The 142,694-nt window shown below is 42.9% G+C and overlaps 1 protein-coding gene across 3 annotated transcripts; it reads left to right on the top strand.

The window, feature by feature from the left end:
• The first annotated feature begins 30,875 nt into the window (after positions 1–30,875).
• Oma1 (OMA1 zinc metallopeptidase) lies at positions 30,876–85,568 on the top strand. Of its 3 annotated transcripts, none has more exons than XM_032901328.1 (9): positions 30,876–30,934; positions 35,483–35,938; positions 38,193–38,421; positions 41,314–41,487; positions 41,594–41,701; positions 45,180–45,308; positions 48,212–48,286; positions 69,347–69,496; positions 85,111–85,568. In XM_032901328.1, the coding sequence occupies exons 2-9, from the start codon at positions 35,502–35,504 to the stop codon at positions 85,321–85,323; spliced, it is 1,515 nt and encodes a 504-aa protein (XP_032757219.1). In that variant the 5' UTR covers positions 30,876–30,934; positions 35,483–35,501; the 3' UTR covers positions 85,324–85,568. The 3 variants fall into 3 exon arrangements, with proteins under 3 accessions (XP_032757219.1, XP_032757237.1, XP_032757229.1); XM_032901338.1 differs by lacking the exon at positions 30,876–30,934 and adding an exon at positions 30,995–31,065; XM_032901346.1 differs by lacking the exon at positions 69,347–69,496 and having other exon boundaries at positions 30,899–30,934.
• The last annotated feature ends 57,126 nt before the right edge of the window (positions 85,569–142,694 follow it).

Here is a 142,694-nt window from a genome sequence, read left to right as displayed (position 1 = left end):
AGATGTGGCTCCTGCTGGAAGTAAGGCCGTGTGAATAAACATCTGTTCTCTCCTGTCATGGTATAATTTTAATGAAAGGAATTCAAAGGCCTCACCTTCATACAGTCAACTGAATTTAAACTTGTCCATTGTCCATCACTCCACAGGTACCTAGAAACAGCTAATCTGAAAGTCTTCATTGGAGGTCAAATGATGCATGTGAACCGGATGAACATCAAGATCTGGTCTAATTTATCTCCATTTTCAGATGAGTAAACTGACGATCACATAGGACTTTATCAGTTCGGTGCAAATGCTCACCAGCAGGACAGAGGAAAGAATGCAGGAGTACTGGAGGCTGGAGAGATGGCTCAGTAGTTAGAGCATGTGGCCACGCAAGTGTGAGGACCTGAGTTCAGACTCCAAGATCCCAGGTGAATGCTGGATGGCTATGGCTAACCATCTGAAATTCTAAACCAGGAAGGGGAAAAATAGGTAATGCTCAGAGCAAGGTGGCCAGTGAGAGTAGCCATGTGGGTGGACTCAGAATTACCAGGTTACGTAGTGAACACTAGAGCTGAGGCTTTTTGAGTGCAGCCATGAGGCTGGAAAGAACGTTTTTCATCTTGTTGGGATAAGATCTAAAAATGTTGAACATGTGGCTGGTGGCCTAAGGGTTTACACACACACACACGTGTGTGTGTGTGTGTGTGTGTGTGTGTGTGTGTGTGTGTGTGTGTGTATTATATATGTGCGATGTATGCATGATATGTGCATGAATACCAAAGGAGAATGTTAAGTGTCCTGCTCTGCCGTGCCTCTCACTATTTCCTTGAGGCAGAGGCTCTCACTGCAGCAAAACTGGGGAATAAGCCCCAGTTATGCCCCTGTCTCTCCCCATACCCCAGTGCTGGTGTTACAGCGTGAGAACAACCATGCCTGACTTTTTATGTGTGGAGATTTGAACTCGGGTTCTTATGCAAGAATGCAAGTGTTCTTGTCATTGACTTGAGGCATCTTTCCAACTCCCAATATTGATTTTTAAATGTTGAGCATCTGGGCCTCATGTGGATCTGTTTTAGCCAAGAGTGGGTGTTTTAAGTAGGCAGTTAAATCTTCTCCACATCCTGTCCTACATTCACACACCCCATCTCTTCTCTTCACATCCTCTCAGTGTGTGGAAATTGATACTTAAGATACTTTCCATATATGAATTATTGATGCTTCCGCACTGGATCTGTGCCACCCAATGGATCTTAGATGCCTTTCTGTTGCTGTAACAAACTATTCCAGACTGAATACTTTAAGAAGAAGAGACAGTTACTTATTTAGGTCATAGTTTTGGAGCTGAAGTCTAAGATTTGAATGTTCCATTTGTTCATCTCCAGGTAAGACTTTGTGGCCAATGATATTCGAATGGCGACAGTAGGTATAAGAACCGTGATGTCAGATCGGAAAGCCAGAGGGTGGTGGGATCCAGAGGACACATTCTGGATTATGAGGACACAGGCGGACTGCAGGCCTTCCTCATCTAAGCTCATAGCTGACGGTGGGATAGGGAGCTCCCAGGGACCATGAGCCAATTCCATAAAAGCTTGGTGCTATAGGTGAGAGGCAGAGGTCTGGATCTATAGGTGTCATTCTGTTCTTTTAGATCCACCCCATTGTGAGATCTGACTACTTCCAAGAGAACTAGAAAAACTCCCCAGGCTGGAAAGAGAGATTGCCTCAGAGATTATGAGCACTGGTTGATCTTCCAGAGGTCCTGAGTTCAATTTCCAGCAATCACATGGTGGATCACAAACATCTGTAATGAGATCTGGTGACTTCTTCTGGCCTGCAGGCATGCATGCATGCAGGCAGGATGCTGTATACATAATAAATACATCTTAAAAGAGAACAAAACCAAACCTCCCTCTGAGGCAGCACTCCCCCCACCACCACCCCCGCCACACAATTACTTCAGTTCCTCTCATAGCATCACACTAGGGACCAAATTCTAGGTACATGAACCTTTAGGGAGGATGCTCTTAGAGAGGAGACTATGTCCCAACCAAAGTACCAATGTGACGAAGAACTTATGTTGAGAAAATTCTGGACCATGAGGACACAGACAGCCATCTAAGCTCATAGCTGACAGTGGGATAGGGAGGTCTTTCACGGACCATGAACCAATCCCTAAAAGCTTTGGGTGCTTTGGTGAGAGGGAGGTCTGGATCCAGGTGTCATGGTGTTGCGGGTGCTGCAGGCTTTGAGAGTCTCCTGCAGGAAGATAGGGAAAGATTTTGGAGGAGACAGTTTATCTGGACAAGAATTTCCTCTTGGAGCCAGGAACATTTTGTGTCTGAAAAACACAGAGGGGACTTCATTTTCTGTTTCCATCATAGAAGTGGAGATGAGAAAATGCCTTCTACTGGAGACAGAATACTCCCAGTGAGAAATACGATTAGCACATTGAAGAGAATAGGTTCCTCAGCTGAGGAAAGGTTCAAATGGGGCAAGAGCATCAAGACCTGCTGCTTACTTATGCTAAGGAGAAAAGCGGGTTGCTCTAGAAAAGTGGGTTGCAACCCCTTTGGGGGTCACAAACCAGATATCTGGCACATCAGATATTCACATTACAATTCACAACAGGAAAAAACTACAGTTATGAAGTAGCGACAGAATTTCTTGTGGGGGGGTCAGCACAACACGAGGAACTGTGTTAAAGGGCAGCAGCACTGAGATGGTTGAGAGCCACTGATTTAGAGTGAGGTGTCCCATGTTGCCAACCTTTAGCATCCTCCCATCTTCAGCATCTCAATCAACATGATAGGATACAAAATGTCACCTCATTTTATTAAAGTGCTATTGTAGAAGGGGAAGACGCTCATGATGACCATGCCTATTATTTTCTGTCTCATCTTTTCTTAATTGCAGAGTTTCTTTAAACTACCATCTGTAATTCAGAGCTCTAGTTTACTACATCCCCTTTGTTCCCAATCTACCATCATCTGGCTTCTATTTAAATCAGCCATATTTAAATCAGGTCATTAGGGTCACTGTTTTATGAACTAGTGAATTCCTTTTTTCCCCTCTTACATTATTTGAATTTTTATAAATTTATGAATATTGATTATGTCTTTTCTTGTCCCTCTCAGTTTCCATAGCATCAATCTTCCTACCTCCCTGGAAGATTCCTTGCCAATATCTTCAGGCTTCTCTTCACACTGGCGTCCTCAGGGGCTACGCCATGTTTCCTGTTGCTGCATGTGCTCCCAAGACAGCCCCTGAATCAACAGCTTTGTCTACTGTCATCTATTTCCAAACAACTTCTCCCTTCTGCGTTCCACACCTATGTCTACAGCTCAGTTCACTATCTCCCCCCCTCCCCCGCCTCCAGTAGCGCAAGTGTGAGTTAAGAGGAAACTTTTAACTTTTTCGTTATTCTTGTCCTACAAGCAAGGCTGTCATGTAACCCATGCAATTTGATTAGCATCTCTCAGCCTCACACACTGAGGTGTCACAGTGGTTCTCCTTCTCAGCCATGCTACAGAATGAGTCAAAAACTTAGATACCGTCTGACCTCCGAAGTCAAAACTCAGGGTGTTCTCACTCTCCTCATGAACTGAAATATGCCAGGTAAGGTGTTGGCTGCCGAGTTTCCAGTCCATCCATTGGGGTGTGGGGGATGTGCTGGTGTCAAGCATTCTCATCACATAGATTCATCTGTGTAGATAATTGACTCGTGGACTCTGGTTATCTCTTTTTAAATGTTCTTCGAAGGCAGGTCCTTCCCAAACCTGGATTTGGTTCCACTTCACTGGAGAAGCCCCTCACCTCGCAAGTAAATATGCACAGCCTCGTTGTCAGGCATAGTCTTTATCCTAAGTATCTTCTTAGCTCTCCCTGTTATCCACGTAGCCTCGATTTAGGAGTCTATAACTTACTGCTTGGATTACTCCAATAGTTTAAAATTTCCTCTATATAATTCATGAATTCAATATACTCTTCATAGACTTGAATTTTTTTTTCAAGAAAAATATGATTTGTCTTCCTGCTTCAAGCTTCAGTTCCTTCAAAGACATTAAACAGCAAATTCCTTGGTACATTATGCAATAGTGTGGTCTGTGAATTCAGCACATGTGATCACACGCACTCGACTCCCGAGCCAGGAGGGACAACTGTGGCTTCTCAAGTGCGGTCATGTTCCTTTACTTGTTAGGTCTTAATATTCACTGTTGATACACCAGTCTTCCACTCCCTGTATTCCCGAGGTTTCTTCATCAAGTATCACTTCTACCAGAGGTCCCTGTACACCATTATTGGACAGCAAATGTCTGTGTGCAGAAGAAAGCCTGGTGGCTTCCCCATCTGCATTATGTGTACCTTGAAGGCAAGAGCCACAGCCGATTCGTCTCTGAGTTTCTAATAGCCTCATGACTTGGCTAGTGGTTAACTCTAGAGAGGAAATGGATCGCTGCGGATGCTATGACTACCTTTGGCCTCCAGCAAAGCCATTGACTTTGACAGTGCCCTCATGAGGTTCTTCAGAATCAGGGTGCTTCTCACCCTTCCCAACATTGCAGCCCTTTAAAACAGTTCCTCGTTGTTGTGGTGACCCCCAACCATAAAATTATTTTATTGCTACCTCATAACTATAGTTTTGCTACTGTTATGATTGTAATGTAAGTATCTAATATGCAGGATATCTGATATGAGACCCCTAAGGGAGTCACGACCCACAGATAGAGAACGACTGAAAAAGACGACAAGGAATACTGAAGGGACAGTGAGAGGACCAGAGCTGAGACTCAGCGTCCTTTGGCAAATGCTGAACGCGTATAATAGCAGTGCCAAATGGACTCAACAGGTTGTAGTTCATACACACACACACACACACACACACACACACACACACACCATGTGTACATGCACACACTTAACCGCTATAAGAAGTTAGGGATTTGAGGGGGAGTTAAGGGGCATGGGAGGAATTGTAATGAAGAGGTGGTAGAAATTATAGAAATGCAATACTCATGCATTCAACTTCTCAAAAAGAAAAAAGAAATGGAAACAAAACCCAACTAACAAACCAACCCAACAACCAAACAAGCCCTTTTCCCTCCCCGTCTTCAAACATAAAATGACATCAATGTCCTGTTTAGTAACATGAACTCTGGGGGCAGATTGACTGTGCTTAATCTCTTAGCTCCATCGCATGACAGCTGTGCGACGGTGGGCTTGTTGCTTACTCTTTCTGGGTGGCCCGTTTTAAAAGCTAGAAAAAATATGGGATTCACGGGGTTGCTCTAAAGTTTAACTGTGCAGATAGTTGATAAATAAAATTCAGTAAGGACAGACTTACCAGTTAGAGGCCAGGTGTGTGTATCTCCTTTATTTTATTTTTTTATAATTGCAGCACAAAGTGTCTTCTCTGGCCACAGATCATTTCATCTTCTGCTGTTCTTGCCAAGATGTGATCAAAAGCCTGCATTTGTCTGTCGGTCTGTCTGTCTCCCTCAGCTCTACTTACAGTAACTTTCTCTTTCGTTAGCAATGGATCAGATTTCACAGCCACTTAGTATTTACCCTTACCGAGCCACTCTGAGTCTAATGCACGGTGACTCCTCCTGGTCATGCTTCTTTTCCATCCCCACTTTCTTCTCTGACTTATGCTGACTTTTAGATCAAATTCTTGTTTATCATTTTAGTTTTGGGAACTGAAAGGAAAGCGCTGGATTATAAGGCCCACAGGAAGGCCTCGGGTACCCTGTCAGTGCTGAGGGAGAACACCATGTTCAGCATCCTCCTGTCTCCGTACTGGAGTTTCAGCAGCCAATGGTAGTATTGTGGTCAGGAGTTTTTACTATGTTCCCTTCAACTGGGAGAGGGAGAGATGTACTCACTTCTGAAATCTGCAGAGGTCTGTCCAAAGTTCCTTCTTGCTCTTACATTTTGGGGGTGGTGGCTATTGGAATGTAGGATCCTTACGTGTCACAAAGCCAACCTTCCAGACCCTTGGGAGTAGAACGCATCTCAGAGCTGTCCCCCTGCTTGGGGCTGGGCTTTGACACAAGGGAAACTCCCTTTTCACCTTTTCTTAGTCTCCATTGTGTTCCAGCCCTTCAGGTCTCTGCTTTCTCTCCTCAGGCCACATTCCTAACCCTCCAATTTGCCTACCTCTAACTGTGGTCCTCATCCTTTGGACGTTGATCACTCAGAAAGCCATCTGAGCAGCCTTGCTTATAGAACAATGGTCAGGTTCAACTCAACCCACAAACCATGGCTTCCTCCACCTTATCTGCAGAATGGGCCCCCAGGTTTTCAGACGACACCCAAGAAAAGGCAATGCAAGATCTGACTCCATCTACCTTTCTAATTTATTCCTCTCCACTTAGTGGAAAAGCCATTGTACAGAAGACTTGGAGTTGCCCGCTAAGAACAAACACTAAGAGAAGGTTGGTATTGTGACACAATGCCCCCTCATCTTCTGTCAAACATGTCCCACCCATTCCTGGCCACGACCTTTGCTTAGTTGTTCCCTCTAGTCTGAATGCTCTCTCTTCAAGTGTCTCCAGTCAGGAGCCTGCCTGTCCCCAGGGCAAAGCCTCCCTTATTTATGAACCTTCCCTTGGCCGCCTCACTGTCTCTTTCTTTTGTGTGCTTCATATTAACTCCTGCCAAAGAGATCTGTGCTCTGACTCATCTCTTCCTCAGTGCTGCAGCTCGTTTGTAGGAAGACTTGAGCTACTCTCCTCCAAATCTCAGCTTCGGCATTTTACATTCAAGAGCAACCTGAACAGTGCACTTGAATCTGGAGACGTCTCCAAGTGCACTGTCTCGTGGGTGACATCTGAATGCATCTTCCATGACCAGTGTTATTTCATGATAATGTTCATGATGTTACTTTGTCTCTTTCTGGAGCGTGAAATATCAAGTGGGGTGAGCTGTTGTAAAATGTAGTTTTGCCAAATTAAACTCAGTAAAATAGTAATTAAAGAAAACTTGGATTTATGGTTTTAAGTTTGTTGGGTTTTTTTTGCCTTTGTTTGTGGAGTGTGTGTGTGTGTGTGTGTGTGAGAGAGAGAGAGGGGGGGGGGGAGAAGCTAGGGTCTCACATTATAGCCTAGGCTGGTCTGGAATTTTCTAGCCCAGGCTGGATTTGAACTCATGGCAACCCTTCTGCCTCAGCCTCCCATGTGCTGGGACTTAAGCCATCACATGGTCTTAATTGCTAGCTGTGTAATGACAATATTTGGTGTGTATGGGTAAACAAACAAAATAGAAAAATTAAATTAGAATGCAAGAAATTTCTAATCACTGTTTCCTCTTTAACCCATAGCCCTCACTTCCAAGGCTCTCATAGAGAAAGACTGAGCAGCGACCTCATCAGCTCACTGCAGACAGAGTAATTATAAAAACAAACCTACCAACAAAACCCCTGGGAGGTGGTGGCGAATGCCTTAAATCACATCACTCGGGAGGCAGAGGCAGGCACATCTCTGTGACTATGAGTTCGGAGCCAGCCTGATTTACAGAACCAGTTCTAGGACAGCCAGGGCTACACAAAGAAGCCATTTTGAAAACAACAAAACAAAACAAAACAAAACAAAACAAAACAAAACAAAACGTTCACTATTTTTAAGGACACACTTTCATTTTTAACAGTGTGCTTTTGCCCCCGGGATTGAATGTTAAACCCAGTATTATCACCATGATAGGGTCCCTGAAAAGGCTTCTTCTGGAAGTTCTAATGTCTAATGTCAGGAAAACCAGAAGTCTTTCAACTTTAAACAGCAGAACTGAACAGTTACCTAGGAAACAAAAGCTTAAATCAAGAGAGACTCCCAATATGTGCCTTTATTGGCTCAACTATTTATCCCTTGAAGAGAAGACCGGTGAGGCAGTGCTAGAGTGCTAGTCTCTCTCTCTCTCTCTCTCTCTCTCTCTCTCTCTCTCTCTCTCTCTCTCTCTCTCTCTCTCGTTCTACTCAGCACTGAGCCTAGATTACAGTAATCTGCCCCTTCTTTTGACAAACTCTACTTGCTAATGAGATACTGACTGACTGGCCTCCTCAGTCTACGTTTCCAGTGAGGCTGCAGATAATCTTTTTCCCTTTTAAATCAGAGATGATAAAAGGTCCATGTTGTAGAGTGGATACCCCATCCCACACAACAGACTCACAGGTTGAAGTGCTAACCTCTTGTCTCTTAGGATGTGATTGTAACTGGATGTATGCAGCCTCCCCCCCTCAAGAGGTCAAGTAAAAATGAAGGTGCCTAAGAAGCGAACCCACCCATCCCTTCCTCCCTCCAAGCCTTAGCATCGGAAACCATGAAAACACACGAGCATCTGCTGTTCACCCTCCTGACTTTATTCATCTATTTTTACTCTCTTGTGCTTTATTATGACAGCCCACAAAAGAAGTAGCTTTTAAACTCATCCTCGAGCAGGACCTAGTGGATCAGGCTTTAATCCCAGGTATTTGGAGTATGAAGTAGGAACTTTCAAGGACTGCCTAGGAAACCGGAGGAGATCTGTGTCTTAGGGTTTTATTTGCTGTGAAGAGACTCCATGGCAATGGCAATTCTTATAAAGGAAAATATTTAATTGGGGCTGGCTTACAGTTCAAAAGCTTAGTTCATTATCATCATGGCAGGAAACATGGCAGCATACAGACAGACATGGTGCTGGAGAAGGAGCTAGGACTTGTACATTGGCATCTGTAGGCAGCAGAAAAAGACAGTGAGCCACTAGGCCTCTGCTTGAGCCTCTGAGACCACAAAGCTCACCCCCCAGTGATACACTTTTTCCAATAACACCACACCTACTCCAACAAGGCCATAGCTCCTACTAGTGCAACTCCCTGTGGACCTATGGCAGGAAATGTTTATTCAAATTGACACACTTTGCCTCAGAATAATGATAAAGGGGGTCTGGGATGCAGCTCCCTGGTAGAGCGGATGCCTAGCATGGGCAAAGTCTGCACTGTGCCCAGCATCTCAGAGAGATCTAAATATAAACTTGGTCCAAGTGCTTCCATTCACACGTTATCCTTTTTTTTATTTTATGAGAGAAAATATACTCTTTGTTGAAAAGAGATTAGTATATATTTATTAAACATCCCAATAGATTCTATTGTGGCCATTTTCTGAAATGCACATATTGTATTTTGATGACATTCACTCATCTTCCTTATCCTTTCTTGCCCTACTCCACGTTTTGCTGATCCCTTTCCTCTTTCCACCTTTCGAAGCGATGGGTTATTTACCAGAATGTGGCCAACCTACCAGTTGTCTCTCCCTCTACACAGCAGCTCTAGATTCCTGTAGCTTCTCAGAGAGTTTCATTGGTGACCCTTCTACACTTCTCTGGAATCACATGGCTCCATATTTTTCTTGGGGGTGGCAATTAGCAGAGCTGTGAGGAATGCAGCAAGCCAGTGGCTATGCTGCCTTTTGACTTCACAGTTCTGACCCATTCTTTATTTTAATCTTTACCAAAATTTGCCTGTCACCAATTTGAGATTAGACATCATGTTTCAAAGGAAAATAATCGAAAGATTTTAAAAATATGATCACTATGCCTAGGTGGGCATGCTAGCATAGGGAATAATTTAGCAGCCTGGGACTCTACTTGGTGTGAGTTATACACACATCCCAATGTTGTTTGACAGCCTAGGACCTTTACCTGCATGTGTTGTGCAAACATACCTCTTCTAAAAATGCGCATAGAAGCCTAGGACCCTTGCTTGCACATACTGTGCATGCACTAACTGGACAGTGCATCTAGCCACCTAGTAAGGCAGGCTCTGCACCTGAAGAAAGCTGCACACCTACCCAGCTCTGAACAGTGGGATACATTTCTCTTTCACCACCATCAAACTGAACTCTATTCTCTCATGCTCTACTTATGCTCAGGTATAAGGCCAATCTGGCCTGAACCGGTTTGGGTTACATGTACAATAAGGCAAGCAGTGTGTTCAAAGTGAGTTTTAGGGAGAAGCACTTATTTGCCATTTTATGTCTGTGTACAGTTGGGCACACACACAATCAAAACAAGACGCATTGTGAGAAGTAAGATGTGGTCAGCAGAGAAATGGTATCTAACTTAATGTTGATCAAAATAGAGAACTGCCTTCTCTATGCCCCTTAACAACAAAGGCCTTCTCTTGGACCCCATAATAGGAAGCCTCAAACAGTAAAACCTTGGGGCCCCCAAACACCTGCGCTCGTGTGGCCTGCTGCCACACTTGACAGTGGCTCTGATCTGATCTGTTCTATCGGTTTGCTTTGAATAAAGGTCCCTTTAAATAAAGGCCTTTTCACAAGTCTGTGTGAACTTTTATTTCAATTCTCTGAGTAAAAGGATAAGACCCAGAGACATCCTCTGACCACTGAGTAACACAGGAAAGTAATATCTTTACACAGCTAATAAAATAATGGTTCAAAGAATTAATGGGCCAACCTGAAATTGTACTATAATCTCCACAAGAGTCGATAGAATTCCTTCTAGCCATTCCAGGTTGCTTCTGCCTCAGCAAGTTGGAAATCCAACTATTAACGTTGCCTTCATCATGTCTCCTAACTCTTGTACTACACCAAGGCTTGTTCCCTGGAAAGGCAAGCAGGGGAGTTACCCTAAACAGTGTGTTAATGAGAAGGAAAAAAAAAAAAAACAGATATAAAGTCGAGAGAGCTTGCTAAACTTCAGTACAGAAAGAACGAACAGGTTTTCAAAGAACCTGGACAAGCCTGTTGCCTGTACCTGTGCTTCAGTCCTTGTTCACCCAGAAACATGTTTTTCCATTACTTCACATGTAAACATGGTCCTCACGCCGATCCACCTGTAGGGGCACAGAAGAGCAGGGCGAGTTACAACTCTGGGCTCTAACACTGGCTCCTCCTCACATCACCTGGGTCTGTGTGCCCTTGTCTTTCACCTGCCTGCTTTCTTTCCCCACCTCACTAAGATAACAATGCACTTTGTAGCCATAGAAACCGTTTCCAGAGCTCCTCCATCTTGAGACCAGCGTTCTTACTTTCCAAGGCATTTAACCCACATGCTCTTGCCACCCAAAGCCAAAGCAACTTACCAAATACTCATACAACTCCTGCTGAAGGAGTACAGGGAGGGAGCCTAAGGAGCGATGGTGACCTAGAGCAAAGAACTAAGGGCAGTTATTTTGTGCCTGCTACTGCAATTTCTTCTTCCATTTGTGTTTTTTATAGAGATGGAGAAAAGTTTTAATAAGACGCTTACGATTCATATGCAGCTTGCATGTCTGAATGGAAATTGGCAGCCTATACTTGATTATTTAATGGAAAGTTTTATTCATTACTCATGTAGTTTTAAAAAGTCCATTGTTATCTACAAGGCCAAGAAGCATCAGATGCATATTGTAAGGTCAGCATTATTTAAGCTGAGTAGCTGCCTAGGACACATGAAAAAACATGCTCACACAGACAGACAGACAGACACACACACACACACAATCATTCACGGGTACCACATAATTATAGTCTAAAGATAACTACCTTGCAAACAGCTTGTATTTGATCAAGAAGGATGCTATTCTTACATAAAAATGGGTTGAATTTTCAGTCAAGAGTTCTCTTGGTAAACATTTTGAGAATGCACCTTATATTGATGTCTCAAAATAGGAGACCTATTAAACTAGTCTCTTAAACTAGTAGGGGCAGATAACAAAACCATGTCAAGGGCAAGAACTCTGAAACAAATCACTTCCTTAGTATTGTACAATAGTTATCAAGTTGTCGTCCTGTCCAATGCCAGAGGCCCCTCTGCTCCCCAGTGGTGAATCCCTGGGTTCAATCACCCTTGGGCCAGATATTAACTTTTTAAAACTGTCCTAAAAATGAAGGGAAAAAAAGGGAAAATGGCTAGAGATTGCTAGTCACTCATAGCCAATGAAAGAACACCACAGACTCAATTTATTCTACATGATTATCATATGAGAAACACAATAATAAAATATACAGGGTGGGTTGACTCTACCATTTGTTAAACGATGTACGCTGAAGAGCTATGGCTTGATTGGAATCATTAACCAGAGTGTAAGTCGGTAGCGATGATTTGCAAGATGCTGTTGCATGTAAAGGAATTTTCGGCAAAGCTGAAGGTGTCCTCAGGAGTAGATTGAGGCAGATTTGGCAACAGGGTCCCCCAAATAAACAGATGTATTTCTCTTTGCCTCTTTCTTCTCTGTCTCTCTGTCCTACCCCCTCATGTCCCTCTTTCCTTCTTTGTGTGTCTAGAGTACAAGCAAATAAAGTTTTTGAAAGTATAAAATCAGAGGGACACGTTCTCTTAGAGACGACCCCCCCAACTTGGCATACTCAAGTTTACATGGCTGAAAATTAAAAAGCAATAGAACTTGAAACAGCACCGAACTTCTGAACACGGATGCAAAGTCACCCCCAACCTGCAGGTAAGCTGCAGCATCAGAAAGACCCTTCCGTGGGCCGGGGAGCCTGGCTCTGTGCAGTGCTCGCCTAGCAAGCGTAAGAACTTCCTGAGCAACAAGGAAGGGCGTCCTCCAGTACAAACATTTTGTTTTACCTTTAATTCTCACCTATCTTTACTTCCATTATAGATCTGTGGAATTAATTATACACTGTAGTTCTGCATTTTTTCTGTGCCCTTGGGGTGTTGGCTACTCGGGGAAGTGACTTGCAGAGGCGCTGTGCTGCGTTTTGTTGGCTTGTGGGACACCAAAACACCGCTCAGGAGAGGCAAAAACGCAGTCTAAGATACAGTCTCCATCTGTGAGAAACGGCTGGAGCTGGGACAGAAGCTGTGGTTCTCAAACAAATTCCTGGGCACCCAGAAGCCTCTGGGATCATCAAAGAGTTAGGAACAGGACTGTGGGCCTATGATGATCCCGGGGGTGGGGTGGGGTGGGGTGGGGTGAGGCAACCTGGTTGGGAGGTGGGGGTTTGGGGGTTGGAGGGGTGGGGAATGGGGGTAGGGGTTGAGGGGTTGGGGTGTGTGGCCAGCTTACTTCCGAATGAGTCCTAGGAGTGTGGAGGGGCCCTCTATAGGAGACAAAGGCACGGTTCTGTACGAAGGGCCTCCCCCCACCCCTCAGGCCCTTGATGCAGGAGTCAGTCAGTCCTTGCTTGTCCAAACTGCTGTATTCGTGGTGGATGACTTACTCAGGGTGAACCAGAGATTAAACACCTTTTTCAGAAAGGAATGCCTAGGAAGGGATGCTCATTGGCTAAATACTTGGGACCTAGATACCTCATTAGCATGGAGAACTCTAGGCTCTGTGCTATGTGACCAGTTGTCACCGTCCTCTTAGTGGGGTGTCATGGTCAGGACAGGAATCTGGTTGGGAGCTAGTCCAAACTTCTGCCATTCTCAATTATGAGTTTTATTGGGGTTCTGCATTTTGCTACTACCTTACCAGTTCTTCTGTCTGGTGGTACAGGCCACTGCCCTGCCCTACACAGCAGTGGAAATGACTAAATCAATGCTTAAGTTGTTTTCTTACCTCAAATACCTGTCTTTTTGTTGCTGCCGAGACCTGACTTATACCTCTTACGTCGATGTTCCCTGTAGAAATCGGAATGTCTCCTTCTCTCCCTCAGTCTCTTCCTTCCTCTTAGCAGGACTCTAGCCCTCATCAAGTCTCACATTTTCAATCTTCTTGCCACAGACTCCCAGGTGCTGGAATTATAAGCATGCTCCAAGCTTAGCAAGACCTTTCCTTTTTTTAATTTTAACTTTTTTTTTCTTATTAATTTTATATCCTGCTCACTGCCTTCTCGTGGTCACTCCGTACCACAATCCTTCACCCATCCCCTCCTCCCCCTCTCCTCTGAACAGGTGTGGGGGCGCTGGGTATCCCCCCAGCCTGGCGCTTCAAATCTTTACAAGGTTAGGTGCTTCTTCTCCCACTGAGACCAGACAAAGGAGCCCAGCTAGAAGAACATATCCCACACACAGGACACGACTTTTGAGATAACCTCTGTTCCAGTTGTTCAGGACCCACATGAAGGTCAAGCTGCACATCTGCTACATAAGTTCTGGGAGATCTAGGTCCAGCCCATGTATGCTCTGGTTGATGGTTCAGTCTCTGAGAGCCCCAAGGGGCCAGGTTAATTGACTCTGTTGGTCTTCCTGGGGAGTTCCTATCCACTTTGGGTCCGCAATCCTTCCCCCTATTCTTTTATGAGTCCCCAAGCTCCATCCACTGTTTGGCTATGGGTGTCTATATCTGTCTGAGTCAGCTTCTGGGTGGAGCCTTTCAGAGGACAACATGCTCCTGTCTGCAAGCATAACAGAGCATCATTAATAGTGTTAGGGATTGGTGCTTGTCCATGGTTGGACCTCAAGTTGGGCTGGTTATTGGTTGGCCATTCCCTCAGAGAGAGCTTTTCTCAATTGGGGATAGGGAGATAGCCAGTAACGTGCTTACTTTGCAAAACCAAGGACCTGCACTGTACCTTCCCCAAGCCTATGTGGAAAAGGCCAAGAGCAGGGATTGTCCACTTGTGGTCACAGCACTGGGGAGGTCCGTGGTACATGCACACCGTTCAGTCTAGCTTACTTAGCCTAAGTCTAGGCTAATCAGAGATGCTATTTCAAATGAAATGAAACACAGCACAACAAAACAAAACAAAACAAACAAACAAATACAAACACAAAAACACAATAAAACAGAAACCAAGTGGGCATGCCTGGGTACCAACACCCAAGGCTGTTCTCTGGACTCCACATGAACTTATATACATGTGTGTGAAAGTGTACACATATGAACATGTCCACAAAAGTTCTTCTCCCTTGAATGACAACAGCAAATATGATTAGAAATGAGGAGAAACATTCTTCTTTTTGGCTTTGTGTTACCGTCGCAGTCATTCTTTTTTTTTTTTTTTTTTTTTTTTCTTTTTTTTTTTTTTCAGATGTGTTTCTTTTTTTTTTTTTTTTATTATTAACTTGAGTATTTCTTATATACATTTCGAGTGTTATTCCTTTCCGGTTTCCGGCAAACATCCCCTCCCCTCCCCTTCCTTATGGGTGTTCCCTCCCAACCCTCCCCCCATTGCTGCCTTCTCCCCAACAGTCTAGTTCACTAGGGGTTCAGTCTTAGCAGGACCCAGGGCTTCCCCTTCCACTGGTGCTCTTACTAGGATATTCATTGCAACCTACGAGGTCAGAGTCCAGGGTCAGTCCATGTATAGTCTTTGGGTAGTGGCTTAGTCCCTGGAAGCTCTGGTTGGTTGGCATTGCTGTACATATGGGGTCTTGAGCTCCTTCAAGCTCTTCCAGTTCTTTCTCTGATTCCTTCAACAGGGGTCCTGTTCTCAGTTCAGTGGTTTCCTGCTGGCATACGCCTCTGTATTTGCTGTATTCTGGCTGTGTCTCTCAGGAGCGATCTGCATTCACATTTTGATCATCCGTCTTGAGTTTCATTTGTTCTAGGCATCTAGGGTAATTCAAGCATTTGGGCTAATAGCCACTTATCAATGAGTACATACCATGTATGTCTTTCTGTGATTGGGTTAGCTCACTCAGGATGATAGTTTCAGTTCCAACCATTTGCCCTATTTAATTTCACAAAGTCATTGTTTTTGATGGCTGAGTAATATTCCATTGTGTAGATGTACCACATTTTCTGTATCCATTCCTCTGTTGAAGGGCATCTGGGTTCTTTCCAGCTTCTGGCTATTATGAATAAGGCTACGATGAACATAGTGGAGCACGTGTCTTTTTTATATGTTGGGGCATCTTTTGGGTATATGCCCAAGAGAGGTATAGCTGGATCCTCAGGCAGTTCAATGTCCAATTTTCTGAGGAACCTCCAGACTGATTTCCAGAATGGTTGTAGCAGTCTGCAACCCCACCAACAATGGAGGAGTGTTCCCCTTTCTCCACATCCTCGCCAGCATTTGCTGTCACCTGAGTTTTTGATCTTAGCCATTCTCACTGGTGTGAGGTGAAATCTCAGGGTTGTTTTGATTTGCATTTCCCTTATGACTAACGATGTTGAACATTTCTTTAGGTGTTTCTCAGCCATTCGGCATTCCTCAGCTGTGAATTCTCTGTTTAGCTCTGAACCCCATTTTTTAATAGGGTTATTTGTCTCCCTGCTGTCTAACTTCTTCAGTTCTTTGTATATTTTGGATATAAGCCCTCTATCTGTTGTAGGATTGGTAAAGATCTTTTCCCAATCTGTTGGTTGCCGTTTTGTCCTAACCACAGTGTCCTTTGCCTTACAGAAGCTTTGCAGTTTTATGAGATCCCATTTGTCGATTCTTGATCTTAGAGCATAAGCCATGGGTGTTTTGTTCAGGAAATTTTTCCAGTGCCCATGTGTTCCAAATGCTTCCCCTAGTTTTTCTTCTATTAGTTTGAGTGTATCTGGTTTGATGTGGAGGTCCTTGATCCACTTGGACTTAAGCTTTGTACAGGGTGATAAGCATGGATCGATCTGCATTCTTCTACATGTTGACCTCCAGTTGAACCAGCACCATTTGCTGAAAATGCTATCTTTTTTTTTCCATTGGATGGTTTTGGCTCCTTTGTCAAAAATCAAGTGCCCATAGGTGTGTGGGTTCATTTCTGGGTCTTCAATTCGGTTCCATTGGTCTATCTGTCTGTCTCTGTACCAATACCATGCAGTTTTTATCACTATTGCTCTGTAATACTGCTTGAGATCTGGGATAGTGATTCCCCCTGAAGTCCTTTTATTGTTGAGGATAGTTTTAGCTATCCTGGGTTTTTTGTTATTCCAGATGAATTTGCAGATTGTTCTGTCTAACTCTTTGAAGAATTGGATTGGTATTTTGATGGGGATTGCATTGAATCTGTAGATCGCTTTTTGGTAGAATGGCCATTTTACTATATTAATCCTGCCAATCCATGAGCATGGGAGATCTTTCCATCTTCTGAGATCTTCTTCAATTTCTTTCTTCAGAGTCTTGAAGTTCCTATTGTACAGATCTTTCCCTTGCTTGGTTAAAGTCACACCGAGGTACTTTAAATTATTTGGATCTATTATGAAGGGTGTCATTTCCTAATTTCTTTTCTCGGCCTGTTTCTCTTTGTGTAGAGGAAGGCTACTGATTTATTTGAGTTAATTTTATACCCAGCCACTTTGCTGAAGTTGTCTATCAGCTTTAGTAGTTCTCTGGTGGAACTTTTGGGATCACTTAAATATACTATCATATCATCTGCAAATAGTGATATTTTGACTTCTTCTTTTCCGATCTGTATCCCTTGACCTCCTTTTGTTGTCTGATTGCTCTGGCTAGAACTTCAAGAACTATATTGAATAAGTAGGAGAGAGTGGGCAGCCTTGTTCAGTCCCTGATTTTAGTGGGATTGCTTCAAGTTTCTCTCCATTTAGTTTAATGTTAGCAACTGGTTTGCTGTATATATTTTTTACTATGTTTAGGTATGGGCCTTGAATTCTATTCTTTCCAGGACTTTTTATCATGAAGGGGTGTTGAATTTTTGTCAAATGCTTTCAGCATCTAATGAAATGATCATGTGGTTTTGTTCTTTCAGTTTGTTTATATAATGGATCACGTTGATGGTTTTCCGATATTAAACCATCCCTGCATGCCTGGGATGAAGCCTACTTGATCATGGTGAATGATTGTTTTGATGTGCTCTTGGATTCGGTTTGCCAGAATTTTATTGAGTATTTTTTGCATCGATATTCATAAGGAAATTGGTCTGAAGTTCTCTTTCTTTGTTGGGTCTTTGTGTGGTTTAGGTATAAGAGTAATTGTGGCTTCATAGAAGGAATTCGTAGTGCTCCATCTGTTTCAATTTTGTGGAATAGTTTGGATAATATTGGTGCGAGGTCTTCTATGAAGGTCTGATAGAATTCTGCACTAAACCCGTCTGGACCTGGGCTCTTTTTGGTTGGGAGACCTTTAATGACTTCTTCTAATTCCTTAGGAGTTATGGGGTTGTTTAACTGGTTTATCTGTTCCTGATTTAACTTCGGTACCTGGTATCTGTCTAGGAAATTGTCCATTTCCTGCAGATTTTCAAGTTTTGTTGAATATAGGCTTTTATAGTAAGATCTGATGATTTTTTGAATTTCCTCTGAATCTGTAGTTATGTCTCCTTTTCATTTCTGATTTTGTTAATTTGGACACACTCTCTGTGTCCTCTCGTTAGTCTGGCTAAGGGTTTATCTATCTTGTTGATTTTCTCAAAGAACCAACTTTTGGTTCTGTTGATTCTTTCTATGGTCCTTTTTGTTTCTACTTGGTTGATTTCGGCTCTGAGTTTGATTATTTCCTGCCTTCTACTCCTCCTGGGTGTATTTGCTTCTTTTTGTTCTAGAGCTTTTAGGTGCGTCGCAGTCATTCTTACATTACTTACATAATTTATTTACATATCCTTCTGTGGATTACCATATTTCAGGCATGCCATGGTCCCTAGCTTCTTGAAATCAGAGCAGTGGTGATATCCCTAGCAGATCATCAATGAGGTTGGCGCTATTAACATTTGATGGTAGAGGAGTGTGGGGGAGGCCATCAGACACTTCCCTGAGATCGAAGTCACTGCCTTCTGCCTGCACACTCCTCATCCCAGGGCATGTAATCATATCCCGGGAATGCATGGCCTCGGAGGTGCTGGAGTATGTAGGGGTCAGGTAGAGGGGACCTCACTGAAGGGGTGTAACAGGAAGGTAGGGTGGAGAAAGAGGCATCAAGATTAGCTTGTGAAAGAAACAGATGACAGAGAAAAAGGTGGGAACCCTGCCCCTTTCTTACCCAAGTGCACCTTTCTTACCAAGGTGTACACATAAGGGACTGAGGGGGACCAGTGTCATTGAGCTCCTGACTTTTCCAGCTCTCTGGCCTGCTTTGTTGCTCAGAAGTACTTTTTCTTAACACATCATCTGTTTCTACCACTATCCGTGTGTTCCTGGAAGTCTCAGCAGTGCCCTCTAGACCCCAGTATCAGCCTATGGAAGTTGGTAAGTCACCAGACAGATAACATTTATGTCTGTAATCTCTTAATGTCCTCAAAGGAGGCGAGAATGCTTGTGTTTGCCTGCCTGCCTCCCTCTCTGCATCCTTCCATCTCTCCCTCCCTCCTTACCTCCCTCCTTCCCTTCTTCCTTCATCTTCATCTTTCTTTTTCCCTTCAAAGCACAGGGACACCAGGGACCCAGCTGGGGAGATTGTGGGCATGGTGTCAGAACAGGTGTGAACGGAGGCTTGACAACAGCTGGGGACACTGAATCCGGCTTTCTTCACAGTTTATGATGCCACAAGTCAGGAAAGAAGAGGAGTCTCCAGAAATGCCCACATCCACAGCATGCCTGGCTCCTGGGTTCCCGAACACTACTGCTCCACGAAACACTCTCACACTGCTAGTGCTTACCCATCTCTACTCTCTCTTTTCACTTTCTTCCAGGACAGCCTTGATGACCCAGCTCGGGTATGTGATAGCTATGGAAGTTGTTGTAGTTCATGCCTGTATCGTGAAGGTTCTTTAGAGGACTGACTGAATCTCTCTCTACAGAATTAGTGTGACTTATGGGCTGTGGTCCAGCTAGTCCAATAACGTTTATCTAGCAATGGAAGATCCAATGAGATAGTAGGTATTCAGTCCCCAAGGCTGGATGTCTCAGCTGGTCTTCAGTATACACCAGAATCCTGGAGGCATGGGCTCTACTGACAGTGAAGCAGTGAACTTGCCAGTGAGATCAACAGCAAGCAAGCAGAGAGCAAAGCTGCTCCTTCCATGTTGAGTTTTCAGCAGAGGGTGTGGCCCAGACTCAAGGTGGATCTTACCACCTCAATGATCCAGATTAGAAGTGGGACTTCCTACTTCAAAGGATTTAATTAAAAAATAAAATCCTAACAGATGTACCCAGACCATTGGGCTTTATTAATTCCAGATATAGTCAAGCTGACAACCAAGAATAGCCACCACATGCCCATAGCCTCTTGACATCCAGATGATCCTACAGAAAGCCCCTGAGTGTGGAGGATGCAGTGTGTTTCGAAGGCTGACTGACTCCATTGCCTGCAGCGTCTTGACCTGGACACTTGGTGTTTTCATTTGTTGCTTCCACCAAGGTTCATGAGTCTTGATCTGTCCTTCAGGGCTATCCCCTGGCAGGACTGAGGGTTCGAAGGCTAGCTCTAATGGCATCAGAGACAAAAGTAAAAGGCGAAATAGCAGCATTGCCTGGTAGGGTAGGCCTAACACTGTTCAGGGTCTGGATGCCCTGGGTTGTCCAGCTCTGGGGAGTGAGGGGCACAGGTTAGGAGGGCAATGACTTCTCACCCCTCTCACCATTCTGATTAACTTTGCTCTGCACTCCTCACCCCTCTTTTGTGTGAGCTCAGGAAAAGCAGAGGATCTACGAGGAAGTTGAAGGCATGTGGATGAACTATTTGGTTCAAGTCCCTATGACCATCTGTTTGCACTACAGGCTCTCCCAGGCCAGAAACTCCCTGAGTGGGATTCTCACATCCCAGCGGGATGTACAGATGTGGGATGATGAAGGAGAGTCTCATCACAGGGGTGAAAAGTTATACTGAGAAACATGCTAACAATGATAAGGCCAGGAAGTTACAAAAGGGACAAAAAATCCTGCCTTATTTCTCAAATTTTCAGAAACTTCACCAGCCTGAAGCTCATTTAAGGATCAGGCTCTTTTGAGCTAACATTTCATCCATTGGTCAGCTCCTGCCTGATATCCATAGAAGACTTCAGTAGCTACTACAGGTGGGACCTCAGAAGCCACAGACTGTGTTCAACAACTGACATCTGAAGAAAGATAAAAAGGAGCACAGAGAGGGCTCCAAATCATTGTACTTGTTCCTGGGTCAGAGTCATCTCTGATAAACCTGAGCGGTAGAAGGACAGAGGCCAGACCTGCTGATATGCAAAGGCCAGGGCCCTGCACAGGTGCCCTGAACTAAGAGCCCGGTTTATGTCCTATAAGTGATATTGTAGAGCCCTTGCACTAGAGAGCTCCTTGTCCTTATTCCCAAAGCAGGAAGGGGCCAATGACCAACTGAGGGCATGCAAGGAAATAGGGTGACAGGAAGACAGAAAGGCAGCCTTACAGATCTCCCAAGATTTAACCTTGTTCCCCACAGACAGCAGAGATAAAATATTTCTTCTTTGTTCAAAATATACTCTGATTTAATGAAATTGTGTCCTGTCTACTCATGGTACTGTCCTTAAGTAATTGTGCGTCATTCTGTACCTAAGACAACATGGATAAGACTTTATCTGTTTCTAATGTTTCTTTTTTTTTTTTTTTCAAAATAACTGATTAGCAAAGCCTATGGCCACTTCAGTTTTAAATTGTGTAATAAAATTAATATTTTTGTCATGCTGGATTTGTGTGTGTGTGTGTGTGTGTGTGTGTGTGTGTGTGAATGCAAGTGCTTGGGGGATAAAGTAAAAGGCCTGAAACTGTTTTACACACTTAGGTACTCTTAACTTTCTAAGACCTATCAAAATGGGGTCTATTAAATAAGCTTCCTAAAGTCTTTTTTTTTTTTTTTTTTTTTTTTTTTTTTTTTTTTTTTTCGGAGCTGGGGACCAACCTAGGTTTTGCTGCTAGGCAAGCGCTCTACCACTGAGCTAAATCCCCAACCCCCTAAAGTCTTAATATCCTTAAATGCTACTTGTTTATTTATAATAATATCTATTGATGTATAATATAAGCATATAAAAACATTATTAAAGTTGGGGATTTAGTTCAGTGGTAGAGCACTTGCCTAGCTAAAGCACAGGGTCCTGGGTTCTCGGTCCCCAGCTCCAAAAAAAAAAAAAAAAAAAAAAGAAAAAAAAAAATCATTAAAATTTGTGCTCAATTATGCGTGTACACATGAATGCCCATAAAGACCAGAGGCATCAGACAGACCACCATGGGGACGACAGTTGTGCGGTGCCTGACATGAATGTTGGGAATTGAACTTGGGTCCTATGTAAAAGCAGTTTGTGCCCATAAACACTGAGCCATCCCTCCAGCTCCATAATATGGAGGTTTTGCTAAGTAATAACATTTAGCATTGGCAGCATAATTTTGATAGGAATTTTCTCCAAAAATAGGTTCTAGAAAGAAACTAGATTTTTATTTCATTTTTTTCTTTAATAGTCAAAGGTGACAGAAAAACAAGAATACCTAAAACTACTTTATGCTAATCAAAATACCTCTAAGAAATGCACATTAAAATACTTTTATTAGATTAAGAGTGATGGATTTTTCCTACAATATTCTTAATTCATAAATGATAATTGTGAGATTTTTACTGATGCTGTAGTATATGTGAAATGATGGATATATTCTTGTCAAATAACTTTATGTAATTTTTCTTTGTGTAATGAAAATTACAGGCAATCGCATCCCAGCAATTAGGGCAAGGTAGAAGCTAGATAAGCTTTTGTGTACGTGAAGGGCAAGAGCAGTGTTAGTAAGGAGAGAGAGAGGTCTAATTATTAACCTACAATTGTGATTTTAAGGCATAGAGTTTATTTCCAATCTGCCTAAGCTCTCCTCTTTTAACAAAGGCCCAAGGTTTTCAAGGATCTTCTCTTGTCTAATTTAAGACTAAAGAAAAAAAGATAAGTCATTTTAAAGCCAACTGTTGATGCCTTTCTACCACGTGAAGCCCTAGAAATAATCAGGTTAGGTGTAGTGTCTCACACTTCATTTATGTGAAGGGTCCTGACTTTCGAAGTCCAGATATTGGATTAAGGATTGTGTAACGCTATTGAGAAAGCAATCAGATAACGGTCGAATTTAACATTGACAAATGAGGGGCTGGAGAGATGGCTCAGAGGTTAAGAGTGCTGGCTGCTCTTCCAGAGGACCCCGGTTCAATTCCTAATGCCCACATGGCAGCTTACAACTGTTTGCATACCTAGTTCCAGGGATCTAATGCTGTCTGCAGGAACCAGGCATATACACGGCACACATACACACATGCAGGCAAAAAGCTCATACACATAAAAAGTAAGAGATTTTTAAAAACCTGACAAATGAGAGATCTGAAGAAAATCTTCAGAGTCTTCGGTTCTGAAGACTGTCCTTATGCATGCTGCAGTGGTCTGAATTAAAGTGGCCCCCATAGACTCACAGAGAGTGGCACTAATGGAGGTATGGCCTTGTTGGAGTAGGTGTAACCTGTGGAAGAAAGTGTATTGCTGGGGTGGGCTTTGTGGTTTCAGAAACTCAAGCCAGGCCTAGTGGCTCACTCTGTCATCCTGCGCCTGCAAATCTGGATGTAGAACTGTTAGCTACCTCTCCAGTACCATGTCTAGACCAAGTTACTTGCTACCACATTTCCCACCATGATGATCATGGACTGAACCTTTGAAACTGTAAGCCAGTCCCAGTTAAATGCTTTCCTTTTTAAGAGTTGCCTTGGTTATGGTGTCTCCTCACCATGGACGCCCTAACTAGGACACACAGCTATGTGTTTGTGTGTGTGTTCATCTGTGTGTTCACAAGTGAGTGGTCACAGAAAACTGCTCAGACCCAATTCCAAATAATGGATCTGGAATTTTAGGACAAAACTCCCCAGTCCTGGCAGCTCCATAGGTTAAGCTTGACTATCAGTTCAATTATGCTAATTAAAGAGACAGTGATAATGAGGGACAGAGAAATGATTGTAATCAATGTGGGCATGATGGGGGGAGAAAATAGAGAGGTTTTAAGATCCTCAGGTCTGTCTGTGACATGACATTTACTTAACTACTCATTTGTTTATTTTATAACAAGGTACCCTAAAACCTAGTGATATCCGATAAGGTACCTGTTAACTCTCAGGGTTCCTTAATATTGTCCCTGGAGTTTTGTTGTTGTGCAAACTATAACTCAGTCCCATCAGGTCCCTGGAAACCAGTTCAAGTTCTTATCTAAAGAGTTCTTTGTGCATCCTGTAAGTAACCAACGGGCTTGTCTAGCATTCATCTACAGCATCACAAGATAGCGATGTCAAATGATGAAGGTGAAGCCGGTTGGTGGTGGCACATACCTTTAATCTCAGCACTGGGGAGGCAGGAGCAGGTGGATCTCCATGAATTCAAGGCCAGCCTGGCCTATAGAGGGAGTTCCAGGACAGTCAAGGGTATATAAAGAAACCCTGTCTCCAAAAACAAGAACAAACCAAAACAACAAAAAAGAATGAAGATGGGAACTGTCAAAGTTCTCTAGCCAGGCTCCAGAATTCAACAAGTAATACCTCTGCCATCCTCTGTCAGCTAAAGCAAATAGCAAGACCAGCATGAAGTCACCATCCTGACAGAGCGGACTGGACCTCTGCAAGTAAGGAGTGGTGAAAGTCAGTGCAAAGAGATTTTCCTGGTAGGACATGATTGTGAAGGGAAGAGTGTTGTGCTAAGATATCACTTCTCATATGTTTGACTCTGTATCTTTGGGTTAATCTGACATAGATTTTAAATTTAAGGAGGAGGACTTGGACAGCTACTGATACAAAATATATTTCTGTTAAGAAGACATTTTTAACAGAAATTAACTTATAAACTGGCTTTGGTGTTCTCAACAACAGAGATAGAATGGAGGCAGCATAATAGGTCCAAGGAACGGCAGGTAATGGCTGGGTGTCTTCAGAGAGAGGATATTAAAGGGGCAGTGCTCACAGAGTTGTGGGAAACCAGGGTGCAGGAAAGAACTGCCCTCTTATAAACAGGGCTTTGTCCCCTTTGTAAAGAGGGAAATCATTGTCAGGGATGATGCCCTTCCTTCCAAAGGGAGAGTGGACCTTCAGCTTCAGTTATGACTGCCATTACAGACTGATTCTCCCTGCAGTTCCCTGACAAAACACCCACTCAAGCCGTGATAGACTGCCACAGAAGCACCTTGGGTGACTCGACATGGAAGACTAAAATGTTAATTTTCCTTTCGATATCAGGGCTTTGTTCTCTGCCTGAATCAATAACCTGGAAGTCCTTATTAAATGAACTTGTATGCTCATTCATATTTCTATGTGTCCAACAAATGTTGGATAAAATATTCCCAGGCAAAGAGAATTATTGTTGTCAATCTCACCTTTGGAAATTGTCTTGCGTTGTCCCATGACAAGGCACAACATTGGGAATTCTCACCTAAAAGTTAGGGATCATACAAGACCCATAGTTTACTTCTTCAGATCAGATCTGAACCATGCAGCTGTTAGACTCTGTATTATCTAGGATGTTTATAGGCAATAGCAGTCAAAGCAATGCTCATAGGTGAGTTGTCAAAGTTATGAATACCTTCTGATGTTTGGTGACACTTTCTCAGGGAAAATAAAGATCTGTCCTACCCAGATTAAAAGACCCCAAAATGTCCTCAGATAAAACTTTAGCTTACACTTTTGAATGTCACAGTCTCATAGTCTTAAAGACATGACTGATTATAAAAACAAAAGGCTAAAAACCCTTAAAAAAAGCTCTGAGGAAACAAGAGGATGTCTTAACTTCTTAAATACAAAGATCGTCCCTGTTTTGTAAATTCATCAGCATTGTTCACCTTTCGTTTTGGTTTTCTTATTCCTTTTTGAGCACTTTTGGTATTTCATGATTACTACTTTCCTTATTCTATCCCACATTTTTCATATTCTCAATTACGTAATCATTAGCGTGCCTCTTCCCACCAGGAATCCAAAGAATTGCATCTCAAGAGCAAGCTGGACAAGATGGCTTCTGGGGCAATTGTAATTGTTGCTTTCTTGGCTCTTGCCTCGCCCGGAGCCATTTTATAATGATGCGACTGCTTCTTAGACCCTTTAAAATTTCTGTGATATGTGTGTCTTTTAATATGTGAGAGTTTCAAACCAAACTCCTATGATGCAGGTCTCCCAGTGATGTGTCATCCCCTTGTCTTCCCCTGGGGAATAGAATAAGATGCTCTGTGGTCCTCTTACCAGGACGGAAGGAGTGATAGACGACTACTCACCGTCCTTCAGCTTCAGCAGAAGCTCTCAGTGGGGAATCGAGGCAGGAGAGTAGGATGAAGAGAAAGGCAACAAGACTGAGTCTTTGTCTTAAACACCACTCACCTCACAGGCACTTCTCAGATGAGAAGTGGCAGATGCCCTAATTTATAGGTTTAGAGAAATGTGTTTGGAAGGCAGTTTGATAACATGCCAATTTAGCAATGGAGTAGCTTCGCCCTTAGGGCCTATGAGCTCTTCAGCCAGTTTTTTAGCTGGACTTTATTGTATGAGACAAGATCTTTCTTCTGTACAATAGGCCTTCAATTCAATCAGAAAGCAATTGGCTGCCCCCATGACATTCATGCCACTGTACCCATGGCTGGTCATTATTTTGCCTTACAGACTCACACCTCGGGATGTATCTAGATACCTCACTAGCATGGAGAGCTCCACATTTTTATGTTACGTGAACGTTTGTCATGGTCTTCTCAGTGGGGCATCATGGTCATGTGTTCCAGGACAAGTACAGCCTGGCCAGGAGCTGATTCTAGGACCACCTTTCTCAATTATGAGATTTCCAGGGGTTTTTGAAGCTCCTTCAACCTTACCAGTCTTCTGTCTGGTGGCATGGTCCACTTGCCCCACAAGATTGTTGATGGCTCCCCCCACCCCAAGCAGTTCAGAACTATGAAAACTAGCCAACAGGGAAGGATTTCTAGATCAGCACAGTTTCATTTCTCCAAGATTTGTGATCAAAATATGAGGTATCTTCTGCAGTAGGGCATTATCATCAAGTTCTGGTGAGAAACCAAGAGAAATGTCAATAGTCTGTGTTTGAGGGATCTCTGGGATCCCAAGTCCAACCACTCAAGGGGAATATCTCATGCGTGTCACTGGGTGGTTTATTTGGAAACTTGTGACTTCTGGAAAGAACATTTTCCATGGTATTGAACAACTCCCTTTAAGCACATATTTAAGAAGTTTATCCAGGTTTCCATAATTTTTTTAGCATCCTGTCTTATTTAGGGTCTTATTGCTGTGAACAGACACCATGACCAACATGAGTTTTATAAAGGACAACATTTAATTGGGGCTGGCTTACAGGTTCAGAGGTTCAGTCCATTATCATCAAGGCAGGAGCATGGCAGCATCATGGCATCCAGTCAGGCATGGTGCAGGAGGAGCTGAGTTTTACATCTTCACCTGAAGGAAGCCAGGAACAGATTGTACTTTCCCAGACAGCTAGGAGGAGGGTCTCCAAGCCCACCCCCACAGTGACATACTTCCTTCAACAAGGCCACACCTTCTAATAGTGCCACTCCCTGGGCCAAGCATATGCAAACCATCACACATTCCAACGTTAATTATCCATTTCTCCACATCTTCTGCAGCCTTCTCTTCCCACCTCTTTCCCCATGTCTATTTGCCCCTCCATATCACCTGTGCTCTGTTCAGAGTGCAGAGAGCAAGTGGCTATGGTTTGCTCAGACATGAATGGGGACTTCTACACTGTACCCTTTCCTCCCAAGGTTCAGAGACCAAAGAGGAGGTGGGGAGATTGTACAAGTCAGAGGTCACGGAAGACTGGTGAGAAACAGTATCATCTAAATATAACAGGACCATTGTATTCATGTGTCCCAGCCCACAGGAACATCAACGGAGACCCTGGAGAGGGGAGTGGAATGGATGGATGGAACAAGAGCTCGAGAAATGGAGACAAGACAGTATTCTGATCAAGTCTTGTTTAATCGAACAAAAAGCACTTGCTTATAAGCAGAAAAGTCACACAACACAAGCTGGTAGTCAGGGTAACGATAAACATATGTCACATCAGAAACCAATGGCATAAGTTTCAATTTCCTGAAGTTTCTAACTAACAGTAGAGTGAAACTTATTCTTGTGCAGAAGCAAGCTACCAGGAAGTCTCCAGTATTCTTGACTGGTGGTAACCCCATGTATGCTACTTGGAAACAAGGGCCCATGAAGCGGAAAACATCTAGTTCAGGCAAAGATAGGCATAAGCAGGCCGGGTGGTCTCAGACATTCATGGTAGCTGTGGGAGCTTGTGTAAGACTTGCAGAAGGTCAAGCCAGTCAATGGTTCAGCATGGAGTGGGAGGGGCTCAGATGAAGACCACTGACTCTACATGGGAGCTATTGATGGCTGCTAGAGAGGAAGGAAGGAGAGACTTTTTTTTCTTTTTTTGCATGGGGTTGGAGGGTGTTCTGTGGTAGGTCAATCACTCATTGGGTTATCCCCCCAAGTGTATATGGGCCACATTAATTAAACTCAGTGGGTTATTGAAAATGGAAAAGAGGACATGAAATTATGAAGGGAATATGGGGGGGATCTAGGATGTGTTGGGGGAAACAGAGGTGAATATAATAAAAACACATTATAGGCATGTATGGAATTCTCAAATACCAAAAATCTTACATTATAAAAAAGAAAACCAACAACAAATAAATAGAGCTGAAGTCCTTGAAGAAAGACAAGCATATGAAACTGACCAATGTCAGGGCTGGAGAGATGGCTCAGTGGTTGAACAGAGCATGGCTGTTCTTCTAGAGGTCCTGAGTTCAATTCCAAGCAGCCACATAGCAATTCACAGTTGATGCCTTCTGCCAGTGACAAAAACACTTATATTAGTAAACAAGAATAGAAAAAAAGAGAAAGGGACCAATGTCAGATAGAGACTGGAACCCGATGCCCATCTGACCAAGATCTACAGGTAAGAGACAAAGCATGTGTAACATATAAATGAGGGGATCGGCAGGCACCATGTAAACAGCTCACAAAGTGTCGAAACCAGGCATCATCGAGCTGCTGACCTTTCCGAGTCTCTGCCCCTCTTTCTCGTTCTCAAGTTCTCTTTCTCTTAACAAATCACCCCCGTTTCTATTACTCTCCACGTGTCCCTGGTTCAGTTCCTTGTTCTGGGACACATGAACATAGAAATCCTAGCACATGCTCTCTGGTGTCCTATATTCACCCCTAACACTCAAGAGGACCTGGTCATGGCACAGAGGCCACCGTCATTTATGTCCCACAGTGTGTAACCCCTGCAGACACACTGGCCCACAAAAGCAGACTGGAATGGAATAATTTTGTCAGCCTGTGATGGCTTTCACCATCCAGGAGGAGGCATAGAACTGGACACCTCAGGAAAAGTCAGGCAGTAACCTATTAACTAAACATGGTTCAAAGTTATTTTAAAATGCTAGATGATGTCGCCTTTGTTTGTTTCTTTGTTTTGAGACATGGTTTGTCCAGTCCTAGCTTGCTGGGAACTTGCTATGTAGTTATGCCTGGCCTCAAATTTGCTATGCAGCCTTATCTGGCCTTGAATTTGTGGGCATACTCCTGCCCCAGTCTCCTATGTGCTGAGATTAGAAGTGTATGTCACAACACCCAGAAAATATCTTTATTTTTAAATGAGTTTAAGTATGGATAAATTACTATTAATTGTAATAGGCTGAATACTTGCCCCAACCCCCTTCCTTTCCTTTTGGCTTTCTCTATCTAAGTTCTTTTTTAAAATTTTTATTTAATTTTTTTTTTTTACTTTTGATGTGTTTTTTAGTTTTTGAGATACAGTCTTACTCTGTGGGCCATGCTGACTGGGACTGACCAGGTAATCTAGCAACCTGGTCTTGAATTCAAAGTCGCCTTCCTGTCCCAGTCTCTTAAATGGTGGGATTGAAGACATAAGCCACCATGCCCTCTTTTGAGTTTTAAAATGTTGAAGTTCTCCAGGGTTCTGCTTCCTAACTTCTATTTCCTCTTAACCCTTTCCTCAACAGTACCCAAAGTCTGAGTCATCTCTTCCTTGATGGTGATCCCTAGAGTTATATTCCCAGCTCCCACTGGATTGTAGAAACATTTTCACTTTTATGACTGCTTATAAATATTTCCACAACCCATCTAGCAGATGTGATGAATTGAGTAATCCCAAACCTTCAACATAGTCCTGCTCTCTGTTCACCTTTTCAACCACTACTTCATGATGTCCTCACTGCAGTAACTGTATGATATTGATCTTAATATCACTACCATGCATAGTGTATGTTGGGGTTTAAATCTCGGCTCGAGTCCAGACAGAAGGGGGGTGAGGGGAATGGGAAGAGAAGGGACAAAGGGGAAGAGGGCAAGAGCAAGAGAGAAAGAGAGGGAGGAGTGGGCAAGCAGCCCCTTACAAAGTGTCAGGCACAGCTGGCTGTTGCCAGGTAACTGTTGGGGTGGAGCTTCGACAGAATACCAACAGTGTCTGTCACATATTGAATGTTGAATGAATACACGATAGCATTTTTGTTTTTAATGTGTTTCTCGGGTAGCCTATTAGAAAAACAGAGTAATTCGTATATCCACAAAGCATCATTTTTTGGCTGTGGTGGGTAGCTGCAGATCCTACAGAATCACGTCTGCCAGCGGTATTCACAGTCCTTTGCAAAACATTCCCACAATGAAATCTGGTCAGGAGCTGTTGTCATGAATACTGCTGACCTCTTAAAGTTTGGTGTCCCAAAGCGATCATGGTGAAACAGTCTTTCATATTTAGTCTTATTTTTTATGCACCCGTATCACTCTAGAACTGAGGGATGATTGCCAGTAAGTAATCGGAACTCTAGAATTAATGTTATACCTACAAAGTCATCAGCTCAGTGCAGCTTCAAACCAAGGCATCTTAGTTCTCCACCGGCCCCTGGAATTGCTTTCATTTTGGGCAGAACTGTTGTAGAAACTATAGTAGGCATGGTTTTTTCTGGATCCAACACAGCCATGCCAAGTACTAAGGAAGTGTGTAGCTCCTGGCAAGCAGTTAAAACTGGGCTATCTTCCTCCAACCACACGGGGGCGCGACGGCCCCACAGTCCGCCCAACCGCAGCCAGCCCTGGACCGCTCTGGGATGGGGAAACTGACTTACTCTTCCAAGGGCGGGGCAAAAGGCTCCTCGGAGGTCCCAAGGGCAGGAAGTGAGGGGGCGGGGCTTGGAAGAGACGTGCGCCTGCGCGGAGCCGGCAGCCGGATCCAGCTCCCGCTGCGGCTCGAGTGCGCGCTCACGGTGACGGCTCGGCGTTCCTCCAGAGCGGGGCGGGGAGGGCGGAGATGGGGAGCGGGGCCCGGGGGTTCGGGGACCGCGGTGGGCATGGACCGTGCCGAGTCAGAGTGAACGGCCCGGTGGGTGGGCTTTCTGTAAGTTTGCCTCCCGCTGTCGGTGGTGGGTTCCTCCTGAGCAGCGCTTCCTCCAGGCGTCGCCGGCCTGGCCTGTGCGGGTCTCCCCTTCGCCTCCCCGCTCGTCCTTGTGTAGAGGCACGTGCTCTCTTGCCTCAGCTCGCAGCATCTGCACAGTCGGAGCAGTTCCAGGGAGCTTACTGGTTTCTTCAAAAAACTTGAATTCAAAGATCACTTTTTATGTTATTTACATATCACTTGCGGTGTGACGGGGAGCAACTGTGCTGGGGCAAACTTCAGCCAGAAACGTTAGTCCCAAGAGATGAAAATCCCACATTAGGAATTTAGGAGTTCATCGCCTCCTAGCGACTCTCAATGTCTTGGAGCCCTCCTAAAAGGTTTAGCTTTACAGCATCCTGAGCCAAGGTGCAGGGGTGCTGTGTGACATTTGGAAGCTAAAGAGCCAAGCCTAATAACTTTTTTTTTTTTTAAAGAAGCCATCCATCATGTGTACTTAGCTTGAATGATTATTTTAAAGTGCATGTCCTATTTTTGCCAATCTGACAGCTGTTTCCATAGAAACTAGAGGAGAAATAGTAGTTTTTAGTAAGAGTTCTTAAAACTGTCTTCTAGCCATCAGCTCTGAGTGCCAGTGAGCGCACACTACTTGCTCATTCTGAGAGGGCACTTGAAGAATTAAGGGTTTGGAATGTTCTTAGAGGCTAGCAATCCAAATTGTTTAATTTTCTCACATCATTAATTTCCAACTCCTACAAGTCTGCCAGCTATGTTTGTTGGCCTGCCGCAGTTCTTTCTTAGGTGCTGTGTAGAATAGTGACTGGCTCTTTGAAAATGTATAAACAAATTTCTCTCCCCATTAAAAAAATAAACATTTTAAAGATTAATCAGTGATTACAGATTAATAACTACTCCTATTCTGGATGACACTTGATTGTCAGTGGCAGAAAATGATAATGATTTTAATTATCTAGTGTTTGGGGCTTTTGTTTTTACCTTCCTTTGGTAGGCTACCTTAAAAATGTTTGCACCTGCTCTGGAGTGAGCAGTTTTCTCATATGAGCAGATCTGAGCAGTGTGAATAGGGTGCATGGTACTTGGATGAGAGTTTATTTTCTGAGGAATATCTATAAACTAGATTTAGCAGTGGATGAAGGAAGCTTGGAGAAGGTGCCTTAAGAATTAGGAGCTGGGAGTAACATTAGGAATTTTATTGAAAGGCTCACAGAGAACCAGTGGAAATTACAAAAGAGCTTGCTTGCCTTAGGACTCACAAAGGAACACATCCTGTAAACATTTGTTGCCCAGAAAGGAAATACTGGATCTCTTTCTTATGAGCACCATTCTGTCCCCTAAATTACATGTAGGCCTTTTCTAAGATTTATCTTTGTATCTATTAGCATGTTTTGTCTTTACTAGTTGTACAGATTGGGCAGGCGTTTTTGTCTTTTCTCTGCGTTGTATCTGCTACACAGAGTGGCGGCTGACTTGTAGCATTCACTCATATAATGAATGAATGAATCAATGAATAAAACAACTCTGAACCAAAGAGATATGTGGATGTTAGGTTACGATCATCAGGTTTTATTAATGTTGGTTGGCAACATTTTAAAATAGGTAAATTTCACATTAAGTCTGAGTTTGTGGCTTTTGTAGAAAGGTTTGCAACATTTGGCAACGTTAAGGACAGATCTTGTTATGTTGTTGGCCCTCCTTTGGGTGATCGTTCACATTTTTCTGGCTTTGCTGAAGCTCGCCTGCGTCTGTCAGGCCAACCTGCACTGTCTGGTATAAGTCCTCCTGTTAACTTTAGTAAAAATTCGGCTCCTCAGATGCACCAAGCCACATGCCAGGGCTGCCATGGTGGTCAGCAAAGGGAACATTTCTGTAGGAAGCTTTATGTAGTGTTGCTTTCCACATTGGACTTTGCCTGCTAGCCTGTTATACCGAGGTTTTGTTTTTAAATTGCCTTGAACAGCTCTGTGACTCAAGTGCTAGAATATAGGCTTGCTCTTCTCAGCTTCAAGGCTCTCGTAGGTAGTAGCACTTCCTGCTGTTTTTAGGTTATCATCTTTGTTGTGGCTCAGAGCTCTGCATCATTCATTCATTCATTCATTCACTTATTTATTCATTCATTCACTTATTATTTATTTATTTATTTGAGAAAGGGTTTCTTTCTATAGCCTTGGCAGTCCTAGAACTCGCTCTGTAGACCAGGCTGGCCTCGAACTCACAGAGGTCCCCGCCAACCTCTGCCTCCCGAGTGCTGGGATTAGTGGTATGTGCCACCACCGCCCACCTGGTCTGATTTTAGGTTGCTTAGAAGAGGCATTGGTAGTGAACTAAAGTGAAGCAGTTAGAATATAGTAAAATCTACAACTCAGGGCCCCAGAACCAGGGTGTGCTGGGCTGAGGTAGTAAGGAGGTAGATTGGCAGGACTGATTTAAAGTGGTCTTTGGTCTTTTGGATGTTAAAATCCTAGGGCTAATTCTGTATAGTTTGGAGCGTGGTCTGTAGAAGATTGGGAAGTTCGTGTAGGGAGGATCTCTCAGATTGTTTTATGACACATTTAACATTGAAATATTAACTTGCACATGAACTTTTACAGCTGCCTCCTACCATGAAAATGTCATTGAGCTCAATTATTTGTAAGACACAGAAACTGGGTAAAGAGAAGGAATTACTTTAGAGAAGCCCAGTCCGAAGGAAAGCACAGTAGGGTCTCAGAAAGATGGAGGCCTTCAGGTTTCTTATCCATGAATCAGTGTCAGCATCCTCCCATCCCCCACCCTTGTTTCCTCCCTCGCTCCCTCCCTGTGATCTCTCACATATCATAGGTCCATTCCATTGTCCTTTCTGTGCAAGCATGTGCAGAACTTTTCCTTACAAGTCTAGCTTGCATGCCCTTTTTTTTGCTGCAACACCAACTCTAGGTTTTACGTTCATCTTTATGTCCATATGCTGAGTACGACTTAATGTGAAGTTTTCTCTGTGGTAGGTGTCTACTGCCTTTGAGACCAATGGCCATTAGGGACTAACATGACATCTTGGCCCATTCCCTAAGTTGAGGGACAAGTGTCAAAGCTTTACAACAATAAATCATTAGATTTAAAGGAAAGAAAGTATATTCATGCTGTTTTTATAGTTTGATTTCTAGTAAAAGAGCTTGAGTACACTTTTCTGTGTTAAACAATTCAATAACAACTCTAATATCCTTGTCTACTAATACTTCCATTTGTATTAGTTAGGAGTCAGCTTCCTTTGATTAATATTTCTTCTATGAATTTCATTTAAAATTGTGAATTATATGTTGCTAAATGTTTATTTGTTGATTCTTGATTTTTTTTTTTAAAAGAAAATCCATGATGTGGTTATTAGAAGCAGCTTGATCTTTTAGCGTTGTTTTGCCAAGCTGGCTCTTATCTGAGAGCTAAGAAGCTACTTGCTGGGTTTTTGTTTTAGGTTTTGTCACTGGGGCTAGAGCAGCTCTCACAGCAGTGCTAGACTCTTCGGAGTTCCACCCAGTTTCTGTGAATTACAAATGAGAAGTTTTCCCACTTTGAGCAACGGGAGCAGACAGTGCACCCTGTCAGGTGGACTGTGCCTGAAATTATGGCTCTCTAAGCTTTCGCACGTGTGACCAGCTAGTGCTCAGCTGAGTAGGGAGGGGCCCGCACTGACCTGGAGTTCCCTCTTTCAGTTTTGTGTTCCCTTCTTCGGCCCACAAGCTGTAGCTTCCTGGTCCACAGGCTTGCCCAGCTTCACGCCTTCAGTCTAGGGCAGTTGTAGGCGTAGTCGTTCTCGTGTGTGGTTTGGAAACTCACCAGCCGGTTCTCTGGGGCAGTTGTAATGGAGTCTTGTTACCCACATTTCAGTCCTTCTTTGCCTATTGTCAAGTGTGTGGAAATCCTCCTTTTACGTGTTCCCTTTAAGAAGTCAATTTTAGGTGGTATTAAAGTCCCTCTTTCTACGTCCTGATTCTAACCAAAAGCCTCAGGGTTTTATTGGAATGAATAAATTAAAACTCTTAAAGGTAACATTTTTAAAGCTAGGCTTTTCTATCCCCTGATATTTCATCTTACTGTCAACTGATACACATTTGCTGTTGTATCAAAGCTATTTCTCATTCTGCCAAGTGATTTGCTGATCAGATAGAGTCCCTGCAAACTTAAAAGAAATGTTTTTTCTTTAAGTGAAGCGAAAAGATTCAAGTGTTGCAATGAGCACTGGGTAGTGATCTGAGGCTGTGAATGTCCCTCTGGCTCGTCCTGTGGAAGGCGCTGCAGGGGGTGGTGGGCAGACACACAGGCATTTACCCCGAGATGTCCAGGACGTGTTTCTTAGGTGTTACAGTCCCAGTCTGTAAGTACATATTCCACAGGCGTCTACGTCTTATGTGTGTGTGTGCATGTATTCTAGATAACCAAGCAGAGGTAAGATGAACCTCCTTTATGGACTGCAGTCTGCCACAAGAAATCGGTTTCTCTCTGGAGTGAATATGCTGGCCCGCAGGAGACCGTGGACCCCACCAGCAGGCTGTCCACTGGCACCAAGGCTCCCAGCAGTACATGCAAACTGGGGACTTCGCACAGTCAGTCACTGTTATTCAGTGATCTCACTGCCCAGAAACGTTCATTTCTGTAGGACTCTCAAGAACAAAAGATCAGGATGCCTCTCAAGTGCCCAAAGCAAGGAAATGGGGGTGCTCACCTACAATTGGACGGTTTGGGGTGATGCCTCATGTTCTCCGAACTGTGCCGCCGTGAGAGAGGCCCGGAGTTTCCACACATCTGCGCCACGTCAGGCCGCTCCAGTCCCTCTCTTGATGCTCCTTCTGAAACCAGTGCAAAAGCTCCTTGCTATCATTGTGGGCAGGTAAATACACAGCGTTTGTGTTAGAGCTCCCGAACTTCTATATTCACATTTGTGTCAACTTATAATAATTTTTAATAATTAAGCTTCAATTATTTACTGTACTTTAAAGGGAACCTTTCCCTATGCTGTATTCACCTTAAAATTTGAATTTCTAAAGGTAAATTCTGCCAGTCTTATGTGCATGATTTTAATAATCTTGAAATAATTTGTTGCAAATTTATTGTGCAGAAATGTGATCCTCAAGTTTTTGTTGGTAGAGATATTTCCAAAGGATTTCACATTTCTAATTACAGGGATAATGGGAAGCATTGGCAACGGTTTGTGTAACACAGCACTTGAGAATATTGCCTTTTGGTTTCTGTGGAATTTTAGGCAGTCAGCTCATGGGCAGTCAAGGGCTTCATTCATATAATTAGAGGCGCAGCCTTAGCTCACTCCACTATTCTGTTTTCACAGGATTTTGTTACATTTCTCTTGGTAGTCCTTTATAACTGTGCATTTTATAGCGAAATGGCTGTTTCTCAACCTTTTTCCTTATTTCATGAAGGTTGAAGGAGGCAAATCTGTCTCTTCATAAAGTTTTGTTATGATTGTTAAATATGCTGACCCTCCTTGCCATCTGCTTCCTTCCATTCTAACAACCCAGTCTACTTCTATTCAAAATCCAAGAATTTCTCTGTAGTGTATTTAATTCTGTATGTTTGAGGCTGACAGAAAATAGGTATCTATGTTGGCTCCTAAGTAACAAACCCCTCCTCATTTGTAGGGATAATCACTTTGTGATTTCTGTTCCTATAAAATGGTTTGATTTTGGTTTTGATTTTTCTATTATACATTATAATATGCCATACATATGTTATAAGTAAGTAGTAATCTGTAAACGTTGCAGTGGGAAATAAGTATACTTCATTGTTTTGTGGCCTTTCTGGTTCAGTGGCTTTCTCTAAAGCGATTCACACACATCCCCATGTTCGTCAGCTTTCTACACTGTGATGAAATAATCAAGATAATCAGGGAACAAAAACTTACTTCAGTTCATGCTTTCTGAGGTTTTGGTCCCTGGTTGCACGGGCTGGGCCCACTCATTGCCTGCTGGTGGGAATGTCTCTCAGAGGGGACTTGTCCATTTCATGATGGTCAGGAAGGCAAAGACAGAAACAGGCAGGAACTGGGGTTCTAATAGCCCCTTCAAGGCCATCTCTCCAGTAACCCCACATTATTTAACCAGTCCTTATCTCCCATGGGTTATATCACTCCTAGTTATGCCAGAGGACAGGGGCCAAGCCTTTGAAATTGAATACATAGACTTTTGGTTGAAACTTCCAAATGATAGCATGGACTTAATAAAATTATAGTAACGTTACAAAATTGTTTTGTAGAATGATTTTTTGTTAAGGGAGATTTCACTGTGTGTGTGTGTTTGATACCTTTTATTAAGACTTAAAATAATGTATGCACAAGGAAATGTTTTGTCCTGCTGTTCAGAACATTAGTTGTTAAAATGTTTGCGTACCTAGCCTGGCAGGTTAGAGAACTACTGTCCACTCCTTCCAGCTAGCGCAGCCCTTCCCTGATGGCATCTGTAAAGTATCCGTTTGTTACTCTGATGCTTCAGTCCTTCACCTCCCCTACCCCAGTATGATAGGTGTGATAGTGGAGCTGCTGCTCCTGAGAAGTGCTGCTTATTGCCGGCGTCTATGGTGAGGCAGTGCCTCTTGTTCCTTGCTGGAGCACTGGCAGGTTGTGCTAGAGTCTGAGGGGCAGTGGAAAGGTACAGTTTATCCTTTATGACTCCAAGATGCTTGTCTGAGGACTTCTTCCTTGTTAAGTGGTCAGTCTCAGGAATGGTGTCCCAGACTACTGGGTTTTCCTCTAGCTATGCCCCAGGCCTTGGCTAGGTTGTTCTGTGTAAGAAGGTGTTAGAGCGAGCAAATGAGGTGGCACGTGCATCATGATTAGAACAGCACTTAGCATGCGGTAATTAGTAAGTGTTAGTAGTGGGAGCTGTAACAACACAAGTCCTCATTTAAGGGTTTGCCTTCACACTAGCTGATGTGGGAAATTCAAGTGAGCCTTAAGTATAATTTTATAGCGTTGATGACTTTCCATCCTCTAGCTAAGAATTTTATAAGTTCAAAAGCTATGTGCACAGATAAACATAATGGTGGAAGGGACTCATAATGGACAATCCTAGCTCGTGTGTCTGAGGTGTGAGCATGCACTTACCAGACGGGCCATTTCTGATTTGTCACAGGGGCATAAGGAAATGGTGGCAAGCACTTCCTCCTGACAAGAAGGCGCTATTTAAAGACAGCGTGAAGAGGAACAAGTGGAGGCTGCTCCTTGGTCTGAGTGCCTTTGGACTGCTGTTTGTGGTGTTTTATTTCACTCACCTGGAAGTGAGCCCTGTCACTGGAAGGAGCAAACTACTGTTAGTGGGGAAAGAACACTTCAGACTCCTGTCAGACCTGGAATATGAAGTGGTAAGTTGTAAGAGTGGTCCGTAACTACACTGCACAAGCTAACACAAGCAGGAAGCTTTTTTAAATATGGAAGATGCACTGCTCTTAATTTTAGTGTTTGATACTTTAGTCATTTTCTCGAAGGCCTCATACTTGGGGAAGGCGTTTGCAGCGTGCGCTGGTTGTCCTCCCAGCCAGACAGCTCTTGCTCTGCTCCAGTCAGGGTCCCGCTCAGGAAAACCTTCCCTGATGCTCAGGCTGGCTCAGACTGTGACTCAGCCGGGTGGAGCTGGGAACTGACTTGCAATGTCCCATGCTTGGCAGGACTGGCGTTAGGTCCTAGCTTTCCCCCTTTTCTTTTCTTTACATTATGGAACTTTCCTTGGTCTCTGTCCATCTCCCTTTATAGGCCAAGCTCTGTGGGACCAACAACCTTGCTGGTTTGTTTATTTTATCCTAGGATCTAGCACACCATGCAAACTAGTGCTTTGTTTTTATGTATCAAATAAGCAAACATGCTGTGAGAATTTGTATACCTTGGAAGTCAGGTATAAGATAGCTGTTTTTCAAATATTTCAAATAAATTTTGAAATATTATTGTATTTTCTGCCATTATTTTTTTCTTCTTAAAACAGAGTTTTGCTGTGTAGCCTGGGGTTAGCCCTCAACCTGTGACCCTTATGTCTCAGGCTCCTAGGTGATGAGCTTGCTGGTGTGTGGACCCATAATCACTTGTTTTATGAATACAAAATAGTTGGCAGGATTCAGAAATCTCAGCTCGTGCAGAAGTGTAGTAACTCAGGGAGAGACAGTACACAATGTGTTCTTGTGTGTCCTCAAGGATGGGACCATCATTGTATTCTAGTAATTACCACAAAAAGGGATGGGTGGCTGACATTGCTGAATAGGTAATGCTTCAGGTCTTCATGTGCTTGGATACAAAGGAGCACATGAACTTATGAAAGGAAAGCTATCATGAATAGCAATCATTTCTTGCTATAAAAGTTGGTCTTAACTAAGATAGTAATAGTCTTAGAATACAAACAGAACTTTAAACTGTATCCTAGAATTTAGTCTTAATAAGAAGAGAGCTTTGAGAAAAACATTTTGGAAAGATTGGAACAAATCTTGTAAGAAATTTTAAGAATCTACTATTCAGATAGTTTAAAATTTAAAATACATGCATATATGAATGAATTTGCATATATGAATATGCTATATATACATATTGATTGGTATGTATATATAAGTGTGTTCATGTGACAGACATTTTATTGCTTAATTTATTGGTCTGTGAATTTAAATATTCTTAAAGAGCCGTTATAAAGTACTTTAATTGTGCAAGCTAGTGTGTTGTCAATTTGACACAAGCTAGAATCACCTGAGAGGAGGCAGCCTCAACTGAGAAAATGCCTGCATTGGCTGGTAAGTCGGCAAGGTGGGACATTGTATTGATTCATGACTGATGTTCGAGGTCTCTGCTCGTTTTAAGTGGTGCCACTCTTGGGTAGGTGGTCCTCGGGTGTAGGGTGTATAAGAAAACAAACTAAGCAAGCCATGGACAACACCAGAGCATTCTTCCAGGGTTTCTGTTTCAGTCCCTCCCTTGAAGTACTTGCCTTGAGTTCTTTTGATGATGGACTGTGGCCTGAGAGTTGTAAACTGGAATATTCCCTTTTCTTCCCAACAGGCTTTTGGTTGTGATGTCCATCACAGTAATAGATAGCAAACTAAGATATAGATAGAGGACCTTGATTGTTTAAGAAGAGTTAATAGAGGACTTCTATTTGTTTACAACTGTTTTTCTTTAAAAATGATAATTGATGTAGTCTTTAAGTTCATATTCTATGAAGTATGTTTTAATGCATCTTAAAAAGATTATCAACTTGATTTATGTTAAAATATACATTTCATTAAAATTAAGTATTTGTAGATTATCCTTAATTTTCACAGTATATATGAGAGAATATCTTATAAAAAGCTTCAGAAAAACTGTTTCCATGTAAGAGATGTTCAGGCATTTCAATCAGCATCACGTGATTTGCCCATTAGCTCTGAGATCTTAGTGATTTTCTTTCAGTCTGTGTGGATCAAATACTTTACAATTAGTGAGATATTGTCCCTTTTTGTAAAAGCTTAAGTCTGTATTGTGAATAGGGATTCCACTTAGTGGATTATGAAAGTAATTAATTTTCTTTGACCCTTCTTTTCTTCCCTCCCTCCCTCTCCCCTCCCACTCTTCCTCTCCCCTTCCTCCCTCCACTTCCCTCTTTTCCTCCCCCCTCCCTTTGTCTTTCTTCTTTCCTTCCTTCTTTTTTTTATTTTTTTGTTTCTTTGTTTCTCTTTCTTTCTTGACTGGCACTGGGCTCCTTTTATCCCAGGCTGGTCTTGAATTCCCTGTGCAGCAGGGATAATCTTGAACTTGTAATCATCCTGGTTACCCAGATCCAGTGTTTGGATCACAAGGATGTGTAAGCACACTGCGTGTGCTGTGCTGAGGATCGAACTGTGGCCTTGTACACGTTAGGGGAGTGAGCACTCTACCACCTGGGCTACAGTTTCCTTTTTTTATATGAAATTTTTAATGTAAGACATAGGCAGCTTTGTTTCATAAAGTTCTTAGGAAATTAGAAATATTTCAGCATTTTGCTTGCATATAGATTAATGGAAAAGAATAAAACTTGGATTGAATCATGTTTATATAAAAATTTTATAATTTATTCCTCTGTGAGAAACCATACTGCTTTTCTATGAATAATTCAAATTTCAGAAATTTGAGCATTTAATATGTAAAGTTTTGCACGATTCAAAATTAAAATGCCCAGTACTCATCAGATACCCCACCATGAAGCAGCATAAGCATCTTGTAGTGCAAAATCTCTTAAATAATACTTTTTAAAAAAAAACATATAGTGGATGGAAGAGTTTAAAAATGATCTGCTGCCTGAGGAAGACCCCCGGTACCTGACTGTCAAGAAGGTGGTTTATCATCTAACACAGTGCAATCAAGACGTCCCAGGGGTCTCTGAGATCAACTGGGTGGTTCACGTGGTCCATTCGCCCAAGGTCAATGCCTTCGTGCTCCCAGTAAGTAAATTCGTTATATACTTTTTTGTTGTTGTTGTTGTTGCTAGCTTGAGGTCTTTAAGTTTGCCCGTGGGCTAATTGCTTGTATTACTCTCTTTGTGTGCAGAACGGACAAGTGTTTGTTTTCACTGGGCTTTTGAATAGCGTGACCAACATGCACCAGCTTTCCTTCCTGCTGGGCCATGAGATCGCGCATGCGGTCCTGGGGCATGCCGTGAGTACCCACGACGTGCAGCTGTCGGAGGTTGCTTTGATGTTAGCAAGTAGAGTCCTTTAAGGAACTGTCTTCTTCTTTCAATATTCTTCTTCTTCTTTTAATGATGGAATGTAATTACCTTATTCTGTACCTGAAAGAATGTGATTAGCTTATTTTGAGACTGTTTGCAGTCTTTAGTATATGATCCTGAATAATTAGGGTTTCTCTTAAATACTGTTTTTATCGCCTGTCTCTTTTGCTAAAAAGTAATTAGTCCCAGCCTTTAATTATTTCACTTTAAGTTTTAAATTTCCATAATTATTAATACTTGTAAACTAGTCAGAAAATTAATTGTTGAAAAGTGATACTACTATTTAAGTGGTAAATCAGTTCTATTCTTACTATTTTCAAATGATGGCTTGGAATATTGTTGAAAAATGTCTAAATGATATGCAATATGGGATTAATGTGGAGCAGTAATGACATGGCCAGGTTAGTTTACAGAACTTCATCTGATATGCTCCTTCTCATTCGGAGCTTTACTTTATAAGGATGTATCATCCCTGGCTTTTCATATTAGGAAAGTAACATTTGAGAAGACTAACAGTGGCCAGGTAGATCTGTAATAGTTCATGGATGTATTTTTATACCGATTTTTGATTGCTATTCATTAAAAATATGAATCTTTAATCAGAACATACAGGTAAATATTGTGAAGGATTGCCACATGCCAAACAGTAAGTGCACATGTTATTAACTTCAAATGGAAGCACGAGTGTTTTTTTACTAATCTTCCTCAAAGTCTTTTAAAATTCTACCTCTTCTTTAGAGGAATAATAAAATGACGTGGGCCAGTGTTGTTCTTTTTAGAAGCATCCCTGATTTCTTTTGATCTACAGGAAAAAGAAATGTTTCCTAAGTAGAATCAAGAATAAATTTAAGCCATAGAAATAGTATTGTTATTGTGTATTCTAATTTCTCTGAAATAATGGTGTCATAACACGTCAGTGATGAGTTAATGAGTGACACAGAGACTTTCTCTTATGCCCCATCTTCTGTCTACATGTTACTGTCTACAGTAATAGGGCATTTCTTGTTTACATGTCACTGTCTGCAGTAATAGGGCATTTCTTGTTTACGGCTGCTGTCGACCTGGTGGCTGTTTTCAGCAAATGATCACCACAGCGCACACACAGACACACACACATTATTCTGGATCTGGCATGGAAAAGTAACACAATTTAAGAGTAAAGCTATACATTAGTTTAGATTGTAAACGCTGAATGCATTGGAAAGTCAAGGCATAGTAAGGTTGGCTATACTGTTTATTTTTTAAAGGCAAGTTAAACTTACACAGTGGGGCAGCAGGTTAAGTACATAGTGTTAAATGACCTTTGTTGTTGTAAAATTATAAAAAAGGTTTTCTTTTACTCCCACTAGATCCATCTTGCACTCTCTCTGAGAGTAATAATATAACCATAAAACTGAAAGTCTTCTGTTATTGTAAAATTATAAAAAGGGGTTGCCTTTTACCCCCTCTAGATCCAGCACCACAGTGCCCCAAGATATCTGGTAGATATCTTGCCAGAAACACACATCCCAACTCCGTGGCAGCCCAGTCTGCCGCCACACACTCTCCCAAAAATCAAATCGCTACAAGAAAGAGCACGCAACACAATAACCTCTGATCCAATTGATAAGATATAATTGCCCACCTAAACATACAAGGCCCTGTACACATCCATCCCTTAAGAACATTCATAACAACCTGTAAAGGTACAGTGTGAAATCTTAACATCAGCCTCCATGTTCTCCTGGTGGTGGCTTCTCCTCCATTCTCCTCCTGTTCTCTCAAACTTTTCTCCCACCCATCCTTTCTTCTTGTCCAATGACAGGCCTTATTCTATCTTGTACCTGCCTCACCTGTATGACATCATCCCACAGACCTTAAGGCATAGTCTTTTGTCAAATTGACTGTGAGGTCTAGAAAAGTTTATTCTTCTTGGGGTCAAGGGATTAGCTTTGGCTGTTGTAGCTTTAAAAGGTATTACCATTCAGCTGGTTTGCTCTCTGGTCCTCCAGCCTGTGCCTGCTGTCCGTGGAAGGTTACCACTGCCACCAGTTCAGGGCAGTGGTCTGACGAAATGAAGGAGGCAAGGAGCAGCTTTAGTGGAAAGCAGGTTAACATTGCCTTGACAAAGGTCTCTTTGATAAACACAGTGTTTTTCTCTTTTGGAAAACCTAGGCCAGATGTGGTAGTCCCAGCATCCAAGGAGGCAGAGGCAGGCATATTTATGTAAGTTAGAGGCCAGCATGGTCTATAAATCAAGTTCCAGGTCAGCCAGGCTACACAGAGAAATCCTGTTTCAAACAAACAAACAAAAACTAAGAAAAAACAGTTTCTATTTTTTAAGACTAATAACAGTTATACTCTTTTCATAGCAAAGCACTTCTCTTCATAAATACATTGTCATTTTGATTTTAGTCTTTTGTGGTAAAATAGTTCGATAATTGTTTTACAGCCAACAGCTGTTCCAGTATGATAGTTGGCTCTGTGAGAGCTTATCTTGATAGGTGCGTGGTGAAAAGCCCATGCTTTTACTTTGTACTAGACATTATTGTACAGAATGCACATTTTATATAGACATTTACTGGTTAATGCTGTGATTATGCCTGAAACGCACAGAACACCCAGCTCTCAGTGAGAGATATCAAACTTACAAAATCAAAAACTTGTTTGAAATCCTTTCTGAATTTTCATGTGTCAAGTGAATTTGCACACACACACACACACACACACACACACACACACTTAGGCTTTATGTAACAATATCAGCGCAGTGAACACTTTGATTTGATTTGTAGAATATAGTGCCCACTATATTCTATAATATTAGGTACCAAAATAGCCTTGGCTTGGATTTTTGGTCCTCTTACTAATTAATAGCTGTGTGAATTGGGACAGCCATAAAATTTCCATTTCCATTTCATTATCTATGAAATGAGGCTCATTGAACCAGAAGATTGTTGTATTTGCTCAGATAAGAAAGTGTAGTTTATTGTCACTGTCTTTGATGATGAATAATTAGCTCGGCAAAAGTAGTAAAATGTCAGTTAAAGGCATAAGTGGCCCACAGTGTGTAAGCAGGGAAAAGGGGCATTCCAGGAGGTGGCATGGGCAGGAGGGGAGAAATTTGGGTTTTCAGTTGATGATACTCAAAAGGTACCAATAATGGCCCCAAGCCTGACAGATCTCTGGTCTCACCCGTGGAAGCAGAGAACTGACTCCCACAGTTGTTCTCTGACCGCTTTGTACTGTGGCAATACTTATACCAAATGTGTGCACCACAAAAAATAAATTTAATAAATTAAAAAAATTAACATTGACTTGTGCTAGCCAGTTATTAATTATTTAGTATGATTAAATACTATCTAGAAAGTATAAATATATAGTCTCTATCTGCTAATGTGGTTTCATTATTTTCATTATTCTTAGGCAGAAAAGGCTAGCTTGGTTCATTTACTGGATTTCCTTGGCATGATTTTTCTCACAATGATTTGGGCCATTTGTCCAAGAGACAGCTTGGCAGTTCTGGGCCAGTGGATACAGTCAAAGTTGCAGGAGGTAAGTCTGAGATGGTCTGTGGTGAATTCGCAACTATTCCCAACTATGTACAGCAGTGTGGATTAGAATTATTCTAAGTCTGACTCCACAGTCTGTTTCACTCTTATAGGTGCTGTTCCCTTTTAGTATTGAATTAAGAAATACTATGTCTATGCAGTGATTTTAAAGTATTGATTAAAAGAGCTACTGTTCCAACTTTGGGCTAATTAATTTTCATTTTTAAATCCATAGCTGTTGGTATCACAGAAAGAAAACCTAGTCACTGCTCCTTCTCTTATCTCTGTGACAGTGGTGTCCTCGCTGATGTTACCACAGAGGGCTCTTCCTAGAAGCCTGACGTTTTAAAGATCATGGGGCTGGCTGAAGCCTCACACCTTTCTCCATTGCTGCTAGTGCTCAGTTAGCCCAGCACTGCCTAGAGCACACCAGGAAAGCTTTCCCAGGTGCTTTAGTGCTGATAGTGATAACACGAGATTAAGTCCTGCTATTTTGTTCAAAATACTGTTACTGAGGGGCAGTCTTGTTCTTGGTTAACCAGATTATTTTATTTTACATCTTTCTTCAAATATGTCCTCCTGTTCCAGAAAACGTGGTTATTTAGGAACAGACTTTTATTGTTTTATTTAGTGATTTTCTGGAGCACCTGTCATGTGCCATCTGGGACAAATAGCCTTTGCTACTGGGAAGTCACCTATTGAGTGCAGACGCATCATTTGGCTGCATTCAGATAGAAGCAATGGTCCTCAAACTGAAGAAGGAAGAGTTAGGCTCAGATTGTCGGACTTCAGTTTGGAACTTTGTTCTGTCTCTGACCTACTGGGCTGTCAGTGGAGTTGATGGAGGTCCTCTTATGTGCAAGTAGATGCTTTTTAAAATAATAGAACATAAGAGTTGAGCATATCAAGGGCAATGCAGCTGTTTTTCTCTTAAAATACCAAATGAGCCCCAGCTCTTGAGCATCATTTTTCTATTAATAATTAAACTGAACATAAAATAGGGCTTCCTTTAGTATGGATTCTTTTCTCCTGAACTGAGGTCCCTCAGTGACTGTTGTGAGGGATGCTTTTTTCTTTGCAAGCCCTGCTCACCATGCTTTGGGAGCAGGGGAGTGCTGCCAGTGTAGCACTGTAGAGTGGGGATTGCTCACATTGCTTGCCATTCACATACTCGCCGTGGTGACTGAACCCTACACTAGGGCTCTGTTAAGTCTACTGATGTTTTGTTCTGGATCCTCATTGCTCTGTGGCCTCGTCCTGGTGTTATAGGTTGTTTTCCTGCATACACAGCCTTTACTCAGTAGATGCACATGGTTCTTGGTCTCCACCGTATCTCCATGGCTCAGTGGTTTAGAGCCTGTGTTCCTCTTGCAGAGGACCTGGGTTCAGTTTGGTTCCCAGAACTCATATGGTCATCTGTAAGCAAGGGATTATATGCCCTGTGGGTCTTCTTGTGTACCAGGCATATACATGTGTAACTTACATGCAGGCAAAATCACTTAGACACATAAATTAAATCTAAAAGTAATAATTAAAATAAATGCCTCTGCGAGCTGGCACAGTGGCACATACCTGTAGTCCCAGCTACTTGAGAAGCTAAGGGAGGAAGGAGGTTTGCTTGAGTTCATGAATTTGAGAGTACTTAGGTACCAACAGCATCACCTTATGACTCCAAACACTTACATCTGTCTCCAAGAATCAAAATCACCTAGTCAGCCACCCACCCACTTTCCAACTCACCCACCCACCCACTCACTCATCCACCCACCCACTCACCTACTCACCCACTCACCTCTCCCACTCTCTCACTCACCCAGCCACCCACCCAGCCACCCAGCCACCCACTCACTCACCCACTCTCTCTCTCTCTCTCTCTCACTCACTCACTCACTCCTCACTCACACCAGCTTGAGAACCACTTCTTCAAAGCATTTGCATAGTAGCTGGCACAGAGTAAGAACTCAGCTAATAGGGGTGATTGTTCTGATGATTGGCCCGTGTAATACTCTGTACAAATGGAGGAGTTGGTTACTATTATTAGCTTCGTCTTGCATATCGCCCCATGAGTTCTCCTGCTGAGGCTGATGCTTTATTGGGTTAGCACATTCAGTGCCACACACTCAGCCTGCTCACTGAGACCTGACACTCTGCCATGCAGTGCTTCAGCATCCTCAGATGTGACTGAGGGGGACGGAAGCCATGCTCTGTGCTCACACACTGGGAACAGTGGGTTAGGCTGCTCGTGTCCATAGCAAGGATGTTGCTGGGTTGGAAAAGTTGCTTTGTGGATAAATAGCTCCTTTCTCAAAAGCCCTGCTTATTGATCCAGCCCCACACAGTTTTACTATACTGGAAAGTAGAATTCAATTGGAAAACATACTCATAAATACAGGTAATTAGGAAAATTAAAGTTAGGATAGCTGTGTGTGTTTTTTAAAAAGTTGAGGTCAGAAGAAAGTTTTATTTTTCTAACTAATCAATATTTAGAAAAGTAAATGAAGATAATTCATCGCAGAAGAGCCTCTGCTCTGTGGTTAATTTTCTGCTAGTGTTACTGGCTCTCATACCTCCGTTTTCTCAATTTCCCTTTAGAATTGTGAGGTTGATGTTTGTTGGCCATAGTGCAGCTTGCACCAGTGTGTGCACTTCAGCAGCATGCTGTTCAGTCATGGAGATTATGAGTAGAAAGGGAAGGAAGCTAATAGCAACCCAGGCTGTCCATCCGGGTTGTCATGTTTAAAGTATGAGTCTAATGGCAGAAACAAAGGCCACATTTACATTTTATACCTTAGCGGATAGAGATTTTATACTAGATTTTCTGTGAAATCAATTTAACATTAATTTTTAAATTCCTTTGATTACAAAATGAATTTGCTTAATGGAGTTTTCTGTCCTGTTTCTTCTTAGTATATGTTTGATAGACCATACAGTAGAACATTGGAGGCTGAAGCTGACAAAATTGGACTACAGCTGGCTGCAAAGGTAAAGTGATCAGTAGCTGACAATACATTGTCCCTCATAAGTTGACAATAATGTGTGCTGTCTTAACGTTCGGCACAAGCGCAGGCCAAACTTTAAGACGTGTCTGTGTTAGCCATTGTAGGACTCATCTTTCTATCACTTTAACAAAATGCTGGGCACAGCTCAGTTATGGTAAGAGGTTTGTTTAGCCCACAGTTGTGGAGATTTAGACGCATGTTGAATGCCTGCAGTGGAGCAAGAATAGAGGAGGATGGTGTGTGGTAAGATCATGTGTAGAAGCAAATCAATTACATCCAGACCAGGGAAGAGAAAAAGAGATTCCAGTCAGGGAGGTACAGTTCCCTTCAAGGGCATATCCCCATAAGCAGTCTCTTCTAAGATCTACTTTTAATGGGTCTGCCACCTCCCATAGCACCATGCTGGGACTGCACCTTTAGTCACAGTCGACCTTTTGGGGTTTTGAGATCTCACCAAGCCACAGTACTTTTTATGTAATTTTCATAAATCTAAAATACTTGAAGATTGTATCTCTTAAAGAAATTGATGAATAACTGAAAATATTCATTAACTCTCTTTTCCATATGAGGCTGTAATTGGTTCTATATATTAAAAGTCCTTTTTTTCAATAATTTATTTTTTTATTTACTTATATCCCCATTGCAATCCCATTCCTTCTATTCTCGCAGTTCCTCCCTTATAAATCCCTCCTCCATTACTCTTTTCCCTTCTCCTCAGAGAAGGGGAAGCTTCCCTTTAGTACTACACCACTCTGGGATTTCTAGTCCCAGGAGGACTAGGCATATTCTTTCTCTCTGAGATCCAACCAGGCAGATAGGGGAAGGGGATCCAGTGGCAGGCAACAGAGTCAGAGACAGCCCCTGCTCCAGTTGTTAGGGGACTCACATGAAGACCAAGCTGCACATCTGTTACAAATGTCCAACCCACACATGCCCTTTGGTTGGTAGGTCAGTCTCTGTGAGGCCCCCTGCCCAGGTGTGGTGTCCTTGATCCCTCCAGCTTGTTCAGTTCTGTCCCCAACTCTTCCATAAGCCTCCCCAAGTTCCACTCCACCCAGTGTTTGGCTATGGGTCTCTGCATCTGTTTCCATCCACTGCTGCATGGAGCCTCTCAGGAGACAGTTATGCTAGGCTCCTGTGTGCAAGCATAGCAGAGTATCATGAATAGTGTCAGGGTTGGCTCTCACATGGGATGGGTTCAAGTTCAGCAGGCATTGGTTGGCTGTTCCCTCAGTCTCTGCTCCATCTTTATCCCTACATGTCTTATAGGCAGGACAAATTTTGGGTTGAAGGTTTTGGAGGTGGGTTGATGGCCCCTTCCCTCCATTGGAAGTCCTTTTTGGCTATGGGAGGTGGCCACTTCAGACTCTATAGTCCCTGCTGGTAGGAATCGCACTCCCCGAAGCCTCCTGGTCCTAGGCTTCCAGCTAGTCCCAGATATGCCCCAACTGATATCTATGCTCCAAGCCTTTTCTCACCCCTCAACATTGCCAAACTCATTCTCTGAGACCATAGTCACCCTGATACCTGAACCACACAAAGACTCAACAAAGAAATAGAGTTTCAGACCAGTTTTTCTTATGAACATTGATGCAAAAATAGTAAAATACTTGCAAACTGATTCCAAGAATGCATCAAAAGACTCATGCACCATGATCAAATAGGCTTCATCCCAGGGATGCAGAGATGTTCAGTAAATGGAAATCCATCAGTGCAACCCACCATATAAACAACTAAAAGAAAACAGCCACATAATCATCTCATTGGATGCTGAAAAAGTCTTTGACGAAATGTAATACCACTTTGTGTTAAAAGTCCTGGAGAGATCAGGGATATAAGGTATATACCAAAACATAATAAAGGCAATAGCAACATCAAATTAAATGGGGAGAAACTTAAAGCAACTCCACTAAAATCAGGGACAAGGCTGCCTACTCTCCATCTCTTCAATATAGTATTTGAAGTTCTAGCTAGAGCAATATGACAACTAAAGGAGATCAAGGGGATACAAATTGAAAAGGAAGAAGTCAAAGTATCACTATTCACAGATGATGTGATGGTATACATAGGTGACCTTAAAAAATCTACCAGAGAACTCCTACAGCTGATAAACACCTTCAGCAAAGTGGCTGGATATAAAATTAATTCAAATAAGTCAGTAGCCCTTCTTTGTACAAATGATAAAGGGACTGGAAAAGAAGTTAGACAGTACATTTCACAACAGCTCAAATAATATAAAATACCTTGGTGTAACTCTAACCAATCAAATGAAAGACCTGCGTGACAAGAACTTCAAGTCTCTGAAGGAAGAAATTGAGGAAGACAACAGAAGATGGAAAAATCTCCCAGGCTCATGGATCGGTAGGATTAATATAGTGAAAATGGCCATCTTACCAAAAACCAGCATGCAATTCCCACCAAAATTCCAACATGATTCTTTACAGACCTTGAAAGAGCAATTCTCAATTTCATATGGAAAAACAAAAAAACCCAGGATAGCTAAAACAATCCTATACAATAAAAGAACTTCTGGAGGTATCACCATCCTTGATTTCAAGCTGTATATATGCCATAGATCATTACTAATAAAAACCATATGGCATTGGCATGAAAACGAGTTGATCAGTGGAGTAGAATGGAAGACCCAGAAATAAACCCACACACCTATGGACACTTGATATTTGACAAAGAAAATGAAACCATACAATGGAAAAAGCAAAGTAAAAAAGTCTTTATTAAAAAAATCATCTTTAGTAAAAGTCCTAATCTTTATTAGAAATAATTTTTTGCATGTATAAAATTTTTCACTATAGAAATGAAGTATGTAAATGAAAGCTTGAAAAACATAATGGATACATAATGCCTTTTTGTCCTTATTACTCTGTGTACCTTCTATGAGACTAATGTTTCCTCTGTCCTAAACCCCTTGTTTCTCCATCCTGAGGTGCTTTGAGAGAACAGGACTATGTGTAGCTGTTTTCCCTCACTTGGAGAAGACCTGTTGCCATTGTGACTCAGGCTGAGCAGTTGAGTGTCTGCTACTGAGCTGTGTTCTGGAGAGCAAGCAAGGTCTAGTGGAGCAGCTGCCCCTCTGAGAGCTCCATAAACGGCTCTCAGGCTTCACAGGCTTCATGCTGTGTCTCTGTTGGGGAGGACCCTTCATGCCTAATTATTATTTTAACCACTTGTGATAGCTAAGTTATCGTGATTAGCAGAACATTTTTTTGACAAGTATAGACTGTACAGTTTATATATTAAAATATCATTCGGCCCTTTGTTGAGTTTCTAGTAGTTATTAATTATTAAAACTCACTATTATTTAAACTTATTGTGAATATTAATGGCTTTGGCTCTGTAAATGGTATTACATATTTACAGGAGTAAAAGTCTTTCTTGGTGTGTTAAGTAGGATCAAGTGAAGTATTGGGCTGCATGTGTTAAGGAGTTACCAAGTAAGGTTCAAAGAGCCAGTGTGTATGGACTACTACTTTGAATGCACCGGTCTGTCAAGTTTCCTTTTAAGCATGCTTGGCGCTGTGGTTAAGAAATTTTGATTTACCTTAGTAAATTGCTTCTGTTTTATTTCTAAGAAACTTCATTATATTAGCTCTTTTATGTCACATGAAGAAGTGATCCAGGTAATTCTGTTTTTCCCATGGACAGCTAACAAATGCAGCCCCAATTGAAAGGGTAGCTCTGGGGACATGGTGGTGCAACACCTGTAAGTCCAGTACCTTGGAGGTGGAGGCAGGAGGAACAAAAGTTCGTGCTAGCTCGAGTTACATTAGATCCCGTCTCAAAGAGTTATTTTGTCATAACAGTTAATTGCCACTTCGGAGATTTGCTCCCTTGTGACTAGTCATTCATCCACAGCACATGATCTCTATAGCTTTGTAATGGGGTTGGTACTATTGCAAATAGCTCTGCCCTTTAATCTAGTTGTGCAACGTGGACTTGATGTTCTTGGATCCTTGCATGCTTGTATACATTTTATAATAGTCTCATTAAATTATATGTTCATATAACACTGGCCCAGGCATGGATGGGATAGTTGACCAGTGTCTAACACACTGAATTTTCCCATCTGTGAACATGACGTATATGTCATTTATTTAGTTGTTCTTTAATCATCCTTAATAATGCTTTGAACTTGGTTTTGTACATAAGGATTATACATATTTTGTCTGATTTATTGTTTGATGTTTAGATATAAACATTTAAAAGATAACTTTCTTGCCTATAGAAATATAATTGACGTATGGAACTGACTGCCTGTCTGCCTTCCTCCCTCCTGCTGTCCTCCCGTCCTTCTCAATCACTGATTCTCCATCTTATTACCAGTGTAACGTCCAGATAAGTTAGCACAACAACTGACGGCAGGCAACTTTGTCTTCCCTATCTTGTAAGAAGGACAACGTCTGCTTTTTTCTCAGCTCTTGTGGTTCTTGTACGCTCTCTTAGAGACTGTATTCGCTACTCTTCTGTTGCTGTGATAAAGCACGATGACCAAGGCAGAAGGAAGGACGTATTGGGCTTACAGTTCCGGAGAGAAAAGAGCCTAGAGTAGCAGGGAAGCATGCTAGTGAGCAGCAGGTGTGGCAGGGGCAGGAGCCAAGAGCTCAACTAGAGCATGAAGTGAGAGAGCCGCATGGAATGGCTCCAGGCTTTTACTCTCAGAGCCCCCAGTGACACACTTTCTCCAGCAAGGCTGCAGCACCCAAACCTCCTACACAGTGTGCAAATGCCTGAGCCTATGGGGAGACTCCTTATTCAGACCACCACAGGGCTGCCCATCAGGTTGAATAGTCTGTCTTAGTTCCTCATGGTTCGGGAAATGGTTTTTAATTATGAAAGAATATTGTATCTTGCCACAAGCATTTGTTGAATTTTTTGAGATGGTTATGTTTTTCTCTTTTATCCGTTAATGTGGAAAATGACATTTTCTTAAATCAAGCTAACCTTTTATTTTTGAAAATATATATGTATATATAAAACACACACACATACATACATATATACACACATATACACATATGTATGTGTATGTGTATCTGTGTGTATTGCAAGTCTTTTCTCTGTTGCAGTTTTTAATTTTTTAATGAGTTCATTTTGAAGAACAAAAGTTTTATGTTTTGTGAAGTTTAATTTTTTGACTTAGGATTTAACTATTGTTCTAATTTTCTAAGACGGAAGCTCAGGTAATTTTAGGTTTTCGTTTTCTTTAACAGAAGCAGTTAAAGCTAGATTTCCTCCTCCTCCTCATTACCTGAACTTGACACATTTTGATACATACTTTCCTCATCTTCACTTTAGTAAAGTGTTCCCAGCGTCCTTCGTAGTTTTCTTGTCTTGTGCACAAATTGTTTTAATTCAGTTGATGTCTAGACATTTGGAGTTTGTCTAAGTGTTTTATCATTGTTTATTTCTAATTAACTTTCTTGCGAGTGAGAATGCATGCTCCTTGTAAGTTTAATCTTCTTGCTGGCTGCTTTTGTGTTAGTTTGACACAAGCTGGAGTTACCTGGGAAGAGGAGCCTCAGTGGAGAAAATGCCTCCATGAAATTGGCCTGTAGGAAAGTCTCTAGTGTGTTCTCTTAGTGATGTGGGAGGGCCGTGGGCTGGTGGTCCTGATTGAGTAAGCCAGCAAGGGCAAGCTAATAAGAAGAGCACCTCCATGGTTTCTGCATTGGCTCCTGCCTGAGTTTCTGCCCAAGTTCCTTTGATGATGACCTGAGAGTATAAGCTGGACACTCTTGCTCCCTAAGTTGCTTTGTCTTGGTGCTTTCTTAATAGAAATCTAACCATAGAAGCTTGGTTTGGGGGAAGCCCTTGGCCTCTGTTGGTGGCTGTGTGTTCTACAACAACTCAGTGTCTTTTTATAACAAATACTAGGCTAACTTGGCTTACTGTATCATTCAGGTTAATATGCTGATCTTTAGGGAGAAGAGTTTGAAATATTTTAACTATAAATGTAGACTTGTCTGTTACCTTTTGCCTTATATGATTTGAAGATTGTTTTAGACATATACATATTTGGGATTTTTTTCTCCTTTTGAATTATTTAATCATTTTGAAGTACATTTATTTATTTATATCTATCTATCTATCCATCCATCCATCTATCTATCTGATATAGGGCACTACTCCTCCAGCCCTGGTTGGCCTAGAATTTACATGGAATGCACTTGCTTCTTACTGAGATTATAAGCATGTGCCACCACACCTGGCTTCTTTTTCTTTTACTTTTGTCCTTCTCCTTCCTTCCTTCCTTTCTTCCTTCCTTCCTTCCTTCCTTCCTTCCTTCCTTCCTTCCTTCCTTCCTTCATTCCTTCATTCCTTCCTCCTCTACTTCCCTTCCTCCCTCTCTTTCTCTTGTTTTGTTTTGCTTTGGTGTCTAGTAATGTGGTTTTTGTTTGTTTTTGTGTTTTGCTATGAAGACATCTCAGCATTCTAGACGCTGGCTTGTTTGTGGCCTGACTTTTGCCTCTGGAGTGAACTAGAAAGGCCTTTTAGATTTCCTTACACATTACTGACCGTGGTCACAGCAGATTTTGCCACTCTTCTGTTTGTGTTAATGGTCCCCAGAAGACAGAGAGGAAACTGGCATCCCCTCCTGTTTTTCTAAGTTGTGTTAATATAAGAATTTAAGGATGGACTCAAATGGAAGCTCACAGACAGGTTTATTAGAGTTTAAAGCAAAACAAAAAACCAAAACCAGGGCAGGCCAACTATAGATCCAGAGGAGGGGGATGGAGGCAAGGCAAGGAAAGAAAACTGTGTTCTCTCATTGGACACGGATGTCAGACACATGGTGGAGATCTGACCTGGGACAAGGGACTGAGGTCCATATTTTACACACGAAGCAGACCTGACCTCCAGGTTCTCCCAACATTTCAGTCCCTACCTGGCATGCCCTGCCCCCAATCCTGAACCTTCCAGCCCAGGGGCTGGGCTGCCCTTCCTCAGGGCTCTTCCTATATAAGCCAGACATTTTGGTCTCTTCCTCTCTTTCTTCTCCTCTTTTATCTCTGCGTGCACAGCCCCCTTTTCCTTTCTTTCTCCCTCCCCTAGCCTCCCTACTCCACTTTCCCATGGAGACTTCCCTGGCCTCGGTCCAGTGAACTCGCCTACCCAAGAGCAGCTTCCCAATAAACCTGCCATTGATATAATCTAATCTGGCTTGAATTGGCTCATTTCACCTAAGGTAGAGAAATAACCTATCTTTTCTGAGAAAGAGTGAGGAAGCCCTAGTGTGGGAGAAGCCCAGAGTGTTAGAAAAGCATACTTAGAAAAGAGATAGAAAGAAGAAAAGAAATTATGCTCTTCTGAATAAGCAGACAGATTTGTGAAGCCACTGGATAAGGACCAGAATCCTGGGAAGGAAAAGTTCAGTTTCTCCTTAAAGTACCAATTATTCTGCTTATCTCTTTAGCAAAGTGAGCCTACCTTCTTAGGGGTGGTCCCTTGGCCAGGTGAGAGAGCTGGGCCAACTGGACTGAGGAAATTTTGTCTTGGTATTTTGCGTTACTATTGCAGGGGGTAGATTTTTTTCTGGTTCTGTTGACTCAAGCCACAGTCAGATTTTAGCAATCTATGTGCATATACTGTTTTCATTTAGGTGGGGATATTACTTTTAATGTCTCACTGCTTCCTGGAAATGGTCTTGGGTCTAGCCACTGCATCTTATATATCCGTACATTGTTCTGCCTCAAGGGCACAAATGGGTCACAAAGGTGAAGTAGGGAATGTGGAAAAAAAAACCAAAGCCAAGTTTTCAAATTAGCTCCGGTCCAAAGTATAACAAGAACTTAAAGATGAGTGGATTCTGAACAAGTTTCTCAGAAAAATCATCCCTATAAAGGAGTCTGTTTAAAACGTAGATTTTTCTTTTGCTGATTTTCATCAACCCCACGGCCTCACCAGCTTCCTGTTTCTCCTCTTCGTGCTGGATGCCATGAGGGGTCTGAGTGGAGGCAGCTTGTGTTGGTCCTGCTCTCTGACTGTGAGCATCCTCCATCAGCTGTCTTCCGTCTGTAAACTCAGGGTGTCCGTTGCTCCAGAAGCAGGGAGGCACCTTAGGAATGGTTAATCTTATTTCTTCTACAGTTTTCAGGGTTAAATTCTCTTCTGGCTTCTGGTTAATTTATAGCTTCCTATAACTATGAAATAATAGCTACTCCTAATCAAGATTTAAAATTGTTTGTCTGTTGTAAGATTACTGTGATCACCACCTCCTTTTCCATTACTGAAAGCTGACATGCTTTTGAAGAGTATTTCTGTGGGACACATGTTGTAAAAATATAAAAAAAGTATGGTGGTCTTTTACCTCGCTAGGTCCAACACAGGTGCCCCAATATCTGCTGGATATCCTAATTCTCAGTCAGCAAAGCGTCTCACCCGCTCTGCTCCATCCTATATCACACTGCCAAAGGCCTCTCTCTGAGCTTGGCAGCGATCTCTCTACCTATCTAGTTCCCAAGGCAGGTTTCCATGCCAGAAACACACATCCCAACTCTGTGGAGGCCCCACACTCCATTACACTTAAATCTACACATGAAAGAACACACAACACATTAACTTTGACCCAATTGATAAGATATAATTGCCCACCTGAACATACAAAATATTTGTAACAACCTGTAAAAGTACAGTGTGGAACCTTAATGTCACCTGCCATATTGTCCTGCCACAGCTTCTCTCCCTCTCCTTCCTGTCTATTCCTCATTTCCGTTCAAGTCTCCTCCTCTTCCTTCAAACTTCTCTCCCACCCATCCTTCCTTCTCTTCCAATGACAGGCCTCCTTCTATCCTGTACCTGCCCCTCACCTGTTTTTACAAATTCAATGAGGAGAAGGTTCTGGTGAAGTAATCTGAGTCCTGAGCACTTGGCTGCTGTCCTTGGGACAGTGGAATTAGCATCAAAATACAGATAACTCTAGGGCAAACCACAACAGACAAACAGGCTTTTCTCTCAGATTGATGATGGCCTCTGGGCACTTTGTAATGTAACAGTCCCCTTTGAGATGCCGTCCTGCTGTCCTTTGATTGTGTTTAACTTTCTTTATTCACAATTGCTAAACTTGCATTTTTGTCTTTTCTATTGTTTGACTTGAACTATCTGCTTACTCTTTTCTTTGTATTTACTGTTCTGATTGTGGCTGGGTAATTTTTGTCAGTTTGATAGATTCTCATTGATTACATTTTAACATAAAGCATTTACTCCATTGTTTTTCTCTTCTGGTATTGGCAATGTATGCGATTACTTATTTTAGAGGGTCAGAACCCTCTTTCCTTACCTTTTGTTTTTATAGTTTCTATGCTTGTCACATGAATGCTTTCTGTTGTAGTTCACTAACCTTATTATCATCTATGTCCATTCTGCATTAAATTCATAAAACGTGCTCTGTCAGGTTTTTATCCAGCAGAGTACCACGGTCTAGGACAGACTCCTCCCACAGCCCCACCCTGATGGTGGGTGCAGCACAGTTCTCCCCAGCCCCACCCCTGATGGTGGGTGAGGCACAGTTCTCCTCTAGACCTTGTCTCAGGCCTAAGCTTTATCTTATGTTCTCATGGCACCAGCTCCCTTGGTTTGGGGGTTACATTTTCTTCAACTTTTAAAATTTCTCTTTACGAATATGCAGATGTTTTGGTGAACCAGTGCTTCCTTGGCTCTGTTTCCCTTGTCGGTTTTTTTCCCCTCAGCCTTCACCTTCATTACAAACACTAGACAAACACTATACAGAGTAGACACCAGGCAGTCCCCTTTCCTTCCACCTCACTCCTGCATTCTCCGTAAGCTTCTACAGTGTGTGGTTTGGGTAGCATGGATGAGGATGCAGGGCTCTGAATGTTCACCATTGCTGACTTCCTAGTCAGCAATAACAAAGGGCAGAGTTACCCCCATGGAGCCAGGCTTCAGGTCTCTACAATGTTAGTCATTCCTCCTCTCCAACAAACACCTTTGCTCCTTTTTTATTGTCTCTCCTGCCCCCATGTGATTACCAGTAATAAACATTTGGGTCACTTCTAGGAATTACTAATATTGTTAATAATTTTAGAAAAGACATTGTATTCATATATCCTTAAACTCTTGGAGTTTTCCCTTCCCTCCTCATTTCTTTCCTTCCTTTCCCTTTCATGGTTGCATTTTCCAAAGCGTACTAAATGTGTTGTGCAGTGTGAGAATTCCAGTTGTGATAATATGGTCTGTTTATGTCATGCACAAAGAAATGTTGCTACAGATGTTAAATCTGTCTTTGTTATGAAACACTCAGGATGAAAAATGCCATCTCTAAAGTACAAGTATTTATTTCCTGTCAGAAAGAGAAGCAGTGTGAAAGCTCCGAGTACAGTATTTATACTGCTTTTATTCTGTGACAGCATCCTTTGAGATAATGGCACCTCAGCTCTGCTCACTGCGTGCTCTGCCAGTGCTGCGATTGGTACTTCAGGTGTGCTGCCTGCTCTGGCGCTAACAAGTGGTTACTGCCGGCATCTCGGCTCCTCTTTGCAAGTGAAGGACTTGAGGCCCACAGGGGTCATGTTGTGTTAGCTTCTTTGTTAAAAACACAATGGTAAAAGTTGTGATTCAAACAGGAATGGGACTGAGATTTGTTATCTTTACCCCCTCATTATGGAAACATTTATTCTGATATGAGCTACGGTAGTCTCTTTCCTTGTTGCTGTGATTAGGTACCTGGCAGGAAGCCCCCTACAAGAGTAGTAGTAGTTGATGGGCCTCTGGCTTATGGTTTGAGGGCATATAATCATGGTGGATACAATCCAGCACAGAGGTAGGAACGTGAGGCAGTTGATCATCCTGTGTTCCTGTGCAGGAAGCAGACAGTGGACAGGAAGTGAGGCCAGGCTATAAAACCTCAACGTGCATACCTAATGACCTCCTTTAGTGAGACTCTACTTCCTAAGACTTCCTTACCTGCCCAGTCAGCACACTAGATAGAGACCAAGTGATCAAACATATACTTGGACCACAGTCTGTACTTTACACGGTTGCCCTCCTGTGTTTAGTGTTAGGCACTGGTGGTGTGGAGGATCCATGGCATCAAGCAGAGTCCTGATGTCATCGTGGCAGCTGACCTAGACCACTCACACTGCTGCATCAGCAGCTTTCCCCACCTGGTGATGGTGCTTGGGCATTTCTCATTCAGTCAATGCAATGCAGTTCTGCTCCTGCATGTCCCAATGTCTGCCTTCCCTAGTCCACAAGGATCTCAGGTGGAGGTATTCAATACCAAATCCTAGAGTTTTATATACCTGTTTCTGATACTTTCTTCTGACAAATATTCCATCTTGTATTCAGTTGCTATTTTAAATGCCTACAAACGATTGCTCATCTAAGATTTGCATCTGATCTTTTACCAAGTCCTGGCAATTCCATGTATAAAATATGTCTCAGCCTGTTTCCATGTCCACTGTTAGCGACTCCTGCTGCAACTTCATTATAGCTTTCGCTGACTGCACTCTGACTCCCCCTCACTGCATGCTCCACCCAGCTACACATGATGAAACTGGTCTGGCGAGCCAGCATTGGCCTCTGCACTTCTACTTGGCATCTGGACGGCCAGGCCTCTAATTCTGATGGCTGTCTTTTTCTTTTGACATTACAGCAGTCTTACTCAGCCCTGCATGGTTGCCCTCCTTTATTACGTGATTTTCATTTATTAACTGAACATGCATTTATTGTATGCTTTGCTGTCTGCCAGGTAGTTGGAAGTCAGAATGATAGCAGGACACAGATATAGGCGGTTAATGATTTTAACAAAGTTTGGAGCATTGTGGTGAAGACACAGGCAGGTTCATCCCATGAAGGAATGCAGCAGAATGATAGAACTTGTGTCCATGCTTGAACGACAGCCATCACAGTGCCAACGAGGCTTAGATTCGTTTAGAGTTAGGATGTGTGGCTTGGCTTCCTTTGTCACCCACCCGTAAGAGCAAGTGTGCTGACCCAGGGACAGACACACACACTTCCACAGTCTGCCTGGCTGCTGTAAGTTGCCATTACAAATCTGCATGGGACTTACGAGTGTGGTTAAGGGGAACTTTCTGTGAGGTAGATCTGTTGTTCATGTTACCCTATTGGATTCATGAGCATTGGAAGCCAAGGAGCAAACAGAATACAGAAAAATCTCCAAGTAACATATCAGCCATTTTCCAAACAGGAAGCTCCATCTCCTTAAGATTCTTTCTGCTTCTGCTCCACTACTGACTGTCAAGACATCAGTTTTACGTGCTTACAGTTTTATGGTTTACACTTTTATTCAGGAGAGCTATGAGTTATCGTTATAAAAATGATCAGAATGCTTAATTTAGAACTAGTGGTTAACTTGTAAGTCTACTGTGGACTGAGCATAGAATAAACACTTCAAATCAGTGAAGCAAAAGATAGTTGACTGTTCGATTTTTTTTTTGATATATATAATTCATTTATCATTGTGAGGAAATTTTGACACTTGGCAGTCATTTGTAGAAATGACTGTATTTTTTAATTTCACAAGCAACCAGACCATCTATATTCATTTTTGAGTATCCATATTGAAGTCTAAAAAAAGAAAGCTAATTTTCTTTTAATGCTTCTAAATTGGGGGCAGGCTCCTTGGAGGGCATTATGTATGATTGCTTTTGATTATTACGGAGACTGGGGAGGTGTGGATCTGTTATTTGTTCAGTGGGTGGGAGGTAGGGATGATAAACACACTAGAGTGGTTTGAGAGCCCTCCCTGGGAGAGATTGTCCAGCCTCAGAGCTGCTAAGGACCCTTTTGGAAGCATCAGGGCTTTCTGCAAGTGACCTGAAATAGCTGTGCTTATAGCACCATCTAGTGAGCAAAGTGGGTAACAGCAGAATCCCCTTTATCACAGAAATAAGAACCCAAAGTTTTAAAGTTTCTGTAAAACAGTAGATCATAGAACCATAAGCCTTGGGACCAGGGAGGAAAACTGGAGCTAATTTAACTCAGCTTCTCCTTTTACAGTTAGGGAAGCCAGTCTGAAGTGGTGACGTGATTTACCTAATAGCATATTTGGTTAGTAACGAGTCTCCTGGCCCTTGTTTTCTAGCTTAGTACCGAGGCTTCACCACAGCCAACTGTCTTTGTGTTGTGCTTAGGTGAGTGTCTAGGCTCTTAGATTAGTCATTTAAGAACAAATAAACAGCAAACAAAAAACGTCTCGTTCCATAGACATGTTATATAGTAACTTCCACAACACATTCGTTGTGCCCAAATCTTATTTTGAACCCATTTCCCTCAGAGAATGAGTATTAATTTGACTATTCGTTGTTGGATTTGCATTGAGTACTGAGTCTTATGATAAAACCACAAGAGACAAGAAAGAAGTGTGTGTAAAATTCACTTAGGACGTTACCAGCTTTACTGACCGATGAACCAGCACAAGAGCAACCAGAAGATGCAGAATTGAGCAAGGAGTTATTGAACTATAAAATATAAACTATAAAATTCATTTCCCTTCTGTGTTGGCACACACTAAATGTTATTGATAAATACAATTTTCTATTGACAAATTCTGAGAATGATTCAGCTACAAGTATTTATATTACAGTTGATCGGAAAGTTTTAAATGATTGACTGGAAAAACTTGTTTAAAGGACAAGTGACTTACAGAAGAAGAGTGACTGTAGACAGGAGATACACTGGGACTGGCTGAGCCCGTGTATGCAGATGAAGGGAGCTGGCTTCCCGGAGGTGCTGAGGACAGTGTGGGCATGCCTTCAGCACTGGAACACCAGAGCCCGTGCACAGAGAAGGGAACTGGCTCCTGCTGAGGACTGTGCAGGTGACACTAGTGTTCACAGCTGGTCTCAGTAATGCTTATTTGTGTGCTGGGTCCTGTCCTGAGTTGGTTACTTGTAGTAATTCTTGTACTCTTCATTTCAGCCATCGAGGTGCAGTTACTGTTATTTCTTGTCTGTTACTGAACGATAGAGAAGGTAAATGACATGGTGCAGCTCTCACTGACGGTGGGTTTCTTCCTGCTCCAAGAGGAGGTGTTCTCCTGTAGGATGCAGAGGTCCTTTCTTCTAAGTTGTCTTCCACAGCATCACCTCTAAAAGGTGCCTGCTCTTACACTGTTTCATTCCCTTTAACTATCATAATCTTCTTAGTGTATCTTCCCAGCTCTTGGCCCTCTGTAACAGTCCTTTGTATACTGTCTCAGGTTACTGACTTGCCTCCGACATGTCTGTGTGGAATACAGAGGGGATGAGAGAACATCTGGTTCTATACACAATGCTACTGGTGTCCAAAAAAACTCACAACTGCTGATCTCAGGTCTTTCTTCTTGAGGGGTGATGGCTAAGAGGAGATGTATTTGGGAGGCTAAAGAATAGAGTTACAAAGTTCAGAGCCCCTTTGAGTTTGAACTTGGTAGTGAGCATTTTGGTCATAGGTGGGCTAAAGGTCAACTTGGTCTTTCCCTGGTGTGTTGACATTGGGAGATGTCCAGGCTTTAAAGATGGTTCTTAGTACTGTATGCCTTATGGATATCAAATCCTGCTGAGTTTCTGTTCTATCCAATAGCAGAAATTCATTGTCAGTGAATGTCTTATATTTTTGGTTGTGAGCCTAGCCTTTAACGGCTGAGCCATCTCTCCAGCCCAGTTAATGCCTTTTACTGCACATTCACACATATTGTTATACTCTGGATTTAACTAGATCTTTTGTTATTTATGAATTTATAACACTATCTCTTATGACTAGAGATAGCATCTTGTAATTATCATAGGCTCCTGGCTACTTGGGAAAGGAGGACAGAAACACTGTGTTCTGAGTTCTGATGATCTGCAGCATGAAGTTTTAGAGCGTGAGTCTGGTGGCCTTGGAGACTGAATTGTTGGCCTAGGGTGCTAACTGGCACCTGACTGTTGGAGTTCAGATTGTGGCTCAGTCCCTCGCTCTCCTCATCTGCTCTGTAAACTGATGTAAAATATCACCACTCACCACCTAAAGTCATTATGAAGACTAAAGGCGCTAACGCAGTTAATGCTTGTAGTCTACTTATAGTTCATTACTAATTAAATAATAAACAGGATTTCAGTCCCATGTCTTTCTAGTTGTGAACCCTGTGGTCTCGACATTCCTCTGATTCTGTAGCATTCTAGAACACACTTCCCACCAACATCTGTCCTTATGTTCCCTGGGACTTTGGTCACCACCAGCTCTCTTTGAATACGGAAAGGTAGTCTAGAAAGAGCCTTATCTTTTCTTCATGTGCTCCCACAAACTTGGTAAATGCATTCCCTTTTATTACATAGTAATTTAAAAAAATTTATATAGAGTATGATGGTACAGACTTTTAACCCAGCGCTTGGAGGCAGAGACAAGCCGAGTTCTGTAAGTCCAGCCCCAGTCTGGTACATGAGCAAGCTCCAGGTCAGCCGGGATACATAGAGAGATCCTATCTTTTTTAAAAAAGATTTAATTTATTTTTATTTTATGTATGTAACTTTTTTTATGTATGTATATTTTCTATGTATCATGTCTGTACAGTGCCCACACAGTCCAGAAGAAGGCATTGGATTCCCTGGAACTGGAATTGGCAGGCAGTTGTGAGCCACCTTTTGGGTGCTGGGATTTGAACCTGAGTCCTCTGCAAGAGCAGCAAGTGCTCTTAACCACCAGGCCATTTCTAGTCCATTAGGCATTGTTTTGTTTGTTTGTGTATCTGCTTGTGTCTTTATTTATTGTTGTTTACTCATGTACCTGTTTGTGCATGCACGTTCCACGGTGCACGTGTGGAGGTCAGAGAACCTCTTGTAGGCATCTGTTCTCTTCTACCATACAAGCTCTGGGAATTAAACTTATTTCATCAGGCTTGGTAGCAGGTGCCTTCACCCACTGAGCCTTCTTGCTGCCTCTTCTCTTCCCCCTTTTGTGGTAAAAATAATTAACATAAGATCAGTGCACTTATACATTTACATGTGCAGTACAGAATGACCTCGGAGCAGTGTCCTCAGTGTTTGTCCTGCTGTTGCGGGTGGCAGGATTCCCTCCTTGGGTGAGGCGATCGTGTGTGTAGTCTAGCGTCTTTGCCCACTCTTCTCTGAGTGTGCGCTCCAGCTGTTCCAAGCTCTCGCATGGTCAGTACTGTGGTGGTGAGTGGGAAGGAGAGTTTAGCTTTCAGATCCTGTTCTTAACTTTTGGGTGAACACTGCTGAGTAGGTTTGCTGAATCATACGGGGCGCCATGTTTAATGGTTTTGGAGTGTGCTGCATACCATTTTTCATAGAGCCTGCTTCATTTTACATTATAAAGTATAAGAGCTGAATTAGTCATATACTGGACAATGATAATAAATAACACTGATAACAGTAATTACTGCTTTTGTACTGACCTCCGAATCCGTGAGAGATGATATCCCATGCGTCTGAGGTGCATGTCTTGGAGGTGTTTGGATGCTGAGCATTTTACATACTTACTCTTATTTACTGATGCTTTTGAGGTTTTTATTTAGGTTTTTTTTTTTTTTGCCCATTTTTAATTATGTGTGTTTGGTTATTGAGTTGTAGGTTTTCCTTTTATATTTGGACATTATTGTAGGTATTCTGTATACATACAGATAATGTCTCCTGTCATTTGCTGTGCAGAAGCACTCCTGAAGAGATCCCATCTCTGTCTGAAATGGCTGAGCTTCCTTTTGTGTTCTGACATCCGCCCTGCTCTAGAAAGTTTGTGTTTGACAAGGGCTCGTGCGTGTGTGCGTGCGTGCGTGCGTGCGTGCGTGTGTGTGCACTCGTGTGTTGTGCATCTTGGGTACATTTGGTCCAGAGTGATATTTAAGTCCAGTGTTTTTTTTTTTTTACTAATTTTTCATCTGTACCATATATTTATTGTTGAAAGTGTAGGGTATTGAGGTGCCATTGCTCTTCTCTGTGTTTAATAGTGTATATGTCTAGAAGTGCTTTGATGCCGGATGCATATGTTTTTACAATTATTTTATTCTTCTTGAGGTGACTTAGTCGTCACTGTAAAATGTTCTTTTTTGTCTCTTTCTGAATTTCGTCTGTTCCAAGTTGAGCTACCTTGCCTTGTTTTGGTTCTCACTGTGAAGTGAGGTAAATTTTTAGTAAGAAGCATACAGTTGGACGGGACTGCTTTTTCTAAAAATCTACTAGTAGCTTTATATAATTTCTTAGAGAGTTTAATCTGTTACATTTAAGGTAATAATTGGAAGGTTAGAGCTGATTATTTAGCTGGAGAGATGGCTCAGTGGTTAAGGGCACTGGCTAACAGAGGCCGTTCGTTGGTACGGTTCTTAGCACTGAGTTCCAGAGGAGCCAACACCTTCTTCTGACGTCCTTGACACCAGGCGCACACACAATATACATACTGACAAAAATTCTTATGCATATAAAATAAAAAATAAATATGAGTTTTTTAAAAAAGGACAGATTATTTGTTGTGTTACTTCCTGGTTGTCTATAGGCTCTTTGCTTTTAATGCCTGCCTGCTGTCTTGCTTGAGGTTGGATGCTCTATGTAGCAGTGCGCTTGGGATCTTTTCTGTTTTTGTTCTGTGTATCTGCTAACAATTTTGCTTTCTAGTTACTATGTGGCTTATGCGTGGAACAGCTTATTTCAAACTAATAATCGGTTACCATTGATTCTATTACTTACATTTTCTAGTTTGTACTGGCCCTTGATGCAGACCCTTGCCATTATTCTCGTCTGTTCTAAGGATGAGAGAGTGCCTTCACAGTATCACTGTAGTCCTCCAGTATCCTGAAGGTGACTTCGTTTTCCATATAGCACTGATTCTTGACTCTTGTTTCACGTTATTACTTAACAGCTATAGTTGAATTTGTACTTCAGTCTAAATAATTTCCTTTGCAGTTCCTGTAAGGTGGGGCTGGTGGCTGTGAACTCCTTTCGCCTTTGAGACAGTGTCTTACTGTGTGGTCTCCCTCTTCCCCCCTCATATGCTGGATTTCAGGCGCATGCCACTATACCCCAGTTGTTCTATAGCTTTTGTTTGTCTCAGAAAGTTTTCATTTCTTCCTCACTTGTGAAAGACAGCACTGCAGGAAAAAACCCTTTGGTTGGCAATTATTTCCTTTATCACTTGAATATGTTGTCATCTCTCTGCTGGGTTTCTGTTGAGCAATCTTCTGATAGGCAGTGTAGAAACAGCCTTTTAAAGAGCAATGTGTTTACTGAATTTCTTTATCAGTGTATCCTAAATTCAATTGTGAATCATTTTGTAGCTCTTCATTTATTTGGGGTCCATTATTGTAACCCATCAAGTGCTTTTTAAAGTGCTATGATAGTCTCTGTTTGTTTGCTTTTCTTTTTAACATAGCTCATGTAGCTCAGGCTATCCTCAGACTAATGTGTGACGAAGGATGACCTCATGTAGCTCAGGCTATCCTCAGAATAATGTGTGACGAAGGATGACCTCATGTAGCTCAGGCTATCCTCAGAATAATGTGTGACGAAGGATGACCTCTGGCTTCTGACCCTCCTGTGTCAGCTTCCCATGATGTAGGACTACAGGGCTGGTCACTGTGTCCAGTTTTTGATCTGCTGGAGATCACACTCAGGCCTGCAGCTCCTTCTGGCTGAGTTACATCCCAGCCCAGTGATTTCCTTAGTAGTGGTTATGCTCGTGTCTCTCTATTGATGTCTGTGCATGGGAGATGCATTCTCTTCTGGCCTTCAGTATTCTTTGATGGACTCTGAGGGTCAGCTAGTGACAAACACAGAGGCGTGAAGCTGTTTTTAGTTTGAATACTTTTGTTATCTACTGGGACAAGTTTTCCCCTATTCTACATATCAAATGTTTTAAATATTGCCTTTAACTATGTTACTTAGATTGAATAGGTAAATATTTTACTTGTCTTCTGGTTAACATTTGCAAGGCACTGCCCCCCCCATAAAAGTACTTTTTTTTTTTTCAGACAGATATAAAAGCGATTGTTCATATCTACTTACTAGGATAACACTTGGGTTCTTCAAACATTTTTAAGTTTATTTTTTGTGTGTATATATATTCATTCATTCATTCATTCATTCATTCATTGATTCCTTCATGTATGTTAGGGGCTGGCTCGTGCACAGGCACACATGTGCTACAGTGTTAATGTGGCCATTGAAGGACAGCTCTCAGGAGCTGGAGTTTTATCTCTCTTGTCTCTGCGGCAGTGTTGCCTGCTTCAGCCTGCTTCAACCTGCTTCAGCCTGCTTCAGCCTGCTTCAGCCTGACCAGCACATTTCCAGGTGCTTTTCCTGTCTGCAGTCTCACTGGGGCCGTGACAGGGTTGAAGATGATGCTGCCCCATCGGGAAGTGAGGCCTTCATGGCTAGCACTTCATGCTCTAAGACATTTGTCCAGCCCTACCTTAGTTTCTTTTAAGCCTACAGTGTTTAAAGTGCTTAAAGAATTACAGTAATTTGAACATTGAATAGAAATTGAATTTCAGATCATTTTTTTCTCCTTATTTCCTAGCCTTGAAAAATATCTTATTAGTGTTTTATGAGCAGGGAGGCAGCATAGATCTTGATTGGCTATTGACCATGTATCTTGGTTAGGTTTCTGTTGCTGTGTTAAAACATCATTGGCAAAAGCAACCTGGGAAAGAAAGGTTGATTTCGTCCTGTACTTCCAGAAAGAGTCTATCACTGAGGGAAGTCAGGGCGGGAACGCAAACCTGGAGCTGATGTGGGGGTATGGAGGGTACTGCTTACTGGCTTGCTTCACATGACTTGCTCAGTCTGCTTCCTATAGAACCGAGGACCACCAGTCCATGGGGTGGCCCTATATTAATCATTAACCAAGACAGTGCCCCACAGGCCAGTTTGTCGGGGACATTTTCTCACTTCTCTTTCTTTTGGGAGTGGTTCCTTTTCCCTAAATGACTCTAGCCATGTCAGGTCGACAACATACTAGCAATGTAGCATGTGGCTTTTTTTTTTTTTTTTTTGTCTTTTGGGTATCACAGTCACATTATTTAGGGCTTTTTATTTGCACACTTTGGCCAATCTGATAGAATTTTGCCCTTAATTTATTTAAAGGTAAAATAGAAAATGTAAGCATTCGTTTCCCAGTATTCATAGGAAGAGTAAATTAAGATGTGAAGAAAATTCAACAGACTTCTAAAAACCTCTAAGTCCTCTTATGGAGGATTTAAAAAGAATTATTAGAAACACTTTAATATAGTTCAGGATTAAACCTTTACTTCCTTCCCACCTCAGACACTTGAGTTAAACTACTAGGACAACTCCTGTTAACAGTTCTGAAGTAGCCTTCTACAGTGCTCTGTGTATTTAAGTGTATATGTAACATGTGTATATATGAGTTAGTGATGGAATTATGTCCCCTTCTCCACTAGATCCATAAAAATAATTTGTTTTGAATGGGCTAAAAATATTTTTCTTAGGTAATTGAGAAAATTGGACAGCTTGATACACACTAAGTATTTTCTTTACATTTATTAAACATTTTCTAATTGTATCACTCAGTGTAAAAGTTTCAGTGAAGTTAATAACATTAATTTATCTGGGAGATTTTTCCCTCATACATGCTTCTAATGTCAGCTGGCTTATGAAGATGTTTGCAGGTGGCGGTCAGGAAGGTGGGCTGTGCTGCTGGAGCGCAGCATTGTTTGAGCTGTGCTGCTGGGGTGCAGCATTGTTTGGGCTGTGCTTTCTTCCTCCTTCTGTTTTGCAGGACTGGGATCAAAGCCAGAGCCTAGTGCGCTAGGCCTGTTACTCCACTGCTGAGTTTATTTTCCAGCTCGAGGGTTTATTCTTTATGTAGTGAACATATACTACTTTTTTGTTACAATGGTGATAGAAAATTAGAGTGATTTTGAAATATGTAGTGACATAAAGTAAACTTAATTTCTTCTTATCTCTTTTTCCCTTTTCCTTTCTCTCCTCCTCTCTCCCCTACCTACCTCCTCTTCCCTTTGATTTGCCTCCTTAGTCATTTGAATACCTGGCTGAGTTAATTTTTTTAAAGTTGAAGTAACTGAACTCATTGTGTGTTTTATTAACTCTGTGTTTAGGCATGTGTGGACGTAAGAGCTAGTTCAGTGTTTTGGCAGCAGATGGAGTTATCAGAGAGCCTTCATGGCTACCCCAAGTTGCCAGAGTGGCTATCGACACATCCTTCTCACGGGAACCGAGCTGAGTACTTGGACAGACTCATACCACAGGTGAGCTAAACCGGCTAATGCTGTTACGTCTTTGGTACAGAAAAAGAGAATTTTAGTATGCAGTTACTTTGGTTTCTCTAATTACCTACTATTGGTTCACAGAGTTGGGCCAAAAAGGAAAGTCCTGTTTACCCACAAGTCTTGGGCAGTGAATTGCTATGTACAGCTGAGCTTCCTCAGCGTACGGTCCAACTCTCATGTCTGACTTTGAGTTGTGTACAGCTGAGCTTCCTCAGTGTAAGGTCCAACTCTCGTGCCTTGACTTTGTAACCAACTTTATAATGTCTTAAAACTTGAGATGGCCCGGAGCTGTGGTTCACTTGCTGAGTGCTTGCCTAGCATTCAGGAAACCCTGTATTGCACCTATAGGACTGGTGTGGTGATGCACACCAGTAATACCAGTGCTTGGGAGGTGGGGACAGGAAAATCAAGAGTTCAAGGACACCTCTGGCTCCACAGGGAGTTTGTCATGAGACCTCTTAAGACATGAGATCCTATCTCAAAGGAAAAAAATAGCAAAAACATAAAAGAAGACAACTTTAGGCATTTTTTTCAGTATATTGATCATAATGTGCTCTTATTTGGTCTTCTCTTAACTTTTGGTTTTGGAATAAATGGGCATTAACTCTTTGGTTTCTTTTCTTTTTTTTATTACTTTTTTTATTACATTTACATTTTACATATTTTTATTACATTTACATTTACATTATTACATATTACATTTTATTTACATTTCGAGTGTTATTCCCTTTCTCAGTTTCTGGGCCAACATCCCCCTAACCCCTCCGCCTCCCCTTCTCTATGGGTGTTCCCCTCCCCATCCTCCTCCCATTGCTGCCCTCCCCCCAACAATCACGTTCACTGGGGGTTCAGTCTTAGCAAGACCAAGGGCTTCCCCTTCCACTTGTGATCTTACTAGGATATTCATTGCTACCTATGAGGTCAGAGTCCAGGGTCAGTCCATGTATAGTCTTTAGGTAGTGGCTTAGTCCCTGGAAGCTCTAGTTGCTTGGCATTGTTGTTCATAAGGGGTCTCGAGCCCCTTCAAGCTCTTCCAGTTCTTTCTCTGATTCCTTCAACGGGGGTCCTATTCTCAGTTCAGTGGTTTGCTGCTGGCATTCGCCTCTGTATTTGCTGTATGCTGGCTGTGTCTCTCAGGAGAGATCTATATCCGGCTCCTGTCTGCCTGCACTTCTTTGCTTCATCCACCTTGTCTAATTGGGTGGCTGTATATGTATGGGCCACATGTGGGGCAGGCTCTGAATGGGTGTTCCTTCTGCCTCTGTTTTAATCTTTGCCTCTCTATTCCCTGCCAAGGGTATTCTTGTTCCCCTTTTAAAGAAGGAGTGAAGCATTCGCATTTTGATCATCCGTCTTGAGTTTCATGTGTTCTAGGCATCTAGGGTAATTCAAGCATTTGGGCTAATAGCCACTTATCAATGAATGCATACCATGTGTGTTTTTCTGCTATTGGGTTACCTCACTCAGGATGATATTTTCCAGTTCCAACCATTTGCCTATGAATTTCATAAAGTCATTGTTTTTGATAGCTGAGTACTATTCCATTGTGTAGATGTGTCACATTTTCTGTATCCATGACTCTGTTGAAGGGCATCTGGGTTCTTTCCAGCTTCTGGCTATTATAAATAAGGCTGCTATGAACATAGTGGAGCATGTGTCTTTTTTGTATGTTGGGGCATCTTTTGGGTATATGCCCAAGAGAGGTATAGCTGGATCCTCAGGTAGTTCAATGTCCAATTTTCTGAGGAACCTCCAGACTGATTTCCAGAATGGTTTTACCAGTCTTCAATCCCATCAACAATGGAGGAGTGTTCCTCTTTCTCCACATCTCGCCAGCATTTGCTGTCACCTGAGTTTTGATCTTAGCCATTCTCACTGGTGTGAGGTGAAATCTCAGGGTTGTTTTGATTGCATTTCCTTATGACTAAAGATGTTGAACATTTCTTTAGGTGTTTCTCAAGCCATTCGGCATTCCTCAGCTGTGAATTCTTTGTTTAGCTCTGAACCCCATTTTTTTTTTTTATTAACTTGAGTATTTCTTATTTACATTTCGAGTGTTATTCCCTTTCCCGGTTTCGGCCAACATCCCCTAACTCCTCCCCTTCCCTTCTTTACGGGTGTTCCCTCCCCATCCTCCCCCATTGCCCCCCCTCCCCCAACAATCACGCCTTCACTGGGGTTCAGTCTTAGCAGGACCCAGGGCCTCCCCTTCCACTGGTGCTCTTACTAGGGTATTCAATGCTACCTATGAGGTCAGAGTCCAGGGTCAGTCCATGTATAGTCTTTAGGTAGTGGCTTAGTCCCTGGAAGCTCTGGTTGCTTGGCATTGTTGTTCATATGGGGTCTCGAGTCCCTTCAAGCTTTCCAGTTCTTTCTCTGATTCCTTCAACCCGGGTCCTGTTCTCAGTTCAGTGGTTTGCTGCTGGCATTCGCCTCTGTATTTGCTGTATTCTGGCTGTGTCTCTCAGGAGAGATCTACATCCGGCTCCTGTCTGCCTGCACTTCTTTGCTTCATCCATCTTGTCTAATTGGGTGGCTGTATATGTATGGGCCACATGTGGGGCAGGCTCTGAATGGGTGTTCCTTCTGCCTCTGTTTTAATCTTTGCCTCTCTATTCCCTGCCAAGGGTATTCTTGTTCCCCTTTTAAAGAAGGAGTAAAGCATTCACATTTTCATCATCCGTCTTGAGTTTCATGTGTTCTAGGCATCTAGGGTAATTCAAGCATTTGGGCTAATAGCCACTTATCAATGAGTGCATACCATGTGTGTTTTTCTGTGATTGGGTTACCTCACTCAGGATGATTGAACCCCATTTTTAATAGGGTTATTTGTCTCCCCGGTCTAACTTCTTGAGTTCTTTGTATATTTTGGATATAAGCCCTCTATCTGTTGTAGGATTGGTAAAGATCTTTTCCCAATCTGTTGGTTGCCGTTTTTGTCCTAACCACAGTGTCCTTTTGCCTTACAGAAGCTTTGCAGTTTTATGAGATCCCATTTGTGATTCTTGATCTTAGAGCATAAGCCATTGGTGTTTTGTTCAGGAAATTTTTTTCCAGTGCCCATGTGTTCCAGATGTTTCCCTAGTTTTTCTTCTATTAGTTTGAGTGTGTCTGGTTTGATGTGGAGGTCCTTGATCCACTTGGACTTAAGCTTTGTACAGGGTGATAAGCATGGATCGATCTGCATTCTTCTACATGTTGACCTCCAGTTGAACCAGCACCATTTGCTGAAAATGCTATCTTTTTTCCATTGGATGGTTTTGACTCCTTTGTCAAAAATCAAGTGACCATAGGTGTGTGGATTCATTTCTGGGTCTTCAATTCTGTTCCATTGGCCTATCTGTCTGTCTCTGTACCAATACCATGCAGTTTTTATCACTATTGCTCTGTAATACTGCTTGAGTTCAGGGATAGTGATTCCCCCTGAAGTCCTTTTATTTTTGAGAATAGTTTTAGCTATCCTGGGTTTTTTGTTATTCCAGATGAATTTGCAAATTGTTCTGTCTAACTCTTTGAAGAATTGGATTGGTATTTCGATGGGGATTGCATTGAATCTGTAGATCGCTTTTGGTAAAATGGCCATTTTTACTATATTAATCCTGCCAATCCATGAGCATGGGAGATCTTTCCATCTTCTGAGGTCTTCTTCAATTTCTTTCTTCAGAGTCTTGAAGTTCTTATTGTACAGATCTTTTACTTGCTTGGTTAAAGTCACACCGAGGTACTTTATATTATTTGGGTCTATTATGAAGGGTGTCGTTTCCCTAATTTCTTTCTCGGCTTGTTTCTTATTTGTGTAGAGGAAGGCTACTGATTTATTTGAGTTAATTTTATACCCAGCCACTTTGCTGAAGTTGTTTATCAGCTTTAGTAGTTCTCTGGTGGAACTTTTGGGATCACTTAAATATACTATCATATCATCTGCAAATAGTGATATTTTGACTTCTTCTTTACCAATCTGTATCCCCTTGATTTCCGTTTGTTGTCTGATTGCTCTGGCTAGAACTTCAAGAACTGTATTGAATAAGTAGGGAGAGAGTGGGCAGCCTTGTCTAGTCCCTGATTTTAGTGGGATTGCTTCAAGTTTCTCTCCATTTAGTTTAATGTTAGCAACTGGTTTGCTGTATATGGCTTTTACTATGTTTAGGTATGGGTCTTGAATTCCTATTCTATCCAGGATTTTTATCATGATGGGATGTTGAATTTTGTCAAATGCTTTCTCAGCATCTAATGAAATGATCATGTGGTTTTGTTCTTTCAGTTTGTTTATATAATGGATCACATTGATGGTTTTCCGTATATTAAACCATCCCTGCATGCCTGGGATGAAGCCTACTTGATCATGGTGGATCATTGTTTTGATGTGCTCTTGGATTCGGTTTGCCAGAATTTTACTGAGTATTTTTGCGTCGATATTCATAAGGGAAATTGGTCTGAAGTTCTCTTTCTTTGTTGGGTCTTTGTGTGGTTTAGGTATAAGAGTAATTGTGGCTTCATAGAAGGAATTCGGTAGTGCTCCATCTGTTTCAATTTTGTGGAATAGTTTGGATAGTATTGGTATGAGGTCTTCTATGAAGGTCTGATAGAATTCTGCACTAAACACGTCTGGACCTGGGCTCTTTTTGGTTGGGAGACCTTTAATGACTGCTTCTATTTCCTTAGCAGTTATGGGGTTGTTTAACTGGTTTATCTCTTCCTGATTTAACTTCGGTACCTGGTATCTGTCTAGGAAATTGTCCATTTCCTGCAGATTTTCAAGTTTTGTTGAATATAGGCTTTTATAGTAAGATCTGATGATTTTTTGAATTTCCTCTGAATCTGTAGTTATGTCTCCCTTTTCATTTCTGATTTTGTTAATTTGGACACACTCTCTGTGTCCTCTGGTTAGTCTGGCTAAGGGTTTATCTATCTTGTTGATTTTCCCAAAGAACCAACTTTTGGTTCTGTTGATTCTTTCTATGGTCCTTTTTGTTTCTACTTGGCTGATTTCAGCTCTGAGTTTGATTATTTCCTGCCTTCTACTCCTCCTGGGTGTATTTGCTTCTTTTTGTTCTAGAGCTTTTAGGTGTGCTGTCAAGCTGCTGACATATGCTCTTTCCTGTTTCTTTCTGCAGGCACTCAGAGCTATGAGTTTTCCTCTTAGCACAGCTTTCATTGTGTCCCATAAGTTTGGGTATGTTGTACCTTCATTTTCATTAAATTCTAAAAAGTCTTTAATTTCTTTCTTTATTTCTTCCTTGACCAGGTTATCGTTCAGTAGAGTATTGTTCAACTTCCACGTATATGTGGGCATTCTTCCCTTATTGTTATTGAAGACCAGCTTTAGGCCATGGTGGTCTGATAGCACGCATGGGATTATTTCTATCTTTCTGTACCTGTTGAGGCCCGTTTTTTGACCAATTATATGGTCAATTTTGGAGAAAGTACCTTTCGTTTTCTTTTTTGAGCCAAAGTCACACTACAAAGTCCTGGCTAGCTTGGAATTTACTATATTGATAAGCCTGACCAGGAATTCACAGATCTCCTCATGCTTCTGCCTTTGCCTCCCCTGTTCTGGGGTTAAAGGTGTGGTGTGCTCCCCATATCTGGTGAGGACCCCAGATGTCATGTTTGTTTGTCTGAGACAGTCTTTATGAGCCTCAGCCAGCTGCAGACTTTTGTGTAACTGAGGCTGACCTCAAACTCTCAAGTGCTGACAGTATAGAACTGAATTATTATACCCGGTTTTGTACAGTGTTGGCGATACAACTCAGGCTTTGTGTATGCTAGTCAGGAATTCTACCAAGTGATCTGCATTTCCATCCCTGAGTGGCTTAGAAACAGTGTGAATTGGTTTCTAAATTTAGAAACTGGGAAATCTTAGATCAAACTTGGTATCTTGTAAGGATCCACTTTTCAGTTTATAGATGCCTGTCTCCAGTATAACTTTATGTGGTGAGTTACGAAGTGAGGTCTCTAGAGTGAGTTTGTCCATCCATTCATCCATCCATCCATCCATCCATCCATCCATCCATCCATCCTCCATCCACTCATCCATCCATCCTTTATTTATTGTTGTGTTTTAAGAATCTAACCATGGAGCTGAAGGTGGTCTTGAACTTAAACTCTTCCTACCTCAGTTTCCCCAGTGTTGGAGTACACTCATGGACAACTATGCTAGGACTTTTGATAAGAGCATCTTTAAATAAGGCACTGTTTCCATTGATAGGTCGACTTTCATGACCTGATCACAACCAAAGGCCTCATTTTATAAGAATATCAAGTTGATGTGGGTTTAAAAGGCACAGACTTTACTTGATTAGCACTTTTTATCTGAATCAGATCTTATTTAGGTCCTTAACATGAAGGAAAAATATAGCAAAACTAGCACTGAGGTTTACTTGGTATAATGTGCAGTGATTCCTCAGTATATGTGTCTCACCGGTTGTTGGTTCTACCGAGGCCAGTGAGAACCCGGGCATTAGGTGCCCTTGGGAGGCCATGGCTTGTCTCTAAGGTCATGACACACAGAAGTTCTTTTCTTTTTAATTCAGTGCAATTCTAGATGCTGTGGCTTGTTTAAACTAGATAACAAATTTTACTAGCTAGCCTACCCTAAAGTCTGAAGTTGTCTTTTTACCAAGTCACTGAGGATCTTCAGACAGGTAAAATAATTGTGCTTCAGGGAGGCCTGTGAAATAGTCACAAGTTGGTCAGAGGCAACCTGGCTGGAGAAGCAAATGTTATTTGGGAGCCAGTGAGGAAGGAAACCTGGGCAGGTTTTTTTTTTCTAAAAATAAACCAACCCAGTTCAGAAATTTAATTTGAAAACTGCAGGTAAATTTCTTATATTTTCCCCCCAAGTGATTAAATTCAATTTGAAAGCAATAAAACTCTACTACAACTTTGGGAATAATTCAGTGGTTGAAGTGAGAATGATAGTTAGTACAGGGTATACTGTTAATTAGAACACACAGTCGTAAAGATTGGAACGTGCCTCTCTCCTAGGCCTGATTTCTGTAATGGAAGACAGCAGCAATGTATGTAAGATGTGCGTCTACATGGCACGAAAGACTACATTCTTAACACAATCATTTACTAAGGATGTTTTTATTTCTAAAGCGAGTCCAGGGTTGAATTTACTAATGGCTTCTGACCCCAACATGTGGCTAGTCAGACACCCTGTGCATTTCTAAGGTCCACAGCATTGGAGCGCAAACTGGCTTTAGCAGACCCAGAGGCTTTCAGAGTTTGCCCTCCAGAGGCGAAGTGAGAAACTGACAAGTTCACCTAGGAACTGAGTAGACAACCAGGGGAAGGGCGGAGTTTATCCTACATAGGAGCCTTCTGCTTAGTTGTAGGGAGAAGGACAGAGCCTGCTGTGGATCAAATGTATGGGGAGTAGACCAAGAAAGCAAGACTGTGTGGCTCTGTGATAGGAACATCAATATTGGTGACTTTAATTTTTAATTTTATGTGCTAGGGATTATAAGTATTTTATCAGATTCTTTGAATGCCATCATAAAATATACTTCTTACTATAACTTTTCAACGTTAAAGATTTAAATGTGTTACACATTCAACAGATGTCGACTCACTTACTATGTTGTAGGTTTTGTGGTGCAGCTTCAGAGAGTCCCACATCTTCCTCAAGCTTGTTCTCTAGTGAAGGAGATGAACGATAGGGGAGACAGAAGGTGGAGGCTCTCTCCAGTCTGTCTTTGTTAGGACACTAGTCCAGTGGATAAGGAGGACCCAGTTTACCCTTAATTACCTTCTTGTAGACTCTCTCCCAAAATTTGTGTATGTTGGGGGTTAAGGCTTCAAGGTAGGAATTTCTGGGAAAAATAATTCAGTCTTGGTTGTACAACTCCCGTATGAGCAGGATGGGAGGGCTGTTGGGAAAGCAGTTGAAAACGGAATGGCTAGGCTTGGGGAGAGTTCAGTGGGTCATGAGTTTGGATCTCCAGAACCTTTGTAAAACTGGGCATGGTCTATACTTCCAGCATCCTACAGCAAAATTGGAGGTGGTGACAGGAGAACAAGTGAACAAGAAATTGTTCACTTTTTCTTTTTTGAAAAATGGTGCTAGCCAATACCTGAAAATGCCCATTGTCTGTCTGCATTCACAAACATATGAACTTCTCTCTCTCTCTCTCCCCCTCTCTCCCTCTCCCTCTCCCTCTCCCTCTCTCCCTCCCCTCTCCCTCCCCTCTCCCTCTCCCTCCCTCTCCCTCTCCCTCCTCCCTCCCTCTCCCTCTCCCTCTCCCTCTCCCCTCTCCCCTCCCTCTCCCTCTCTCTCTCTCTCTCTCTCTCTCTCTCTCTCTCTCTCTCTCTGTAAACTGGGATGACTAGAGAAAGAGGCCCCAGTGAGCGCTCCGACTTTGCTCAGGGATGAGGTGCTGTGCAGAGTCTGGGCAGAGACTGGAGATGTCCTGAGTTGAGCTCTCACTTTATTTTGGAGGAATTTGGAATGGCATATTGTTCAGAGAATAAGCTGCTTCCTTTCTTGTTTTGTTTTTTGGTTTTGTTTTTAACAAAGGGTTCCTCTATGTAGTCTGGCTGTCCTGGAACTTACTCTGTAGACCAGGCTGGCCTCAAACTCAGAGATCTGTTTTCTTCCCTCTGCCTTCCAAGTGCTGGGATCAAAGGCATCTGTCCCTATGATGGCTTCTTATTTTATTTTTAAATAGATATAGGACCCTTAAATTAGGAAAAAATATCCTTAGTATTTTTTATAATAATTCTGGGAAAAAGCAACATGCGTAAATATAATCGTGTGATCCACTAGTATTTGAAAATGATAAATATAGGTTTGTAGTAATAATAATATTTGTTGTTGATAAGCTGATATGATATAATTTTATTTACTTGAAATAATCAGTTAGATTTAGGAAACATACTCCACATATTTTGGTTACCATAACAACTTGAGTGAAAAACTGAAGAACAGATGTTGAGCCAACCTGTTGATGTTTCATAGCGTGGGCTTCAGAATTACAGTTATGCTGTTTAGACTTTGAGTTTATGTACATCATAATTTGTCCTTGAAAGAAATACCTTATTTAAGTATTTTATAAAATATGAATTACTGTGAATAACAAATTTCGTTGAAAGGTTTATTTTGAAATCAGAAGCCTTCAAATGATTTTTTTTCTGTGTTTTCACTGTTTTCCTTCTCACTGCTGTTGCTGTTCATGAGGGCATGGAGGGTGGGCAGTGATCGCAGAGCTGAAAACATTTTCTCTGGAATTGTTGTTTAAGGTTATATAATTATAATAATAATTTGAATGGAATTTGTTTCTAAGTATTTTAATTGTAAACAACATTCCATCTCTAGGCATGAGAGTCACTTGGTAGCAGGCTGTAAATGCATTAATTTTAACCTCATTTTATTTTTAATCCTTTAAACTTTCAGGCAGCTGGGAAGTTGAACTCATGTGTAAATCATTCTTATGCATTTGTAATTGGATAAAACAAATGAATAAATCATTAATATTGTGCATCTCATGAGCACAGAATGTAAGTGTTAGGAATTACCATGAAATGTCATTGTTGGCCATGTGTGAAAACATACACTGTTCACCTTACTAAATCTCATTTTGTCTGGCATGGAGTGTTGAGGAAGCGAACAGCAGCTACTGTAATTGAATCGGCCTCTGAATCATATGAAGCCAGAAAGCCTGACAGTAACATTGTCTAAACCCTTAAAAAACAACATTATGGCTGAAATATGACCATTAGAAAAGAATTGCTCGGAAGGATAAGGCAAGAAAGAGTAAAGATACATGTTTAACATGGAGGTGACCCCCCATCCTGCCCGGCACCAATATTTGCTTTCTGTTTTCAGCAGAAGCTTTTAATCTAATCAGCAAGCCCTCTGGTCCTTTTCCTTTTCTTTTATTTAGTTATCATTTATATTTTATGGATAAATAATTTCTGTTTTACTTGATGTGTAGCATGTAGAAAAATCCCAGTGTGTGCTAGCAGTTGGTTCATATTTAGTTGTTACTGGAAACAAATGCAGCCAGTGCCTTAAAAAAAATACATGTGTGCTCATTGCTCATTCCTTTTAACCTTTTGAAATATTGTTTATGGGCTACAACATGGTGTGTGATGTTTGTACACATCATGGAATGGTCAGGTCAAGCTAACAAGCAGATCTTACAGTTTTAGAGGGTGACAGCCCGTGCCTCACTCTTGACAGTTTCAAGTGTGCACTGTTACTGGTGGTGGCGTCTGCTGCACAGTGGCGCACAGAACTTCCTTTGTTCACCTCACTGAAGTGTCCCGCTCTGACTAGCCTCTCCCCCTCTCTTCACTACCCTGGCAGTCACTGCCCTCAGCTTCTGTGAGCTGCTTTCTTAGATCCCCGTGTGAGACCACACTGTGCCTTTCAGATTCATCCGTGTTGGGCAGACTGCAAGACTGCGTCATTTCTGTTAGCTTTGTTTTTTGGAACTTTGCTATGTAGGGGAAGGAGGCTGACCCTGATCTTGAGGCAGTTCTCTGAACCCTGTGTTCTGAGTGCTGCATGCAGGCCTGTGCCACATTGCCTAGGGAGCTAGGACGTTCTCATGCTTCTGGTGCTAGGTGTTGCCTATAGAAAGTTTCATTCAAAAACCTTGCCCTTCCTTCTCATTCCTGGGAGCAACTTACCTATGTCAAAGCAGGCCTTTTAGCCTTCTTTGTTCATTTACTGAAAATTCTCAGTTACTTATACTTCCTAACTGTTGGCCATTTCAAAAACTAGTCAGACTTCAGCTTACATTGTAGTTTTTGAAACAAAATAAATTATTTGCAAGGTAAACATTTTTGAGGAGTATAATCCTGATTCATATAAATAACTTTTTAATATTTATTTATTTTATGTGTATGAGTGTGCCATCTGTATGTACACCTATGTGCCAGAAGAGGGCATCAGATCCCATTACAGATGGTTGTGAGCCACTGTGTAGTCGCTGGGAATTGAACTCAGGACCTCTGGAAGAGCAGTCAGTGTTCTTAACTGCTAAGCCATCTCTCCAGCTCATCATATAAATATTTAGTGAACCTACCTAAATATTTATTTAAATCATTAGTTAATGAGGAAAATGCTAAAATGTTATGAGCAGTATAAAGGGTAATTTAACAACCAGAATGTAAAATAATTCACTATATTAGATGGAAGTCCATTAAATCCAAAGGCAGTTGTATAGACTTGCAGGTGGAAGAGCGTGTCTGTGCCAAGTGAAGTTCTGCTGAGGGGAGTGAGGCTGGATTTAGCAAACCCAGTAATGGGGTCTGCCGCCAAATAGGTTGGCCATAAGTTCTGCTGAGTCCAAGGGACTGTGCACAACAACAACAACAACAACAAAAGCTGTTTGCTTTAGCAGTCCTCAAACCTTGCAAGGCATTGATAGGTTTCAGAAAATGGTTTCCTCTGGCGACTCAGTTCTTGATGTGATCTTCCTTCTGTCAGCAGACCCCTAAGCCTCAGGAAAGGACTCATCCACTCGTTCTCTCTCCTGTCTCCTGTCCCTCCCCGTCCCTCCTTACCACTCTTTAGCCATCCTGCAGCCATTTTGATGCGTATCAATAAGCATATAGTCAATAAGAAACATAACTACTGTAGAGCAGCTCTACTCATAGGGCAGTAAGCAGCTGCTTCCATTCCCATGGGCAAATAGAATTTCCATTATTATTAATTTCAAAATAACAAAAAGGCAAATATTTGGTGATTTTTTTTTTTAGCCATATGATTTTAGTTATTCAGGTTAAAATCAGAAGTAAAATGTGTATGTAGACATGAAGTCTGGTTTCAAACAATGTGTGTTGTATGTATGTATGTTTATGTATGGACTGATGTATTAGGTTCAGCTAACTATAAGAACTGCAGTAAACTACAGTGACCCTCCGTAGGCTAACTTTGGAAAGAGGTAAGATGTCAATAAGTTAAATAAAAATTTATTTTAGAGACTTGTAGGGCCCTAGCAAATTAGCCAAGTAAGGCTCCAAGTCACAGTGCGCTTTTACTGCAGTCTCTGTCCACAGACACAAAGAACAAGTATTTAGTGACTAATTAATCCTAGCATCAAAATATAAAAAGGGACATCAACTATCTGATTCATTTTATGAGCACAGATGATTTTGTTTCAACAATTTGATTAAAATGTCTTTAAAAATTTATGACCTGGGATCATTAATCAGCAAACAAGGAGGGCTGTATCACAATTACTATTTACTACAAGCAACTAAATTGTTCTCCCATTCAGAGGTGGCATCTCAAAGGCACAGGAAAGGGGACCCATTGCTATTCCCCTCTTCCATACTCCTCTGCATCCTGTCCATGTCGGTCTGTGGGCTCCTCTGCTGTGCATTCGGAACCTCCGTGGTCCTTCACCATGGCCACTACCTAGGACAAGCCACCATCATCCCTCCTAGTTCCTGCAGCTCTCCAGTTTCAGGCACCCTGGCTCATTGATTCTGTCAATGGCTTTTTTTTTAACCATATAAACAAAATGATCTTTTAAATATTATTTTCTTGCCTAAAACCTTCTGCTGTTTCTTCATGTAGCGTAGAATAAGAATCTACCCTGTTGAAGCTACTTTCTGTTGTATCGATGAAACATTGACCAAGCCAGTTTCAGAGAGGAGTGGGTTTTGTTAGCTTACAGGTCACAGCTATCACTAAAAGGAACCATGACAGGAATCGAAAATTAAGGACTGAAGCAGCGGTGGGTCTGCTTACTAGCTTGCTCATCATGGCTGGTTCAGCTTGCTTTCTTATATAACCCAGGATCAAGAGTGTAAGAATGGTTCTGTCCACAGTCGGCTGGACCTTCCCTTATCAATCCTTATTCACGAAAGTGTGCTGCAGATACTTACAGGCTAATGTGATGGATATAATTCCATATTTGAGGTTACCTCTTCCACGGTGACTCTGGCAAGATGACGAAAACTAACGAGCACAGTCCCATCGTCTTCCAGTCACAGGCTTGGCACTGTCCTTCTTGCTTATAACTGTCTTGATCCAAGGTTTTCCTTCATTCTGGTCATTTCACACAAGGCCTGTTTCTTCCTTGCAGACTCTCCAGTTGTGGATTTCTCTGATCCAGGCATCAGTTCTCCAAAGAAGAGTTTTCTGGTTCCTCAGTGTCAGATAGCCTGCCTCCCATGCAGTCATTCTCCCTGTTCAAACTAGAATGATCTTGTTTACTGTTGATTGACTGTCTTCTACCTTGAAATACATGGCCCCTGTTCTCTGTGGTATTCCTGGTAGTGCCCACACTTCTGAGATGCCTAGTGAATACTTAAACAACACTAGCATATAGGGTAATAATAAGTAACAGCTAAAAATAGAGCACTTTGCAGCCATCCGTGTAAGCTTGCACTGCTTAGGTGATATTAGCTGTAGGAGAGTATGGCCAGCATGAGAAGAACATGCCCACAGGAAGTGGCAGTGTAGGAATAGTGGTGAGCGTGGGGGGGAGGGGAATCTTTGCTTTAATTCTGCCCAGGTGACCTTACTTTGGGAAGGTCTAACCTTTGCTTTTCTCCATACATTGTTAGACTAGCAGACCCTTTCTTCAAAGTTGTGTTTTATGGACCTGTGTGTCTGTGGGTAAGGCCCTGACATCCTCTTCCCACCTCACCTCTTGACACTTGAATAAAAAGTAGTTTGCATGATGACACACGCTTAGCTAATATTTGTAAATTACTGGTGCAGAGTAAGGAGCAGAATGAGTAGTGGCTGCCCGTGGCTCTCCCAACTGTTGGGATCTTTAAAGCTGGCTGGTTTGACACTTATCTTCAGCCTTCCCCAGGATTCTCTGAACCGTATATTCTTGCTATTGGATTATCTTTCTATTTTCTCAAAAAATGTAGCTCTTCATAATATTTTTTACAGCATTTATTAAAATGATTATTATGAATCATAATATTAGAATCCAGCCTGCATTTATGAAGTGGCCTTTATATGCAATGCATTGAGTCAGATAGAAAATAAAGGGCCATGGAAGGCATATTCTAGTTGCACATGGAAAAAGGTCTTACTTTTGAAAGAATGTGAAGATTTATTTAATAGGATAGATTTGAATTTATTAAAGGGAAAAGATGAATGTATGAAATGTAATGAAACACAGAGGAAGAAAGCCAAAAATCTAGAAATTCAGAAGATTTTGTATAATAGAGATGTGTGTGTGTGTATATATGTACATATATATACATATATATTCATATGCATATATATGACCTATAATATAATTTTTCTTGAGAGGAACAATCCATACATGAGGAAACAGTGATAGAAAAATCTCTATGAAGAATGCAGTTTTTCTGGTGATTAAGGAAGCAGCTCACACATGCTTGTGTTCAGTAGAAAGTCCGTTCAAAGAAGCATGCTGTACAAAACTCATTAGCATAAAAGCATACTAGGCAAAAGCAAAATTTCAACCTTTTTATTTCCAAGCTAACTCTACTTTAAAAATAAGAGGTTTTTTTTGGGAAATCTTAAGTATATATTTAAAGAACATTTGAGATGGGACCTTATCTAGTCCAGGCTGGCCTCAAACTCATTCTATAGCTGACGATAACTCTGAAATTCTGAGTCTACTTCCTAAGTGATTCTGTTATAGGCATTTACTTCCACACCGAGTTCAGCCTTGGTGTGGAGTCTGTAGGTTTGGACATGCGCTATCCAGCTCTCTAGTAGATAGAGTTTCTCTCTGTCCTGAAACATCATGTCTGTTTAGCTTGCTTTCTCCTTGTCCGGTGCAGGGCTAGGTTGTTCTTGGGGCTGCGTACTGGAGAAGTCAGAGACCCTGCCCTGTTTCCGTAGAGACTCTGTATGCTGTTTTGGGTTTTCCCAGCATATGTAAATTACATGCTTATGTTGCTGTTTCCTAATGTGCCAGTTTTAAGCCTTCTATTTATTTTCCACTGCGGAGATCTAGATCAGGCTTTCTTCTCACCACTGTCAAACCCCATTCACACACACACACACACACACACACACACACACACACACACACACACACACACACTGCTATCTTCTTCCCCAAATGATTAAATTGCAATTTGGGTTGATTCAAAATTTGGTATTTTAAACTATAAACACCAGTTACAACTGACTTCCACAGTGAGTTACAATTATTCTTCCCTTCCCCACAACACTTATTCTCCCAAGAGTTAAAAATTGGTGTGATCTTGATTGTCGGCTCCTTCTCTGTCATTAGCAGCTGCTTCCCCCTAGAAGGTCACAGCTGTGAGCAGCTTTGTTGTTGGTTTCTGTCCGTCCAGACATGGACATGCTGTCATTTTCCTTGTGTTGAAAACTCTCTTGCACTCTTCAGAGCCCCGTTGATCTGACGCTGCTCTTAGGATCTGCTAAGGGCGACTGGGACTGTTCGCTGTCTGAGACTTGTTTACACCACCATGTGGCTATGGCACACGCACCAGCTGTGTGAAAGTGATGGTTATGGGTCAGCTCATGGAAAGTGAATACACACTTACCTGTGCCGCTTCTGCCTGCATTAGACTTGAGCTAACTTCTGTTTGAATGTACAGAAATGTTCTTTTACTGTTGGTTGTCTCGTGCAGACCGTGTGAGGAACTGCGTTGTTGTTTCTTTGTAGGCTCTCAAACTTCGGGAGGTCTGTAATTGCCCACCACTCTCTGGACCAGACCCTCGGTTACTGTTCAGACTTACTGTGAAACATTTACTTGAAGACTCCGAGAAAGAGAACCTAAACATCACTGTCAAAAAGCAGAAACCGGATGCTCTGCCCATTCAGAAGCAGGAGCAGATACCACTGACATACGTACTCGGGAAAAGAACTGCAGGTTGAACTGAACCGAATGAATCTTGGGTTCCGTGAGGAGCACAGTGAGCCTTTTCATTCTTATGCAACTCTCAAAAATGATGTTTCCAAGGAAAAAAATGGATGTTCAAAGATCAAATCATGTATATTACAGATAATATCTGGATTTTTCTAGATTTTTATCTTTCATGAAATATTGATGCGTTTTAATGTACTTTAAAATACTGCCAACGAGGCCAACGTCATAGAATAAATCGATGTTACGCATTTCACTGTCTTCCACTCTTGTTTTAGTTTGTAGTGATTGCTGTAAAGACCTTCCTGCTCAGCCTAAAGTGGGCTTTGGAGTCTGAACGTGGTGGACTGCGCTGGGGTGTGAGGGAGTGTGGAGAGGGCACCTGAGGGAGAATTCTTGGGGAATAGTTCCGGGTGGTGTGGAGGCCGGTTCTGCTCAGAGGCACAGAAAGTGCCCCTGGTGGTCCAGGTGACAGAGCGAGCAGCAGAGAGTACAGCAGGAAGGAGGTTGGTCTTAATGTCATGGTGATGTGGGTATTGGGATGTCCCCACCGAGGGTGTCACCTGGGAGGCAGGAGCGGGCTACCCTCAAGCTTCTCACTAACTAGCTGACAGCAGCCAGGTGCTGCCGGAGAGCATAGGGAAGCATAGGGAAGGTGTCAAGGTCCATATCCAGGGAAGCCAGAATTGATGACCATGTTGTGTAGGAATGGGAGGAAAGTTTTAAAGTGTGAGTTATTTGGGCAGTTTTATTTGTACTCTCAAATTGGTGAACATAGGCTTCATCTTTTAGAGGGATGGTTTTCTTAAAAGATGGTAAATAGATACTTTGTTAGAGAATTAGAAGTGCAAGAAATTACTTTTTATGAGTAACTGCTATGGGCTGAGGCCTTAAAAGATTTGTTTTACTTTTAATTATGTCTATGAGTAGGAAATAAATGCAGCTTCATGTGATATCCATGGAGGCCAGAAAGGGTATTTGATCCTTAGAGCTGGTGGTAGTGGTCTACCTGATGTGGGTTCTGAGAGCTGAACCTGGGTCTTCTGAATGAGCTTCAAGTGTTCTTAACTACTGAGCCATCTCTCCAGCCCCCGGGCCAAGCCCTTTTTATTTCAGTTATTCCAAAATCATAAGAGGTAAGTTGGATTTTCATTTTATGTTTATAAATGGGCCTGGAGAGGCTTGATAATATGTCCATTTACCAAGAAACAACAAAATCATATCTCTAGTCCAGTTTACCCATTTGTACAGCTCTTGGGTACCAAAGGCAAAGCTATAAAAGGACAAGGAGCAAATTGCATTCTCGATTATCTGTTAACCTCCATACAGGTGAACATCATATAAGTATAAAATCAGAGAGAACTTTGTTGTCTGCAGGATGGCTTTCTAAGTTGTCTTAGATCCTTCTGTCAATCTTTATGAACACCTTGGGGTACGGCAAAGCAGCGCAGCAGCTCCCCCACCACTAAAGCTGGTGAAGTCTCACTTGGGATGTATCCTGATTCTTAGTTGTTAAGAAGATAGGTTTGCAAAGAAAGGAGAACCCTTGGTCCTGCCAAGGTTGGACCGCCAATGTAAAGGATTATTGAGGGGGGTGGGGAGAGGGGGGCTGGATGGTGGGGAACACCCTTACAGAAGAAGGAGGGGGATGAATGGGATGGGGGCCTATGGACAGTAAACAGGGAAAGGCAATATCATTTGAAGTGTAAAATAAAAATATCCAATTAAAAAAAAAAAAAAAAAGAAGATAGGTTTGAGCCAATTTATGTCTTGTTTATATAATTACACTGTAGCTGTCTTCAGACACACCAGAAGAGGGCATCGGATCACTTTACAGATGGTTGTGAGCCACCATGTGGTTGCTGGGAATTGAACTCAGGACCTCTGGAAGAGCAGTCGGGTGCTCTTAACCGCTGAGCCATCTCTCCAGCTTATGTCTTGTTTATAAAGTATTTCTTGTTCTGTGCACAAAGCAACAGTCGTAAGAGGAGTTTCACAGTAGCTATAACCTGTGTTGCCATTTTTCATACTTCTGGAAAGTTTTGTAAGAGGCACCCCATAATGTGTAAAGATGTTTGGAGAGTAACATCCACAGGTAAACAGTTAAGCATACCATTTGATTTCCCTGAAAAGTTTCTAAAATGTAGTATACCACAGTCCCCAGTCTTAGCTTTTCTTCTGTCTCCCTGGAAAAGCTAATTGTACTGTTCAGACTTCTTAGATACATACAAGTTGTCAGAAAGAGCGTGGATAAATTAAAGGTAATGTTGACTTTTGGTATACATTTAAGTTTTTAAACTATAAAATCAGAGAAACATTGGATTTCATCTAGGATGTCCTGGCGTCTCTCAGGAGGAATTACATTGCAGTGGACTATAAGATGCAGTCAGGTTCCTCAGGGCTATGTTGTTTTCATCGTAACTTGTGTTACTGTCCTTGCTTTCCCTGTGAATGTAGATGCTGGGCAGTTAACTCAGCTGTCAGCATCATGAAGACAGTAGATCCCAGGCACAAACTTAACCTAACTTCTCCTATAATCCAGATGTATGTGATGACCACTGTATGTTTATACCTAATAGTGCTTGGCACATTATAGGCATCCAGCTAATATTTTATTTCCATTATATGATCAATATAAATAATTTGTTCAAAAGATTATTTTTAAAGGAGAAGGAACCATACTTTGTGAAGTTTCTGCCTGATACCCAAGAAGTACCTGTGGGTCTCAAGAAATTTCCTCATTTCTTCATTGGTAAAGTGGGCACAGTAAAGCCTCAGACTCTAAAACAGGTCAATGAGAGATGCCCATGAAGCACTCAGCATAGGCTAGAGTTCTGAGCACAATACAGTTCACACTACTCTTATTGATGATCACTTTGCACTAAGTGCAGTGCTAAAAGCACTGTTGGACCTCACTGAACACCATATAGGGTAGATGAATACCATACCCATTCCCACTGTGGATCAAGAAACTGAAGTTTAGAGGGATAATGAAAACTTCTTTGGATTAAACTGTTAATAGATAAGGAACAGTTTGTTTTCTATTAAGAACAGACAAACTCAATTCTATCAAGAAAAGTCTCCCCTAATAAACATTCCCAGAAGATACTAGTTTGGGGTACAGTTTAATACATAGCATCATGATGTCATCAAAATGGCTCATTTTCTTCAGTTTTTCCGAGCTCTGGCTCAGATGATATCTAGATGGCAGCCAGCAACTCTCAGGGCTACATGTTTCATTAGTATGAAGGGTGACTGCCTATACAGCCATTGAAACACAGGCTCGACACTGTTTCCTGAAGCAGTCAGTGATAGCAGTTGTGATCATCCTGATTGTCTTGGACCTCATATGTTGCATCCAACGTTGTGACTGAGGATGGGTGTAGTCTCCAGCACTCAAACAGATCATGTTGCAGGGTTGGAGGGTTGCGGCCACAGTGCATCTAGATTGGTCAGTGAACTCTGCTGTGTTTGGTCTCTTTCAGCAGGCAAAGACGGAAGCTAATTCTTTTTTAAAGTTAATGTGAGCAATAATAACGTAGACTAAGTGTCACATGGCTGTAACAGTAAGTTTGCATTTGTGTACGTGGCTTAACTATGTAGGTGTGCTTTAACCTGAATCCTGCCTTTGAAACCAGCCTATGGGACTGAAAGGATAAATAGTCTCAACTCAGGGAAGAAACGAGCTTGCAGGAACTGGCTAAGTTGTCTAGCGTCCCCTCTAAGAGGAGAGCTGAGCTGGGGTTGGAAGAAAAGGCTGCTGATTTATAAGCCATTGTCCTTTCTGTAGTACCACATTCTTGTGAAGAGCAGTATTGCTTCCATTTTTTTTTTTTTTTAAATCTAGGATGCTAAACTGGAAGGTATTAAGTGGCGCGTGTCCAGCACTGTTTGTTTGTTGATGGCACAGCTGTGAATCCAACCCTCATCTTCTGATTCCAAAGCCTGCCTCTCATCCATCTACTGCCACCTCCCTTGGTGGACCTCATAAAGCCAGAAAGGATGGGAAGTGTTTCTATTCCCTCACTTTTGGACGGCAGGGCCAACACTTCTCCCTTATTTAAAAGCATTCATTTTACTGCTCTATGATGTGTGGGGGAGAAGAAGCTCTCCCAAGCATTTTCATACTTGTAAAGGGTAACGTCCTTGCTGCTCCCCTTCTAACATGTTTTATTGGAGCCCAGAGAGTTCTTTAGCAGTGGTGAGAAGCAGCTCTCATTTATTATTGACACTTGGCTCCCTGTGCCTCAGTTTCTGGAGCATCTTGCTGTGTAACCAGGGTTTCTCAGTGGCCTGGCTATTTAGGAGTAGAGATGAGTGAGGGGCACACATGTAGTACAATTTCAGGCTTTCATAGCTCCATGATATCAGAAAGACCCGTGGTAGGGGTGGGTGGAAAGATGGGTAAAGTGGTGCTGAACAGGCTGGAGACCTATGGCGCCTGCCTCCTGGAGCAAGTGAGGAAGCAGGGCTATACGCAGGCAAGTTCCTGGCAAGGAACTCACCATCAGTGTTTATGGCCTGCTTTGCTTCTCACCCATGGCTTATGCTCTACCTACATTCAAAGATGATTTACAGAAGAAGTCTAGAGCCAACGCCTAAGGGGAGACCCCCTTCTTGCCAGAAACCTATATAAGACAGTCTTTTGTATAAGGAAGCTCACTTCAAGAGAAAGTCATGAGGTAATCTGGTCAATAGTTTTTGTTTTCCTCTCCAGAGAAAACTTAAAAGTAATCTTCAACCCGTTTCCATATCCTCGGCTGGTAGAGTCTCCCTGGACTGTTTTCAGTAACCCGGCAGAGGTGGAGATCCGTCCTGCCTCAGTGGCACCAGAAAGGCAGGTACAGTTCTCATGGCCAATTTCGATTTCTCTTGTTAACCAAACTGTAGATGACTTCATTCTTAATAGTTGCGTTTCTTATTGCTAAAGGGAATTTAAGGAAAGACTTTAGTCTAGCTCCCAGATGTGATTTGAGGATACAGTCTGCCATGGTGGGGAAGTCAGGGAGGCAGGAGTGTGAGGCAGCTGGTCAGATTGCTTCTCTAGTCAGGAAGCACAAGGAGAGAGAGAGGGAGATGGAGACGGAGACAGAGACAGAGATGGAGACAGACAGAGAGACAGAGACAGACAGATATGCTGATGCACAGCTCAACTTTTCTTTTGTATTCAGTCTGGGACCCCAAACCATGGAGTTCTGCTCCATTACAAAGGTGAGTGTTACATCGTTGGTTAAACCTTTCTAGGGAAACCCCTCATAGACACAGCCATTTGTGAGTTTCAATGGTGTTTTAATGTCCCATTAGGTTGAGAAACAGGACTGACCATATGAGACATATGAAACATGTTGGTGACAAAAATAATACAAAACTAAGAATACCATTGTGTTTGGGCCACTGACACCCAAGGACAGGGTGAGAAGATGATGTGAATACAGATGACACCAAAACTGCCTTTCTCCTTTCCAGAACTCAGGCCAAGGGTGACAAGTTTTGTACTGTGGTTTGACACAAGTTTTGAACTCACGCAGAGTACTATTCATTGAGACTGGCGTGAATAAAACACTATGGCGGTATGCAGCAAGGCAAGCCCATTTGTGGGCTTTTCAAAGACGTCACTGAGGGTGAGCACAAGTTCCCCCTGGTACTTCCTGCTCGCAATTCTAATAGTAGTCATGGGTAATAGTTAACATGAGGTGAGATGTGTCTGGGACCTTCTTGAACACACAAATGGATGTGTCTGTGGGGTGTTTCTAAACCAGTCAAGAGCCCTTCTTCCTCTTCCAGCAAATTGCACTTCCAGGTGACAATGTGTTCTTCCCAGAGAGCGAATCATGAGCACAACTAATAACTAGTCTAGAATCAATGAGTGGCTAGATTGGCCAATCAGAAATAAAGCAAAGCAAATGTTTTTCAGGGGCAGTGTTTTCTTCTTCACTCTTAAGAGAAGCTATGGACTAGTTGTCTTTTCATCTTGTTTGTATCTCTGTGTTCAATGAGATGCTGCCTGGACATCACTAAATAGCTGGGCTGGCACTGGTATTTCCACTCTTGTAAATATCTCACGGAATGAGATGTTTAATATTTTCATTATTTATGCTGCTGTTATTTGGTTATTCTTTTCATTACACAAAGGAGTATTTATATGAATGAGCAAACAGTCATACGGTTTCATTATACCATTGAGAAAACCAGGGATTGAGAAAAGTTATTAATTAATTGACATATATATTAGTAGATGGGAAGGCTTCAACACATGTCTCTCTAGCCTAAGGTCTTCTTGCCACTTGTTCTGCTAGGGTCAGTCCAAGGTCCAGGAATTATATACCAGGGACAACTGTGCTGGTCAAGCAAATAAAAAAAATCTCAACAGTGGGCAGTTTGATAGAATGAGGAAATTTTTAGTTATTTTAACTAAGTAAAGACAAGACAGCCATCTGTCAGGGTTGCTGGCACAGAGACTCAAGCTCTAAAGGCAAAGGAAATAAAGATAGCCTATGACTGACAGGCAAACACCCCATAAATGTGTTCTGGAGTGGAGCCAAATGAGCTCAGAGGAGAGAAGGAAATGAAGATGCTCTCTTAGTTACTCTCCAACTGCTGTGAAGAGACGCCATGACCAATGGGACTTAGAGAAGAAAGCATTAGATTAGGGCCTTGCTTACAGTTTCAGAGGACAAGCCCATGACCTTCATGGCAGGGAGCATGGCAGCACACACACAGGCATGAGGAAGGGAGGGAGGGAGGGAGGGAGGGAGGGAGGGAGGGAGGGAGAGACAGAGACAGAGACAGAGACAGAAATAGAGACACCGAGAGCAAACCCTGACTGAAACCTTAAAGTTCATCCCCAGTGACACACCTCCTCTAGTAATTCTCCAGTAAGGCCTTGTCTCCTAATCTTTCCTAAACAATCCACTGACTAGATTAACTAAATGAACATTCTGGGTATTCTCATTCAACTCCCCACAGCTGCAGACTTGGCAAACCAGCGTTTCATCATGATGGCATGGTGTTCAGGCATCTGAAACGTGAGGAGATGGTTCTGATGGCTCTGCTCCTCAACCACAGAGGGCAGTGACATCATGGATGTAAGCTTCAGATGTGGATCTCCATTGAAGTGCCAGATTAGCTACGTCCTCACTGCAAACCTTGGCTCTCCTCATCAAACGGGAGACGGCCTCAATGCACTTTGCAGCCCACTGTGAAGAGTAAATGAGATGGTGGCATACTGCCAAAGGTATGTGTTGGTGACCTACTATGTGCCTTAGCTTGTAATTTGGAGAATACTCCCCATAGTAAAAATACTTAATAGACTTTGTTTAGAAGACTTTCCAAGTCTTCTTCCCCTCCTACCCCAGCAAGGGAACAAGGAAAAACATCCATAGGATGCCATCTATCTATTTTGAAATAAATTGAACTCTTATCTAGGGAGGTAGAAGAAATGACTACAATGGACAGAGTTTCTAGCAAGACAAATCCCCCAATGTCCTCTCTCTGCCACTGCTCAATAATGGTGTTTGCTATAAATCAGAGAGCTTCTTTATCAAGTGCCTTGGAAGCACTTGGGACCGATTTAGTCCTGGAGTGAGATTAATCACAAATGCTGCTTTAGCAAGAGCGATGAGTGTGAATGAGAAGGTTTGGTGATTCACCAGTTGTGATAGCTGGAGTTTACAGACCCAAAGCTTTAAGGTTTTAGGCATTTCACAGCTTGAGGAAAATGATCCCTTCCAAGAATAGACTCTTTTGTCCTTAACAATGGCTCAGTGCAATGGGAAGCAACTGCTGATTTTGAAAACACCTACTATGTGTGGCAGGCTTCTTAAATTCACAGAATACCTCTGAGGTAAGTTTGATTAGCTTTGCTTCGCATATGAGAAAAGCGAGACCCATCAATAAAGTGACATGTCCGGGTTGTGTAGTGGCTAAGTGACTGAGACAATGTAATGCAGCTCTGTTTGATTTCAATCCTTTACCATAAAATTCCTACACCTGACCATAGATCCTTGGTAGCGGAGCTGTATGGAGAAACCAGTAAATGGATGGAATTGGGTTGCTTGGTGTTGTTCCTACAACTGATGACTGACATATTCTATTATAACTCAGTTTTAATGACACTGTTCTGCAAACTTTCTCCAACTAGTCATCTTAAAATGTGTGTGTATATATATATATATATATATATATATATATATATATATATGAACAGATGGATAGATGGATGGATGGATGTATGGATGGATGGACGAATGACTGAAAACCACCAGGAAAAGTAAATTTCTGTTTCCTCTCTGCTCACAGTATGACAGCTATGAAGTGGCGTGATAGGGTCGCTCTACAGGAGGCCTCCTGTAGGGCTGTGGTTGATGAACGCCCCATCAACTACACTTTTGGTCCTCTCCAGTGCTTCATGTGAGTGGCTTTCAACTGGAGGCGGGCGCGGACGTTGAGCAGTCATTGTGATGAAGGATTTACTTGTAGACGGCTCAGCGTCTTGGCTGAGATGCCATGTCACAGAGCTTTAGCATTAGAAACTCCTTGTTGTACTTCTTCCCTACCCTCTTCCCATACACCTCAGGCTCACGACTTGATCTGAAGCTCACCTCCCCAACCTCCTTCATTATTTGTAAGAGTTTCTCCAACGGGTGTTGGACACACCTAATTCCATCTTGGTAACTGCATCTTGGAAGATACTAAAGGACAGATATAGTGGTTCTGTTACCTAAAACAAATACTTTCATCGTGAAAGCAGACCAATGCTGTAATGCAACCAAATAAAAAATGACCAGGACAATGAATAAATTAGAGATTAATGCAAATACATCTCAAGGACAAAATGAACACTAGCCAAGGTTCAGTATTAATAGTTAAGTGTTAACAACTTAACCAGGGTATCAGCTGTACACACACACATATTAATGAAAGTGCAGACATACAATGGAGAAGATTAACACCAATTCAGGGGAGAGGCTACCACCGAGTATGTAATGGTAAAAGGTTTGGTACTCAGTGCTATATGGTTGGCACACAATTGCTCATTGTACCTGTGCTTTTTAATGTGCCAGAAGTTTTTCAGAATAAAAAACATATTAAATCATATACAATTTACTTCTAATGAGAAATGGGGAAATGATTTGATGTTGGATATGTTGGGGACATTTTGAATGCATGTTGTCATATCCCAGCCCTTTAGTTTTTGTCTGGTGTGGGCTTTACTGCACGGAGTAGCAATGACTTCTTTTTACATTAGTCTCTATTCTCTTTCCCTCTCTCTGACCCCCACTGGAGCAGGAGCTCCACAAAAGAAGACTGTCTTCATTTCTGAATTCCCTGTGGCTACAGTGGCTGTAGAGAAATGATGTGTGCTTATGGTGGTTTTAATAATCAGTAGATGAGAAAATGGACTGGGAAGAAGATGGAGGACAGATAGAGCATAAGTAACTATTTTCCAGAATAGCTAGAAAGGGAGCGGCTCTGTCCTTTAGTGCTATATATTTGGGTGATAGGTCTGCTGTGTGTGGCTGAGGCCAAGTTGGAATGACCGATACCTATGAATTCCTGTTTCTGTGTCTGTTACTTTAAAAAAAAAACCAAAACTACCACATAAGATTTTTCTTTAAATAAGTCTACACTGTAACTTAAGACTTGGGTGCTGTCCTCTTTACAGATATTTAAATTGAAACTCACAAGTCTGTGAGCAACCAGAGTCATTGACTCACTGATTGCCAGAGCCAGGTTCATGTGAAGTTCTCTCTTGAGGCACTGTATCAGGGAGAAGGCTACTTGTGTGTTTATGAGCATAACAAACTACACAAGACTTTTACATCACAGAGTTCCTGCCGCAGTTATTCGAGTGCAGTGATAAAGTGTACAGTTTAAGGCCCTCCTCGAAGATCCTCTAGGGAGCTGGAGGTACAGGTGCAGAAGTGGGCGCCAGTGCTTTGATGAGGTGTGATTGTTAATTCTCATAGTCACCTTGCCTGAATCACCTCATAAGTATGTTTTCAGAGAGGTTTAACTGAAGAGGGATTACTGACTGTGGATGGCACAAGCCCAGGTCAGGGTCCTTGACTACATCAGGAAAAGGGGGAGAAAGCAAACTGGGCACCAGCATTCATCTTTTTCTGGTTCTTGACTGTAGACACAATGGGACCAGCTGTGACCAACCAGCTACCTCACACTCAGGCTGCTATGCCTTCCAGTCACCATGGACTGTCCTTTCTTAAATTTGGGCCAAAATAAATCATTTTTCCCTAAGTTGTTTTCATCAGATATTTTGCCACAGCAATTAGAAAAGAAACTAACACCAAATTTTTGGTACCAAGGATTGAGACCGTTGCCGTGACAAACTTGAGCATGTATTCACAGGCCTTTGGAACTGGTTTGTAGGTGGGATACAGAAAAGTTGATGGGCGTGGAGTAGATACAGCTTAGATATGTAGGCAGAGTTTAGCATATTAGTCTAGTGGGAAGACCAGAATGCTGAGAGAAATGCAGAAAACGGAGTTGTTGTTTCAGGGAGGGACAGGGATACTAGTGAGAACTTGATCAGAGGACATTCACATTACATTTGGGCAAAGAATGGCTATATTCTGCCATGTTCTATGAGCCTCAGTTCAATAGAAACAGATTGCCTTGTTACAGGGAGAAAATTTCAAGACAGTAATATTCAGGCTGTTTCCTGATTGCCTCTCACTGATTTAAAGATGTTTTAAATGAGAATTCAAAGCAGGAAGATAGGGGAAATGTATAGTTTGGTGGGGAAAAGAATGCAAGCAAGGTTAATGTTACAGACAGGGAAGGTCCAGACAAAGCATCTGTGCTTGTTAAAAAGAGTGGTGGTTCCTCAGAAAATTGGACATTGAACTGCCTGAGGACCCAGCTATACCTCTCTTGGGCATATACCCAAAAGATGCCCCAACATATAACAAAGACACGTGCTCCACTATGTTCATAGCAGCCTTATTTATAATAGCCAGAAGCTGGAAAGAACCCAGATGCCCTTCAACAGAGGAATGGATACAGAAAATGTGGTACACCTACACAATGGAATATTACTCAGCTATCAAAAACAATGACTTTGTGAAATTCATAGGCAAATGGTTGGAACTGGAAAATATCATCCTGAGTGAGGTAACCCAATCACAGAAAAACACACATGGTATGCACTCATTGATAAGTGGCTATTAGCCCAAATGCTTGAATTACCCTAGATGCCTAGAACAAATGAAACTCAATACAGATGATCAAAATGTGAATGCTTCACTCCTTCTTTAAAAGGGGAACAAGAATACCCTTGGCAGGGAATAGGGAGGCAAAGATTAAAACAGAGGCAGAAGGAACACCCATTCAGAGCCTGCCCCACATGTGGCCCATACATATACAGCCACCAAACTAGATAAGATGGATGAAGCAAAGAAGTGCAGGCCAACAGGAGCCAGATGTAGATCGATCCTGAGAGACACAGCCAGAATACAGCAAATACATAGGCGAATGCCAGCAGCAAACTACTGAACTGAGAATGGGACCCCTGTTGAAGGAATCAGAGAAAGGACTGGAAAAGCTTGAAGGGGCTCGAGACCCCATATGAACAACAATGCCAACCAACCAGAGCTTCCAGGGACTAAGCCACTACCCAAAGACTATACATGGACTGACCCTGGGCTCCAACCTCATAGGTAGCAATGAATATCCTAGTAAGAGCACCAGTGGAAGGGGAAGCCCTTGGTCCTGCCAAGACTGAACACCTAGTGAACGTGATTGTTGGGGGGAGGGTGGTAATGGGGGGAGGATGGGGAGGGGAAGGGGTTAGGGGGATGTTGGCTCAGAACATCCGGGAAAGGGGAATAACAATCGAAATGTAAATAAGAAATATTCAAGTTAATAAAGAAAAAAAAAGAGTGGTGCAATTGAGGAGAAACTTTGTACTAGGAAAACAAGAAAGTTACCTTGAGTGCAAGACCTCACTTATCAAAGACTTCAGCTTTTAAAAGTACAGTTCATTCCAAAGGAGGGAGACCAAGCAGAGTGCTTCCGAAAGAGTCCCCCACTGGAAAACAAGTGCATATGGAAGTTTTTTCCCTAGGTTCAGCAGTGAAGGTGTACAGAAACCATTATAGTTGTGGTAGATAGAGCCCAGATTGCATCTCAAGCTGTGAGCAGAATTTGGCATTGACTGCATGGTACTACGTTTCTAGGCATGCAAAATCCAATAGTTAGAGAGCCATGGAGACTTTTAAAAAGACTCTAGAAAGCCTCCAGGACCATACAATGTGGCAGAGTTGTAGTTCCTTCTGGAAGCCCTGAAAACCCATCGCCTAAATCTGTGAAGGTGAAGCCTAAGTTGCAATGGAGAGTCCATGTTATTAGACCGTGGGATACCCACTGGGTAAAGGAGCAGGCCCAGAGTGGATCTAGACCAAGAGAGGCTATATGTGCTCCATGGCAGGCATGGAGGGGTGGGGCTACTGAAGGCTTTTGAGTCCAGATGACACCACCAAGAGTCCTAGATGCCAGACATGGAGCTTCAGAGTTTGCTCTTTTCCCTGTTGAGATTTGTTTTTCTGTGACCTCGTGATTTCGTGCTACCCCTTATATTCCCTGTTTTTGGATTGGTGAGGTTTATTCTATGTTATCATGTGTAGGAAGCATGTAACCTACTGTATTAATTACTTTTTTATTATTTTCATGACAATATCTGAGACAAGCAACTTAAAGAAAGATGGGTTCATTTGGACTTACTATTTGAGTGTTCAGTTCATCATGATGTATGTATTAGTTTTTGTATCATTGCCGTGATAAAAGTCTATCTAAGAGCGTCTTAGGGAAGGATGTGTTTGCCTTGATTCACAGTTGGAGGTTACCATCTATCATGGCGGGCAAGACGTGGTGGTAGGAGCAGGCGGCAGCTGGTCACATTGATTCATCAGAAACAGACAGATGAACACTGCTATTCAGTCTCGGAACTTTCTCTGTAGACCAGGTTGGCCTTGAACTCAGAGATCCTTCTTCCTCTCCCTCCCAAGTGCTGGGATTAAAGGTATACATCACCACTGCCTCCTTCCCTCCTCCCCTCCTCCCCTCCCCCCCTTCCCTCCCTCCTTCCCTCCTTCCCTCCTTCCCTCCCTCCCTCCTTCCCTCCTTCCCTCCTTCCCTCCCTCCCTCCCTCCCTCCCTCCCTTCCTAGCCTAAGACCCTAGTTAGTGAAATGGTACTGTCCATATTGAGAGTGAGTCTTCACACTTTAGTTAATCCAATGTAGAAATTTTACAGGTATGCCTCAAGACTTGCCTCCTGGATGATTATAGATCCTGCCATTGTGACAATTATTGCTAGCCGTCACAAGTCTACATGTCAACTTGATATCCAAGTATACTTTAAAGCCACAACTCTCCATACCCTTTTGATATAGACTTTTAATCAGCTCTTACTATAAAAAGTCCCTAAAATCTTTAACATTTTCTAACTTCCTTAAACTGTCCAAAGTCGATAGGTCTCATGTGAGACTCGAGACAATTTGTTTGTTTGTTTGTTTGTAAGGCAGGGTCTTACTGTGTGGTCCTGGCTCTCCTGCAGACTAGGTTGGCCTCAAACCCACAGAGATCCAACTGCCTCTGCCTCGAGTGCTAAGATTGAAGGTTTGTGCCACCTCCATTCAGCTTCAAGGCAATCTCTTAACTGTGAGCACCTATAAAATATAAAACATACTTCTAATTTACAATGGCACACAATAAACTTTCCCATTCCAAAATTGAAGCAGAGGGCACAGCAAGGAATGATCAGATCAGAGCAAGACCAAAACAGCAGGAAAAGTGCCAAATCCTGCAGCTCCATGTTTGGCATCAGGCCCATCATGAATCATGTGAACTGCAAAGAGGTTAGGAAGCCTTGTCTCCTGACCTCTGCTACCCACAGCACACATAGCCTCTTCCCTCTGGGGCGGGTTCCTTTCCATGCCTATAGCTCAGTGCAGCTGATGTCCCATGGGCTTTATGTCCCTAACATTTTGAGGTCTTTATTGCAATTTAGGCTTTATTTTCCCAGCTTCATTCTGTATCCTCTTGGGACCTTGAAGAAGCCCAACCCTGCCATACATGGCCTGGCTTCATCATCTCTCTGGGAATGTGACACAAGCCTCCATGACCCATACTGCAACGATGATGTCTATAAAACCAGTACAATGTGGCTGATGCTGCCAAGTTCTTTTGTCAGCTTGGGATCCTTGGGCCACCTTTACAGCAGCCTTTGCGTGTGATGACCCTGGGGAAGCTTCACCACTGGGCTGTTGCTTTCCAGGAGCAGGAAACCTTCTCCCTCCCTTCCTCCCTCCCTCCCTCCCTCCCTCCCTCCCTCCCTCTCTTTCTTTCTTTCTTTCTTTCTTTCTGAAATTATCAACAATACAATTTTAAATATTTTTTGCTTTTTCTTACATTTCTTTTTTAAAAAATTGGATATTTTATTTATTTACATTTCCAATGTTATCCCCTTTCCAGGTTCCCTTTTGCAAACCTCCTATCCCACGCCCCTATACCCTGTTTCTGTGAGGGTGTTCCCCTACCCACCCATCCTCTCCCGACTCACTGCCCTGGCATTCCTCTACACCGGGGCATCGAGCCTTCATAGGACCAAGGGCCTCCTCTCCCAGTGATGTCAGATAAGGCCCTTCAGCTCCTTCAGTCCTCCCCCCTAACTCCTCCATTGGGGACTCTTTTCTCAGTCTAATGATTGGCTGCAAGCAACTACCTCTGTATTTGTAAGGCTCTGGCAGAGCCTCTCAGGGGACATCTATATCAGACTCCTGTCAGCAAGCACTTCTTGGCACCAGTGACAGTGACTGGGTTTGATGTCTGCATGTGGGATACATCCCCAGGTGGGGCAGTCTCTGGATGGCCTTTCCTTCAGTCTCTGCTCCACTCTTTGTCCCTGTATTTCCTTTAGACAGGAGCAGTTCTGGATTAAAATTTTGGAGATGGGTGGGTGGCCCCATTCCTCAATGTGGCGGTGGGGGGAATGTCTGACTTCTGGATATGGTCTTCACAGGTTCTCCCTTCCCTTTGTGAGGTATTTCAGCTAATGTCATCCCTGACAGGAAACCCTTTCAATAGTGTTCTCAGTTCAGGCTCTCCTTCCAAATGAATTTACATTTTCACAAGTTGGAGCCTTCAGTTGGTGGACACCTTTTCTCTATTCCTCACCAGACAGCTGCTGTCTCTCTTTTAGACCTTGATAAGAGTGGTCAACAATAGCTATGACCCAGCCTGAATACTATCTTGCCTTGAAAGTTCCTCTGACAAATACATTAGATTTAAAAATCCATTTGTGCTTCAGTTCTCAGGACACGAACAGAATACAGCCAGATTCCCACTCGAGTCCTTGTTTCCTTCTGAAACCCATGACCCGAGCCTCTGTGTCTATCCTTTGCTGGCCTTCTATTTTTTCACACCCTATCCCCCTGCAGTTGCCCATTAAGCTTTGCTTATGTAAGCATTTGAGAGAGTTTCTAGCTCAAAAGTCTAAACTCTTAACACACTCCTCCTGTTTATCACAGCAGTCGTCCCACCTCTTGGTACCATTTGTATGAATTAGTTACTTTCTCACTCTTGTAATAAAAATGGTGACTAAAATCAACTTAAGGAAGGGAGAGTTTCCTTTAGTTCATCTGTGAAAGTCAGGGCAGGCAGGGAAGGCCTGGTGGGAGGAGCCTGAGGCAGTTGGTCATGGTGCATCCACAGCGAGTAAAGAGGGATGAATGCAGCTGCCCACCCCTCCCTTGATTCGATCTAAACCTGACCCATCAAATCGTAGTGTTTGTGTTCAGAGTGAATAGTTCCTGGTCACTAACTTTACTTAGATAATTCTCACAGATACACCCAGAGGCTTTTCTAGAGTAGATAATCTCTCAGAAGCACACGGAGGGACTTGACTCCGGTCTATAGTATAACTTATCAAGTTGACCATCAGTGTTAACTTGAATTGAGAAAACAACCCTACCATACCGACCTGTGGGCCAGCATGTGAGCCATTGTCTTGTTTGATGGTTAATGTGAGGAAGAGCAGTGCCACCCCTGGGCTGGTGGTCCAGCGAGCTTAGAAGAAAGCAAGACGTACAAGCCATACAGCATTCCTCCCTGGCTTTTGCTCCAGTTCCTGCCTTGAAGTTCTTCCCCAACCTTCCTGGAAGATAGACTTACAGAATAAAGTAAGCCCTTCCTTTCTTTTGGTCATGATGTTTATCACAGCAATATAAAACCTAAGTAAAGCAATCTTTATCCCTACTCCCATTGTTTGCCAAACATGCCTAAAGCACTCAGCCGTCTTGGTTCCTCACCCATATTTTTGCAACAGTTCCGACTGTGAAGCCCAGTTTAGGGTCCTCTGTTTCCCAAAGAACGATTTACAGGGATCTGTTACAGGACGTGACTTTGCAGTGGATGTCATTGCTTTCCAAAGACAGTTTCTTTAGAGGCGGGCTCAATGTCCTATTGTCTGCTGCCTTTTTAGTATGTGGCCTGAGGGATGGCCCCTGCCCTGGGAAGGGCCACCGTGCAGTCATGCAGAGTAGCTGTCTGAGAGGTGGCTGGGGTGCGGTCTGGCTGCTGTGCTGCATGCCGAGCTACACGCTCAGGTCTGTGCTTGCACGCAGGAGGCAGTGGGCTAATTTGAATTCATACAGTGTTTCCAGCAGCCCACCAGCGTGGGCAACATCAGACTGCCCCACCCCAGAACAGGGCTCGTTTTGTATCTGACAGAGATTCTTGGCTGGTGGACAGAAGCTCTGTCAGCTACTCCAGCTCAGATGCCACACAAATGCATGGCTTTATACTTTTGGCTGTTCCTTCCGTGGGCTTTGGCAAGGGCTGTGGGTGTGCCTAAAGCGGTCGCTTCTGCCTCAGTGAAGTTAGAGGCTGGGTTTCTGTGTCTCTAAGGTCCCCTCCTATCTCCACATTCAGAGATGTAAAGGGACTGAGTGTTTGGGCACTGCCAATGCATGAAAAGGGGGCTGCCTCACAGAGCTCAGGGCCAGCATGTCCTCTCTTTTGCAGCCTTGCTATCATGCAAGTGGGTGTCACCTCCTCATGGAGCCTGCCTAACATGCTCACATCTATAAAGTTTGCTTTGTCCTTGGTACTTTACCAGATGATAGCACTCATTTCCCCTTTAATTTCCACAATGGCCCAGTGATACCGTTAGCTCAGAGCTGAGAGGAAGGAAATTTGCTCACAGAGGTAACTTGCTAAGGGCACCCAGCTCACAAAAGAGAGTTCAGGCTTGAACAGGAATCTAGACAATTGAATTCTTATGCCCCCTTGTTATATTGTTAGTTGTTTTCTCTGTAGTACAGTGGGTCTGCGTATCTTTGCTCCCACACTGAATTTCAAGGAAAAGAGGGCGGGATTCCACTTCATCCTAGTTTGTGATGGCTTGTTTCCTATCAATTTGACACAGGCTAGAGTCATTTGAGAAGAAGAAATGTCACTTGAGAAAATGGCTCCCTAAGACTGGGCTGTAGGCCACCTTGTAGGGCATTTTCTTAGTGGTGGATAGGGTACGGCTCAGCCCATTGTAGATGGTGTCATCACTGGGCTGGTCGTCCTGGGTTGGATAGAAATGCAAGCTGAGCAAGCCAGTAAGCAGCAGCCCTCCCTGTCCTCTGCATTAGTTCCTCCTCCAGCTCCCCGACCAGTTTGATGTCCCATCAGTGGACTGAGACTCAGAATACACAATCCAAATAAACCCTTTCTCCAAGTGGCTTTTGGTTATGGTGGTTCACCACCATAACAGGAACACCTAGTAGCGTCCCTCCCAAACACTTCACACATATATTAAGTGCTGTTTAAATTCCAAGTAAGAGCCATGTCCTTGAGAGTCAGCAACTTCACATACTCAACCCTGCAAGAGGCCCGTGAAAGCATAGATGGCTGTGTATGTTTGACGGCACACATGTTGTTATGCCCTACGAACACGGTGTTGGTGATGGGCAGCTTCTATAAGGCATCTGGGATGGGGCTGAAGTTTCTGCCTGGGACTCCTGGGCAGTTGTAGACGTACTGGCCAGAAAGCCCTGCTTCCTCCTTCGTGCACTGTGTTCTTCTCTGCCCTCCATTCCCTTCCTCAGGCTTACACTAGGAACCTCCTATCTGTAGTATGCGATCCTTGACCTCTCTATCTCTGAGTGCAGAAACCACTTGCTTTTTCATCTCTCCCTGGCTCTGGTCTATTCACCTTTGATCTCTGAGACCCAGCCCGTGGATGATTCTAGCAGGCAGCCTCCCACTGCCTTTCCAGTCTCAGGGTACTGATCAATATTGACACGTATAATAATTACGTGTAGAGACCCTCATGGATCAGTGAAGCTGTGGATTTTCCCCCTTGGGAACACACAGCCATTCACAGACCCACGAGCAAGGAACCAAGTCTAAAGTTGCATTTGGGTCCATTTTAGCAGACACTGCATTTATATACAGCCCATTCGCATTTTGCATATAGCATGTGTTCACACAACTGTCAAGGGTACATATAACCCATGTGTGTGATACTAAGCTTGTGGACACATGTATACTTTGCTGTATATATACCTGTGTATTCAAGCAAATACAGGGCTGTGTGTCACGTGAGACTCGCAATCATTTAAGCCAGCATGGTGGCATTATTCGCTTTCTACCCAGGGCGCCACACAAGCATAGAATTTTGGCCTTTCAGAGACATAAGATCACACCTCTTTGGAGCCAGCTCTTTCTTTGTCAAGATGTCTGGTCCTTCAAAGGTTCCAGAGCATGTGGTTTAGGCTTCCCTAGGTATCTGCCTGTGGACAAAGTGGCCTGTCACCTGCACACTCAGCCCCTCCTCTCCTTAGGAGCTCTCTGCTCTCAGCAGGGGAAGGCACTAAGGCTCAAGGTAATTAAATCTCTCTCTCCACTTCAGCAGCATTGATCCGTACAGGGACACAGTCTGACTCCAAAGGAACAAAGCTTTTAATTTCTCAGCTGGAATACACTGTTCTTAGACATGTTTCATATGTGAGTTAGTAAGACTGAAAATTACAGAGTGTGTTCCCGTCTTTGGAGCATGCTGTAACCCTTTCATACCATTTTATTGGGATCTCACAAACAACCCGTGGGACAGGCAATATGCGGACTGCCCCCATTAGACAGAAGAGGGAACCGAGCTCACACCAGCTGTTACTGTTTCCTACAGGTCCCATCCATGATGATTGGAGCTTCAATAATTTAGATCCCACCATGACACAGAGGGGTATGCCTGTCTGTGTTTCCCCCACAGAAGAGGAATCTATAGAACATTAGGCCAAGTTAACAGGCTGAGGCTACATACTTAAGAAGCACTCTGGGTAATTTATGCTCTATGAAATTCAAGACCTTAAGAGACCTTCTAGGGAAAAATCTAAACCAGGTTCTCCCATATTATTTTCCAAAATAGTAGAAGTTTTCCGTGCTGTGCAAAATCCATTTAACCAATCTTTTCGCATGCAGCATATGCATGTGTGAACATTCATGTCTACAGATGTGCATTTGTGCAGAAGTCACATTCCTTTATTGCTCTCCACCTTGGCTTTTGAGAAAAGGTCTCTCACTAAACAGGAGTTTGCCAGTTTGGCTAGATTGACTTGCTGGTTAAGGTCCCAAGAGCCTCCTATCTCTGCTTGCCAGTGATGGGTTGTCGGGCCTTGTCATGGCCAGCTGTTTATGTAGGGACCAAGGATCCAAACTCAGGTCCTCATGCCTGCTCAGCAAGCACCTTACCCATTGAGCCATCTCCCCAGCTTGCTGTGCAATGTTTTAAAGAAGCATTCCACAGCAACTGGAAGGCGTCTTTGAGGTTCCTCTCTTTGTATAAGTCCACCATCACACAAAGATGCCAAGACCTCTATGTCTCTCTGGTCATGGAGGGAGAGAAGGCTTAGGGGTTTCAGGTGGGAGCTATCATGGACCCGACCTACCATAGGAGACTCTTGTTTCTGCTCATACTTTGTTTATTACAACTCAAGCATAAGGCTGCATCTAACTGCAAGCCAGGAGCTGAGGAAAGGTTCCACACCTCTAAGGCTCCCAAGATCTCCTCTTGGCTCCCTGTATTCCAACCACTGATAAGCACATTAAATATATGATTTCCATCCACAATGGACTCTTGAAGGATTTTATGCAGTACAAACTCTGAATTTCTTAAGAAATAACCTGTGCTGTGCCATTTGAATGAGACTCTTTAAAATCTCGTGGAACTCTCCAAGAGCTGCCCTGGGTTGAGATGCCAAGAGACTGGGTATCCGGGCTGGAAATTCTTGGGATATAGAAGTGATCTTCCAGACAGATCTGTGTCCAAGTCCTGGCTCTGCCATTAATCCCTGCGTAAGTCACAACACCCCCTCCTTAATTGTCTGTCCCCCCGTGAAAGATGGCAAGAGTCTGACTGAGTGCATAGTTGCACAACTGGAGCGACTCTGCAGCAACTTCGAATGGGGGGCGATCCATCAGAGCACGCTAGAGCTGGCAGACTAGGAAACCAGTGACTCCAACTGTGAGCTATATGTCAGCGTCCTATCTGCCTTGAGACAGGGTGAACGCCAGCACGTTTCTCATCACGACAGAAAACAAAAACAGGCAAAACCAGGAGCCCTTTGGAATAACTCAGGCACGGAGACGTCAGTGCGTTTGATGGTCTCCTCCTGAACGCCTGTACTACTGCTCGGCCTGACATCTGGCTCTGTATGTTGGATACACAGCTTTCTGCTCTTCAGCTCTTTGCAGTCTGGGGATGGTTTCAGGCCCTCCTTGGATATGGTGGGGAAGATGCTATCGGAGCTGGCTCTCCTGCTCTCTCCTTGACATTCTCCGAGTAGCCACCGTTCTGACTCTCCAAAGCTTCCACCTCTAGACTCCTCCCTCTGTCGTTACTCTCTCCTCTCATCCATCTCTGCCTTTCCTCTATGTTTAATTGCTCTAGAAGAATGAACACGAGACCAAACCTGATGGCCACAACTGGGCTCCCAGCAGTGGTCTTTGATCGTGTGCTTCCACAAGGGATAGATGATTTCAGATTCTAGCATCTGTGTCTACACGTTATTATTAAAATAAATTGCATCATTATTTTCGAATTAACACTTCATGTATAAAACATACACAATGGAGATCTTAAGAAGTATCAGAGATAAAATTATTTTAAAATAACTTATTAATGAGATAAATGTCTGCTCACACTAAAATACCTTTAAAACCTTACTTTACTTTCTGACATAGTTATTCAAATATCTAATCTGAAATTCAGTTTATAATAGAAATTGGCTTTAATTATTTCCTCAATGCTAAGAGTTCGTCAATAGTTTCATCACCACAGAAAAGGCTAGAACCGATTCTTTTTAAGCAGTACCTACCCATTGCATTTTTATTTGAGGTGACTCTTTAAAACACACAGCCAAATGAAACTCTGTGCGGTGCTTACAGAATTTCATCATAGCTTCTCAACGGTGGTGGTCAGGTGACACGACATGTGGATGCAACTTCCTGGGCACACATCAGTTAACAGACGCTGCCAGGGAGTGTCGAAAGCCAAAGCTTAGTGAGCACTTGTAGGATTACCCTGTGCATCGTGGGCTCTTGCTCTTCTCTCAGGATCTCTCACAGTCAGTTGGTGACAAATTCTAGGTGGGGCAATCAGTGACATACATGCTACATAAAGTCTGAGTCAACAGTCATATTCTTTCGTTCGTTTGTTTGTGTGCTACAGGGTCTTGCTAGTTAGCCCTGGCTCAAATGGAACTCCCTATGTCGACCAGGCTGGCTTTGAACTCATACTCACTCCAGCCTCTGGCTCCTGAGTGTTAGGATTGCAGGCATTCATCTTCATATTAGGTTTTTAATATTCTTCAATTTTAATGTGTACATAGGAAGGCCAGCATGCCTCTCCACCACTGGAGCTCGTAGGAATCATTGTACACATTATCTGAATAAGGCCACCTCATTTTGGATCCTGGAGAACAATGGAATTCTTCAGAACTATGGGTAGCTACTTAGATATGTGGAGGTTTCCCTATTTTTACAATAACTTTGACCCCTGATAAAATAGTTCTACTAGGAGTATTTAAATGGCCTCCTCTCTTCCCACCCTCCCTCTCTCCCTCTTTCCCCCTTTCCCTCCTGTCCTCTCCATCCCCCTCCCTCCTTCTCTCCTCCTTCTCTCTCTCTCCATCCCTCCTTTGCTTTTCCTTCTCTACTGTTCAACCTTTTGTTAAGTGAGGGGAGGGAGATAGGGATTCATAGCAGATGTTTTGAATAAAAATAAAACATATAAACTTGGAAATGTTTTTAAGTAGATGTGTTTCTCGTTCCTTCCTCTCCAAAGACAATATCCCTTTGGGGAGGAAGACTGTGTGACACTAGTCCATATCTTATTATATTGTGCGTTCTTTCCCGCCTCTCCCCCAACACTGCTGATCTACCATAATGGTGACACGTTTCCATACAGGAGCAGGTTTCTTGCTGTCCTTCTGGTATGGCCCAAAGCTCCTGGGTAGTAAATTGCTATTTCTATGCTTGGGTTTTGCGCCTTCAACGCTGAGCTATTCATCAATAGACAAATCAATGCTGAAGTGAGCTCTGGCCTCTCTACCCATTTGTGTTACAGTTTTAACACATGGTCACAAACCCTTCAATAGTCCTCCTCTTCAGTGTGGGAATTAACTACTCTTCTCCCTTGAGTGTAAGTTTCTTCTCTTGTAGGGTATATTTATTTTAGGTCCTATCTTTTATTGCTAGTATTACTAGTATTTCTATAAACTTGGAAATGTTTTTAAGTATTACTGATGTTTGAACCATGGACATATGTGGAAAGACTAAGTCAAGCCAAATTATGTTTGCTTTACCTTGCATAGTTATATCGTCGTTACTGGGGTGGTTATGTTCTTTGTTTTAAAGATTTGCTTCATTTTTTAATGTGTGTGTGTGTGTGTGTGTGTGTGTGTGTGTGTGTGTGTGTGTGTGTATGTATCATGTTTGTTCAGGTGCCCATGGAGGACAGAAAAGGTCACCAGTTCCCTGGGGGCTGTAATTATTACAAGCAGTTATGAGCTGCTTGTCATAGGTTCTGGGAACTGAACTCTGGTCCACTGCAAGAGCATCAAGTACTCTCTAGCTCTTTAGCTCTCACTCCCCTCAATTATATTCTTAATCCTGTATAAGGCAAAGTGCAAAGATTAGTGAATTCCTTTTAATGAGTAGAATGAGTGGCTGTGAATACGTAAATGAAGGAACGAATGCCACACTAATAACAAGTGACAGAGTGGTGCATTAGGTTCGATTAGAGAAGGATGATGTGATTCTCCCCCCATCCACGCACATACATTCCAGCCCCCTGCCCTCCTTTCTTCTTAGAGAAAGCCAACACCATGTTTTAAGAAATCTCAAGGAGACTTGTCATAGAAGCTAACTCTCCTGCCCAGGGCCTTACCACTGCGTCCTCATGCTGCCGACCATCTGACTTGATTGGGTCAAGCCTGCAGATAATGCAGCTGCAGAGAAAGGCTTGACTGCAACCTGGTGAGAGACCCTGACCACAGCCATGCAGCTAAGTAGGTCCTCAACTTATCACCCTAGGAAACTGGGATAATATTTGTTGTTTTAGTTATTATGTGACAATAGTTAAACAACAGTGTACAGAATCCTCAGATAGTTCTTCTTTGGACCACTGAGACTAATGTTTGCTTTCTTAAGTTTTCCAAACAAATGACTCTTTTTTTCGGTCCCAGTGTGCCTCTTCTCTTCTCTTCTCTTCTCTTCTCTTCTCTTCTCTTCTCTTCTCTTCTCTTCTCTTCTCTTCTCCTCTCCTCTCCTCTCCTCTCCTCTCCTCTCCTCTCCTCTCCTCTCCTCTCCTCTCCTCTTCTCTCCCCTCCCCTCTCCTCTCTTTCCTTCTTCTCTCATCCTCTCCCCTCCCCTCTCCTCCCCCTCCTTCCCTTCCCTTCTATCTCTCTCTCTCCCTCCCTCCCCCTCCCTCTCCCTCCCTCCCTCTCTTTCTCTTGAGCTCAGCTTCCTTATCTAAATTTCCATGAAGTACAAGGTTTCCAAAATGATGTCTACAGGTGCTATCTTACCACCCACATATAAAGACATCAAATGATCCTGTGTTCTCATATGATGAGGAAGAGGTTCAGAGAGGCTGACAGTCGGCCCTGTATTCGTGTTTCATTGTGCGTGTGTCACCTGCTTATAAGCACATTGCTACCCATGCTTTAGAGTTTTCCAATCTTTTATTGACAGGTCTGGGGCTGGGACAAATGTGGTTTCAAATCCTGTCTTCACTCTGACCAGCTGACCACTGTTTTCTCTATATGGGGAAACCCACATCAAAGTCTCAATGAGGACCAGAGACGAGCACGTTTAGAAAGTATGCCCATCTGATTAGACCAGTGCTCTTAGGAGGAATTCTCTGTGATGAGGGGAATATTTCCTGTCTACCCAGTAAAGAAGCTGCTACTCGCAGGCCACTGTGGCTTGAGTACTTGAAATGTGACCGGAAAAAGGGCACCTTAAGTTTTTATTGAATTCAACTTAAGTTTAAATTGAAGAAGCCACATGAGGCTAGTGCTATCATTTCAGGGAGAGGGAGGCTGCTGACTGAGATTGCCAGCGAGGCAGGAACCACACCAGCTTGGTGTAGCAGACAAACAGCATTGAGCACAGTGCCTGGCACAGAGGAGGCATCAGCATTGAATTGTTGGGTGAGGAGCATACAAAAGAGTGAGTATATGATCCGTCTTGGGCCCCAAATACATAGCTCCTGTCTGCCAGGTAGTGTATTGATCCGAGTGGGACCCTTCTTGCTCCCTCCCAACCCCCTCCAGACCCTTCCAACAGCAGCCAATTATACTCTCCTGCAGAAATGTCATTTGAGCTTCAGGAATTGGACAGAGAGTAGATTTCAGGGAACTGAGGGACAGACACAAAGAAGGACCCTATCTTTAATGGGCCACAGAAGACAAGACTCGCCCTCCGCTATCCAAGACTGACTAGAAAGTTAGTAACAGAGACAGTTAAATTAATGATGAGACACAGTGACAGGGAGGCCAGGGAAGCTTCTTAAATGTCACCTTCGTTATTTTTCAAGCCAGCAGGATGACTGCCTTCCCCTTGGCTTCCAAGTTGTTATTGTTATGCCTCAGGGTGGAGGGACTTTTCCCCGTAATCCCTACAACACGAGCTGTGTAAGTTCAGCGAGGGCAGGAGGAGAGATAGCACAGGAGACTTAATAAGGGGTTTGCCTGTCACTGAGCCCGAATGATTGTGCAGATATGAAGAGGTGGTGGGAGGGGGTGACCTGCCGAGGCTCCCCTCCTCACTGCCTCTCCTAACATGGCATCTGTCTTTCTAGTCTGGGGAGTAAGGGAGCGCTGTCTGCCTCTCGATTGCTTTCTGCACTTCTCCGGATCAATATTCCAGTCTACTACAAAACACAGCCTGGCTGTGAGCAGTGAATTCTGACTTAAGAGTCTGGACTCTACACTGCCAGTGTGGGTCCTTCCAGTTCATTTCCTGCCTCAGGACCTCCATCTTCTTCCCTGTGAAAGGACAAGGGACTGGCCAGCAATCTTCAAGACCCTGCTTTAAGCTCTATACTTGCCTCATAGCTGAGAGATGATTTCACAGCCCCTTAAATTACAGTCTTGGTTCTGCTCCTCCCTTAAAAAAATCACATTTATTTATTTAGCACAGACATGTACATGTTTGTATGCACCCATATGTGTGTATGCATGCATACATGTGTGTGTGTGTGTGTGTGTGTGTGTGTGTGTGTGCGCGCGCGCGCGCGCTCGTGTGCCTGCATGCTCACATATGCACAGTGTGAAGACAGAGGTTGGAGGAAAACTTGCAGGAGCCAGTTCTCTCCTTCCACCATGTGGGTTCCAAGAGCTGAGCTCTGGTGTTAGGCTTCGTGGCAAGGCTCCTGAGCCCTCTCCCTGTCTTATGGCTCTGCTACCTCTGAGCTTTCATTTCACTTCTCTGAGACAGTAATAATAATTCCCTGGGTTCTGTGAAGATGACATGAGATAATGAATTCCAGTGGTTGAGCAATTACAATTTTTTGGGTGCATTTAAAAAAAATCCCTGTTCTCACATGTAACTCCATTGTCTTAGGGTTTTATTGCTGTGAAGAGACACCATGACCAAGGCAACTCTTATAAAGAGAACATTTAATTGGAGCTGGCTTACAGGTTCAGAGGTTCAGTTCATTATCATCGTGGTGGGAAGTGTGGGATCATGTAGGCTGTCTTGGTACCGGAAGTGCCAAGAGTTCTACGTCTTGATCCAATGGTAGCCAGGAGGAGACTGTTTTGAGCAGGCAGACAGGAGGAGGATCTCTTCTACACTGGGAAAAGCTTGAGCATAGTAGCCTCAAAGCCCACCCCCACAGAGACACAAGTCCGCCAACAAAGCCATGCCTCCTAATAGTGCCACTCCCTTGGCCAAGCATATTCAAACCATCACACCCTAGAAATACTGACTTTTGTCTGCAGTGACATCTGAGATCTGTTCCTTTCCCTTGCTTCTGAATCATGTTTAAGTCTAATTGCAGGGGAGAAGAAGCTGCTCATATACAGCAGAACGTATCCCTTGTTGGGTAACCCAATTGATTTAAAAATATTAAAAACGAGGAGCCATGCACACACGTGTGCATATGTGTGTGTGTTTATGTCAGAGGACACGTTGTAGGAGTTGTTTCTTTCCTTTCATTGCCCATCGGTGACTATTTTAACGATTGCTTTTGTCACCTCCTCCCTGTGATTTGTCTAAGTTACACAGTATAAAAATGGCCCTACACTTGGAAAGTGCAAAACCTTGAGAATTCTTATCGTCCCTTCACCTGTCCTTACGTCCCCCACCTGCTCATCCCTCCAGGGTGGTCTCTCTTCAGTCCACTCCTGGCCACGCCCACTCTGCTGTGACCATCATTGTCACCTTCGGGGTTGTTTCTGTAGGCTCTACCATGTCACTTTCCTACCTCCATTATATGTGGCACACTCCTCTCCACAGTCGTGTCAGGGAAACAGTGATTGCATACATGTATGTGGACCCTATAGCCAGAGTTATAATGACAGTAAGGCAACTACTAGCTGTGGATAACTTAAGAAATATATTTTATATTTTAAATTCTATACACTTATAGGCCACAAGACAGAATTACAATACATATAAATAATGTATAGTGAGCTAATCAGGTAAGTGGCATATATATATTACCTCAGGTACCTGCCATTGCTTTTGTTGGGAACATGCAAGATCACTACTCGATCTTCTGAAATATAGATGTAAATGTAATTTATTAGTGTTATGAATGTTAACCACAGTCATCCTGCAGTGCTATAGAACTATAAAGTTAGGTTCTGTCCAGCTGCACCTTGGGGTCATTAGTTGTCCACCTCCTCCTTGGTTCTGCTTTCTACCCATTGGCACCTATGGTGCCAGCAGCCCAAGGCAGCTGATCCCACTTCATCTACAGTCGGAAAGCAGAGAGATGGATGCTGGTACCTTTTCCCTTTCCATTTACAACTCAAGCTCATTCAGTGGCACTACCCACATTCAGGGTAGGTTTTCCCAACATCATTAACACAAAGACATAGACACACCCAGAGAGTGATTTATCTCCTAGACGATTATAGAGAGCCTATGAAATTGATGATGATCAGTATGAAACATCACGAGTCCACCTCTTGTCAACTTTACACTCAAACATATCGCTTTTAAGTTATAACCTTCCACCTTGTCCCTCTAGACTCATGGCTACGTCTTAATTTTCTAGGGGACCTGATGGTTAGAGTCTTGTCTTCATGACACTTTCTAACACAGAACACAGCTTCCTCTTTAACAACATCAATCTCTTTAATAATTATAGTTGCTTTAGCACTCAGTTTGCATCATTATCATGCCCTCTTCTGCAGGCAAATGGCACATGTGAAGAGCCTTCTGCTGTCTGTTCTTACTGATAGTGGTGAAGAATAACCAAGACAGCCTGAGTGCTAGCCTATTTTGAGATTTCCTTTGTCTGTTGCTTTAAAACCCAGGCTCATTCAAGTTCTTAGGATATGGGCAGAATGCAGTCAGGTTAGGTTCAGCACTGATGGCTCCATTTCCAATAGAGCCTTCTCCTCCTCTGAAATCTCACCAAATCGTTCCCCACACTCTGTGTTTCTCTAAGTATTCTGATCTTCCAGATTCCCGCCAGAATGGTTCATTAATCTCTACATTGGCAGGGGCGGGAGGGGGGGGAGGTTCTAGCCCAAGTTTCAAACTCTTCCACATCTCATAAGCGAGTTCCAAAGTTCTAAGAACCACATGGTCAGGTTTATTATGGCAACAGTCCTACTTCTTGGTACCAATTTCTTGTTTTAATGTCTTTTCTCATTGCTGTGACAAAACACCTCAGAGCTATAACTTGGGGACAGAAGGATTAATTTTGAGTCGCAGTTTGAGGACACTGTTTGTCATGGTAGTAGGAGCATGAGACGTCTGCTCATATCACATTCAGAGAGAGGGTGATGGATGCTGGTTCTTAGCACACCTCCTCTTTGTAGTTAGTCCATGACTCAAGCCCATGTAATGGTGCCATCTATATTTAACGTGCGTCTTTCCACCTGGGTGAACCTCTAGAACTCTAGAAACACCCTTGCAGACATGCCTAGAGCTTTGTCTCCAGATGATTCTAGATCTTGCCAAATTGACACTATTAACTATAACAGCAATATTCTTCTGCTTGGATCTCACAGCTGTGTGATCAGTGTTGGCAGCTTGAAGGGGGGAAAAGGGAGAAAGAAATAACCTAATTATCCAATCACAGCTTGAGAATCAGTTTTCCAGGGGGTTGCAGATATCAAATTAAGGGATCCATTTTTGGCTTTTTGTTATCTAGGAAAGGACATTTGAGTAACCAACCTGAGAAACCCAGAATATTTAGAATTCGAAACAATAGTATCCATTCACTTCTTGTATATCCCTTACAGATACCAGAGATGAGTAGTCAATTCCTGGAGATCTCTGAATGAATGGAGTAGAATTCGTAGAAGTGTGCTCAGCTATGATTCCCATCCCTTCCCTTCCTTGTCCTCATTTGTGCCAAGTCTACCAGCTAATGTTGCATGACATTCTAATGAGTCACTCTTACAATGACAGCCCCTTTTGCCTATCTGGGGTAAACTAGTAGTTCTAGGGAACTAAACTAATGGTGAAGGAGATTGGCGTATTGACTACCACGGCTCACTATCTCTGGTGGGTGTAAAGGCAGGTGTTCCTCATTCTTGGAATCCATAGTTATGACGTTCCATTGCACCCTTCCACTCCCAGGTTTTCCCCCACAGGAATTCCTAGTTTTGCTCCTCTTTAAATGCTTGGTCTCTCAGAGCAGATTCTGGAGGAATCCAGAAGCACATGCTTCTTAGAATAGTACTAGGCAGTGAGAAAATAGGTGGAAAGGACACTGTCCCTCTGAGGAAACTAGTTTAGTGAAGGGGTGACAGTGGGTGTGGTCCAGGATCATCGGTCAGGTCACTGAGGGAGCATAGGGGAGACTGAAAACTCTGTTTTCAGGGTGGGAGATAAAGGGCAAAACCTTCATTTTATGAAGGGTAAGAAGAGCTTGCTTTTGCCCCAGGCCCTGGCAGAAGCAGCCCACAGGCTTCACCTGTGTGACAACCTATGTATGTCCTGCTCTCAGAAAGGAGGAAAGTCCTTGACTACACAAACTAAGGGGAACTTCTTATCCTGAGGATTCATAACTGCAGGATCCAGGAGCAGCCTGTGACAGGGTGTTATACACAGCTTCCCACAGCATCCCTTTGAGAATGAGGTACCCTCAAAACATGGGGCTGTGTCCTAGAGGCTAGCCTTCTCTCTGCTGCCCTTGAGTGCCCTTTCTTCCAAGATCCACCTTGCCAGCCCCTTCATCTGTTCCCAAAGCTGTTCTATGCAGTTGCCCCGCCTCCTATTCAAGGAGAACCTTGAGTTTGGTCCAGCCCCTCCTCTAGGTATCTGGTACCAGTCTCCTGACTTCTTTGAGAAACATATTGTTATTATTATTATTATTATTATTATTATTATTATTATTAAATTGATGTTGTTGTTGATATGTAAAATAATGGCTTTCTTCATGAGATTTTTAGATTTTGTTCTTCTCTTCTTCTTTATCCCCACTGAATTCCTCCATCTCTTCTCCCTTTTCTCTCCAAAACAGTTCCTTTTCTGCTTTGTTCTCCTTTTCCTTCCCTCCCTCCCCCCACCTCCTGTCTCTCTCTCTCTTTCACACACACACACACACACACACACACACACACACACACACACACACACACACACACACAATTCCACATATGAGAGAAAAATGTGACATTTACATTTTTATTTTTTTAAAGGTTTTGTTCAAGTAAATATTTTAAGTTGAACAATCCCCATCCTCTTTTGCTATTTCTATTTTCATGCCATACTTACACATATGATTTTATGTATCTATATAAAGTCTGAGACCCACAAATAAAACAAAACACTTGTCTTTCTGAGATCACTTAACTCATTACTGCTTCCAGTTGCTTCCATTTTCTCACAAACAGCACAACTTCATTCTTCTCCATGGCTAACAACGTTTATTGAGCACACACACCAACCACACAGTCCTTATCCATTCAGGCCTCTGTTGGTAGACACTATTTCTAAGACATAGAATGTGAAAAGAGAGGTGAAATGTCAGAATATTTTAGAGATGGTGAAACATTCCATCCTACAGGGATGCTCCTTAAGACAAGAAGTAAACAACTCAAAAGAGCTTCAGGAAGTCCTGGAAACTGACCAGATTCACTAGGCCCTTCCTTCCCCAAGAGTATATGAGCAATCAAGACTACCAAGCAGTCCTCTTAGACAAGTGAAGCTCCAAAGGAGATGCTCAGACTAGCTGAGACTTTTTTTAATAATTTAATCTTTTAATTCATTTTATATCCCTATCACAGGCCTCTGTCTTCCTCTCTTCTTAGTCCTACCCTTACAAATCCCTCCCCCCACAACCCTCTCCCCTTCTCCTCAGAGACAGAGGAGTCCCACTTGAGTACCACCCTATTCTGGGACATCTAGCCTCAGCAGGACTAGGCACATCATCTCCAACTGAGGCCCAACCAGGCAGTCCAAGTAGGGGGAAGGGTTCCCAATGGCAGGGAACACAAACTAACACAGCTCCTGTTCTACTTGTTAGGAGACCCACATGAAGACCAAGCTGCACATTTGCTCCAAATGTTTAGGGGATTTAAGTCCAGCCCCTGCATGCTCCCTGGTTGGTGGCCCTAGCTGAGATTTTCGAATGAGGTTGAGACTGAACAGTCTAGAAGAGAATGAAATCAGCCAAGCAGCCTACAAGAAGCAGAGGCCAGCTGAGTTGCAAAGAAAAGGCTCAGCCCAATGGAACCACCTGGAAAGAAGGCTCTCCAACCTGTTGTGCTGCCTGAAAACTGCAATGTGCTCCAGGTTGCCAGCTTTTGCAAGCTGTTGCGTACTGTGGTGGACTTTGGTGATACAGCTGTCCAAGTTATTTCTGCATTAGGTAACTCCTCACCTATATACCAGTAAGTCAGCCCAATAAAAACCACTGATTGGTGTTCGTTAGCAAGTTGGACCATGGTGGTATCCATACTTTGTCTGTCATCAGTTTCCTATTTGAGGACAGTTTGTTCACGTCTCCCCAGGAACAGTGCCACACAACAGCTTGATCCCTGGGATCCACATGGTAGAAGGAGAAAACCATTCCCCAAAATTTTCCTCTGACCTCCATGCATTAAACAAACATGCGCACACATACAATAGGTAAACGAATGCATAGGCAAATAAATAAATAGATAAATAAATAAATAGATAAATAAATACATGCCTTGCTCCATGGATCCTTGTCAGAGGTTTCATACGTTGTTCATAAAAGGCAGAAAGGTATCAGAGGCTGCCTCTTTATGCTCATCTGGAAATGGGTGGAGCTCAGAGCCGAGAGGAACTGGGGCATGAGATCCACGGTTGACCTCTGAGAACCTACAATCTGCCCCTTTTCTTCTGGATTTCAGCCATTAGGCATTTGATCTGGATTCTCCCTCTGCATCCCATCGGTCATTTGTTCATTCATGCATGTGTGAAAGACATGTGGAATTTGCCAGAATAAAAATGTAGTCTCAGGGTCAACCCCAGGGCCCCCCAGTCAAAGTAACAATACCCAGGAATTCAGACAAGTATGGTTCTCTTGCCTGACTGCCTGACTGCAACCACCACAAAAGACTCTGCAAAGGCCATAACTCTGCCGGAGCACACACAGAGGCCTCTGTAGCCTTCTACCAAACATATTTCTTCGAAGCCATCTGCCTCGCAACTGTGTACTAGCGATGCTGTAGTTAATCACTGTGGCTCAGGACTTGTGTTTCAGAATCCTGGACACAGCCCTCCTGAGTTTCAGCTTTAAATCCTCTCTTGCCTCAGGTGCTTTGTTACACTCACAGTTCACTATGGTGCCCAACCTCACTGCAGTGTGTTACCCTTCTTTGTTCCCTCAAAGAATTACTTATTTCTTTAGAGAAGCTGTCTCTGACTCTTTACTTTTAGATTGACCCAGGATGTAATGCATCCCACATGAATTCTATGATCCAAACTCTGGGGTCACTATTCCCTGAAAACCTCTGTCTATCAAGCTGCTCTCATCCCTGTTGTATGAGTGCTCCTTCCTGTGTCTTTCAAGCATTCCTCATTCTTCTCTGCTTGTGAATGTGAACAGCTCACCTCTGAACTGTTCTTAGGGTCCACCCTGTTCCCACATCCTCCTGCCTTTAGTCTACTGGCTCTCTGATCTGCAGCTGAGAAGGGGGAGGAATACAAAGGCTTGCCCATCCCTTTGTAGGGTGTTGGTGGATCAATTGTAGTAGCTGACTGTTTCCCCTGGTTTGTGAGACCCTAATGGGATCCCAAGTCACAGTCATTTTTTTCTGCTTATGTTTGCTGTCCAAACATTTCTCCTTGGAAATGCACGTCGGTCTTCTTGTCCCTAGTCTCTTTTTGTCTCCCATAGTTGGGCTTCTTTGTAAATAAGCTCACCACAAGGACCAGCCCTGCATCTTGGGTCAGACAGAACACCAATTCCCCACTGGTTTAGTATAATTCTTACTTTGTACCTCAGTCAGAGAAAAAATATGAATTTGGGGTTAGATCATTGGTGATCCAGACCAAAACTTCATGAGACAGGTTATATAACCCCTGACTTCAGTAGGTGGGTAAAATTCCTCACCTTCCCCTTGCTACACAATCCCATTTTAGTTCAGATCTTAGCAATCACAAATTTACAGGGAGAGGGATGAAGTCACTGGAAGGTCAATCATGACCAAGATGATCATGCTAGTTCATTTCATCATCTTGATGATGGGTTAGGTGTAGTCATGTGATAGAATCCTTGTCAATGAGTTGATAGGGAGGCTGTCTGATGGGGAGGCATCAGGAAACAAGTTCTTCAATGGAAAAGGAAGGAGGAGAGCATTTTCTCCCAGCAAATACCGGCTTTTCTTGGAGCCTAGAGCTGCGGTGGCCATCCACTGCACTGAAAGGAAAAGCCCACAGGGTGAGAGGAACATTAACGCAGAAAGCTTAAAATCCTGGTTCCAGATGACAACCTTAAGCTACTTTATCCCCTTAAACCTGACTTCTCAGCTTTCTCATTTCATGAGATTGCCTTCCTTTGCATGATTCATTTTGGTTGAGCTTGCAAAGCAGGATATCCATATGTAGTGTGTTCTAATGGGTCTCTTACAAGGTTCAAATGAGAGTCTTTCTATTCTTCTGTAGTTCTCAATCCAAACAGAAGAGTCTCCTGACTGCCATACTTGTTCCTATTGCCCTGTGATACATTTGCCAGTACCATACATACCTTTCCTTCCTTTCTCTCACAGGACTTGCCAGTGTACTTCATTGTTCACACTCTCAAGGTATTATAGAAAGTCTTTGAAGGCACACCATGTGTCCTTGCTGGCTCTTGTGTCTAGCAGAATATTTAGCATGTGCCTTCCCCCATACAGACCTGTTGACAGAGAGAATGGACTAATAGGTCTATGTATCAAAGAGTCATTAGTCATGAGGACAGTTTCTGAGTCAGGGATCAGAACATCACTCAGTGTCGTCACACAAAATGAATGACATGCCCAGCCTACTGCATACCTGGGTGATGTGGAATATAACCACTGCTTCATCAGGGGACATGTGGCCTGTCATGCACAGAAAGTCATTGGGTATCACATGACTGGGTAAGGAGGAACATGGCAGGAAAGTTCACTTCTCTGTCCTTTCTAAGATTGAAGAGTTGATAAACTCTTCTGTTTCTCATTTTGATAAATGACTGTGCACCCAATCACTGGCTGATGTATTTCAAAACAATTTTGAACTTGCTTTGAAAGGCACTATTATTTTGTCCCCAGTGGAGCAGGTGCTATTCCAACACCCAACCCTTGCTGCTATTCTTTAGCATTTGTGACAGCTAAGCAAACCCCTTCTTTGATTTTTCTTCCTCTGTAGATGCTAGGCGACTGATCAGTCATTACCTATGATTAATGACCAAGGAGGCTGCTGAAGCTGGTAAGAGTCTGGGCCCCTTACCACTGGGTACTCAGCTTTTGGCCAATGAACTAGTGCAGAGTTGCCCCTGTCAACATCTGACGTCCACATTTGCCTTCTACTCTTCAATAGGAATCATGGTGTTCATAAGCAGAGGATGGCATAGGGACTTGGGAAGGAGTCCAAACTGCTTTTGATGCCCCAGGAGCAATTTGGAAGCAAACCAGAGCACCATGGTGATTCATTTTTATGATATGTTAGTTTGCACAGAGATTGAAAGCCTGGGAGCTCAGAGAGTCAGATTTGCTATGAGAAGTAGAGCCCCTCCTTAGTAATCTTATGACCCACCAGGGAGCAACCATGACATCCACAACCACAGAAAACACTACTGGCTCAGAGGAGAAGAGCAATGGACCAGATAGCAAGGACCCATGCCAGGGGTCTAGTCTAGCCTCCCTCAGATGACAGTGTGCAGAGTAGAAGTCCTCTAAATGGCTGTTGCAAAGTGGATCCAGGCATCCATTATTCAGAAACAGTTAGCACTGGCTGCCATTCCTTCATTGTTGGCTCTTCAGTCTTGTGATGGTCCTGTGCTCAGGAAAATCAAAAGAGAAGATGAATAAAAACCAGGAACTAATTTCCTCTCTTCCACCCAGTATTCTGGTGCTTGCTCCTTTCTCAGAGGAAACCCTTGTTTGGTTTGTGCCTACAGTGCATCTTGAAGGAAAGCATTTGGGAAGTGCTGATCTGAGCAAAGGTGGGTACCACAATTTACTGAATAGATTGTTCATTCAGGAAAGTTCTATTGAAAGGCTACTTTGTATGGGCTGTCAGCCTTGGATACAGATTTGACTGATGCCTGCCTGAAACTTATAGTATAGTGAACAGGCTCTTCCTAGAATTTGCAACTCCAAAGAGCTGGCTCTGGTGGGTGAATGATGCTGAATCATTATCTGCCAGGGCTTCAGGGTCTTCATCTGGAAGAGAAGATTATTGATATTCATTCCATCCAATTCTTGGGCTCTGATGATATTGATATGTCTGGATTTTTAATGGATTTACTGTGTACTTATAATAACCTGTATTTAAGCTTCACAACAGGGTAGCTTATTATCTTCCATCATAGAAATGGGACTAAGAGGCTTGCTAGGGTATGGTGAACAACCCTTCTGGTTTGTTAGAATTAAATATTCTTTATGTTGAGTAATCTCTGGGGTGCTTGGCTAAGCTATAATCTCACACAATTAAGTGGTAGAGCTAGGGATTAAGGTAGATTATTTGTTAATAAAAACACAACCAACTGCAACGAATATTGTAGTATGTGTATTGTGATTGCGATAGTTAACTTCAGTTGTTAAATTGACACATTGAGATTCCCCTGGGAAGGAATTGCCTTCATCACATTAGCCTATGGGGCACTTTTGCAATTGTTAATTGATGAGGACACAGTCTACTGTGGGTGATGCACCCTGGGTAGGTGTTTATGGGTTATAAAAGAAAGCTTATTGAGCAAGCTATGGAGACCAAGCCAATAAGCTGTGTTCTTTTATGGCCTCTGCCTCAGTTCTTGCCTCCAGGTTCCTGTCTGGACTTCACTTGATGAATGACTGTAAACTTTAAGCCAAATAGAGCTCTTTCTTCCCTCTTGTGATTTGAATAAAAATGACTGAATAAGTCCATAGGAAGTGTTACTTTTAGGAGGCGTGGTCTTGTTGGGGTAGGTGTGGCTTGTTGAAGGAAGCATGTCACTAGGGGGTGGGCTTTGAGGTCTCAGAGGCTTAAACCAGGACTAGTAGCTCACTTTCTCTTCCTGTTGTTTGTTCCTGTTGGTGTGGAAGAGAGACAGGTTTCTAGTAGTCACTGCTAAGTAGGCCTAAGAGTACAAAGACCAGGGCCCTGAGCACCCAGTTTATGTACAGCTCTCATATGAAAGGCTGTGTGCTCTTAGTTGAGTGACCTAACTTCTCAGAGTCCTAGTTTCCTTAGCTCTAAAGGGAAGAATTCCTACCTCCCACTGTTGTACAAGGCACACAAGCCTCTTATAACTGAGGGCACCAACTTCACCACTGATACTTTACTTCCCCCGGCTGGGCTTTGTCTCTCGTATGGTTTGATGACGTATCTCAAAGGTTCTCAAGTCACCAGGAAAGATGGCTTTCGGCATCATGCAGTGAACCAGAGTCCAGAAATACTGAGCATTCTTTTCAGTGTTACATGAGTCTTAACATTGACATTAACAAGGGCCGACTAAGAGTGAGAACACCAAGTCAACACTGACTGGGAGCCATGTTATAGCAGAGAAATAAAGTTGTTTTTTTTTTTTTCCACCAAAACAGAAATCGAGGGAAAAGACAAGAAATAAAGTTAGTAGTTGTAGAGGCTGGTGAGATGACCCAGTAGTTAATGGCACTTGCTGCTTTTGCAAAGGACCTAGGTTCAGTTCTAAGCACTTACTTATATCAGGAGCTCACAACTAACGGCCTGCAAGTCCAGTGCCAGGAAATCTGACATACTCTTCTGGTTTCCACAGGCTCCTGTACTTAAATGGTGTCCATGCAGGCACACACATAAAATAAAACAAACAAACTTTAGAGAAAAAGTTGGTAGCATTAGAAGAAAGATAGAAATTAGGACTGGGACATAGCTCGGTGGTCCAGTATGTGACTCGCATGCCGAGGCCCAGGCCTAGTCTTCAGCACCAAAGCCAACAAACAAACAATGGAGATGAGATATTTAAGATGAACAACTATTTAGCATCAGAATGGTAACCATGGTTACTACATTGTAAACAACAAAAGGCTGATTATTTCTCTTTAGAAGCATAAACATGATCATTTGTTTCTTCACTGAAGTGTTACATATGTTTTATACTTTTTTTTTTAATAAAACGAACTTGTATTTTAGAATTACTAGACCTCAGAGCAGAATACATGATGTTTTATACTTTTTTCTTTTTCTTTTTTTTAATGGAACGAACTTGTATTTTAGAATGACTAGACTTTCAGATGGATCTCAGAGCTGGTGCAGGGAGTTCCAGAAGTCCTGCTATCCCTTACCTTGCTACATCTGTTTGTCAAAACGGAGAGATGAGCATTGGACAGCTGCTAGCTCTACTTCTCACCAGTTCCTACCCTAGCATCCAACTGGATGTGGCTGGCTTTGAAGGGAAAAGAGGTGTTGGTGCTGCCAGAGAAGCAAGCATGCTACTGGGAGAATTTGGGAGGGTATAAATACAGGTGGCACTTTTATATGTTCAGAATTGTAGCCCTCTTGCTACATGGACCGGAAAATGTTATAGCAAGAAGTCCCCTGTGCTGTGGAGGCCGGCATCATTCAACCCAAACTAGATACTTTCTGCAAGCACTCAGAGAGGGTGGGAGCCAAGGGAGCCAAGGAGAAGCAGAGTCATTATCACCACAGCAGAGGGGTATGGGAATAGGGAGGGGACCTGGGAACAGGGAGGGGCAGGTTGTGGTAGTTTGAATATAATTGGCCTCCATAGGTCCACAGGGAGTGGCACTATTAGGAGATGTGGCCTCTTTGGAATAGCTGTGGCCTTCTTAGAGAAAGTATATCACTGTGGAGGCGGGCTTTGAGGTTTCCTATATGTTCAAGCCAGGCCCAGTGGGATAGTCTCTCCTTGCTACCTGTGGATCAAGATGTAGAACTCTCAGCTCCAGCATTGTGTCTGCCTTGATGCTGCCATGTTTCCTGCCATGATAGTGGACTGAACATCTGAAACTGTAAGCCAGCCCCAATTAAATGTTGTCCTTTATGAGAGATGCTGTCATTATGATGTCTCTTCACAGCAATAAAACCTTAACTAAGATACATGTTAAAGATCTCTATTCACTTTTAAAGCTCAAAAGAGAGATCAGTGGAGCTAAGTGATTTGCTGATGAACACACAGCTTGTCAGTGTAGAACAAGGATTAAAATCCAAGTTGTCCTGACTTAATTGTATGTATGTATGTATGTATGTATGTATGTATGTATGTATGTATGTACACACACACACAAATATATTATATATTACCCTAAATTATGCCCTTTCAACAACAACAACAACAACAAAAACAGTCTCATTGGAATTTGGTGCCCAAGGGAGTTCATAGCAGTCTGCTAAACATTTGACTAAGGGGCTTAAAGGTACACTTTGGGGAGGGACAGGAAGGTTTGGGAGACACAATAGTATTTTTTCATTATTTTTCTTTTTTATTGGTTATTTTATTTATTTACATTTCAAATGATATACCCATTCCCAGTTTTCCCTCCACAGCCCCCCTATTCCCTCCCCCTTCCCACCCACCTACCCTCCCACTCCTGCCTCAGCCTTCTAGCATTCCCTACCTTGGGATCATCTACAGGACCAATGGTCTCCCCTCCCAGTGATGCCTGATAAGGCAATCCTCTGCTACATATCTAGCTGGAGCCTTGTGTCCCCCCATGTGTACTCTTTGGTTGGTGGTTTAGTCCCTGGTAGCTTTGCAGGGTCTGGTTGGTTGATATTGTTGTTCTTCTTATGGGTTGCAAACCCCTTCAGCTCCATCAGTCCTTGCCCTAACTTCTCCATTGGGGTCCCTGTGCTCAGTCCGATGTTTGACTGCATGCATACACATCTGTATTAGTCAGGCTCTGGCAGAGCCTCTCGGGGGACAGCTATACCAGGCTCCTGTCTGTAAGTGCTTCTTGGCATCAACAATAGTGTCTGGGTTTGGTGTCTGCAGATTGGATGGATCCCTAGGTAGGGCAGTCTCTGGATGGCCTTTCCTTCAGTCTCTGCTCCATTCTTTGTCCCTCTTTGTCTTTCCTTTTGACAGGAAGAATTCTGGATTAATATTTTTGAGGTGGATGGGTAGCTTCATCCCTATCTATTAGATATGGTCTCTACAGTTTCTATCTCCCCTTCATTGGGTATTTTGGCTAATGTCCTCCCTGTTGGGTCCTGGGAACCTCTTGGGTCCCTGGCATCTGGGACTTTCTATTAGTTACCCCCAGTTTCTCCTCTATCACGGCTACATGCCTCCTTTCCAGTTCCTGACCCTCTGTACTTCTCCCCCATCTCCTCCCATATCTGGCACCTCCCTCCCTCCCCCCCCACCTCCTTTCTCCCTCCCAGATCCTTCTCTCCCTCTACTTCCTGAGATTATTTTCTTCCCCCTTCTGAGTAGGACTCTAGCATCCACACTTTGGTGTGGTCTTCTTTCTTCTTGGGTTTCATATGGTCTGTGAATTGTATCCTAGGAATTTTGAGTTTCTTTTTGGCTAATATCCACTTATCAGTGATAGCATGTGTTTTCTTTTGTGACTGGGTTACCTCACTCAGAATGGTATTTTCAAGTTCCATCCATTTGCCTGCAAATTTCATGACGTCATGTCACAGTAGGATTTTATGTGTGCTGACAGACAACATGATGGTTGGGTGCACATTGTTGAGTCCCAGGGAGAGATTTCTGGTTCTCTTGTACTTTCCTCTACAGGGTACTAATAAGAAGCCCATGTGGGCCATTGGAGGCAGGGCAGCATTTGCATGAATGAGCTGTCTCTGTCAGCCTCCATACCTGTTTAGGGGTCCCTAGAAATTGGCCAAGTTTTGTTTCCTAGGTCAGATGCTTGGAGAATCGCCAAGTTGGTGTTGGAGGGTACTCATATACACCAAAACAAAGTACAGAAAGTGAGAGACAAAGACAGGAGGCTCCCTGGCGTGCCCTATTTACAAACTGCAGCAGCTCCTTCTGGGTGGTATTTGATTTTCTACTTCACTGAGAAATGGGGAAGCATCAGAGTGACTTACGTGCCAAAGAGAGGACCCCAGGCCATCCTTCAGCCTCCCTGGCCCCCGAGTCCCCTTCATGTGACAGGATGCCCTCAATTACTCTCTCTCGGGGGGTCCCAGTCTGAAAGAAGATGGAGCCAACCATCTGTTACCGACTCCTGTGAGCAATTTAATCTTCTCTTGTTCCCAACGAGGAGGATCTTATGAGAACATAAATTCTCATCAGTCCTGGTTAATCAGGAGGCTGCTCTCTGAAGGGGGTGGAGACCCTGTCAGGAGTGACACCCACTGACTGGGCCACAAGGAGGGCACCACACATGGTGATGGAAACAAAGGTCACCGAAGAAGCTTTCTGGGCAATCACCTGATCCAAACTTCCTTTTCCAAACAAAGATCTTGGTGCTAAAGGGAGGCCATGATTAGCCCGGTGACCCAGGGCAGCAGAATTAACAATGGAGCCCCAATTTCTAATATGCCTCTTTCCAACACAACAGTACATGAGTTGGCTACTTGGGGTTTGGTCTCTAGAGGAGGGAACCAGAGGACAGTAGCCACAACGGCAGTGGCAACTACAGCAGAAGCTATGCTTCATAGGGCCAGCCCTGTGATAGTGTAGAGTTTATAAAGAAGGCTCTGTAGTCACGCTGTCAGTGCTTAAATCTTGGTTTCTCCACTTAATAGCTGTGTGACTTTGAGTGAGTTTTCTGACATCTAGAGTCTATAGAAGACATGTAGGTTTTGAGACCTATCTTTGCAGGCCCTTATGGCTCACCTCCAGTCCTGATCACCTTTTTATGTGACCAGCTTCAGATTTAGCTGCTCCTGGGTCTCCAGAATTCCCTTCATCAGTGTGCATTGTAGGCCCAGAGTTTTCTGGAGGCGGATGCCAGTTAAAGACTGATATAAAGGGGTATCAATGTCCCAACTCCCTTATCAACCCTGGACTGAGGTAACATACTTTTTCCAGAGGTCCCTTACAAGCTTAGACACGTTCATCCACAGTAGTGACTAGCTTCATAATGAGCTCCTTGACAGCCTTCTCTTTCCCCAACGTCCCCTGTGCTTTTTGCATCCCTCCACACAGTGTTTGCATTTGAGTCCCTGCCTTAGATCTGCCTCTGCTCTGTTCTTCCAATCTAAGACAGTGTCTCAGTTCTTCAAAATGGTGGTGTCTGTTAGGATCCAATGCAAAGAATGCTTAATCAAGGGCTGAGAAGATACTGTGTTGGTGAAGTGCCTATTGTGTAAGAATGAGGACGTAAGGCCTGCCTTCTGTACTCCCATAAAACTTGACTTGGTGGCACATCAACATAGTCTTGGCACAGGGGAAACAATGATAGGTGGGTCCGTAAAGCTTGCTGGGCAGCTGGCCTAGCAGAATTGGTGATCCAGGTTCAGTGAGAGATCTTATCTCAAAGAATACGATGAGAGAGTGGCCTCTTCTATTTCTGTTTATGTGATAAGCTATCCTGACAAAAAGCAACTTAAGGGAGAAAGGTGTTTATTTTAGCTACAATTCCAGGATATATACTGTTACTATGGGCAAGTGAAGGCAGGAGCTACAAATAAATAAATCTAGTCACAGCACACACACACACAGTCAAGGGTAGAGAGAAAAGAACTCATATCTGCTTAATCACTTGTATTCAGTTAGATTTATTGATTCTCATACAGTTCAAGACCTCCTACCTAGAGAATAGTGACGCTCACAGTGGACTGGGCTTTTATACATCAATTATCTTAACGAAGACAGTCCCCCACAGGTGTACCCACAAACCAACTCAGTGTAGATAATTCCTCATTGATACCCTCTTCCCAGGTAATCCTAGGTTGTGTCAGGTTGACAGAGCCAACATCACAGAGAATAATTGATTAAGACATTTGATGTATTTCTTTTCTACTTCTTTGATAAAATATCTTACAAAAGCAACTTAAGGGAGGAAGGATTTATTTTCACTTATTATTCCTGAGAGGATACAGGTTATCATGGTGGGGTAGGCATCTTGACAACACATGAGGCCAGTTTGGTACAATGCACTTCAGCCACAGAGTACTGGAGGCAGGGCCAGGTTTTAGTACCTCAGAGACCACTCTAGAGACTTCTTCCAGCAAGGCTCCACCCTAGGTTCCAGAACCTTCTCAAAGAGCTCTACCAGGTGTTCAGATACATCTATGGGGGATGTCCCACATTCCAACCACAACAATCCATGGTGATTTCTTTCCTTCACATGCACACACGTGTATTTATGTGTGTATATTCATGAACATGCACACACACATGCACACACACATGCACACACACACACACAAAACGTCAACTTAGTGAGAATTCAACAAATGCTCACTATGTGTCTGATAAGCACTTATCTCATTAAGCTCACTCTGTATGCCCTCTTGCTCTCATTGTATAAATAGCATAATACAAGCTCTGAGAAGTTAATTTCCTCAAAGTCATGCAGCTTAATAAGGATGGAAATGCAAATCCATCTTTGAAGCTTTTTTTTTTTTTTTTCTGATTATGCTCCTGCCAGAAGTTTTTCTCCACACTCCTAATCTGGATAAAGGGTCTTTCCTTTTGTATTGCCACAACTGTCATCACAGACCCAGTCCAGGATTGAAATTACTTTATTTCTTGTACTTTGCTTGAGGCCATATACTCTCTGAAACCTGTGATTTTGCCTTGAACATAAGGTCAAATCACTATAAGGTCAGCTTGTCGCCTGATGCCTAGCACACAGTAGGCTTCTGGTGAGTAATTAACACTGTGGTCTCCCTTTATTTTAACACTACCTTTTTCATTTTCAATTATCAAAGGTCAACAGATATCTCCAAGTAGCCAATTAAAATTCTAGAAAGAAATACTTTATAGGTTTAAAGTGTACATTAATCCTAGCTGCACAAAAAAGTCTCTTGTCATTCCTCTCCTTCCCACTTGGAATGTGACTTTCCCCTCTACCTGGTGTGTCCATACTATATGTGGTACTTGTTCATATTCACCTAGTAACTTGTTTTGGTTATGAATTAAACTGTGTATTATAATGCTGTGTTTAAGAAACTACCTCCCACCCCCAGCATAAGGATATTGATGCAAGGGGGTAATGACATAAATTACAGAATGACAAGTTAACTCTGCCTCTGTGGACCTTGCGAGAAACAAAGGAAAAGTCTTAGAGTGTGGTATATAAGACTTCCTACTACCCTACATTCCAGGCATCCACTGGGGATCTAGGAACATAGCCCATGATAAATGAGAACACGAACTCAGGCAGCAGGGAGCATCTTAGAAAACTCCCTAGGAAATCGTCCTCTTTTTGCATCCTACTGCAGAGAAGATTCATAAATGCAGCTAATCGGCCTCTCCAGGGTTCAAAGATTAATCCTTCCAAAAGTTTTATCAGAAAGACAAGACCCGGGGAGCCAAAGGGATGGCTCAGGGGAAAAAGTACTTGCTGTTGTTCTGTCAGAGAACATGAGTTTAATTTCAAGCATCCATGTTAGGCAGCTCACAACTGCCTATAACTCTAGCTCCAGGAGATCTGATGTCCTCTTCTGAACTCCATGAATATATACACATATGACATACATGCACACAGTCATGCATGTATATACATAAATGAAAACAAATCTTTAAAAGAAAAAGACAGATCTCTCAGGTACTATCCAGGTAGAGGAGTCACAGTCATTGCTCCATCATAATGTCATACATGCTGTGCTTGACACAAGGGGCTTTCCCAGACTGACAGAGTGTGGGAGGGATGGCAAAAGACAGCAAGAGGACCGCCAGGCTAGAGATACAGATCGCCACACAGTGGCCATCGCAATTGTGCTGGCTAGTGGTATGTCAACTTGACACAGGCTAGAGCCATTTGAGAGATGGGAACCTCAACTGAGAAAATGTCTTCACAAGACTGTGCTTAATTAGTAGTTGATGAAGGAGGAACCAGTCCACTGCGGGTGTGGCAGATAGGTGGCCCTGGGGTCTAGAAGAAAGGAAGCTGAGCAAGCCACGAGGAACAAGTCAGTAAGCAACACGCATCCATTGCCTCTGCATCAGCTCCTACCTCCAGGTTTCTGCCCTGAGTTCCTGCCTTCAGTGATGAACTATGGCATATAAGTTAAGTGAATCCTTTCTTCCCCAACTTGCTCTTGGTCATGGCGCTTCATCCTAGCAAGAGTAACACTAAGTAGGACAGGAATGTACCCGCACCTTTTGAATGTCTATCTACACTGGCTGCAGAATGCTCTTTAAGATCCTAGATTCTACAGTGAATAAATCAAAGACATTCTATTAAGATAAAAATAACAGATTCTGAATCAGTTGCCTGGGCAGTAATTGTTATTGGTCTTCCTCTTCCTCCTCCTCTCCTCTTTTCTCTCTGCCTCTCCTTCCCTTCATCCCCCTTCTGCTCTGCCTCCTCCTTTTTCTCTCTTAGTGCTCCCTTATCTCCTCCCCCCTAGTCGCCCTCTTCTTCCCCTTTCCATCTATTTCCCTCCTCTTCTTTCTCCTTCCCGTCTTTCCCTCGTTTCTTCCCCCTTCTTCCTTTGTTCCTTCCCATTGTTTTTCTTTCCTCCTCCCAGAGCCTGGAATCTTGAACAATGTTCTGAGGCTAGGCTAGCGGGTAGTAGGACCACTCAAAATACTGTTGAGATGGTGGGTTGTCACTCTCACCAGCTCTCTGTATTCTAGCCTCAGCAGCTTTCTTCTTCCACTATAAGATCATGACTTGCAGTATTTACCTCTTCCCAGGATCATCAGAAGCATGACTGACTGTGCTTGGGCAGTACACAGTGGTCTACCGTGTACTGAGCAAGTAGGTAGTTGTGAGGTTTTGCTCTGACAGGAATAAACCATGGGCAGAGATGGTAGCTTTTAAGGCACCCAGAATCATCTGTGATGGGGATTATTAAACTCTTGGCAGCTTACTTCATTTATCAAAAAATGTTTGGGCATATTCTTCCAAATAAGTGCGACTAACACAGGACTCCCAGTGTGTGTGTGTGTGTGTGTGTGTGTGTGTGTGTGTGTGTGTGTGTGACAGAGAGGGGGGCGAGGGAGAGTACGTGAATGTATTTATGCTTGTGAGTGTGTGAGTAAATGTATACATGCGTATGTAAGTATGTGCAAAGGAGAATGTCCTATATTAGCCTGCTTAGATGGCTCTAGTTTTTACCCAAGAGCCTTCAAGCCCACTGATCTACTCCTATAACCCTGTTCCCTGCTTCATATGGTAAACTCTCCTTATGCCAAAGATCACCATCCCATGCTACTTCCTCAGAGAAGTAGCATGGTCCTCAAGACTAGCCTAGTCTCATTAACCGTGTATCCTAGGTGGGGTGCATCCTGCCCTGTCTATTCCTGTCACTAATACTGGTATGAGTAGGAGCCATTGTTCTGGGTAACAATAAATGCCATGTAAACACAATTTGGTCTCTGCTTACTTGGTAGCGCTGTTGTAATGTGGGAAATGACTGGAGCCTGTGACTAATTATATTGTGTACTCTGGAGAAAGCCAAGCACACAGCTCATGGGGAATACTGGGGCCACTGTTGTGAGGGGTCAGAGGAGGCATTTTTCAGGGTAGAGAGACAGGTGTCAGGGGGTAAGGGATCTCATGCTGCCCCAGAGGAGCTGAACTGAGTCCTCAGACCTCATTCTGACAATTCCTCCATCCCCTTTTCTTTATTTCACAATTGAGTATAAGTTTCAGGTTGAATGGGGAATGCTTGGTGGGAGCCTACTGGTTTTTGTTAAAAATGCAGATGCCCAAGCCTCACAGATTCAGAAACCCTAGAGCAAGGTTTGAGAACCTGTGCTAGCCCAAGTTCTCTGTGGACTCCTGAATTCTCAGGTTTGCATCATCAGAGACAACGGAGAGCCACAGAGGCAATTCGTGGAGATGAAGGCGAGCTCGTGTGGACGCCTCTGAAAGCTATGTTGAAGAGCCAGAGTCCAGGAAGAAAGCAAGGCTGCAGCCTTAGGTGGGGGAGCCACAGGCAGTGGCCAGGATGTGTTAGAAGGAAATGGTAACCAGCAGGGTGGAGGTGAAGGGAGGGGGACATACAAGTGTCTGCGGTGACACTGTGTACTCACATGGAATGGACACAGGTCTCCTTACATACTATACCAAGCTTGCTACACCAAGCAGTGATTTTAGTCATCCATTACACTGTTGCCATTGGATACCATGTGGCAGGTAAATGCAAAAATATCCTTCCTTTTTTTCTTTCTTATAATCTTTTTCTGGTGCTTCTTCTGGAAGTGACCTGTATCAAATACTTGGCTTCTTCCCTTCTACCTCTATGGTTCACTTGCCAAAGGGAGGTCCAAAGAAGGAGCTAATGTCTTCTATGTGGCACTGACTTAGAGATGGGGATTAATAATGGAGGGTATAGAGGTTTGAATGAGGATGTCCACAGGCTTCTATGTTTGACTACTTGGTCCACATTTGGTGGTGCTGTAAGCAGTGTGGCCTTGCTGGAGGAAGTACATTACTGGGGTGGGCTTTCAGAGGTAAAATCCTCTTGCTACTTCCAGTTTGGTTCTCTCTGCTTCATGCTTGTTGTTGAGGATGTGAGCTTTCAGCTATCAGCCATTATGCCTATTTCTTACTGCTACATTCCCCTGTCATTATGGGCTCTTATCCCTATGGAACCATAAGCCGAAGAAAACTCCTCTGTGTCTTACTTAGGCTTTTATTACTGTGAAGAGACACCATGACCAAGGCAATTCTTAATAAAGGGAAATGTTTAATTGGGGCGGGCTTACAGTTTCAGAAGTTTAGTTCATTATCATCATGGCGGAAAGTATGGTGGCTGCAGGCAGACATCATCCTGGCTCTCAGGCCTGGGGCTGCAGCTCCCAGGCTCACCAGTGACCAAATCTAAACTCTCTCTTTCTCTCTCTTACATCCACTCAACACCTCAGACACGGTGAGGCTAGTTGTCTTATAAATCATGGATCAGATTAAGTGAGTTGGTCCTGCAGCATAATTCTCTTGTAGTAGCAGGATACAAGGCTGGAGGCAGAACAAACCATAAGAACGATGGAGGGGACCATCTTCCTCTATAGGCTGGGAGGAAAGTAGATGAGAAGAAGACGAGGTAAGAGGGAGCCACCCTCTGATTTTATTTCTATCTCAGCACATCCAGGACCTGGAGATGTCCTGCTGAGCCCCATTCTCCTCTGGAATGCTTCTACCTTTCTCTGGTGCAGCCAACAATCTGCATTTCCTGCATTTTCTTGTCTGTCCTCATATTTTATTTTCAGAATACCAAGAGCACAGCTTCTTCAGAAACCTAAATCAGACCCCAGGTCTGGCTGGTGCCTGGATTGTGAGGGGCGCTTGAGGGAGATGTGTTCAGGCTCTGCTGCTTGCAGTCTGCTGCCTCATTCCCTACACAGGAGCACAGGCTCCTCACCTTGGGCCAGTCAACTTGTAAAGAAGAGCCCTGGAAGGCAGACAGAAGACAGCTGTCTCCTGGATGTCACTAACAGGACTGAGCTGGGAAATGGGCCCCCAGGGAAACCTTGTTTACTGAGACTGTCTTCCTGTCGGGAAAGACAGACATACCCAGTCTGCTCTTCCCTGAACAGTGTATACTACTGTTCTTGGGGTCAAGTTTCTGTTAAGACTGATGACTGCTGGGTCTTGGGAGGGACTGAGGTCATCTCAATCACTCTAACATACTTAGTTGGGCAGGGGGAGAAGCAAGGGCAGGAACGCAAAGGATTTCCACAGTATTCTCTCAAGAGCTGTAAGCAGGTATGCAGACACATGGTGGAAACAGCAAGGCACCCTCCTGCCTGGCTTGGAGGAAGACCACGTGGGGAGAATTTCTAGCACATTCCTGCCCTTTCCTTCCTGTGGTCATGCTTTCTTTCAGACGGTGGATATTCATGAAAGGTCATGCATGAGTAGGAGGGTTCTGGGCAAAACAAAACAAAACATGTTTTCTTTGATTTGAAAGAACGTCGAATTTAGAAGTCACAAGAGCCATGACAAGGAAGCAAGAACAAACAAGCAAATGTAAAACTAATTAATTTTCTCTTTTTGTTGTTGTTATTGTTTAAGGCTATGAAGAAAACCAGCAGGATCTTTAGTTGGATGTTTGTGGGAGGCTTTCTTCAGTCCCTAAGGGGGGTGGGGGAGGAGCAGCAGGAGGCGAGAATGATGGAAGGAGGCAGTGAGACGGGCACTGAGTGTGTCCGAGGTCAGGAGGACTGCGGAGCTGGCTTGGTACAGCATGGCCCCGGAGGCTTTCAGATGCTTTCACACTGTAGCCGATCTGAGAAATCTGGGCACTAGCCCTGCTTGAGACCTCACCACTCCTTAGTGGTTAGCATGTGGCCAGTGGTTCCATGCTAACTCCGCCTTCTTGCAGATGTCCTCAACAAGCCTCACTTCCGTCTGCATCTGTCCCTCAGTGCATCTTTCCCAAACATCATTCTCCTCTGGAGCCTTCCCTAAAGCTGCACAACTGAGGACTACACTGCCCTCTGGGTTCCCTGCCTGGATTGCCACTGAACCAGGCTGGGAAGACTTTGTGTCCGTAGAGCTGTGCCTTCAACTAGGCAGGGGCACCATGGCTGGGTCCAAAGGAGGGAAGGAAGGGAACGAGGAGGGTAATAGTTAGCTTCTTAAGAACAGAGTACTTAACACTATGAAGGTGTGTATCCAGGACCTCGAAGACCCAGGTCCTTGTAACTATCAAAAGTAGAATCTGTTATATTTGTCATTGAGATTTTCTATTTATTATTTATTTAGTGTGTGTGCTTCAGGGTGGTACATGTATGGAGGCCAGAGGACAATTTCTGGGAGGGAGTCTGTTCTCTCCTTCCACCGTACCGGCTCTGGGGCATGAACTCAGGTCGTCAGGCTTGGCAGCAAGCAGCTCTGCTTGCTGAGCCGTTTTGCCAATCTGCGGTAGAACGTTTCTCAAATCATTATCCCCTACACTCTGTCCCCCCATTTTCCCACCTTGCCGCTAGCATCAGCCCTTGTTTTCTTTGGTTCATAGAGAACCCATTTTTTGGTGCATTTTTCAGTCTCACTTTTGGAGAGAGTTACCTTGTCAACTTCAAAGGCCATGCTGTGAAGTGAATGCAGCATTCTCCAATATGTTCGCCAGCCAAGCAAATGGCTCTTCCAAACCAAATTAATGATGCTGCAAAATGACAAATTACTACATGTCACAGACCTCACAGGTCCCTGGGGATTCCTGTGAATTCGGTGAGGAGAATGGAGGAATGCTAATGGCACCTACCCTCACCTGTAAGGTGTGTGGGCCTCTGGGAAGACTTGGTGATGAGATTCTCTCCTCATTCCAGATGCAACTCACTCTCATTCACACGGGGGCCATGGTTTTAGCTAAGTACTCCGTTACTAAGGAAACCCAAGTTGTCAGTCTTGAGCCATATGGGATTAATGGTGATTTATTTAGGAAAAGCGAGGTTTGTCACTTTAAGCTTACTGCTACAAAATTGCTTTTTGATTACCTCCCTCCTTATTGCATTGTCTTGTCACAATAAACTACAGAAACAAGTGGCAAGGTTAATAATTATGGGCTCCGTTCTTGTCACTCTCAGGGCCCAGCAAGGTCACAGTTACAGCCCCAGTGTCACAGGCAGGCTGCTCCAAGCTCCTGCCCCGTAGAGAGAGCTTTGTGGAAAGTACAGGCCTCTCATACCTCTTAGGGGGTTCTGGACTCCAGACTGCCTCTGGGCTCTTCTGGGACCAGAGTGGAGTAAATCAGCCCTCCTAGTCTTCATTATTGACTTCACACTGAGATGCTTTACAGCCTTTAAAATCCCCTTCAGACTTTCCTATTCTGAAATGCAACACACCCTTTAACCCCACCGCACATCTCCTCCCCTCTCTTGAGATCATCCCTGCCTTCCTTTCTTGCCCCATACCACCAGGCAATGCAACTCTGGAGCCTTTACCAGGTGCCACGCCCTTCACTAGACTCTTTCGTGTATATTAGCTAAGTTTCTTCTCTTCATCACCACAAGGTGGCCTGATGCTGAGTGCACAGCAATTGGTGGCCTCCACCCACCAGAGTCCCATTTTGAATCCTAACCTTGAAGTAGGTCATACTAGGGAGTGGGACCTTTGGGTCCCACTTGACTAAAGCATGAGGATAGAGCCCCTGGGGATAGGATTAGTGCCCTCATATGAGGCCACAGAAAGACCCTCACTCCTCTGCCCTGTGAAGCAATAGTGAAAGGACCTGGGTATCCCTTATGCTACCTGTGAATGGAAGACTGGTTCTCATCTCAGACCTGCTGGAGCCTTCATTTCAGACTTCCTAGGCACTGTACCTTAAGGAATGAATTCCCGTAAACTACATACTATCTAGCCTACATAATTTTGTTATGGTGACTCACACAGACTTTCTCAGTCAGGTTTCTACTGCTCTGAAAAAACACCATGACTGAAAGCAACTTGAGGGAGAAAGGTTTTATTTCAGCATATAGCTCTCAGCTCACACTCCATCACTGATGGAAGTCAGGGAAGGAACTCAAGGCAGGAACTGGAGCAGAGGCCGTGGGGGAACACTGTTTACTGCCTTGCTCTCCTTGGTTTTCTCAGCCTGCTTTCTTCTATATCAGAATTGCCTGGCGGGGGTTGTCACCACCTACCGGGAGCTAGGTCCTCCCACATCAATCATTAACCAAGGAACTGCCCTGCAGGCTTGCCCACAGGCCAATCTGTTGGGGGCGTTTTTTCAAGTGAGATTCTTCCCAAATGACTCTAGCTTGTGTCAAGTGGACAAACAACAACAGTAACAAACAAAAACAACCAAGACACAAAGACTAAAGTTTCTATGATGCGTGCTTTATACTCATGAACCAGTGCTCAGGCAGTAGAGTCCCATGCCCTTGGACACAGGTTTGCAAGTGAAAGCTCCAGACTGAAGCACCCTGCATGGTCAGGCCCTGTCTGCTCTACATCTTGGTCTTCTTAGCATCCTTGAAGAGTGTCCACACTAACCCCTTTCTATGACTGCCCCCCCTCTGGACCAAGGACTCCTCCAGGGGTGTGGCTACTGCCTTCTATTGCCTTTGCTTGTCTCTTTGCATCTTCTGTGCTCCTTAAAGTTGAAGGACACCACAGCACAGTCTTTGGTCCTCTTTCTTGCTCTTTGATCATCTCATTGAGTTTCATGCATTCTGAGAACATTTAATATGACAGAAGCTCCCCTGTTCCCTTAAAAAATGAGGTGTACTTTTATATACAGTAGAATGTGTCAATCATGCAGCTTTATAACTCTTTATATGATTACAAATGTGTATGGAAGAATCTGATGGAGCTTTAGAAGGTTCCTATTGCTCTGGAGCGTTCCCCTGTGCCTCTTAATTGTCAACAGTGCCTCTCCTCAGGGAGTCCCTTTCATCAGATCTTGCTAGTCTTTGAATTTCTTAGACATGCTCATTTGGGTATGGTTTATCATATGAGTTTCCAAGGATATCATTTATTTTGCTGATAACTAGTTTTTTTTTTTTAAAAAAAAAAACTTGAGAAAAATATTTAAATTTCTAACATATGCAAAAGCTTTGAGAACAGCCCAATCGTGGCCATGCTGCCTCGTTCAATCATACCTGCAAAATTAATCTCAGAAAGAACACTGTTTGAAATGTAAATATTTTGACACATATTTGTAAAAATTAAAATCTTTTTTCTTCAGCATGATTATGCCATAGTATTATTACACCTAAAGCAAGTAACAGCTCCTCAGTATCCAAAAATACCCACTCAGTTGTTTGTTTGGATCTGCTCCATCTTCAGAGGGAACACTTGGTTGGCAGACAGTTGTTCGGTCCCATAATTTATGAGCACTTCTCTTCTCTCTCTCCCTCCCTCTCTCTCTCTCTCTTTCTCTCTCTCTCCCTCTCTCTGTCTCTGTCTCTGTCTCTCTGTCTCTGTCTCTGTCTCTCTCTCTCTCTCTCTGGTATTGAAGAAAATGTTTGTTTTTTTTTCTATGAAGTTTTCATGTTCCTGACTGATCAAATCCATCTTATTTCTTTGAACATATCCTTCTGTCCCTGGCATGTCCTGGAAAGTGGTAGGTAGATGCTAAAGCTCAGCCAGAGTCACATCCAGTCCCTTTGACTTTTTATTTTAGACAAGGATGCTTCATAGCTGCTGTCAGGAGGCACATCATGCCCATGCTGGCTTTGACATCATAGTCATGATGGTTACTTTCTGGGACCCATAGCTCTTTAGACATGATCATGTATCCCTATTGTGTCTTCAGAACTTATCATGGTGCTTCTACAAGAGAGACTTTCTGTAATCAACCATTGATTGCCTAGAAGTATAATTCATACGGGAAAAGTAATTTAAATGCTTAATGATTTTTTCTTATTTACCATTGTTTTTTTAATTTGCTAGTTTAGAATAATGAATTTATTCTTTAGTGTCCTCAAAGGGGCCAGTGTTAATCTTTTCAGTATCCTTGTGAATGCATGGGTTTTTAGACAGTTTATGCATGCCAATTCACAGCAGGTGATCTCATTGGGGGGAGACTGTCCCTTATTTGCTAGTAGGGACCTCTTCATGTTGGCTGCGCTGAGGAGCCTTACACTTTTATCTTTATTTCAACCTCGTTCCTGGATTCAGAACTCACATGAAGAACGTACTTTTCACAGGAATCCAGTCCGCAATCTCCTAATCATCTTTCCTGGCCCTACCCTTTCTCCCTGTGGTTTCTTCTCAGTATGGCAACTACAGTGATGGTGTGAAAATGGCAGTCAGATCATGACCACACCACCGTGGCTGCCATACTCCACTCCGCCTTACCCAACACACCCCTCTCCATGCCATGTCCTTCAAGCCACCTCATCCTTTTTCTCTCTCTTTCCATCCCAATCTCATTTTCACCACTTCCCATATCCCACCACATTCTACCCATTCCAATGTCTTTTCTTACCCTCATCTTCTCACCCTATTGTATCCCAGTCTACTCCATTATTCTCTAAGTATCCTAGTATACTCCATTATTCACTGTACCCACTCTACTGTACCCCTCCTCATCCTATCCTTGTTCACTTAGCTTCATTACACGCCATGCACATTGGCCCTATCCCTTCCACCAAGCCTCATTACCCACCATGTACCCACTTTTCTCATTCTATCTCTGTCCACTCGACCTCGTTCCACACCATGTATGTTTGGTACCCTGACATTCCTGGAACCCCCTGGCATATGGTTCATTTCATGGTCTTTCTTCTTGTCCCTCTCTTCTTACCACAGATAGTCCCAACGCCCATTTCTTTTGGCTCTTTTAGAGTCTCAGCTTTTTGATTCCTCGATGAAAACTTCCCCTTCATTAAAAAGTTTTTGTTACTTGTTTGAATGTGTGCGTTTACATAAGTTTATGTGCACCATGTACATGCAGGAGTTCGAAGAGTCTGAAGAGGGCATTGGATTCCCTGTAACTGGAGTTATAGGTGATTATAAGCTGCCCCACAGGGACTGGAAACCTAACCCAGACCTTTGGCAAGAGAAGTAAGCACTTTTAACTGCTGAACCATCTCTCCAGCCCATCTTCCCTCTTTTAAAGACTTTTTTTTTAAATGGGGATGTATCATGATGAGTAAAGACCACAAAAACCTGATGACCTGAGTTTGAGCTGTCGGACCCAAATGGTGGAAGGAGAGAACTGATTCCTGCAGCTTGTCCATTGACTTTCAAATGCATACATATGTGCTCCATAAAGAAATAAATATAATTGAATTTTAAAAGTTCTATCTATCTATCTATCTATCTATCTATCTATCTATCTATCTATGAGCATATGCAGAGGTCAAAAGAGGGCATTGGGGGCATACTGATCCATAATTTCCTGCCTAAACATTTGAAGCAGGGTTTCTTTCAGCCCTTGACACTCTTATTTTCTTGGCTAGGCTGACAGCCAGCAAGCCTTGGCAATCCTCCTGACTCTGCCTATCTTATATCTGGAGTCACAGGCGTGCATAGAACACCTGACTTGTTATGTGGATGCTGGCATCAAAATTCTGGTCCTCATAATTACATAACAAGCGTTCTTAGCCACAGAGCCATCTTTCTAGCCCCCTTTAAGGATGCGCAATCTCTAGACTCCAGCAGTCCTGATTCTTTCCTTCATTTTCTTTGTAGCATTTGCCATCATGCGTAAGTAGTGTTCATTTCAAAATTTGCATTTCTGCTGAAGCATGCTCAGTGCTGTCTATGTCTTCAGGTCCAAATCAGAACCCAGCATGAGTTTGATGGATGTAGGGATACAAGGTGGTTTCTTGTTTCTCTTTGTTCCTTGGCAGTATGTAATGTCCATAAGGACAGCTTTTCTGCCTGTTTCCTGCTGCTTCCCAAGTCTTCTGACTGGAATATAATAGGGACATAATAAATGCTCACTGAATGACCCTTACAGTATGGTGTCTAGTACATTACTGATGTCCTAAGAATGGGTTAATTCTCCTTTCTCTTGCTTACTACTTGTTAATTGCTGGGCTAAGATCTGCTTCAACCTGAAGAGTAAGAAAAAAAAAAGTGGTATATAAGACGGAGACATGAAGTCAAAGATCACTTAGTCTGAGGTATACTATTTACCATGGGACTTTTAGTCAATCTCTTCAAGTTCACTGATTTAAGATGGGTTGAGGATAATATCCCCAGGAACCACAGCAGAAGCACACTGAAGGAAGGGGCAAAGGTACATGTAAGTGCTTTGTGAGCTTTAATTTCCACCAGTGTGGCTTGGACCTTCTCCCGGGAGGATTCCTTTCTTACCTTCTACCCACAAGTAGGAAAGCATCAAACCTAGGCTCTTACCTAACTCCTCATATGAGCACCCCAATATTATCTCTGTATCCTCCTTATCTCCTTTCTCATCTCTACTTTATCTTCAGGAGGTGGGGCTGGAGCCTTCTGTCCCCACCACTCAGCCTGTCACCACCATCTCACCCTGCTCAGTTGTTGGCCAACTCTTTGAGTGTCTTTGTAGTTTTAAACTACTCTTCATCCTCCTTCCTAGATGTTTTTCTACTTTTAAAAAAGTTAGAAACATTTTTTTTGGAGAAAAGGTCTTGCTCTGTATCTCAGGCTTGTCTGAAACATAGGAGCCTCTTGCCTCTACACCTAAGTGCTGGGGTGGCAGACCACAGTTCCCTGCTTAGGTGTTCATGCTTCTTATTGCATTAAGCTTCTGTGTCGGGCTTTTTCCTTTTTCATTTTATAAGTTGTTCTCAGTAACCTCTTTGTCCTAAGGACTCTGGATACTCTTTATTTCTCTTAGATCTTCACCTGGTATTGATTTTCTTCTAGTTTTAGATCCCATAAAGCCCTGTGGCAAATACCCAGCAAATCTTAAGTTCCACAACGTTCATCCTGCAGGTCCCCTATAGGAGCATGAACTGTGTAGTCTTGGTCCCCAGGGTGTTGCTATTGGGAGGTGGAGGAAACGTTCAGAGAAAGAGACTGGTGGAGAGCATTTGGTCACCGTGTGTGTGCCCTTCATCTCTTTCTTCTTTGCTTCTTGTATGAGGTGACAAGCCTTGCTTGCTTCATCGTGCAAACCTTGCCATGCTGGCTGGTCTCAGTAAAAGTCCCAATGCAGTAAGACCTTATGATCATGGAACAGAACCTCAAGATAGTGAGCCAAAAGAAGCCTGCTTCCTTTTAAATTGTTTTATTTCAGGTATTTATGACAGTAATGGAATAGTGTCTCAGGTATTTGTAACAGTGATCATATTTGAACTGGGACATAGGCTTTTTTCCTGCAATTGAATTAAATAAAAAAGAAGAAAAAAAAAACTTGATCCAAAACAAATAGCTTTATGGATGGAAAACCTACTTGCTTTCAGAGTGTAATTAACCTATTGTCTCTCCTGGCCCCCAGGACCTATTCACACTGAGCATCTTCATCATTAGCTCCATAATAATGTAAGCCAATTCTTTATATCATACCCTGCTCCACACACACATACAAATTCATTGTGTTTGTCTGAAGTTTGACTGACAGGCAGATGCTAAGCCTGAAGCAGGCGTGCCCATTGACGTCTCTAAGGACCTCTTCAGTAACACTGCATAAGGAGTTTGCTTTGGGTTTCTGTGCACAGATTCTGCACAGTGTCAAGTAAGAAGGGTCTCTTCCTCCTTAAAGGGAAATTTAAAAGCCACTTCCATAGGAACTGACGACACCTAGGATGGGAGGAAATTCAGTATAATGAAGGAAAAAAAAGACTCAGGACCTGGACTCCCAGAGACAAAGAACAGTGTTTTTGTTAGCATCCAAGCATCAAAGAACTTAAGCTAATATCTCAGGACTGAATTTGGAATGGGTCCACTAGTAAAGTCCTGGCCATAGGCAGGGTGGGGAAGGAGTTGGGGTAGGGCGCTCTCCTGTGCCTTTAGATGGCTCTCTTGCAAAGCTTATATCAGTTAGAGCAGAGGGAGTTTAGAACTCACCCTTTTCCTTTTAAGGATGAGAAAAACTGAGGTTCCATGGAGTGGGTTATATAGGATGTCTAAGGTTAGGGATTACCGCTGTATAGGTTTAATCCAGGTCATTCTTGGCCATTTCCTTACAAAGGGTGTAGACCAATGTTGGTGCCCATAGAGTCTTTTTCTACATATGATGTGGGAACTTTGAGGTGTTTTCATTTCCCCAGTTTATTCTTTTATTAACCTTTGTAGATGTGAATTAAATGACCCACATTTGGGCGCTGGGCAAAGTGGACTCTGTACAAACTGTGTAAGGGAGGTCATAGTGTGAAGTAGCCTTTCCAGTTTCATCTGGTAGTGTGTTTGGTGTGTTCATGTTGAAATAGCAGCGACTCTCTGAGCACTCTCTCTGTTGCGGGCACAGTTTGAAGCTCTCTGAAACACACTGATTTAACCCTCAGAGAGTATCTTGTGAGGTTCATCTTACTGCTTATTGCTGTTGTTTTCTGGGGATGGGATGGGGGTAACTAATGTACAGAATGCTTAACTGACTTGCCCAACATTCCATTAGATTTGGACAAAGATCAGA

The sequence above is a fragment of the Rattus rattus genome, chromosome 1 (genome assembly GCF_011064425.1).
Source record: "Rattus rattus isolate New Zealand chromosome 1, Rrattus_CSIRO_v1, whole genome shotgun sequence".
NCBI lineage: Eukaryota > Metazoa > Chordata > Mammalia > Rodentia > Muridae > Rattus > Rattus rattus.
This window is presented reverse-complemented; position numbering and strand designations above follow the sequence as displayed.

What these genes read in the sequence shown, in the direction of transcription:
- Oma1 (XM_032901328.1), top strand. Translation starts at nt 35,502, where the DNA reads ATGAACCTCCTTTATGGACTGCAGTCTGCCACAAGAAATCGGTTTCTC. An exon ending in TCAATGCCTTCGTGCTCCCA is followed by an intron (nt 41,488 to 41,593) that starts GTAAGTAAATTC and finishes CTTTGTGTGCAG; the next exon opens with AACGGACAAGTGTTTGTTTT. An exon ending in TACAGTCAAAGTTGCAGGAG is followed by an intron (nt 45,309 to 48,211) that starts GTAAGTCTGAGA and finishes GTTTCTTCTTAG; the next exon opens with TATATGTTTGATAGACCATA.